The sequence below is a fragment of the Enhydra lutris genome, unplaced genomic scaffold, assembly GCF_002288905.1.
Source record: "Enhydra lutris kenyoni isolate GAN:26980312 unplaced genomic scaffold, ASM228890v2 scaffoldscaffold20, whole genome shotgun sequence".
Taxonomy (NCBI): Eukaryota; Metazoa; Chordata; class Mammalia; order Carnivora; family Mustelidae; genus Enhydra; species Enhydra lutris.
In genome coordinates, this window is record NW_019154104.1 from 5567204 (window position 1) to 5711382 (window position 144179).

General features: G+C 41.7%; 2 protein-coding genes and 1 pseudogene across 5 annotated transcripts in view; 1 reads left to right on the plus strand and 2 right to left on the minus strand.

Moving 5' to 3' along the window:
- Positions 1–314: 314 nt before the first annotated feature.
- Positions 315–92823, minus strand: LOC111148692 (tyrosyl-DNA phosphodiesterase 1). Its single transcript, XM_022505480.1, has 16 exons — positions 92686–92823; positions 87402–87967; positions 84074–84117; positions 82628–82683; positions 80718–80814; positions 76518–76552; positions 71197–71289; positions 67543–67710; positions 67014–67092; positions 64960–65139; positions 63903–63951; positions 61640–61706; positions 59958–60065; positions 22848–22950; positions 10489–10597; positions 315–1545 (listed from the first exon to the last, which is right to left on the minus strand). Exons 2-16 carry the CDS (start codon positions 87961–87963, stop codon positions 1472–1474), a joined length of 1824 nt encoding a protein of 607 aa, XP_022361188.1. The 5' UTR covers positions 87964–87967; positions 92686–92823; the 3' UTR covers positions 315–1471.
- A 2009-nt stretch (positions 92824–94832) lies between these two features.
- The window catches only part of LOC111148755 (EF-hand calcium binding domain 11), a 142349-nt gene continuing 93002 nt past the window's right edge, over positions 94833–144179 (plus strand). For 2 of the 4 annotated variants that reach the window (XM_022505545.1, XM_022505544.1), the window contains exons 1-5: positions 94833–94971; positions 95521–95616; positions 99577–99622; positions 114051–114152; positions 114964–115054. In XM_022505545.1, coding sequence (XP_022361253.1) covers positions 94888–94971; positions 95521–95616; positions 99577–99622; positions 114051–114152; positions 114964–115054 — 419 coding nt within the window. In that variant the 5' untranslated portion in view covers positions 94833–94887. Of the gene's footprint in view, positions 94972–95520; positions 95617–99576; positions 99623–114050; positions 114153–114963; positions 115055–118642; positions 118663–144179 lie in introns of those variants that run through there. The other 2 variants (XM_022505546.1, XM_022505547.1) reach the window with 2 other exon arrangements.
- LOC111148754 lies at positions 137346–137925 on the minus strand (annotated as a pseudogene).

Consider the following 144179-nt stretch of genomic DNA (forward strand, 5'->3'; position numbering starts at 1 on the left):
GTCCTGGTGACACGGCTGAGGGAGACGCCTCTGTGGTGCTGCCCCACCCCCACCCAGGATGGGACCACCATGGTGGTGAGAATCTTGGGGCCCCTGCAAGGCCTATGGACACACAGACTGCAGGGCACCCGCTCTGGGCCAGCCCCGGGGGCCTTCCCATGCCTTCCCGGCTCATGTGATGAGGGTCTGCACGTTTTGGGAAGTAAAAGGCGGGGTCCTGAAAGGTTCAAGCCTTAGTATAACAGGTTCACTACACAGGTAAGAGGAGTAATTCGGTGGCTTTTCAACTTTTTTTTTTTTTTTTTAAAGCAGCGTGAGCACACATACACACATAATCCCAGATAATATCCTTTACAGAATCCCAAAATATAAAATAGGTAAAGCGAAGTGACAGCAGAGTAGAGGGTCCGCAGCTGGCTTCCCAGACTTCTCTATGGCAGCACCGCTGCTCCGCCCTGCCAGGTCCTAAGGTGAAAATCGTAGGCCTGGGAAACAGTCTGAAAAGGTATCTTCAGAAATCTTTCAAAATTAATATTCAACAACTCTTGAAAGTTGTAAGATAAAGAGGGTGGAGACAAACTGGGTATCAGCCTCATGTGGAAAAGAAGGTCTCCATCATCCTAGGAGAACGGGATTCCTAAGTACAAAGGACAGATGTACTTAAAGTGGAAACATTCACAGCTTGGACCCAAACCAGCTGTGATGTGGGGGGCATCCTGAGCCTTTCTGGGCTTCTGTCTCCTTGCTTGTAAGCTGAAGGCACCAATTTAGGTTACCTTTCAGGGTTTCGTGCAAGGAACATACTTGTGCTTTTATATGGTTCGGTGAGCTGTCTCTTCTGGAAACTTGAGGGGATGAAAGACACCCATCTGCTCTGGGGACGGGCGAGGAAATGGCAGGACCCATCTGTAAGCAGAGAGGCAGCTAGCACAGTGCCAGGATGCGAAGCCTCGTGAAGCTGCAGGACGATGGGAGGTAGTAGGACTCCGTGTGTCAGAAGAGTAGCCACACTGACCTGAGCGACAGGCTAGGAACATGGGCAGCCTCATGGCCAGCAGCCCCGAGACAACACTCAGAAAGCGGAGGGCCGGGTGATAAGCAAATGGTCACATTCTTCCCCTGCTTGGCTGAAGAGCAGGACGGACGGAGTACAACACACATAGTCTGTCTTCACTTCGGAAGAGCGAACACCACGGTGAAATTCCATGTATCATTTTGAGGATGACTTTGTGTCTATATTCAACATTGTCGAGTTTGATAGCTTTCATTCTGAAGCTTAAAAAAGTGAATTAAGGGACACTGTTAATGACTATCAAAGGTGTAACCAGCATCGTGCTCACAAGAGTGAGCTCTGCAGAGTTTTGTTAAGGGTGTAGCTAAAACTCGAAGGGTAAACATCCAGCACCAATAAGAACATTCATTATTTGGGGCTTGATGTCTTGCACCTAAATTTCATAGTGCTTTAAGATTCTCAGGAGGGAACCCACATATTCCCATGTGTATCTGGTGCTTTGGTATAAGGAATGTTCCAAATCCATGGCCGATCTGGGGAAAAAAACAAAACACATTATAGTTGTAGAATACTTATTTGAACAGGCAGGATTACAAAAAATTCACTTACCCACTAGGATAAAACCACCCACGTGTCAGAGTTTACACGTTAAGAACCCCTCCCCTCTTTGTAAAGATTTATGAGTGCGTGCATGTGAGCACATGTGGGGGTGGGGAAGGGAAGAGAATGAACCTCAAGCTGACTCTGTGCTGATCCCAGAGCCCACAGTGGGGCTCAATCTCCCAACCCCGAGATCACAACCTGAGCCAAAACAAAGATTCGGACACTTACCCAACTGTGCCACCCAGCACCCCCTTAAGAACCTTCCCCGAAGCAACCCCAGACAACAGCCCATTTCAGACAGTGGCTGTTGGCAAAGGTCTGTGCTAAGACACAGGCGAGTGAACAGTGGAAGCCGGCCAGCAGAAATCAGGGTTGCCACTTACACTGACCAGTCACCTTGCCTGTCAGCCTCAGTTTCCTTCTGTGTACCTGACTGCGGCGCTGTCAGGACGGGCAAGTGAGATTAACACATGCAATGTCTGAGGGCATCCGGCAGAGAAAGGCAGCTGTTACGTCTTACAACTCTGGAGAAACCAACAGCAACAGACGGCATACTGCTCTCAGCTGTCACAGTCACATATAATCAGGAGGCCCGCGTTCACCTCCATGAAATGGTTTTGTTCTGTTCCTTAAAGGCTAATAATTGATGAGGCATGAAGGTCTCTGCACAATGACTGTAGATCGATGGTGAAGCAAGCAACATGCCTTGGTAAGACACAACGGAGAACACTGAAGACCTAGGTTCAGGTCCTGCCCTTGTCTTTCTCTGCAAACTCGGGAAAACACTGGGATCTTGGCCTCGGGTTCCTCAGCTGTGAAATGGGAATTAGCTACGTAAGTAACCTCTCAGGAGGGCTGTGAAACATAAATGAGAACACCTGTGGAAGTTCCCGGCATATTGTAGGTGCTCAATAAACACGAACTTCCCCCCATCCCCTTTTAACTGGGGTTTCAGAAATTGACAAACTGATCACTTTTACCATGCATCATTACTGCTGGAATCAAACCAATTCAAAAGAACAACAGTATGCGTAGGGTGTAAATGCACTCCCAGGGTTAGGAATCAAGCTCCACGTAACTGTCCTGATAGGGAGGAGAGCTCCAACAGCTCTGAAGGGGTGAGTGCCCAGAGTGAGGCAGCCGCGCAGCACGGGTGTGAGAGGTACCATCGGCGGAAGCCACTGCCCAGCACTGCTAAGCCACTCTTGGGGAAGCTTCCTCCTCTTCCCGAACAGAAGCAGATGGCAGCTCAGAGGACAACCTGACAAACAACAGGAGGTTCTCCTCACCGTCCCTGGTGTGGAATAACGGCACGCAAGCATGCAGACAGCAGCACCCTGCAGGACACGCAGGGAAAGAAGGCTAAAGATGGCAACAAGTTAGCAGAAGCCCGTTTTCTTGTCTTTGGCCTTGAGATGGTGTGAAAGCCTGAAGCTAGCTTGTTAAGCCCGTGAGAGAGCCATAATCCTGCACCTGTGCGACACGCTTGCTTCATAAAAGGCTGAAGGTTCCGCAGCACTGGAGACTCCCCACTGGCCTGAACCGAGCACTGGCTCTCCTGCCCCGGGAACACGGTCTTCTGTGGCCGGACTTCTCCCATCTTTTCCTGCAAACTGCCCCACTGGGTAACATATGCTCCACTTTATCCCCAAGGTAAAGGACACCAGATCCTTGCTAGGTAAGGAGCTGTTAGATTCTTCACCGAGGCAGGGTTCGTGATGCAAACACCCGCCAGCCAGCCAGCAACTCAGAGACCGCCACCGATTTCTTCCTCTCCCTCACAATCAGCCAACGATGACCAAGCGGCACTGGCGAGTCCCTAGACACACTGCTCGCTAAGTGAGCAAATGCCTATACCCACGGGCTAACCATGTGCCATGCCAGCTGCAAGGCTCACCACTACCCTGGGGCAGAGACACAGAAGGGCTAACAGGAAGGTAGGAGGTGGCCCTGACTCTGTTGTCTTGCTACCATTACTGGAAGTCAGCATTAACACTTTCTGGCTTAGATGAAAGCCTGTTCTAAGCAATCCTCCTAAATTATCCCATGAAAGAAAAGCTTGCCTCATGAAACAGTCCTGCATGTATCTGAAATATCTGTTGGTGCTGGTTAGATGCCAGGTGCTCTGCTAGCCAAAGCTGACGTCCTCTCAGTTTGCGGTCCAAGAGGGTAGACAGACAAGCAGGCAGGCCATGGGGGCAGAATTCTGAACTTCACCACATCAGCGTGGTGGTTCCCGCACCTGGCTGACGTGCGAATTGCCGGAGCGTTTCCTCAGAGCTCACCTCAAGGGAGCTTGTTTCAGTCGGTCTGGGCTGGGGCCTGGCATTACACATTCTCACCAAGTTCTAACGGCGATTTTAATACAGAGTCCGAGATCAGAAACTAAATGGGATGAGCTGCTTTCTGCTGTGATACAATGGAAGGATTTAAACCAGGATGTGACATGAGACGCATGGCAGCAGGGGAGATGATGTCCAGTGGGAGGGGACCAACAATGGGGAGATGATAGGCAGTGCCGTCTAGGGGAGACACAGTGAGGCCAACATTAAGGCCACGACAGGAAGGCTGGGGATGAGGGGACAGCCGAGGGGTTTTACTCTGTGTCTATGCCATCTGTCCTCGTGGTTGGTCAGTTGAGGACTGCGTGCATCTGACATCTCTAACTCTAGAACCCAGCCCTCTGTGGGGAGGTGGCACAGTGTGACGGTAAAGGGGGCATGGACATGGACATGGACAGGCTACCCATGGGGACCTGACCAAATTGACCTGAGTGCTTAGGTTCCTTGTCTATAAAGTAGGGGTTATATTAGTACTGGTGTCATGGGGGCAGTTAGGATCCCATAAATTCAAGTCAAGTGCTCAAAGCAGCTCCTACCATGTAATAAGTACTTAATGAGTGCTAGCTGCTATAATATAATGACCACCACCCTCAGCTCATAGTGGGTGAGTACTGTCACTACCCTATATGCTGTGTAGGTCTCCCAGGTTTTTTTAGCAGCCAGACAAACCCAAGTACAATATCCCATTCTACCTAGCCTCTAATCCTCTAAGAAATGGCCCTTGTGTTAAAGAGTTGGGACTTGGATGCCCATGTCCAAACACCCATACCCACATTTCCCACTGTCTTCAAGGGAACATGATATCCTACCTACCTATAGAAGTTGCTGCCTATCACCTGAGCAATTGCCTTTAATTCTTTCCTTGTATCAGACACAAAGTGTGTGTATATGGCGCGTGTGTGTGATCCCAAAGAGATGAACTTCTCCTTAGTTCATCTAAGTGATGCCACTTTACTTCAGCTTACTCTGAAATCAACAAATGTACAAAAGACTTGCCAGCTTACACTACAAAGGAAAGCTTCAAAATATTTTACACTGGGTTACCAACCTAGCAGAGATGCAATCTTTGGTAACTGGGATACCAGTGTTATCTGAAGCCCATTAATACTCTCCTCTGTGAAGATCTCCCGTATTAATCTGTGACTAAAAAAAGCACAAGAGAACAATCTACCCAGTGGGAGGAAGAATAATTCAAATGGCTAAAAACCAAGTACTGATTTTAATATCATCTGATAAAATTACTTTACTTTGATAGTTCTAGATTTCCTAAAGGTTTCTGTTGACAAAGTAATTTTAAAAGCTAAGCTGGAAGTTTGTTGTCAGTCTTCTGTTTGTACTATGAAACAATAATAGATTTTATTAAAGGAGATGATCAAAATAATGTCTAAAAACCTCTTCTGGCTCTCATAAAAAAAAAAAATATCCAGATTTCTAAAGATCGTTCAAAAACTGGTCCTTGGAAATTAAGCATTTGCTCACTTCTTTTGCATCTTCTTTGGATTAGAAAGTTGAATCAGCTATTGTCCTTACAAAAATACTTTATGAATCTGGTCTCTGCTATTTAGCAATAATTCTGACAGGTCTAGACTGAAGTTTATTACGATATTACCTAAATTCAAGGAATTATTTCAAATGAATCAAGCAGCAGGCGGAATGGTTAAATTATCTGGGAGCCCATGGTTTAAAGAACTTTAAATTATATACACTACGTATATGCTAAATCTAGATCACGTGTATCTCGTGTGCCAGCCAGGTTTCAATGACCTCGCCTACTGAGCAATTACATATATAGCTAATTACATATATAGCTAAAACTTAAATTCTAAAATATACTAAATCTGTAAAAGATACACACAATGTGGCAGATACCACCTTAACCAACTGATCAATACTGATTTCATCAGTGATCAGGCAGATTTTATCATGTGACTCCTCATACGATGCACTAACAACAACAACATCTCTTCTGTGGTGTTCTTGGCAAAAGTTCATAATCTGGATCTATTTATGAGAAAACAATGGGAAAACCAAATATACAATGTCCCTCACTGTCTATTAAACTAACTGGCCTGTGCTCAGCAAAGTGTCAGCAACATAAAACACACAAAATTTCTTGTGGCACTTTTCCAAATTAATGGAGACTAAAGAGACTGCTAAACAAATATGACATGTAATCTGAAACTTCCCTTTTGTTATAAAGGTCATTATTGGGGCAAGAGATGAAATCTGAATAAGTTCTGTAGATGATAGTATTAAATCAATGTTAATTCCTGATTTTGGTAACTACTGTGGCTATGTAAGAGAACATTTTTAAGAAATATATTTTGAAGTATTTAGAGATTTCACAGATCTTGTTTACAACTTCCAAATGGATCAGAAAAAAGTTAACATAAGAAAGGAAGATTATGTAAGTGAAGGGGAACCTGGGTGAAGAGAATATGGGAGTTCTTTATACTGTTCCTAGAACATTTTTCTAAATTTGACATTATGTTAAAAAATTCAAAGAAAAGAATACTATAGTTGACCGGAACAACATGGGTTTAACTGCAAAGGTCCACTCACATGTGGGCTTTTTCCCCAATAAAATACATACAATACTTAAGTGTATTTTCTTTGCCTTGTAACTTTCTTAATAATGTTTTCTTTTCTCTAGCTTACTTTATTTATCATAGGAATAAAGTATATAATACATATCACATACAAAATATGTGTTAACTATTTAGGTTATCAGTGAGGCTTCTGTCAACAGTGGGCTGTTAGGGGGCACCTGGGTGGCTCAGTGGGTTAGGCCGCTGCCTTCGGCTCAGGTCATGATCTCAGAGTCCTGGGATCGAGCCCCACATCGGGCTCTCTGTTCAGCGGGGAGCCTGCTTCCTCCTCTCTCTCTGCCTGCCTCTCTGCCTGCTTGTGGTCTCTCTGTCAAATAAATAAATAAAAATCTTTAATTAAAAAAAAACAAAACAAAACAGTGGGCTGTTAGTAGTTAAGTTTTGGGGGAGTGAAAAGTTACATGCAGATCTTCAGTTGCACTGGTGGTCACTGCCCCGAGCCCCGGCACTGTGCAAGGGCCAACTGTTCCCATATACCACGTGAACAACCCAGGTCACTTAACATAACTATGGTCTCTGAAGCTTTGTACTTCAATTATTCTTAAATTTGACATATATAACTTACTCTTTAAGTCCAAATAAGATAAGTTTTATGTAACCTTACCTTGTTTTACCCTCTTTATAGTGTATCAGAGAATACAAAGAATATAAGCCAAAAAGGGAGTACGAAGCAGATGTCTCTGGCATGTAACAGCTCCGGAGAGATCACATACTGGTCTATTTCATTCTTTTCAGGCTCAGGGTCATACAACAAGTGGAACATATGGAAGTAAGATTTAAAATGTGGTGATTCTGCTTTATAAAAGATTTTTTTCCCTCACATCAGATGGGTAATGTGCTGAGGTCATAACAAGGTTTGAGGGAGGCACGTGTCACACATTGGTGTGAACATCCAATCATCACACTTATGAACTACAAGAGGATCTGAAAGATTTCCTTTAAAACTACAACTCCTATTAGTGACATGAGTTTGGTTAGGTATAACTTCTCAGGAAAGAGTAATTTAGACTCCCTCAGGCCAGGGGCTTGTGTCTGTCTTGTTCAAGGACATATTCCAAGGACCTAGACAGTGTCTGCACACAGCAGAAATATACCTGTGGAGAGAGCAGATGAGCAGCAAGTCCTGCGTAAAGCAAGGTGGACCTGCAGCTGTGTGTGTTTTACTTCATTATTTGATCAGTTTCTTGTTTTCAGGATGTCTGCCGGTGTCTTGTAATAAACTATAATTGGTTCAGAGCAGTATATTTCTTTGCTAAGCTTTCTGTACAGTTCCTCAGATTTAAAATATAACGAGCATGATCTTATACATGTTACAGTGGTTTGAAAATCATTTCCAAACAAAGTGCTTTTGAAATGTTCTTAACTACTCACTTTCCCAAGTCTTAGTAAGACACCTTTCTTCTAGTCCGTAGAAGTCCCTGGAATGCTGGCTACATGTGAACTGGTGATATCCGAGTGACTGGCACCATTTTGCATGCTACTGAAGCAGTGTAGAAATAAAATACAATGCTCCAGTCTCCCTTGTATGTATGTTTCAAAGAAGTGTATATACCCAGACAACGCCGCTGAACAACAGAAAACATTCTGCTTGCTGGCCAAATAAAAGATTCATCACTGCACAGTCTAAGATACTACCCCGTTGTAAACTTTTAAATTCTTGGGAATGCTTTTTCTATCAGAACTGAAGGAACCTCAGGATATTTTTAAGGCTCCTCTGTCTCTTTCATTCTTGCTTGCAAAGTCCTTTGGAGATTACGGTTAAGTGGAGGAGGTGGAATTCCAGCCAAGGTTCTGGGCTGGGGGTGGAAAGTATATAGCCCAAGGCCAGACCACAGGAAGTCAAACTCAGTCAGTTCATGGTGCGTCTGTCCCCCACCTCCACTAAGCTTACTCAGAACTCAGGTTTGAGGATGGGGGGAAAAAAAAAGAACATGAACAGACAGAGAAAAAACTACAGCACAAAGCTGGAAGGAGAAAGGAGAGGGTTTTCGCAGTGAGGTCCTGTGACACTAGGTGGGTTCAGGGACTGTCCTACATGGGCCTTAGGCTCTTTTCATTATCAGCTCAGCAAGGGGAAGGGGAGAAAATGAACACCGGTTATTACATGCCAGGAACTGAACTGGATATTCTAAATAACAGAAACAACAGCTAACGTTTATTGACTGCTAACTCTGCACTAGAAGACTGTGTTAGGTGCTTTACAGATAGCATCCTGGTTACTCATTTCAACAAACTCTACGAAGTAGGCACTCTTATTTTCCCATTTTTACAAATAGAGACACTAAGGCCTAAAGAAAGAAAATAAGTGCCCAAGGTCACTTAATAAGTTGCAAGGTTGGCACACAAATACAGCCTAATTCTAAAGCCCTCTTTTTCATTTGTATGTGCAGGGAGGGTTGTGGGGGGCACCGATTCTCGGAAATTCTGATAAAACCGATATAATATTGCCAGTAAAAAATGAAGATGCATAAATATACAAATTTAGAGGACTCAAATATACATAGCTTGGAAAGAAGGAAAAAAGAACACTTCTTAAACTTGTTATCAAGACAACTGATTATAGCTCTAGAAAGTCCCCTGCCATAGGCGGCGGCACACCAGGCAGCATGAGACTATATGGATACATCCAACAAAGTCAACACCATCGAAGAAACAGGTCCACTGGAAGGGGAAGGTCTGGTTTACCACCAAAACCAGGAAGGGCAAGTAAGGGTGGGGGAGTAGCTGGAGCCCATCTAGCACCGCCCAGGGAAGAAAGGGACCCAGTGCCACAGTTGGCTCTGTTAAGGAACCAGAGATTCGGGAATATTAATGCAATGATGTCATTAAAACTTTCCAAACAAAAATCACATTTTCCCTGTTCAAATTCAGAATTTACTCAAATACCATTGACTATAATCCAGCTATCTGTGAAGGCATCTGCCTTCCACTGGAAAATACGCTGATTATAATATACCTTTTGCCATTTTAAATTAATAAGCATGTCTTGATTTTACAACTGCTGCTGTGTGAGTCTGGTAAGTATGAATTTGCTTTAAAGACAGACATTCTAGGGCTAAGACAAGTGCAGCTGTGGGGCTGGGACAGACCTGAGATGGAGCTGGTCCCACTCATACCAGCCAGCTTTCCTCCAAGAACACCATGAACCTGAACCAATGTTCTAATGACTTTCTATTATGAAAAATACTTGTTCACTGCCTCTAAGAAAGTCATAGTTGAGGGCAGCCTGGGGATCTCCCCTTTAAGAGGATGGGAGGTGTTTGTGAAGTCAAATTGTTTTCATCAAAATATTAAGCCATTATTTGTCATCTTCACTTCTCGTGAATGTATAGAGGCTTTGTGACGTGATACTGCAACTAAGCAGCTGTGAGAATTCAGTGGTCTTTCATTAACTCAGAGAGTAAAGAGGTCTGCCTGCAAAAATTGTAGATAATGCCACCTTCCTCACTTTTTTTTGACAATAAAAAAACACCAAATATGTGTATACACACACACACACGCATATGTATGTACATACATACATAACATATATATGTGTTTGTATATGTGTGTATATGTGTATGTGTGTATATATATATATATATATATATATATATAAATAAATAGGTTTATTACTTTAAAAACTAATATAAAAAATTCTTGGTTTTTGAGGTCTAATATAGTAAATCTCAACAAAAACCCATGTGAGTAAAAGCTCCTTGTGGTCCTTAATAATGGTAAGAGTTCAGAGGGGCTCCTGGACCAACCAGTTTGAGAAGGAGAGCTCTAGTGGCCCGAGACAGGGCAGCGAAGGGGCCTCTGCAAACCTGCATTTCCGAAGTATTTTGTGAGCCAACCTCCCACTGAGAGACTGACGGCTTCTTCTGGGCACTGTTTCTGTTCCATACATAACACCCATGATCTCCCTTCATGTGTGTCCTACCTTTACTTCCATACAGTTCTGGAGGCAGGTCAAATGGCACAGGAAAGGCGGCCACTGGCTCCTTGCTCCCTGAGAAGAATTTCTCTTTTACTTTGAAGCTGTCCAGGCCCTGCAAACACACAGAGGGCATCTATGATTCCACCCTTTATCTGAAAAAGATCTCAAGAAGCAGTTGTACCTGTATGGTGCTCACAGCAAAACTGAAGTTATTTCAGAGCTATTTTCAATGTTTGATAGGTGGGATATATTTGTAACTCCCCTAAATTAATCTTTCCTAAAAATAAGAGGTTCAAATTTAAAAAAATCAAGTTATAACAAAGTTTACAGAAGTTTAACAAAGGAAGTAAGAGAGAAAACAATTTTGGATATCATAGCCCATTTCTCCTAACCACTATGTACAGTTTGCAAGGAGTGTGTAGAAGACACTGTATATAAATAATTTCAATATTGCTATAGTAACAGGCTGCTCACTCTGGTGTAAGAATAAAAGTTGCCTTCATGTATAATGAAAGTGTTCCAATATAATGTGATAGGAATATAAAAACAAAAACTCTTCCAGACTCACCAAAATGGAAGGTTTATTCCAAGAACTCAGAATAGGGTATTATTTTTAGATCTTAACCAGGGTACAAGTTAAAGTTCTGTTATCTCAGCTCAAGTAAAGAACCACCAACAGCCTTCTAGGACCTTTACAGCAGCGCAGGTACCTACTACGTGAGCCTCATTTTCCCCAGGCCTCCACACACTGATCCCCCTCTTCTGATCTCCCTCAGCGGGTCATCCCAGCACCTTGTTTGCAAGTCACTCTGTTTCTAATCCCTTCTGTCCACCCATCCAAACACATACCCACCCTCCATAACCTAAATACCCACACATCAAACAGTGCTAATGTCTTTGGAACCCATACAAAGAACTAGAGTTCTAACTACCCTAACTGAGTAGGGGAGGTTGTTTGTGGGCACAGTGTAGGACGTGGTAAGAGTTGGGGTTATGCTGACCTGGGCTTCAGTCTGGTTCTAACATTGCTCTGGCATTTGCTGAGCTGCAAGAATGGCTGATATTTGCACTTGTTCATTCAACACATTATTTCTTGAGTGCCTCTGGTGTCAGACACTGGCTGCCTAAGAGGTAACAAAGATGTCATTGTCCCTGTCCTCACTGGGTACAAAGTCTAGTGGGGAGACAATGCATTTATAAAAGTGAAATAATTACATACTTGTGATTACCACTATGAAGAAAAACAGAAGTACCAGAAGACAGAATAGCAGACCTGTTTTATTTTTTCTAATTTTTATTTTTTTTAAAGATTTTATTTATTTATTTGACAGACAGAGATCACAAGTAGGCAAAGAGGCAGGCAGAGAGAGAAGAAGGGAAGCAGGCTCCCTGCTGAGCAGACAGCCTGATGTGGGGCTCAATCCCAGGAGCCTGAGATCATGACCTGAGCCGAAGGCAGAGGCTTTAACTCACTGAGCCACCCAGGTGCCCGAGCAGACCTGTTTTAAACGTGGAGGATAAGGGGTGGGGTGGAGGATGGTCAACAGAAGCCTCCCTTAAAAAATGACATTTTAATTAGACCCTGAAAGAGGGATAGGGTTAGGAGACGTGAGAGTGGAAAGAATATTCCAGGCAGAAGGAATACCTTTGAAAAGGTGCAGAGGTAGCAAAGAGCTTGCATGTTCCGGGAGCTAAAAACAATGGTTAGTGGGACACCTGGCCACTTATTTACTAGGCCTCAATTTCCTCATTTGTAAAATCAGAATAAAGCATCTGGATGCCACCACCTTAAAATATCTTTCACGTCAACACCTAGCCTTGGTGCACAGCTGGTGTTCAAGCAATGCTGAGTTGCAAAAAGAAGGTAAAGGTATCTTGCCTGCTTCCTCTATGGGCTTTTCCATTAGACAAATCAATGTCCAAATGCTCTGTGCACATGAAGACCTTAGAAAGGTATGGCCGATGAAGAAAGCGCTAGCACTGATGAAGATGGGGATGAGAAACAGCAAAAGGCAGTTAAGTGATAACCGTCTGCATGCTACACAGAAAAGCAAGAAATGCCTTTCACCAGTTTCGGGAAAAGGAAAGGCTTTGTACAAAACATTATAGCTGGGCCTTGGGAAATTGGGATGATTCTGATAAACAGAGATGGCAGGAAAGAACATCAAGGGAAGCCAGCATAAGCCAAGGCAGAGTTGTTAAAGCATCGAGCAAGCACATCCGGCAGACGGGGAGTGAATGACCTCCAACGCAGGAGGAGGGCTGAGAACACTTGAGAGAACCAGATTGGGGGGGGGCTGTGAACAGGAAGCAGTACAGGTGCCTGTGGCTCACACCTATCTCACTGGGCCCAAGCCGAGGCCACAGTGACTCTTGATGGGCAGGCTGGCCACGTCAGACGCATCAGGGTAGAGACCATCTTTCTGCTGAGGAGTTCATTCGGTAAGATGGGAGCCCTGAGCTGCTGGGGGCTCTCACATACTTCAAAATGAACTCTGAAAATATGGCCCAAACCCCTGGATTCAGCTCTGCCTGAAGCAAGAGATTCACCCTCTATGTTTGCCTTTTTTCTTACACTGTTTCAGCTGGTTATCTGTCACAACCCACAGCATCGCAAGTGATTAAAGTGTGTGGCCCTCACTTTGACATACAGTGAGGAGGTGCAGGTTTCTGAACCGAGAAGTTCTACTACAAAGGCAGACCGGCACAGATGAGAACAGATCCAACAGGGAACTGTTAGAGCCAGAAGACCGAGAGCTATTGCCACACCAATGGGAGATGGATGAGTGAATGGTAATGGGGATACAAATACCAGTGTCATAACAAAAGCGGAGATACAAACGAGGTGAGTTCGGAGGAGAGTGGGGTCAGTAGAAAGGGAAGGAAATGGATTTGAAAGAGACTGAAGGAAAATAAAAGATCAGGGATATGTGAGGGCAGAAAAGGAAGGGGGCAGAGAAACCAAGGGCACTGGAAGGGGGACACTGCAGCCTGCCCCCTCGCCCTCACTTCCTCCCCCCCTGGGGAGGGCTGCTGGGTCATCTACACAACAGTCAACACTGGTGCCCTACTCACAGCTTACCTTCAACAAGTTCTGGATCGGAGGCTAATCTTACCCTGTTCCTTGTGCATATCGCTTATTTGCTGTGTGACTAGAGGTGAATTACTTAACCTTTCTGGGCCTGGGTTTCTTTATCTATTAAATGGCATGCTGACAGTAAGTTATTTAGAATGATGGCTTGCACACGGATGTAAATTAGTATAGTATGTACATCCAGGATGTTGTGATAAAATTACTCCTATTTTATAAGGGAGGAAATAAAATGAAGGTTAGATAGTTGCCCAAGGCCATACAGCTATTAAGCGGTAAGGCTGGAAATCAAACCCTGCCTTTCTGATTGTTAATCTTCTGTTCCTTCAAGTAGGTAAACAAACAGTCTCACATTCACCCACCAGGAGCCACAACAAAGGAAGAATTCCTTGAAAATTTAAGAGGTGATATTAAAGCAGACCAAATCAGGAGGAACCAACTTCTGGAAACCATGGTTCTTGACATTTGTGAAAACAGGCCAGAGGTTGGGAAGTGAAGTCATTTAATGACATTAAATACTTTATGTGGACTTTCAGATAAAAATAATTTCCCTCTTCTTTGGCTCCTAGTCTATTTCTGTTATTTTCAAACAAAGGATGGCGAGTCCTTACGGCCTGGCCCAGATCTGATGTCCCAATGTGCTTTGGCATGCGCCTGTTCTGTACTTCACATATAAGAAGCTTTGAGCCATCCATGTCTGACAGGAAGTAATACGCTTTCCTGAATGCCATTTCTGATCTAAATTCTAGGGTATTATAGGGGGAAAAAAAAAGTACCACTTTTCCCTTCAATCTGGATGTCAAATAATTTGAAGCTGTCGTCTAATTATCATTATTTATATATCACAGTGGTATCACTTGGCATTTCATGAAACAGAGGAAGCTACCCTCCCAGGCACAGATACTTAAATAGACAGTTAAGACAATATATTTATAAAACACCAGGTGAGAGGGTGGACATCTATCACACTTGAGAAATTACTGGCTTTTCCCTTCATCAGCTCTGGGAGGAAAAGAGCTGTTATCATCATGACGGATTAAGTTTAGTGGCTTAGCTCCATCACAGAGAACAAGAAACATGTTCAAATCTCAGAGATATCATTTATTTTTCAGTTGCATCCGATTAGCATCCTCAAGCAGTAAAACCCTATATACAAGGCATCAAGTTTTCCTGGCTAAAATGGTAATGACAGTAAGCCTTCTAGAAGGAGCACACTTAATCAAAGATGGACTAATTGACAAGGAAGTGAAGTACAGGGAGGTGGCTGTCCTGTCCTGTCTGTAAGGTGGCATGTGATCAACTGTGTTTCCCAAGTGGGGGCTGAAAAGCTTCATGGAGGAGAGAGTAAGCCCATGAGGCCCAAGAAGGGTGGGTTTCTGATAAGCAAAGGGCTGTGTCGATGGGGTGGAGTACACTCAGGAGAAAAAGGAAGAGCATCCCATCACTGTGGGTGTGAGGTCAAAATTTTGACCTCTGCCTTCCATCTCCTATTGAACTGCTGGATCTCCGAGCTGGTACTGCTGCTGCTAACTGCTCCGTACCTGCCAAGTGCTAGGCACTGTTCCAATGACTCGTAGGCAAGAACTCTCAATTCTCCAACAGTGCTACAAAGTTAGTAGTTACTGCACTATCCCCACGTCACACTGAGAAAAAGGAAGCCTGTGGAAGTAACAGGCCCAGGGCCCAACAGCTTATAAGCAGGATCACAACTCTGTTGTCATTTTGGCTCCTCTAGTACTGGGTGCTCCCAGAGATCCTTTACTTGGTCCCTGGTATTTCTCCAACATGTTCTTCTACATTGTCTTTCCACATGATTTAACTTTCTAATGGAGGCGAGGAACAGTAGCACAAGATCACACAACTAGTAAGTGGCAGCTGTGCCACTGGTGCCCCAGCCCACCTCACCCACCTGCTAACAAGCACTCCCAGGTGACTAGAGCCCTGGCTGTGTAGGGGATGTGGGGGGAGGGGTGGGAATAGAGGTTGGGGGGCCATGCTGTCCCAGGTCAGGGCCGGCCCTGCTGTCCCACAAAGGATTCTGGACATAGTCTCGTGGGCCAAGAGGAGACATTGCAGATTCAAAGGGGAATGCAGACCCTGGCAGATGGGCAAAAAGAGCTTCAGAAGTTTAGCCGTAGCCAAGATGGGGAGCGATGGAATCAATCCAGGGAAGAAGACAATGACCTACAGCAGCAGGCGGCAAAACTCTTGCTAGGGCAGAGGACAGGGTGTGGCAACTGGATGTGGACAGGAAAGAGGAAGGAATAGAATGCCAGAATGGAGCTGAGTGGGAGAACATGAAAACTTAGACGAAAACTCCATGTGAAACAGTACCGACCAGCTGTAGCCTCATGGGAAACACTGAGTACCCTCAAGAGATGGCCAGTGGTCAGACACCGTGTGGGGAGGGGAGGGAGCAGCAAGGCAGTGGCTTCTGTGAATTTCATTAGTTCTTCCAGCCAGAGCCAGTCATGATGTGAGCAACTACTTGTGGCATATATATATATATATATCAATTTTGGCAACAAAAGACAATAAAAGAGTTTTATTGTGAACAGAACAGAGAAAAGAGACTTGAAGACAAAGTTCTTATGGATTTGACTGAAGCATTTTTGATTCTAATGACAGAAAAGAGAAGCTGCCATCTCAGGGGCAAACACATCTAGGGTTTGGAAGGAGCTGAGGTGCCCCTCAGCCCTAAGGCAAGTACAGGAAAGCTCAGGCTACCCTTGTGTGGAGGAAACCATTTTGGACCTTGACCAAGGATTCTCAGATGCTTACGTACATTCATCCCCAGAAGCAGCAGTAGCTGTAGCCCATAAAGTACTAGGCAGGCTCGAGTCCAGGACTTAGTGCCTGACAAAGTATGCGCTCCATAAACACCAAAATGCATGAAGTTGAAATAGAAACCCTGCCTCTCCCTAATATATTCACAGAAACCTGAGGATTTAGAACACAGCTACCAATCTTTGAAATTGTTTGATCTTTCCTATATTCAAATTTTTCTGAACCTAAATGAATTAGAGTCTAATCTAAAAGTTAAATACACTTAAAAGGACAAACCTGAGAAAAATTATATACTTGATAAACTGATATCAGACCTCAAAAGAATAGTCTTTAAGCACCTGTGTAACAATAGCTAAGTGCTACGTACACAGTGAAATGTACCCTTGATATTAATCCCCAAAGCTCCTGAAAGTATTCCCAAAGGGAAAGCTATTAACTGCACGGCTCTAACAGCACGTTAGTTAGGTTTATTGATTTCATTCACTTAAATGCAGAAAAAAATGTGAACAAATCAATGTTTGGTTACCAGAGACTTCGCTTCCAGGCTGAGCCTAGAATCATGAATGAAAAATGGTGGCTCTCATCCACTATTTTCAGACCACAGAGAATGTCCTGTCATGCAACTATTGGTTCCTGAGTGACAGGTCCTTATTATGGCTGGGGGAAAGTGCAGGAGCTGTGGGGCCTTCTAGGTGCCTGCCTCAGCAATGTCTGCGCCTCTTCATTCTGGCCACAAAGCTCAACTGTTTGTACACGCTAATCTCAAGTCAGTGTTCTGGAACACAAGGATCAGGGTGGCCTACTGGGGAAGGACAAAAGTGGCAACTCCAGTTGCTGATCACTCAGAAACGTGGGTGTTCTGGACATGGAGCTCTGCTAAGAAGTACAAAGGTGGGCTGATCTCAAGAAACCGGATTCTGGATGACGTCCAGTTAGAGAAATGATTACAGAACTGGGTATTAAGTCTTTTTGGCAAACTTGTAACCAAAAACATTTAAAAGGCATGTCTTACTAGTACTGAAGAGGGAAACACAAGGCCTCATTTTCTAACAAACCCATTCCCATTAGTAACCTTTTTGAAATGAACAGATACAGAAATTTTAAGAACATCTATTAAACACACAGGGATTGGCATTTGCAAGCAGTGCATCAGACTAAGTGTGTGCACATGTGCTTTTAATTTCAACAAAACAGGTGAGCAATTCTATACTGCAAATTGCTTACGAACACATTTGAACACCTCCTACACACAACATCCACCGGGCTAAATCCCTGTGGTATGCACAGCCATTGTTCTCCCCGTTTGCCATCCGTACACAAAGGACAGTGTGTACACTAGGAACTGAAAGGAAGCAACATCAATGAACAGATGTACCAAGCCCTAGGAGAAAGGAGCTCACAGTCCAGTCAAGGAGATACACAATTAAATGATAATACAAGGGATATGTGATGAGTCCGCATTCTAGAAAGCTGTGGGATGCAAAGGAGGGGCACCTAGACCGGAGACAGGGAGGCAGGTGGGTTTAGGGGTGTAGGGGTGCTGTTCCTGATACAGATTAAGGTTGATGAATGATGGCAAGACGGTTATTAGGTATCCACTTGACCGGGCCATCGGATACCAGATAACTGGTTAAACGTCACTTACGGGGGGGGGGGGGGGGTCTCTGAGGGTGTTTCTGGATGAGATTAGCATTTGAGTCAGTGGACTGAATAGAACAGACAGCCTCTGACTACCCACTATAAGTGGGCATCGCCCAATCTGTTGAGGGCCTAACTATAACAAAAAAGCTGCAGAAGGGTGAATTTGCTCTCTGTTGGCTGGAACATGGGTCTTCTCCCAAACTTAGATCGGGATTGAAAGCATCAACTCTCCTAATCCTCAAACCGTCAGACTCCACAGCTGCTGGAATTACACCCCCAGCTCTCCTGGGTCTCTCTCTGATAGAGGGTAGAACTTCCTAGCCCCAAAATCATGCGAGCCAATTCCTCATCATAAATCTTTCTCTGTATATATCTATATATCCTATTGGTTCTGTTTCTCTGGAGAACACAGATGGGCTCGACTTGTAGTAGGAACAAATTCTGTATGGCTGAACACGAGGGCCAGGAAAGAGAGAGAAGTGGTCAGGCTCGGGGAGTCAGGAGTCAGGGCATGAAGAGAACAGTAGGCCATGCTAAGGAGCCTGGCTTCTGTCTTACGAGATTTGAAGGTGGGTGATGCGACCTGATGTGTGGTCTACAAAGACACTCCAGCAGCTGGGTGCAGAGCAGCTTGGAGGCTGCCCTGGGAAGCATGGTGGGAGGATCCCATACCAGGAGATGCGCACCCTCGACACAGTGGCAGCAGGAATGGCCAGAGGTGACTGATTATCAAGCAGCATTAAGCAGCAAAACTTGGGTATAAAAATGTCACCAGAGATGACTGTACACTTTGAGCTAGGACGGTGGGATGACAGTAATAGTAATCATTAATTAAACTTTTATAATAGTATGTCTTAAGTGATGAAGAGGATTTTGGTGAGATTCACAAGGCCCTTATCCTCAGGTACCTTTTGAATAATATAACTTAAATTATATCATAATTGGAGAAGTATCTTATAAGCTTCAAATTATTTAAAAATTGGCCCGATGACATCATTAATCCTGCTTAAAAAACTAGTGATTTTCTACTGTCCACATGGGACAAAGTATAATTCCAGTGGGTCCTGCTTGCCAGTCTCCTTTGGAACAGGAGTCCAACTTCAAATTCTATGGCCCACATCCCAGCGCCTTCCTAGGCACATGGAATGGCCTGCCGTTCCTCAAATATAACATCATTGTTCTCTCTGGCTGGAAGCCTCTTCTCCGTTGATGGGGGTTTAAGCTCGTAACTCATTTTTCAAGACCCAGGTCAAAGTCATCTCCTTACAAAAGCCTTCCCTGGGCCCCTAGGCAGACTACATGCTCCTTTTCTCAGAGTCCTTATACTGTGAACCCCCTACACCACAGTTCTCATCACATACTATAATCTGTTTCCGACCTTATCCATGAAATTCATGAGAATGAAGATGCCATCTCATTCCTCCTCCCACTCCCAGGGCTACTGAACTGGAGGCTTGGGGAGCTGGTGGAGCTGAACAGAGTGACTGCATGGTCATTCCAGGCAGGCCAGAATGTTCAGTGATGAGTCTGGGAGACATTCTGAGGAGGGAGCTATGGAGTTGTGCTGCATAGTCTCTCCTCCACAAGTTAAATGTCTCACTGTGTTCGAATTACCTCAGCAAAATGACAAATCACCTCGTAGCAAAGATCTTTAGGCTGCCCTCAGCATCAAAACCTTATGGTTTATATGTTTATATGTTAATTCTGTGAATTCTGCAGAGACCAAGCAAAGGTCTACTGGTTTTCCAGAAGGTTCACACACCAGTAAGTGATACAGTAGCTTAAGGACAGTCTCCTCTGTTGCAATTTTCCTGACACGGTTTTATGCAGACTGATAAAACACACATCAACTCACTCACGGGTGACACCCTCAGGCAGTGGCTACCTCTGGGATGGCTTCCTAGCTCACAACAATCTGCCCTTGTCTGGGAAACAGGCCCACTATTACAGGACAGGGGCAGGGCCGTACAGAGGTGTAAAAGCAGACAAACTTGAGCAGTCTTTAAGTGCGGAATAACTGGCAAATGAGGGGACAAGCCACCATGGAGGTGTTACCAGTGGCAGCCCCCAGACAGGTGGTGCACTGCTCGGGGCCCCAGGGTGGCCCGCTCTGCCCCTCCCCCCTGCCCTCCGCACTGTGCCACTGATTCCATGACATGCCTTTCAGCAGCTCTGTTGTGGGCTTATGTAAGCTCAAGTTAGTTTCTGTCAAGAGCAATGAAAAGGATCTGAATACCCATTTTCAGCCCTTGGGGGTCTGCTCACTCAGGCCAGTTACTTCTCTCACAGGTCTTGGCACCTAGACATCTCTCAATGAAAGTGCCTTTTTAGAATGACCTTCTTGCTCAGCTTGACTACTAGGCTTCTTGGGAGGGCGAGGTCAAACACATTTTTTTTTGAGAGAGAGAGAAAGAGAGAGAGAGGTGAGGAGGGACAGAGGGGAAGAGAGAGAATTCCAAACAGATACCCTGCCAAATGCAGATCCCTACACAGGGCTCGATCCCACAACTCTGAGATTATGACCTGAGCCCAAACCAAGAGTTGGATGCTCAACCCACTGAGCCACCCAGGTGTCCCAGATAAAATACTTCTGTGTTTTGTCCACATGTCTCATATTGGCACCCTGCCCAAATAATTTATAGTTCAGTGAAGGACACAGAGAATCCACCCAGAAAAGAGAATGTCTGACGAGATAGTGAAAGTTTTGGGTGTCTGACAAGATAGTGATGGTTTTGGGTCCTTATTAGTGTTACAGAGGAAGCCTGCTTTAAAGCACTGTTCTAGGATCTGGCCAAGAAACCCGGACTGCTCGACAAAACACTGACTTTTCAGTCACTATGTTAATTACACGGTCACCGTGCTTGAAGTCTCACCCTTAAATCTATCAGCATAGCATAGGAGGGCGAAATACATTTTTAATATTCTTGCCTGATAGTCTTTATAAATAACCTAATCTATCGAGAATGTACTATAATGGGGGCTCTTCCTTATTGTAATAGTATATAAGAGTCTAATTTGGGGATTCTAAATGATTATGCCTATTTTTTCCTCTATTAGCGGTTGCTAACGTACAGTCAGAAATAGAATCAGAAGTAAAAATTAGCTAAGCAGGGTCTAGAGGACCTTAAGTTGTCTTTCGTATTATCATTTTCATGATGAGTAATCGAGTCGGCACAGTTAGAAATGTCCAGAATTCTGCAGACATGGACAACCAAAGCCAAACAAGAGAGACATGGGATTTATCACTTATTATTGGGAAATAATCCTGGCCTTAGTTCAAAGCTATGGTCACTATAGTCACACCAAATTACCATTATTACCCTAGTGCTATGAATTTATTATTTTTCTGTGATAAAGCTGAAAGATCACAGGAGGGATCAGTTAGAGATGGTGGCTTGAGGGCTGGAGCCCACTCAGCTGTGGAACCCTAGGAAAGTCACATCCTTGTCTATAGCAAAGGGGGAACCATCTACCTCCAAGGAAATGAAGGGGGAAGCAGCTGTAAGCAGTGTTAGAATCTGCTCTGACTCTGTAGAAAAAAAACAAAATGTGCTAGAATTTCATGATAATTACACTTAGGAGAAACTTATTTGCTAGCTCTGTAGCAAAACTCTGAGTTGGAGAAGAAAAGGATGAAGACTGATGAAGGGAGGACAGAGAGGGAGAAGAGGACTTTTTACTGGAGTGTAGAAGGGAGGGATAGTGAAGAATACTGTCAGGCTGGGGTTGGGGTGGTGGTGGTGGTGGTGGTGTGCTCTCTGGAACCTTCCAGACTATGCCTACATGTCACATGGGCTGGACTGAAGCCTGAGGACAAGTACACAGCACTCCCTTAAATATTCTGGTCTAGCCCAAGCGGTTTACAATGGAGCTGCATCATGTGTGTGTTATCATAAGTTCAACTATAGCAGGTGGGGGGAAAAAAAAAGAGAGAAGAAAAGAAAAAAGGCAAAGAAAAGCATTAACCATCTTATTGTGTGGGCAGTTCTGACTGCATTCCACCAAATGTGTGAGTGAATGTGAGGGGCAAGATAGGTGGTCTTGGGGTCTGTGTGCCCCTCAGAGTGGGAAAGTCTCTCTGGGCCAAGAGGGTTTTAGTGTTTAGAAATCAGAAGGCCTGCATAGCCAGTCCCGACATGAAAAGCAGCCATACTGTCTGGCGTTCAGCTGCAGAAACCGAGAGCTGTTCCAAGGTGGGAGACAAGCTGGCTGGGCTAGGCACCTCAAGAGACACAGCTTCCATTGTGGTGTGTTTCTAGGGGGCTTACCAGAGAGTCTGACCGCACAGGGCCTCCATGACCTTCTGACCTCCTTCTCAAGCAGACGTTGTGAGCGTCCCTGCCTCCTGACTTATGCTAATGCCACTTCCAACATGGGATGCCCTTCCCTCTCCTCTCTGCCTAGCCTAAACTCGAAGCATCCTCCCCCACCAACCCCCCTCCCCCGCGCCCTACTAAATCTTCTAGCTTCCAAAGACCTCCTCCAAAGGAACATCTTGCTCTTGGCTGACTCATCCCTTTGGTGACCTGTCACTACCATCTTGTAATGAATCTTAACAATATTTAAATCCTGTGAAACATGTGATTAACTTTACCCAACGCAATTATCTTCAATCTGTCATCAGGTGTGCTTCCTGAGAGCAGCAATCTCATGGCACCCAGAACAGTGAGTGCTAAATATATCTGTTAGCACAGGCCAGCAGTTGAGGGCACAGGCTCTCGGTTAGAACCCTGGCCCTGCCACCTCCTGCCCTCGGGCAGGTCATCATGATCAAAAGAAGAGAACATAAAAACCCAACCTGCTTCACGTGTGACCACTCAGGCAGTTTCAAATGTGAACTTACAAATGCTGATGGCAGGAAAAGGACCCCAAGCTCATAGGAACGGATCATCAGCTGGGTGCCATTCTTCTCTAACGCTCCCCAGGCGGCCTTGGACAAATTCGCGCTGCAGGGACAAGGACACAGAAAGGGCTGATCAGTGAAGCATTTCAGCTCAGGTCAAACTTTCACAGCTACAAGAACATCGGTCAAAATCACAGATAGCTGCTATCACATTCATTCAGTTTTGGGCAGCATTGTGCCCTGTTTAGAAATGGAATACTAAATCCTGCTGTGCTATAATCCCCAGGATTTACCTAATTGTTAATTTGGGGCAGCTTCACCCTTATCTGTGTTTTCCCCGAGGACAGCTATTAAAATAATTACCCTTTTTAGATTTTTTTTTTTCTCTGTCTAAAGTCTTTTCTTTCCTGGACTCTGGTGTAGCTGGAAGGTCTGATTTTATTATATGCCAAAATAGTATTTAAGGAAAAACTATGTCAATATGATCTTAGGTAGTGTCTTAAGCTTCACATTCCTTTCTTCTGCCTTTGGTTTTAGGCCAGGAAGTGGTAAATTCTACTTTCAACCTTAAGGAAAACAGAGGAGGGCAGAAGACTGGCATTTGTATCCAGAAAGAAACGGTGTGTTCAGAATCCTGTTTTACGTGGGCAGAGAGTCGCAGGTATACCTACGAGTCACAGGATGCAGATGGAAGGAGCCTTGGGCCTGACCGGATGGGAGGCACCCAGATTGGATCAAGACCCAGAGGCAATCCCGATAGGGAACAGACCTAAGCTCTGAGGCATCAGCTCTAGAAACATGCTCTCCTGCATCAAACTGGGCCAAGAACCCTCACCCACCAGTTAATTAACATAAACCCACCACAATGCTTTTTCCCCAACGAGGCTCACCCAAATTCCCTTATTTTTAGAATAGGGGATATTCTTAGCTATTCAGACCCTTACAGCCCGACTTCAAGGACAATGGAATTATTTCAAAATTCGATCACTGGGGCATCAAGTATTCTTGGAAGCAAGTGCTAACCCGGTGTCACAGGAATCACAGAATCAGAGACAGGCAGTAACGAAGAAAGATGAAAAGTGTGATCTCTGTTCAGGGTCCTGTGGGAATAGACAAGGACTATGGAAATCACAGCTAAAAAAGTGCTGAAATAATGAAGCTAACTTAAAGCATATGGACAGACTTGCCTGTCGTCCTTAACGGACCATACTGAGAAACAAGAAACTCCACTTTGTTGCTCAAAAGCCACAATCATGAACACCACCATCTGTGATGGATCACAAAGATGGAAAGAGCAGGGGGAGTGGGGAAGTTCACAGTAAAGTGGTACTATGACTCCAGGAAAACTGTTTTCTTTAGAAGTCCAAGAGGATAGCTTGCTTGTAGGTTTCTCACCCATTAGTCCATTAGTAAAACACGGTGACCCCCTGGGCAAAGCCACAGGTCTAATGGCACAACCAGCCAGTGAGGTGAGGTGGAAGCAGTCTCCCGTTGAATATTTTCCCCACTTTCTAGGTCACCACCTGATTGCTCCCATGACTTGCAACACCTAAGCATCACAGGCCAGAGGCACTTTCTGGAAGGTCTGTTTTCTTTCTTCACTAACTAGTCATTTCAACAACTGGAGGGCTTATTACAAGGTAAAGATTACTGGAGACCACGAAGATCTCTCTTCAGGTAGTTTCCTCCACGCCCTCCTTTGTATTCAGCATCTAATAAAATCCGCATGTGGAACATTTAACTATATCCTGAATACTTATACTGAAAGTCACTTGTACGCTGTCTAGGTGATAAGTCAATATTCCTTGAAAGAGTATCTTTAATGATTTTTTTGTATCTGAACACACTGTGGATCACTGGTACCCAGGGCAGCCAGGACAAAGGGGTATTTTTACCAAACTCCAGCCCTACTGCCTGTGGTGTATGTGGTGTAGATGGGCATCTCCAAGTGTCTAGCAGAAACCCAGTGCCTTATGAGGTACAGTGACATCACAGGGCTGCTTAGGACAAGCTTTTTTACTACCAAAACTTCAGGCGAGTTCTAGCTTTTCTCTTCCATTCAGGATCTAGGTCTATTGCCTTTCCTGGCTTCTAGCTGTGGCCCCTGCTGTTACTCAGGCTCACTTGTACTCTGATCCCTGTCCTTTCAGTTTTCTTCTGCCTCCTGCTGGACGGAGCTGCTCTCTCCTCTGCCAGTGCTCGGGTCCATTCTGTTGTTGTTGGGTGTCAAATGATGCTTCATCAAAGAGGGTTGGGGTTTTTAGTTTATTTTCTGTTCTTTAGGAGTATGGAAGGATTCTGAAAGTTGGAGAATTCCAGAGGATGGGATCCTGGATGTCCAAAGTTGTACTGTCCCACAGAAACTGTTCAAGCTGCTATGTAAGGTGAATAAAACAGTGGCTTCTTGGGAACAGGTGCGTGGCAGTCATGGTTTAACCAGAGAAGCAGAACCACTAGATGAGTGTGTATGAAACAGAATACGTATTAATTTGCAGGAGTTTAACTTCTGTAATTGCAGGAGCTTCTAAGGCAGTCTCTAAGGGCCACCTTTGCCCTGAGCTGGAGTTTGAAATCTTCGGGGCTAGCAGTAGCCAGGAAAGACAGAAAGCCACAAGCTAGAACCATAGGCAACAAGCTGAAGTCACAAGTAGAGACTAAAACCATGTCTGCTTGTGTTGCCTCTGGCTTTGGGGTGGGGGAGGTTGGGCGGGCTTGTGTACACGCACCAGGTGAGGCCGGGGTTAGAGGAGCTAAAGCAGGAATCTGGAGCAGATGCAGCAGTTGCCGGTCCCCTGCTGCCTCTTGCCAACAAGGGGAGCTGGCTCAAAAGCACAACGTTTAGGTGATAAAAAGGACTGCTACATCACATGGGCCCTCCAAATCTCCAACAAGAATCTCCTCTGCGCTCCACCCCAACCAGAAACATAAAAGAACGGGTATTCTGGAAAATGTGGTTCAGCCTATGTATACTGACACATTACAAAGCCACCACAGGGTAAAGTTTTTTCTGGAGCCACCAGCTAAGTGGACCAATGGTCAGTTCTTGAACTAGGCAATTCACAAGGCCCTTAATGACAAAGAGCTCAACTGGTGGTAGGTTACCCCGCCACAGCTTGTAAAGCCTGCCTGCTAGCTAAAGACCTGAACTCATCCAGAATACGGAAATTTTGTCCGAAGTTGAATCCTTAAGAGTAGATTTAAACTGCTAATGTGTAACAAAGTCCAAGGAAAGCATAAGGATGCCACCTAAGTAAGGTACATGGAGAAGGCAGATGTTCAGAAAAGATCCCTGACCCCCAAGTGGGAGAGATTTCTGTCCTGGCTTCCCCACTAATAGCAACATGCTCAGGCACTCTTCTTCTTAGGCATCAGTTTCTTGTCCCTAGAATGAGGGGGTTTTGGCCAATGAAGCCATAAACGCTTTCTGGACAACAGTCTACAATGACTAGACACATCCACCTCCTAACCAGATAGCTGCCCTCCACCTATGTATTCCAAAACCAGAAATATTAAATTCATGCTATTCACTGGGAGCTCACGGCTGAGTGGTGTTTGCCTGAATGTTCATGGTAACATGCTGGGGAAACAGCCATGCAAGAAAGGAGAAGGGAGCAAGGAAGAAGACCTGTGGGCCCATCTGGCTTCATGCATTTTTAGAAGTTTAAAGTCTGGTAACATCAGCCACCTCCAATCCTGGCCTGAGCACCTACTTATGCTGCTCAAGGAGTTTACTTTTAATATTTAAAAAAATCTTATTTATATAAATTATTACTTGAAGTATAGCTGCCATACTAGTTTTGAGTTTACGACAGTGATTTGACAATTACCTCCATTACCAAATGCTCACCACCATAAGTACTTGTTTCAAGACTGTTAGGAGGTGTACAAAACCACAAGATGACTGTTACGGGCACATGTGTCCATGGAAAACATCTCTTTCATGATGAGTACTTAATCCAGGCAGCAGCTGCACCATGAGTGCAGACATGGCTAACAGACTGAGCTTTTAGCCACATCCCTTAGAGGACCGGGGGTGATGGGTACAGATACTTCCACAGACAGATGCAATAAACAGAATGTTGGCAATAGATGTGAGAGAAGATGTAGACAGAGCAGCTGTGTGACGAGGAGGGAAAATGATTAACTCTAGCTAATGTTGCTATCACCCCAGCCTAAAATCCGGCAGGCAGTATGCCTGTCTCTCTCCCCCTGCCCCCCTTCCTGCTCCCCACTCTCAACATGCATCTTCTGTTTTGCATTTGCTGGTTTTTTTGTATTGCCCTTGGACTCGGTTTCTTTATGCACTGAAAAATAGTTTCACAAGTGATACGGAAAGATACTCCCTGTGAAAGATTCAAGTTGTATACAGGTATACACAAGGAAATAATCTTTATTATTTTATTAATTTTGATGGATTTTCCCTCTCAAACATCTTTCCTATTTAGACTATCACCAACAATGTATAAGAGACTCTTGGATTCTTGAGAAGACTGGATGGATAATATCTATGAAAATTTCTGCTAATCTAATAGGCAAAAATAGATCTCATTTAAATTTGATTTCTCTGATTACTAGTGGTACTCAGTGTTTTTAACTGTATTTATTGGACATCTAGGTTTAATTTTGTGTTAACCATCTTAAAATTACATTACTTGTCTTTTTTACTGATAGCCAGTATGCATAGCTTCCTACTGCTGCTCTAACTACCATAAATTTAGTGGCTTAAAACAGCATGAATTCATTATCTTACACTTCTGGAGATCAGAAGTCTAAAATGGGACTTGCTGGACTAAAATCAAGGTGTTGGCAGGATTGTATTTCTTTTGGAAGCTCTAGGAAGAATTCATTTCCTTGCCTTTTCCAGTTTTTAGAGGCCACCTGGAATCCTTGTATCTCCATTCCTCCATCTTCGTAGGCCAAGATCAATGGAGTTCTCTTCTTATCGCCATCACTCTGGACTTCTCCCTCTTCCACCTGTAAGTGCTTTTGTGATTATGCTGGGTTCTTTCCAATAATCTCCCTCATTAAAATTCCATCTGCTACCTTCACGGGCTCTGGAAATTAGGACATCTTTGAGGAGCCATTATTTTATCTCACGGTGCTTTTCATGTGTTATAATTATGCAGCAAATGTTCTCCCAGTTTCTTGAAGCTGCTAATGAGAACCTTTATATTTCAGGTCTTTCTTGCTTGCTTTCTTCCTTTTTTGGGGAGCGGAGACAATTTATCTAAGCTGCAATTTTTTCCTTTACCATCTTCTGAGTTTGAGGTCTTGTTTAGAAAGGCCTTCTTTATCCATCCTCAAATGGTGTCTTTTGACGAACTGAATTTCTAAAATATCTTTGAAGCCCAAAAATACACTGATTTTTTTTTTTATGGTCAAGTGCATTTTTGTGCCATCTATTAAACCTCTGCCTACTCCAATGTCAATATGAGAATATTCTTCAGTTTTCACACCATAGTTTTAGCTTTCTTACCTAGGTCTATCATCCATCTGAGATTAATTTTGTTTACGGTTTAAAGATAGACCAAGGTTTGTTTATTCTGCATGGATATCCACCTGCCTTAACCACCATTTACTGAAAAGCTGGTGCCTTTGTCAAAAGTGTTTAATTACATCTATTTCTGGACTCTATTCCATTGATTAGAATATCTACTAAACTCTACCACAGTCTTACTCTCATTTTATGCCAAGTCTTCCAAACAGGTACTGTAAATATCTTAAGACCATCTTGGCTATTTTAGATCTTTTGTATATATACATGTAAATTTTGCAATCAGCTTGTTCTCTCTTTTTTGCCTATTCTTAATACCTTGCATTTTCAAATTTTTTAAATTTTAGAATCAGCTTGCTGATTCTTTTTTTACAACAAACACTGCTGGGATTTTGATCAGGATTGTAATGAAATCAAAGAAGCTGGGACCAACTGATGTCAATATTGAATCTTCTAATCCATGAACACACTGTATCTAGCTCCATGTATTCAATTTCTTTCAGCAGTGTTTTATGCACAGTTATCAGTGTAGCTGTCTTACACAACTTCTGTTAAATTTATTTCTAGCTATTTGGTGCTTTTGATATTTTTTTTAACATAGAAATTTATTATTGGGGCACCTGGGTGGCTCAGTCATTTGAAGCGTCTGCCTCAGGCTCAGGTCATGATCCCACGGTCCTGGGATCGAGCCCCACATTGGGCTCCCTGCTCGGCAGGAAGCCTGCTTCTCCCTCTCCCACTCCCCCTGCCTGTGTTCCCTCTCTTGGTGTGTCTCTGTCAAATAAATAAAATCTTGAAAAAAATAAAAACAAAACAACTATTATTTATAATCATGTCACCTATATTACAGATAGCTCTACTTTTTCCTTTATCTTTTCTTATTGCATCAGGTATAGTACAAAAAAAAAAAAAATCTCAGTCTTCAATCTTTTACTTCATAAGGCTTCTCCCCACACTACTATACTACAATCATTCAAAGTCACAGAAGTCCTCCACATTATAAAATCCAATGGAAACTCCTTCGACCTCATCTTACTTCATATCTTAGCAGCATAAAACTTCCATAAATCACCCAGATCCCTCCTTTAAAAATGAGGTATTTTCCCTCGACTTCTGTTAAACTTTGGTTTTCTATTTTCAACCTCTCTGGTCACTTCTATCTGATCTCTAAATACTGGAGTGCCAGGAATGTGTCATACCCCATGCCGAGCTATTAACAGACATTGGTTCCAAGCTGGCAGAAACAAAATCTGGAGACACAGTGGTCCACTTAGATGAAAGAAGACTCTTAGAGTTAAAGCCTCAATGAAGAGACTTTTATAACCCCAAATTTCAAATTAATAGGAAAATAATCCCAATCCATCATGAGAAAAAGTCAAGAGAAAATAGGATTAGACTTCAGATAACTGATAAGATGGTAATTTAAAATTAAATATATTTAAAACAATGACTGTGAAATAAAGTGAGACAAAAATGCAAATGTGACAATAGCAGTTAATACACAGCACTTACCACACTGTTTAATCCCTTTATTTTTCTGTTAATTCTCATTCTAAACTATTAGATTCTCTATCTATAGTATATCTATACTATTATCCTAATTTAACTGATGAGAAAAATAACTGTTAATCACAGGTAGTAAGTGGTGAAGCTAGAATTTGAACCCTGCAACGTACCTGTGCTCTAAGTTCTAAACCATAAAGCATACTATATATTACTAAAGCCTCAGACTGAAAAATACAGTCACTGAAATTCAATTTAATTGATGAATAAAATAACATATTAGTTGAAGCTAAAAAAAAAAGTTAATGAACTAGAAGAGAGATCTTGAAAAAATAACACAGAAAGCAACTCAGAGGCAAAGCAATGAAAAATAAAAGGCTGAAGACTGAAAGGGTCTCACATGTATTTAGTAAGAGTTATAAAAGGGAAATAAAAATGGTTAAGTTGAGGGGCACCTGGATGGCTCAGTCACTTCATCATCTACCTTCAGCTCAGGTCATGATCCCAGGACCCTGGGATCGAGCCCCACATTGGGCTCCCCGCTCAGCCAGAAACTTGGTTCTTCCTCTCCACCTGCCTGCCACTCCCCGCCACTTGTGCTCATATGCTCTCTCTCAAATAACTAAGTAAAATCTTAAAAAACAAAAACAAAAAATGGGTAAGTTAATATGCTCAGAGATGAAAACCAGTAATCTTAGAGATAATTGTTTAAATAGATCTTCAGACTGAAGTTCAACAAATGCCATCAGGACTAAAAGTAATTCTACATCTATTGATCTGTTGTAGTAAAACTACAGAACACCAAAGATAAAGAAAAATCTTAAAAGCAGGCTGAGACAAAAGGTAGATTTCCCACAAAGGAACAGTAATTAGATGGCAATTTCCTAATAGCAACAAATGAATTCAAAGCCAATGAAAAAAATTCTTCAAAGAAATAGGAGAAAATAATGGCTGACTTAGAATTTTATTTTTTTTAAGATTTTATTTATTTATTTGACAAGAGAGAGATCACAAGTAGGCAGAGAGGTGTGCAGAGAGAGCAGGGGAAGCAGGCTCCCTGCTGAGCAGAGAGCCCGATGTGGGGCTAGATCCTAGGACCCTGAGACCATGACCTGAGCCAAAGGTAGAGGCTTAACCCATTGAGCCACCCAAGCACACCCAACTTAGAATTTTAAATCCAGTTAAAATTATTACTCAGAAATGAGGGCAGAAGTAAAGGTAGTTTTACAAAAACTCCCCCAAGTGCTTATTATCAGTGAAAAGGTTTCAAAGAACTAAAAAAGGATACAGTTTAGGAAAGAAAACTAGATTCACTAGAAAGGACAATAATGCCAGGAAGAAAAGCAAGCAAAGAAGTTTGTAAACTTGTGGGTAACTCTAAGCAAGAATGACTCATTTCCAAGGCTTCAATATAGTATTGGAACAACAATCCTGGAGAACATGTAAGAGATAGGACAATCAGAATTAGGAGTTCCACATTTTTCTAGCTGTTTAGGAAGAAGAAAACCCCAAATAACTTTAGATTCAAGATTAGAAATGGACTATACTTTTTTTTTCTATTAAGCATTTTTATTTTCATCAATAACACTGTAACTTGTCAGGTTTGAAAGTTTGAGGAGGCCCAGACCTATCTACTTTTTTTTTTTTTTTAATTTTCAGCATAACAGTATTCCTTGTTTTTGCACCACACCCAGTGCTCCACGCAATCCGTGCCCTCTCTAATACCCACCAACTGGTTCCCCCAACCTCCCACCCCCCCGCCCCTTCAAACCCCTCAGATTGTTTTTCAGAGTCCATAGTCTCTAATGGTTCACCTCCCCTTTCAATTTCCCCCAACTCCCTTCTCTCTAACTCCCCTTGTCCTCCACGTTATTTGTTATGCTCCACAAATAAGTGAAACCATATGATAATTGACTCTCTCTACTTGACTTATTTCACTCAGTATAATGTCTTCCAGTCCCGTCCATGTTGCTACAAAAGTTGGGTATTCATCCTTTCTGATGGAGTCATAATACTCTACAGTGTATATGGACCACATCTTCCTTATCCATTCGTCCGTTGAAGGGCATCTTGGTTCCTTCCACAGTTTGGCGACCGTGGCCATTGCTGCTATAAACACTGGGGTACAGATGGCCCTTTTTTCACTACATCTGTATCTTTGGGGTAAATACCCAGTAGTGCAATTGCAGGGTCATAGGGAAGCTCTATTTTTAATTTCTTGAGGAATCTCCACACTGTTCTCCAAAGTGTCTGCACCAACTTGCATTCCCACCAACAGTGTAAGAGGGTTCCCCTTTCTCCACATCCCCTCCAACACATGTTGTTTCCTGTCTTGCTTATTTTGGCCATTCTAACTGGTGTAAGGTGATATGGAAAACCCAAAAGACTCCACCCCCAAACTACTAGAACTCATACAGCAATTCAGTAACGTGGCAGGATACAAAGTCAATGTACAGAAATTAGTGGCTTTCTTATACACTAACAATGAAAATACAGGAAGGGAAATTAGAGAATCGATTCCATTTACTATAGCACTAAGAACCATAAGATACCTGGGAATAAACCTAACCAAAGAGGTAAAGGATCTGTACTCGAGGAACTACAGAACACTCATGAAAGAAATTGAAGAAGACACAAAAAGATGGAAGACCATTCCATGCTCTTGGATCAGAAGAATAAACATTGTTAAAATGTCTATACTGCCTAGAGCAATCTATAATTTTAATGCCATTCCGATCAAAATTCCACCGGTATTTTTCAAAGAGCTGGAGCAAATAATCCAGAAATTTGTATGGAACCAGAAGAGACCCCGAATCGCTAAGGAAATGTTGAAAAACAAAAATAAAACTGTGGGCATCACGTTACCTGATTTCAAGCTTTACTACAAAGCTGTGATCACCAAGAGAGCATGGTACTGGCATAAAAACAGACACATAGACCAGTGGAACAGAGGAGAGAGCCCAGATACGGACCCTCAACTCTACGGTCAAATAATCTTCGACAAAACAGGAAAAAATATACAGTGGAAAAAAGACAGTCTCTTCAATAAATGGTGCTGGGAAAACTGGACAGCTATACGTAGAAGAATGAAACTCGACCATTCTCTTACACCGTACACAAAGATAAACTCAAAATGAATAGAAGACCTCAACGTGAGACAGGAATCCATCAGAATCCTAGAGGAGAACATAGGCAGTAACCTCTTCGACATCAGCCACAGCAACTTCTTTCAAGATATGTCTCCAAAGGCAAAGGAAACAAAAGTGAAAATAAACTTTTGGGACTTTATCAAAATCAAAAGCTTCTGCACAGCAAAGGAAACAGTCAAGAAAACAAAGAGGCAACCCACGGAATGGAAGAAGATATTTGCAAATGACAGTACAGACAAAAGTTTGATATCCAGGATCTAAAAAGAACTCCTCAAACTCAACACACACAAAACAGATAATCATATCAAAAAATGGGCAGAAGATATGAACACACACTTCTCCAATGAAGACATACAAATGGCTATCAGACACATGAAAAAATGTTCATCATCACTCGCCATCAGGGAGAGTCAAATGGACTATACTTTTTAAATTAATAGAAGAAAGATAATTAATAGAAGAAAAATAAAGTAAACCTGATGAATCTGATAGAAGAGAGAAAAAGGAGGCAAAGAAAAAAAACATGGAAACAAGAACACATAACGTAAAGTAGAAAATTACAAATATATCAGTATGAACACAACACAAAAGCATTAAAGTCACCTACTAAAGTGGAGATTATCAGATTGGATTTATATGGTACATGCCTAAAAATGGAGAAACAAACATTAAAAGAGAAAGGACTTTTTAGATTCCACACCAAAAGCACAATCCCTGAAAGAAAAAAAAATTGGTAAGTTGAACTTAAGAACTTCTGTTCCGCAAATAGAAGTATTAAGAGAATGAAAATAGAAGCCATGGACTGGGAGAAAATATTTGCAAAACACATACCTGATAAAGGACTATCAAGACACCAATGGCATTTTTCAAAGAACGAGAACAAATAATACTAACATTTGTATAGAACCACAAAAGACCTGCCATAAGCAATGCAACCTTGAGGAAGAACAAAAAAGCTGGAGATATCACAATCCCATAATAATCTAAACAGTACGGTATTGGCATAAAAACAGACATAGATAGATGGAACAAAATAGAGAGCCCAGAAGTAAACCCACATTTATATGGCCAACCTATGATAAGAGTAGGCAGGAACATACAATAGGAAAAAGATAGGCTTTTCAATAAATGGTGCTGGGAAAACTGGACATGCAAAACATATGAAAGAATGAAACTAGACCACTTTCTTACACTAAATAAACTCAAAACAGATTTAAGACCTAAACTGAGACCTTAAACCATAAAACTCCTAGAAGAAAACATGAGCAGTAATCTTCTGGACATTAGCCTTAATGTTCTTCCAGATATGTCTCCTCAGGCAAGGAAAGCAAAAACGAAAACACTTGAGATCACAACAAATTAAACTTTGGCACAGTGAAAGAAATCAACAAAAAGGCAACATACTAAAAGAAGATTTGCAAATGATATATCCAGTAAGGGGTTAATATCCAAAATATATAAAGAGCTCCTACAATTCAACACCTAAAAAACAAAACACCCCGCAAATAATCTGATTAAAAATGGGAAGACGACTTGAATATTTTTCCAAAGACGATACACAGATGGCCAACAGATTTATGAAAAGATGCTCAGACATTACTAATAATCAGGGAAATGCAAATCAAAGCCACAATGAGATATCACCTCACATCTGTCAGAGTGGCTAATATCCAAAAGACAAGAAATGATGTCTCAGCAAGGATGTGGAGAAAAGGAAACCCTCGTGCACTGTTGATGGGAATGTAACCTGGTGTAGCCACTATAGAAGACAGCAGGGAGGTTCCTTAAAAAATCAGAAACAGGAATACTGTATGATCCAGTAATTTCACTTCTGGTTATTTATCCAATAAAACCAAAAACACTAATTTGAAAAAATAAATGCACTATGTTTACTGGAACATTGCTTATAATAGTCAAGCTATGGAAGCAACCTAAGTGTCCATCACTAGATGAATGAGGAAAATGTGGTATATATGCACAACGTTAGATTACTCAGCCATAAAAATTAGATCTTGGGGTGCCTGGGTGGCTCAGTGGGTTAGGGCCTCTGCCTTCGGCTCAGGTCATGATCCCAGGGTCCTGGGATCGAGCCCCGCATCGGGCTCTCTGCTCCGCGGGGAGCCTGCTTCCTCTCTCTCTCTGCCTACTTGTGATCTCTGTCTGTCAAATAAATAAATAAATTAAAAAAAAATTAGATCTTGCCATGTGCATGGATGGACCTAGAGGGATTATGCTAAGCAAAATAAGTCAGAAAGACTTATTAAAGAAGACTTATTATATGATTAGATACTTTTATATGATTTATTTTCCTTCTATGTGTAATCTAAGAAACAAAAACAAATGAACAAACAGAAATAGACTCACCAATAGAACTGGTGAGTGCCAGGGGGGAGGGGTGTAGGGGGATGGGTAAAATAGGTGAGGAAGATAAGAGGTACAAACTTCCAGTTATGAAATAGGTTAAGTCATGGGGATGGAAAGTATAGCATAAGGAATATAGTCAATATTTAATAACTTGTATGGTGATATTTGGTAACTACACTTACAATGAGCATCTTGCAATTTATGTAACTGCTGAATCACTAAGTCTGTACACCTGAAAATACTGCATTTCAATTATGCTTCAATAAATAAAATTCAATGCAAATTCTGGGTGTGATGAAATAAAAACTAAAAACAAACAACTTGATTAAAAAATTGGCAAAGGACCTGAACAGATACATCACCAAGAGATACAGAGATGGCAAATAAGCTTAAGAAAAGATGCTGCACGTCCTTTGTCCTTAGAAAATTGCAACTTAAAACAACAAGCTACCACTACACACCTGTTAGAATGGCCAAAAGACCCCACCCCAAGCCCCTCCAAAAACCACAATATCAAATACTGGCATCAAGAACTATCATTCTTTGCTGGTGGTTATGCAAAACGACAGAGCCACTTGGGAGAACACTTTGGCAGTTTCTTTCGCAACTAAATACACTCACACTGCGCAACCCAGAAAGCATGCTCCTTAATATTCACCTCAAGGAGTTGAAAGCTTATGTCCACACAAAACCTGCACATGGGTGTTTACTGTAGCTTTATTCTTCACTGTGCAAACTTGGAAGCCACCAAGATGTCCTCCAGTTGGTGAACAGACAGCAGGCTGTGATGCATACTCAGACAACGGACTATTATGTAGCACTGAAAATAAATTAGCTATCAAAGTCACGGAGGAACTTTAAATGCATATGGCTAAGTGAAAGGAAGCAATCTGAAAAGACTACATACAGTAGGATTCCAACTATACAACATTCTGAAAAAAACAAAACCATACAGACAGTAAAATGATCAGCAGGTGCCGGAGCTGGGGTGCAGGGATGGTAGTAAGGAAGCATGAGCAGGTGAAGTACAGAGGATTTTTGGACAGTGACTACTCTTTATGACAATGTAATGGTGGATGCATGTCCTTTTACTTCTGTTAAACTCCATAGAATGGGGGCACCTGGGTGGCTCAGTGGGTTAAAGCCTCTGCCTTTGACTCAGGTCATGATCCCAGGGTCCTGGGATCGAGCCCCACATCAGGCTCTCTGCTCGGAAGGGAGCTTGCTTCCCACCTCTCTCTCTGCCTGCCTCTCTGCCTACTTGTGATCTCTGTCTGTCAAATAAATAAATAAAATCTTAATAAAAAAAAAAAAAAAAAAAACTCCATAGAATGTACGTGAACCCTAATGTAAACTAAGGACTTTATGATTTTATTTTTTTTAATATTTTATTTATTTATTTAACACACACACACAGAGAGAGAGAGAGAGAGAGATCACAAGTAGGCAGAGAGAGAGGAGGAAGCAGGCTCTCTGCTGAGCAGATCCCAGGACCCTGAGACCATGACCTGAGCAGAAGGCAGAGGCTTAACCCACTGAGCCACCCAGGTGGCCCTAAACTAAGAACTTTAGTTAATAATGTATTAATAGTGGCTCATCAAGTATAACAAAGGTCTCACACTAATGCAACATGTTAACAATAGAGGAAAGGGAGATGAAGGGTCCTTTCTGCTCAAATTTTTCTTAAACTGCTTAAAAAAGAGAGTCTATTAAATTTGAAAAGTAATGAACTATTTGTACACATGAAGGCACATGGGACTAATTTATTTGTACTTTTAATTTAACCCCAGTAAAAATACCATTACTTTATTTTCCCAGAGCAAGACAAGCTTATTGAGTTTATATGTAAGAATAAGAAAAAATATATTCCACATATATCTCACTGATATTGAGTTTATATGTAAGAATAAGAAAAAATAATTATCATATTCCACATATATCCCAGTGATATATGTGGAACTTAAGAAATAAGGCAGAGGATCATAGGGGGAGAGAGGAAAAAAAGTGAAATAAGATGAAGCCAGAGAGGGAGACAAACCATAAGAGACTCTTAATCTCAGGAAACAAGCTGAGGGCTGCTGGAGGGCTACTGGAGGGCTGCTAGAGGGATGGGGCGGCTGGGTGATGGATATTGGGAAGGGTATGTGCTATGGTGAGCGCTGTGAATTGTGTAAAACTGATGAATCACAGACCTGTACCCCTGAAACAAATAATACATTATATGTTAATAATAATAAAAGAAGAATAAATAGCCAGGACAACCTATCAAAAGAGAACAGTGAACAAATGCTGGCTCTACCCCATAAAAACTTGATGAGTCCAGAGCTCAAGTGTTTGCTTTTACCACCTTTCTGATGTACCGAGTGAGTGGTATTCATCCTCAGTTTCCTTTTCCTTCCCTTCCCTTTCTCCCTCTTCAATTCTCTGTAGTCTGACTTTCACTCACTCAGTATTTGCAACTGCCAAATTCAGTGGTCTTTCCGGAGTCCTTATTTTTCTAGAGATGAGCAGTCCTCACCTGGGAGCAGTTTTGCCCCTAAGGGGACATGGGGCAAGGTCTGGAGGCATTTTCCATTGTCACGATTGTGGCATGCTGCTGGCAGCTAGCGAGTAAATGCCGGGGATGCTAATATCCAACAATGCAGAAGGCAACCCCCATAACAGAAGTCATCTGGCCCCAGAGGTCGATCATGCCATGGTGGAGAAACCGTTTTAGACTTCTCTCCTGCATGGATAGGATTTTCTCCACTTACTTTCCATCTCTCTTCCTTGGCTTTCTTTCCCCTCGACTGTTAAGCTTCTCTCTCATTTGCTGTCCTTCCCACCATGAACCCTCTAAATTCAGGCTCGGCCCTTGGCTCATTCTACTGTCCGGCTTGCCAACAGCAAACGTTATGCTGATTAAGTATGACTCCGAGACTTCACCAGCTTTGAGCTATCACCATATTCAACTAATATCTCCAACCATAAGCTGGATTTCTCTATTGGAATGTCACATTATCAACCCAAACCCAATACTCCAAAAACAGAACCTATTAGCATACCTTTACCCTCTAAAAACCAGCTCTCTCCCGCTTTCCCCTCTACCCACAATCTCATTCAGTCAGGCTCAGAAATCTCGTGCATTTTGGACTTCTCTGCTCCACATCCTCTACCTCCAATGAGATCTCCCTAGTTCTGCCCCTTTCACACTAGGCTCTGGATCCAAATGGACTGCCCTATCTCTGGTGTATATGCCCTTTCTCATTTACATCTTCTTCCAGGCTCTCAAAGTATCTATGTGTCCTTTCTACTTAAGCACAAGGTAAATATACAGCCAGGAATTTAGGAGCCTCCTCAGTCTGACCAGATTTATGCTTTTCAGTCTTATTTCCTATTACGCCTTTTCCTGACTCTGCTACTTTTAAATGAACTGATTAACTGACTGCCTCCACGTCTATGCAAACATTTCCTAGTCCACAAGGTCTTCTACACACTCCCCCGCCCCGTGGCTATCTGAGCTCTTTCTTACCTGGCAAACCCTGTTGCTATCAAGAAGCTGTCTGTCTTTGGCGCACAGATGTCTCCCAACTGAATCCTGCAGATATTACATAGGCAAGAAACATCTAATTAACTCAAGAAAAGAGACTAATATACAAAGGCCCAGAAGATACAATTTATTGACTATTTTGTTCACTACAGTTATAAATTAAAACCTTAAAATCTAGAGAAAAAGTCTTATTGTTGAAAATTAAGCACAACAGGAGAGTAGGGTAGTGGGTAAGAGCAGAATCTGAGCTTGCATGCATTTCTATTACTGCCAACACTGCTGCTCTATAAGTTCTGTGCCTGTAAAATATGGTAATGTACTTGCTTTATAAAGGGAATATGTGTATTATATAAAAGAAGGTGTGTAAAGCGTCCCTGGCACATAAATGGTGCTTATTAGATGTTAGCTATTACCAACATTAATACCCTTGATAAATTTCTGGGAAGACGACTCTGGTCTTCCTCTTGTGACTCACTAAAAAATGGAATCTTCCAGAAGGCCGATCCATCCAGGCCTCCTCATCCTAGGAAATGTCAGTGGTAGATAGGTCTAAAGTTTCTACAATGGATTGCTTCACTGATTTCATAATTCTAGCACAAGTCCCCAGGGCATAAATATAGTGAGCTCCTATTTTATTCTGTTAAGGAAGTCAAAGGATTTTGGTTCCCTTGATACAGATTTATGTTCCAATTTTTTTTTTTTTTTTTTTTTTTAAAGCAGGCACAGGGTCTGAACTCAACAACCCTGAGACCAAGACCTGAGCTAAGATCAAGAGTCTGACACCTAAAAGAAGGAACCATCCAGGCAGTCCTCCCCAATTTTTAATGTAGTGACTAGGAATTTAATAGCAGCGTTACAATTAAACCATTTCTACTCATGTCCAATAATCTTATGAAATTAGGTACCAAAGGGGACACAACAGGCCAGTTGTGTTTTGGGGCTATCTTGTTTCATAGATAAGGCATTCACAAAGAAATTCCAGCAAGAAAAGAAAAATAAACATGATTATGACCCATGTTTTCCCACAGATAAGAGCAGAGCACTAAAGGAGATCAGCTACTTGGGTGTGGGCTTTTACAAGTTGCAGTTCTGACAACTCACCAAACAGGCTGAGAAATCTATTTGCAACATCATTTTGCTCCTCAGCCACAGGCATATTATGTCCCCAAGCAAATGCTTTCATACTCACACTGAATTTGGAGGGCTAGCTTTGGTACCATGTATAATTCAGTCTAGCTGTCAACCTAGTCTTTAAAAAGGATCCATCTATCCAAGGGGTACCTGGGTGGCTCAGTCAGTTGGGTGTCCAACTCTTGATTTTGGCTCAGGTCATGATCTCAAGCTCCATATTGGGCTCTGTGCTGGGCATCAAGCCTGCTTATGATTCTTCCTCTACCCCTCTCCTTCTCTAAAAAAAATAAATAAAAATAAAAGGACCCATCTATCCTTGATCCCATAAATGGAATTACATGGGCTTTAGAAGCCATCATAACAGGGGTGCCTGGGTGGCTCAGTGGGTTAAGCCTCTGCCTTGGGCTCGGGTCATGATCCCAGGATCCTGGGATCAAAGCCCCGCATTGGGCTCTCTGCTCAGCTTCCTTCCCCCTTTCTCTCTGCCTACTTGTGATCTCTGTCAAATAAATAAATAAAATCTTAAAAAAAAAAAAAAAAAAAAAAAAAAAAGAAGCCATCATAACAGTATCCCGAATCCAAAAGGACAAAACATACTGTCAAGCAGAATCAAATTTGCTTTGTCAATTTCAGGTCAAAACTGGTATTTGGAACATCCTACCAAAGAATTTCAGTGTGTGTTTAATAGCAACCATGCTGATAACCAAAAACTGCTTACTTTCTCATTTTCTACTGACATATTCCATTATTCTGGTCCACCTCCTATAGAGGAAAGGTAACATAAAGAAGTGCAAAGAGCAATCAACTCGTAAGATTTAACTTTTGATTTTGGCCAGTTACTACCTTGGGGTTACGTCTTTTGGGTGCCACCTTTTCATCTATAATATGGGGTTGAACATCATTTGTTCACTTCCTGGTTAATAATGACAAATGAATGAAACAATTTAGTGAAAGTTCCTAGTTTATTGAAAAAACAACATAAAGGTGATGTTTGGGAAGTATTAATACTTAAACCTGTAAAATGTGAGATGGGCTTAGGAGATTACCAAGTGGCTTTCCAGTCTTTAAAAAAAGAAAAATCTAGAGAATACTTTGTTCAAAGGAAACATTTAAAGCAGATAAAAGTATCTCTAGGTGAACCAGGAATTAGGTGTGTTCCTGTTCCCCACCCACTGTGGTAGTGGGCTCTGAAAAGAGTTTCCAGAACCCGTAGGTCTCCAAGGAACATGGCATGAAAATCCCTACTTCAGCCCAGTCTCTGGCTTTACACATGGAGAAACAGCCCAGAGGGCTGAAGCAATGGCCTAGAAGCAAGAAGGCTCGCCAACAGTGGACTGTTTATAGACGGGTAACACTACAGTCCGATGTACAGCCAGCACTGGTTCAATTTACCTTAGAGACCCTGAAAAGCCATTGGAGTAACAGTCTTCTCCTGGTCTCCCAACCAAGTGTGTGCAGGCAGGTCCCTGCCTTTATGTGCCTGGGCCCCACAGTGGCGCCGCCTGCCGGGAGCTCTTCTCAGCCTTCGGGAGCCTCAGAATGAACAGCACCATTAGGGGTGGTTTCTACCAGGACCTTCTGAGACAGCTTGAGGAGCAGCCTCCTTGGGGTTAGTGACCAGCTCCGCAAAGCCTGATGGTGCCTCTCTCCCCTAAAGAGCTATGTTCACAGCTCTATTTCTCCTGCCCTCTCAACCTGTTCTGAGTCTTTCAGATTCTTCTGTAATCGTTTCTCCATGTGAACCTCCATGTGAACCTTTTCAATTCCACTGCACCTTTAGAGTCTTGTGTTTGGAATTTCACATCAGTCGCTCAGCAGGTTTTTCTGCCTCAATGCTTGTATTTCCTTTAACCCCCCCATAAGCTAATTCCAGAAAGAGCATGACTTAGAAGAAACAAAAGATCTGGCTTCAAGTTCCAGTTCAACCATTTACTAGATGAGCAGCCTCAACGCTTGTACCTGTTTCTACTTTCAAAAAATAGCTATGACAACACTTGCTCCATTTATATCTCAGAGCACATGACAACATCATCATAAGAACAGGATGTCAATCATAAAGCCATGAATAACAGTCTTTATCAGTACTATTATCACAACACTCTTAGTCATCTCACTGTCTCCTTCAAAAATATTCAGCAATCCTTATCTGAAAAGTGAAATCTTATGCCTGTCATACAAGTTCCACAAGCCTGGTCCCATCCACTGCCAGGCTTCTTCCCCATCCTTCGTACACAAGCCTTCATGCCAGCCTAGGTGTTATCTCCATATCCCCCAACACGTCTTCTACCTGAAGTGCCCACCTTGACCTATCAAAAAGTACCACTTTCTGAAGCTTCATCTAGTTACTTAATGCAGAAGAGATCTCTTTCCTCTGAAAGACACCCACATTATTAGTACCACCCTGGATGCATTAATTGCTACAGTGTAAAAAATTCCCCTGAACACACACACACACACCACCTACCTACCCCCTCATTAGATACTGATCAAACTCTCAATGGATCACATCTAGCTATCAACATGCCAGGCTGAGGGACATCTGCAAGCCCACAGGCCCAGCACGGTTATCAGAAAGAGGTACTGAATGTGTATTTGAAAATGGCAAAAAAGATGAGTAATAGAGTGAACAATTTAGCCCATCTCCCACCCATCTCCCCTCTGGTAACCACTAGTTTGGTCTCTACAGTAAAGAATCTATTTCTTGGTTTGCTTCCCCTCCACCTTTCTTTGCTCATTTCTTGAATTCCATATGAGTGAAATCATATGGTATTTGTCTTTCTCTTATTTTACTTAGCATAATATTCTCTAGCTCCATCCAAGTCATTGAGGCATACACTCATGATAAGCCCCCGGTGTTATCTAGAAGTGCTGAATTTGGGGCACCTGTGTGGCTCAGTTGTTAGGTGTCTGCCTTTGGTTCGGGTCATGATCCCCGGGTCCCACTTTGGGCTCCCTGCTCAGTTGGAGGCCTGCTTCTCCCTCTCCCACTCCCCCTGCTTGTGTTCCTTCTCTAGCTGTGTTTCTGTCAAATAAATAAATAAAACATTTTAAAAACAACCAAAAAAGTGCTGAATCCTAATATTGTACACCTGAAGCTAATGTTTAATCAAATTCCAGTTAACATAAATGTAAAAAGATGTGAGGACAGAGTGGAGACAATGTGCACACAGATTTAGCAGATGGCCATCAGAAGAGAAACCAACCCTGCTGACACCTTTATCTCAAACTTGGCCTCCAAAAGTGTGGAAAAAAAAAATGTTTATACACACACAACAATCACCAGTAAGGGACAAGAGAAACATCCAGAAGATGGAGGCTGTGGGTGGGATTAAACAGACTGGATGAGCAGAAGCCAGAGGATAGGTCCTCAAGACCTCTGTCAGCTGTCCAGATGTTGACCAATAAGTGGAAATTGGATGCCCAGGATACCGAAATGTTTTAAGAGAGCACTGAAACTAACTGGTTAAAGATTCAATTCTTGATTTTGGCTCAAGTCATAATCTCAGAGTCATGAGATTGAGCCCCATGTCAGGCTCCACACTGAGCATGGAGCCTGCTTAAGATTCTCGCCCACCACTCCATGTATGAGCGAGCACTCTCTCTCAAGGAAAAAAAAAAGGGGAGGGGGGAGAAAGCACTGAAGCTTTAAGTGCTGTACCCCAGCAAAGCCTGGCACAGAATGGATGCTCAGTGAACATCTGATCAGTGAGCCAAGAGGCAGGACACACACAGGCGGAGAAAAGGCAGCACCATGGCTCTCACTGGCAGCCCACAGCTGTCAGAGCAGGCTCAGCAAGGGCCAAAAGGGCTGCTATGGCAGAAAGTAAAACCTGTATGGGCTGAGAAACCAGTGGCAATGCAATGGGTAGGAAGACAGAGCATTCTTTTTTTTTTTTTTTTAAAGATTTTATTTATTTATTTGAGAGAGAGCATGAGTGAGGAGAAGGTCAGAGGGAGAAGCAGACTCCCCATGGAGCTGGGAGCCCGATGCGGGACTCGATCCCGGGACTCCGGGATCATGACCAGAGCCGAAGGCAGTCGTCTAACCAACTGAGCCACCCAGGCGTCCCGGAAGACAGAGCATTCTAAAGCGAAGGGAAAGGGGAGTCAGTGGAAGGCCTGGCACAGCCGCGCTAAAGGAGGTCAGCAGGGAAGAGGGAAGACTTGGCAGGTACCTAAGGAAATGGTGTGGTAAGTTTCTGAGCTGTGTGTTCTCCTCACAACCTCAGCCAGCAGTGCTGACCCCAATGCAGAAAGACAAGAGGGCTACGCCAACCAGAATACAAGTTCCTTGTGGGCAGGGATCATGCCTGCCTTATCCGCCACCCATAACCGAAGCCTAGAGCAGACACATATGAAATACTCTAGACTATCCGGGTTCCAATCCTAGCTCTACCGCCACCAGGCCACTGTCAGGTCTCTAAAATGGGAATATTACTATGTAATTCCTAATTAAGAAGATTAAATAAATTAGAATTAAAAAAGCACTTGGTGAACATAGCAGAAGGCATAAACTTGTTGAATCACTGTTGAACAGAAACTAATGTAACATTGTGTCAATTATACTAAAAAAAAAAATCAAAAACCAAAAAAAGACCAAAAACCAGTTAGTCAGCATATATAGTAAGCATCATGAGTGTATCTGGTATTATTTATAATGGGTTTTCTTTGGGGCCCTGAACCTGGTGCAGGACTCCCAAATAGAACCTCCTCATCTCAAGCGATAGGTATACTCATGACTAGTAGTCCAAGTGTACAAAGGGTCTAGAGGCCCTAGGTCAGGGGGAGCTCAGGACTTTTTCCCAATCAGGGATAATGCTCCATCAGACATGCTCCCATGAGCATGAAAAGGGGCATGCTCTGTGTCCTTGGTCTACTTGTAGCAGAATCCAAGAAAGTGAGGGTGGGGATAGGACCTCTAATCATCTCTTGTGCATAAAGGAAGTCATCTGCTGACTTTGGTACTGATAACATTATTTTTGACAAAGTACATGAGGCACACCAACTAACCGTAGTATTTTGGAGCCACAGTTCCTGGCAACCAAGTCTAGCCAGTGACATCTACCAATATTTTCTTATGTGACCCAATTTGATTTTCACTGCAGAAAAAGAAAAAAATCAGATGAAAAAAAAAAAAAAAAAAAAAAAGACTGTTTCAGAGCCAAAGGAACAGACATTAGAGAAGTATTGCACAGCGATGCTGAAAATCAGAGCAGGGTACCATGTCTCATGCTACCTCAAAAAGCTACGGTGGTTTTATAGTTAAGTATTTGTCTCGTTTTCCCCTAAAGTGGTAGCACCAACATTTCTACTTCTCCCCGATTATCCTGCAATGCCTGTCAGTTGCTAGGCAACTGTAACTTGCCAAGGCTTTCTGCCCACCCACAATGCACAGCTTTCCTAATTGTGCTCACTGGGTTTGCCAATTAGTCCTTGGAATTATCTTTTAACCAAAGTTACTTCTTCAAGTTTGTCTTCTTGCCCGCTTGGTCCTGTGGTAAAATTCAAACACTGTCATCATGTCGCAGAATTTCAAGAACAACAAACTGCCCATCAAATACAGGATTATTTCATGGTAGGATCAAAACTATAAATAGCCTGAAATAAAAGCAACCAAACAAAAGAGAAAATTGGTAGCCAACATAACATCTTAAGTTCAAGCGTAAGTGCTAGTTTTAAGTTTCTTTGAATAATATATTTCTGGCTGAATGAACTCGTCTTGATTTCATAGAATAATTGTGACCAATTTGTCAATTAATCACATATTGAGCCTAGAAAAGGCTCTAACTATACAAATCTTGTATCCTTTATTGTATGAATAAAACAAAGGCTTTTTAAGCTGCTTTCTTGAGTCTTGTGAGGTCTTTTGAACATGAGCTTAATACCTCGTTAACAGCCACGAAAATCAGGCAGTTCATGTTCAATACATCATACAGAGAGGTAGGTAACTTCCGTACGTGTTTTCCATCATCATCCTCACAACACTCCATAAAGAAGATAAAACCAGATTATAAAGGATATTCCCCAAATTTATGTGGCAAGGCTGTAAGGGGCAACTGCAAACTAGAATATGATCTTTGGACTCCATCCCAGTGTTATTTCCTCCACAGGACATTGATGAGGTAAGATCACCCAGCCTCTGAGGTACCTGGGTTTGATGAGTCATAGGATTAAAAGCTCTTAAACCCAAGCAACTAGTAGTAGTGGTCTGAGGAAGAGGAGCAGGATGGCTGGGGAATGGGAAGACAAACTTTTTCCATCTACCCTTTTCCTATTCTGTGCATGTATTACCTACTGGAAGATTTTGTAAGGCTCTCATTCACGTATGTATAAGTCATTAATGATATGCTGTGCAGAGTCAGATGTGGAGGATCTAAAGATGAGTAAAACCTGGCATCTGTTCTCAAGCAGTTCCTATTGTATGGAGACACAGGAACACAGAAATAATTAAGAAGGAACATGTAGAAAAAGACTAAGCAAAAAGTGCTACAAAAACACAATAGGGAAAAACAAGGAATTCAGTCTGCTGAGTTAGAAAAATTTTCAAAGGGGAACACTTGAAATAGACCTTCAGGAGAAGTATAATCATTCTGGACAGTACAAAAAGAAAAACGGGGAGAATCTGAGAAATAGTGAGCAAATGAATGGTAACTGCATTATAGGGAATATCATTCACTCATTCAAAAATTTCTGGGCTGCTATAGACCAGGCGCTATGCCAGGCACGGTAACTGCTGGTCTGAAAACATTAAACAAAAGTTTCCAACAGGATGAATATTTTAGCAGGAAAAGTGTAGGAATTACAAGCTCATTTTCTCTTAAAGTAGAATACTTCTAAAGCATACAGTTCAATAAAGTAGAGACTTCATTAAAAATGGTTTCGGTGCAGAAATTTGAATTCTCAGTGATATGGCAACTATACAGTAAAACCTAACCCAGGGTCTATGCAAAAGGCTTTCAGTCAGAACCCCAATCTCAACATATAATGACAGAGAGAATATTAAAACTTCGATTTTGTTTTTTTGTTTTTTTTTTTTTTAAGAGGAACCCTCCTACACTATTGGTAGGAATGCAAGCTGGTGCAACCACTCTGGAAAACAGCATGGCGGTTCTTCAAAAAGTTGAAAATAGAGCCACCCTATGACCCAGCAATTGCACTACTGGGTATTTACCCTAAAGATACAAATGTAGTGATCCAAAGGGGCATGTGCACCTGAATGTTTATAGCAGCAATGTCCACAATAGCCAAACTATAGAAAGAACCTAGATGTCCATCAGCAGATGAATGGATAAAGAACATGTGGTATATATGTACCATGGAATACTATGCAGCCATCAAAAGAAATGAAATCTTGCCATTTGCGACAACATGGATGGAACTAGAGGGTATTATGCTTAGTGAAATAAGTCATTCAGAGAAAGACAATTTTCATATGATCTCTCTGATAAGAGGAAGTTGAGAGGCAATGTGGGGGGTTTGGGGGGTAGGAAAAGAATAAATGAAACAAGATGGGATTGGGAGGGAGACAAACTATAAGAGACTTTTTTTTTTTTTTTTTTAAAGATTTTATTTATTTGTCAGAGAGAGAGAGGGAGAGAGAGTGAGCACAGGCAGACAGAATGGCAGGCAGAGGCAGAGGGAGAAGCAGGCTCCCTGACGAGCAAGGAGCCCGATGTGGGACTCGATCCCAGGACTCTGGGATCATGACCTGAGCCGAAGGCAGCTGCTTAACCAACTGAGCCACCCAGGCGTCCCACCATAAGAGACTCTTAATCTCACAAAACAAACTGAGGGTTGCCGGGGGGAGGCGGGTAGGGAGAGGGTGGTGGGGTTATGGACATTGGGGAAGGTATGTGCTATGGTGAATGCTGTGAAGTGTGCAAACCTAGTGATTCACAGACCTGTAACACTAGGGCTAATAATACATTATATGTTAATAAAAAAATTAAAATTTAAAAAAACCTGGTTTTATAAAATTTTTATTTTTATTATTATTTTTTAAGATTTTATTTACTTGTCAGAGAGAGAAAAAGAGCAGCAGACAGAGGGAGAAGCAGGTTCCCCACTGAGCAGGGATTCCACCCGACGCAGGACTTGATCCCAGGACTCTGGGATCATGACCTGAGCTGAAAGCAGATGCTTAACAGACTGAACCAGCTGGGTGTCCCAAAACTTTGTGATTCATGTATATTTAGAAGGATAATTGGAAAATGAGAACTGTAGTAAAGCTAGTGTTTTTATAAGATTTCAGTCCCTGACCTGAAATGTCAATGGGGTAAACAAAGTCCCCATGAGCACAAAGTCAATGTCCTCTATTTACAACGGGCAGAGAAATGACACGTAATAAGATAGTATGTATATACTGGAAGCATCAAGTGAAGGACACTTCTAAGGTGATAAGGGTCTTCCCTCTCCCCACTCCCAGATTAGGAAATTAGATCTTTTGGGATTCTACTTGTCTTTCACAAGATTTACTTTAAACAGCTCTACATATGCTGGTCAGTGTGGTTCTCCAAAGCAATCACACTGCGGAGTTACTCTTTCACTCCAATAAAAGCAGCCTCCTCCTTTGCCTCAAGATAATTATAGAATTTCTTTTCTCAAATAGCCTTCGGATGCTGAGGTTCAGTCTTTTGAATATGTTCAAGTGTAATTTTGCCTAACTATGAAAAATAAATCTCAATTTTGAGAACAGTAAGAAATTATTTTCAACTCAAAGTTGGGGAATAGGACAGAAGGATCTAAGTGTAATAAATACCAATGAATCCTACGGAAGGCAGAATTGGAAGGTGGCCCCCAAGATTCCGGCCCTTGCTCCCGATGTACCCATCTGGTATAAACCTCTCCCTTTGAGCATGAGCAAAATTGTGAACATGATGGGATTTCATTCTGTGATCAGGTTACTGATAAACTGAGTTTATCAAAAAGTTTGGGATGACCATGGGGGAGCCTGATTTTATCAGGTGCAGCCTGAAAAGAGGAAGCGGGGGTCCTTCCTGAGAACAGATTCTCCTACAGGCTTCAAAGAAGCAAACAGTTTTGGGGTGCCTGGGTGGTGCAGTGAATTGAGCATCCCACTTAGTTTCAGGTCAGGCTGTGATCTCAGGGTTGTGAGACTGAGCCCCATGTCAGACTCTGGGCTCAGAGCAAAGTCTGCTTGAGTTTCTCTCTCCCTCAGCCCCTTTCCCCTGCGCACTCATTCTCTAAAATACATTAAAAAAAAAAAAAAAAAAAAAAAAGGAAGCAAACAGCTTTGTTGTGACCTGTCCCCTGCGAAGAGCAATGGCACAGGAACCAGAGGAAGTACTGTGGAGTCAAGAACGGCCCCTGGACTGTCACCAAGAGCACAGGACCCTCAGAGTTCTGCCAACAACCTGTAGGACTGGCAGAGGACCCCAGGCCTTAGAGGAGATATACACAGCCTGGCTCACACCTTGATCCTGTGCGGAGGACTGTGTCCAGACTCCTGACTCACAGAAAATGCAGGATAATAAATCTGCAGTTTTACTGAAGCTTAGTTTGTTGGTAACTTATTACACATCAACAGAAAACTAACCCATGGCCAAAAACTGAACAGTGCCTATTTAGGAAACAATGCTGGGGGCGCCTGGGTGGCTCAGTCTGAGTGGTTTCGGCTCAGGTCATGGTCTCAGGGTTGTGGGATCAAGCCCTGCACTGAGCACGTCTGCTTCCCCTCTCTCTCTGCTCCTCCCCCTGCTGTGCACTCTCCATAAATGAACCTTCAAAAAAATTTATCAAAAAAAGTTAAAAAAACAATGCTTGTTAATGTGCCTTAAATTCACATCAAAGGAAATTCTTGAGTGACAAAAAGATTTGAGCAATGGCAGTTTTTTTTGGTAAAAGTACTTAGTTTCAAAAGGTGACCACCATGAAGGGCAATACATTTTTGATGTATGAATCTCAATTATTAAGAAAACTTCTCATCATGTCAGTCAAAATTTGTATTGCTTATCATCCATCTTGCTTATTACTGTTATTTTTTTCTGGTGAACTTGTTTTAATTTTGTTGTACTTAAGGAGTTATTAATCAAATATGATTATTAACATGGACTGGTAATATACAAAGTAGAAAAGGGACAAAAACTTAAATTTATGTAGCTTTTGATATTTGTCTTTTGCTAAAATCCAATTCTTAAGACATAATCTGTCTGCCACTTTGTTAATGGTTATATTTGCTAGACATTATCACTTCATTTGGACGAGAATCAGTGGTTTTCGGTATAACTATGTCTCACTCTCTCAAGCAGGAAAATGTATTAAATGAAAGGACAGCAGCATTCATAAATCAGTTATTCATAAAGTTCTGAATGATGACTGATACTATCCAACAGGGCAGAATCTAGTGGATATTTAGAAATATATGTTTTGGTTTTTTGCTTTCACCGTGATGGGGCATTTGGTATGTAAGGCCAGGTTATTAAATACCCTAAAAAACGTGGGACAACTCACAGGACAAAACTGTTTTGACCAAAATGCCAACAGTGCCCTGTTGAGAAACCCATTATTTGAGTATAAGCTACGACATTAAAACCATGTCTTATTCCAGAAAGCCTAATGGAACATCTGTAACAAGATATATATATATTTTTTAAGTACTTAATTGTTCTAATCAATGCAAATTGTAAAATACATCGACCCAGGACTGCCTTCCATAGACCCCGGACTAAAAGCTTTAGGAAACACAGGAGACATGAAGGCAATGGCAACTCTGTCTTGAAAGCACGTAAAGGACAGTCTGCCCTACCTTCGCACTCCAACACCACCACTTTGTTTCTTCTCAAACACAACAAGCACAAGCATGTGTATCCCCACCTCTGCTTCTCTGCCCAGAATGTCTTCCCCCAGCTATCCATCCCAAGGCTCACTTCCTCCTTAAATGTCTCCATGTCAGTGAGGCCTTCCCTGACCATCCTATTTAATGAGCAGCCTCCGTCCTCAACCCAAGCACTCACCACTCAACAGCACAGGGCTAGAGGGTGCGGAGGTTCTTAGGCCCCTGTAACCTCCCTGTTCTTCAGTTCCCCTCCCCGTAGAGAGGATTAACAGCTACATGCAGAAGACTGAGGACTACGTGTGGGGTGTGTGTCTGTGTGTATGAAGCATGCCTAGAACAGTGTCTGGATCTGGTAGTAAGCATTAAACGTTGGCTCTGAACCTAAAAAGAACCTGAACCAAATTCAAAATTAAGCTTCTACTTAACTCATTTAATGGCAAAAAAACACTTAGCTCATTTGGTGGTAAAAGCTGACCTAAACAGACATGAGGCTACTTGTAATGCCTACCACAGTGCAGCCTGTACCGTGTTGTCTTTCTAAACTCTAAGTACTGAACTACATCTAGTCAGAAGGATTCTGAGTAAAAGACAAGGCACCTGAATTATTCTACTTTGTTTTTCTCTATAGCACTTATTACCTGATACATACACATTTACTTTTTGGGTAACTCCCACCACAATAAAGTCAAGGATTATTTTATATAATTATACCCCCAGCACCTGGAAGAGTGCCTGGTACACAGTAGATGCTCAACATAGGCTGAGTGAAAGGTTAAGTTCTGTGACGTCCAAATAGAACGTGTAACACTTCTCTTAGGTAGAAGGAAGATTATTTCTGAAGGATGGTGACCAGTTGTTCTTCAACTCAGGGTCTAATTCGTTTGTTTGGCAACGGAACACTGGTAAGTGTGAAAAGCCCACTTGTTATGTAGTTCCTGAGGTTTCTCAATTCCCAAGACATCAACGTTTTGCTACCCTCGCCCCTAAAAATGCCACAAAGGCTCGGGGTATCAATAATTAGTTCTAAAGAAAACTCCAAAACATACCAACTGCACACCAAACTTCTGAGTACAAGACAATTCCATGTGACACTCTCATCATAAGTCAATTTGCACTCAAAGTGACCGTTCTGCCACTACAACAGTTCCATTTCCCAATTTCCATACGGATGACAATGACCACTCCCATATCCCACCACACCCCACACGTAGGAAGCGCACGTGAAGCATCTTCCACATTCGGTTCTGCACAAAGTCTAGGCGGCACTTTGACGATCACAGCCTCAATGCTGGACCCACCAGCTTCCTTGTTAACAAATCGTTACTGACCGCCCCTACATGTCAGGTGTGGGGGGAGGCAAGTCACACTGCCAGGGAAAGAAAAGTAACCAAGCAGGAGGCCCAGAACGTTATGGAACGCGCCAGGCTAAGGAAGCAAGGAGAGTCTCCATCATGTTGAGACCTGAAAGACAGTTCAGGCTTTGCTAGGTGAAAATCTATGTATGTAGAATACTCAAAATTGTTACAATTGCAATTAAATAACTGCAGTTAAACTACAAGTTGTTTATAAAACCACTTTTGTTCTAACATAAATGCCTGGAGAGCAAGGACTGCACTTTTGCTTATCCTTCTATCCCTGTGCCTGGAGTTGGCAGATTTGCCCACAGTGTGCAGACACTTGGGGGGTAATGGAGAGAGTCCTCAGCTCTGTAGTCCTATTCCTTGCCTGTGGAAGGGACACAACCCCTTCACAGGCTCCTGCGCTGGCTAAATGAAACAACGCAGGGAAAGTGCTAGAACTTTCCACATGACAGCTGCTCAATGAAGGTTAAGTCTCTCTCTTGCCCCTTTCTTATCCCCACAGAGCAGAAGTAACTTTTTTTTTTTTTTTTTAAGATTTTACTTATTTGACAGAGCGATCACAGGTAGGCAGAGAGGCAGGCAGAGAGAGAGAGGGAAGCAGGCTCCCTGCTGAGCAGAAAGTCCAATGTGAGGCTCGATGCCAAAATGCTGAGATCATGACCCGAGCAGAAAGCAGAGCTTTAACCTACTAAGCCACTCAGGCGCCCCAGAAATAACATTTTTAAAGTCTCCTACCCAGGGACTGACATTTCACTGAAGATTCTCCAAGGTGATTAGAAGTCTCAGGACAGGGTGCCTGGGTGGGCTCAGTGGGTTAAAGCCTCTTCAGTTAATAAACTTGGTGAAGTTTATTAATTCACAAATGTTAAGGGGTTGAACTAAAATTTGGATTTGGGTCTGTGTAACTCCAAACCCACGCTCTTCCCACCATCCTGATTGCCCTTCCTCAAGAGAGATTTTGGGGTATGTGCTCTACAGACAGTACCCACCCCTCATTCACACAGCCCATACCCACCTGCTCTTCCCCACGAACGCTCACCTTTGCTATCTAGGTGGCCATAATTTCTCCGTGCTTCCCAGCTGGCCTACAAGCAGCTACTCATTTCCCATGATCCACTCGCCATCCAACAGCCTGGATTATCTTTAAAAGACACGTATCAGATGTCCTTCCACTGTTCAACTCTCAAATGACTTCCACAGCACTTAGAATAAAACTCTTATTCTGGCCTTAAAGGCCCTGTATGCTCTGGCAGGGCCTCCGCATGGCTGCACTGGGCTGTTCCAATGTTTCACACACTCCACAACTGAGGGCCTGACCCCACCTTTACGTCAACTCAGCCCAAATGTTACTTCCTGAAGCAGACCCCTGTTCCCTCCAGACATACTCTAACATCACCCCATTTTGTTGTTTCTAGCCCTCATCTGCTATTTCATGCTCACTCATTTGTATACCGTCTGCCTCTCCCACCCTGCTCGAGCTAAAATGAAAGCTATTAGGACAGGTTCTCTGTTGCTCTTGTTCCCCACAGTATGAACAGTGCCTGACACGGGGTGGGTCTTGCTGGGCACATCGCTCATGCTCTCAAACATTCAGTGAAAATATAGCGTCTTGAGCTCCATACGGCTTTACTAGTGTACTGAGTGTTTAACAATAACTGTGTCCCATTTAATTCTTAATACTCACAACTCAGACTTCTTGAAGAAGAAATGGTGCCCATACTGTGTCACCCTGTGTTCTCCCTGCCTGGCATACCACTGGCATTCAAGAAATACACTCTGAATATTATGGCTACTTAAGAGGATGACTTGGTGCCAGACCTGCATGAGCTAATCACTGGTTACTGGGACAGAGTAAAGTAAGTAAACACTGGCACACAAACTGAACAGGGAGGTTGTTTCAAAGGCCCTTCAAAGCAAGGGTACTATAGTTACAAGCAGCACCACACATCCTTTAACGGCTGTACATTTTGAAGATTAGAGACAGTGCGTGCAAGTGAGTGCGTGAGCGGCGGAAGGGCAGAGGAAGAGAGAGACTCCAGCAGACTCCCCACAGATGGAGAAGTTCCACTCGGGGCTCAATCTCCTGACTGTAATGTCATGACCTGAGCCAAAAATCAAGAGTCAGATGCTCAACTGGGTGAGCCACCCAGATGCCCCTGCTGTAAATTTTAAACTGGGCCTTTGAGGAAACAGAATTTGGACTCTTTGAGAGAGGAGGGGCAGCATGTGTTAGGCAGATGTGTTTCATAACATGATGTGGGAGCACAGAAGAGACGGCCCTCCCTGGGACACAGTGTTTCAAAGGAACAACAGATATGTGTGCACAAGGGGTTGATAAAAATGCTCTCAATCCAGTGGCCGAGAAGGTCATAGACAGTGGTTGTACTAGACTGTCACTAGTAACTTTAGTGCCTATATTAAACGATTTTACTTCCACTTCTAGTTCTTTCACTATACTTTATCGCAGCAAACTTACACTGTGGACTTCTTACAGCCTGGGGGACATGTCACTGAGTGTGACCCTTCACTCACCCTTACAGCTGCTGTGCACATAAGGGATCTGAGGTTCGGATCCAGATCCCTTCATAAACTTCTCTGCAAGAAGAGACAAGACAATGATGTAGGAGCTACAGGCTCCAGTGGTGGAACCTTCATCAGTGCTCTAAGGATGTGGACGAGAGAGAAGTTGGCAGGAGGCTGGTCCCCAAGAGAGGAAACCAGACCTGAGACAATTCTTGGGAGGTGGGCAGCAACTGGAAAGGCAGAGAGCAAAGACAGAAGGATCAGGAGAGGGCTGCTGGCAGGGTGATTACTGGGGCACAGGAAGTTGCTTCTGGTAGTTCATGTTGGAGAACACAGGATAAGAAAGGAGGAAATGGTATGGTTAGGGTCACAACTCCAAGGAGATCTCCAGACACTAGTACACAGGAAGTGGGGGGAACCTGAACATGGGACAGTGAGAAAAATTCATGCTTCTGAAAGGTGAATGGGCATCAACAACTAGGAAAGGAAAGGTGGCCTGAGAAGTGGACCATTTGAGTGATGGGATGGCAGATAGGCAATCACGTCCCAAGTCCAGGCAGTACCTGACTCGGTAATTTCATTTATCAGAAAAGTAACGTCTGAGACACTTTAAGGATGAACAGGCTTTGATTATCCTCCAAAGCATCCACATGCCCAACTCAAGCACAGAATTGCTCCCTTCCTATTTTAATTACTTCTGTGCCTGGCTTCTAACATCGAACATAAGATTTAAGTAGTGCCTTTAAGAAACTTATTTTTTATTATTTTTTTAAAAAGATACTATTTGTCAGCAACTGCATGCACGCACATGCACACAAGGATGGGGAGAGGCAGGCAGAGGGAGAAGCAAGCTCCCAGCCGAGCAAGGAGCCCAATATAAGACTTGAGCCCAGGACTCTGGGATCATGACGCGTGAGCTGAAGGCAGGCGCTTAAATGACAGAGCCACCCAGGTGTCCTGATGCTTATGTTTTTATCCCGAGTGCCCCGCATTCACAAGAGGAAGGACTGCAGTAAATGCTGTAGAATGTGCAAAGGAAGGAATAGCAAGAGGATGGCTGGGCTGTAAGCCTGAGGATAAAAGAGGGGGCAGGTGCCACCAGGGCCAAGATAGATGTTAGGAAGGAAATATCCTTCTACATAAGAGCTCAGTTTGGGGCACCTGGGTGGCTCAGTGGGTTCAAGCCTCTGCCTTCGGCTCAGGTCATGATCCCAGAGTCCTGGGATCGAGCCCCGCATCGGACTCTCTGCTCAGCAGGGAGCCTGCTTCCTCCTCTCTCTCTGCCTGCAGAGCCTACTTGTGATCTCCGTCTGTCAAGTAAATAAATAAAATCTTAAAAAAAAAAAAAAAAAAAAAAAAAAAAAGAGAGCTCAGTTTGGGATGTTCTGACTTGGAGAGAAGGTAGCAAACCAAGAAACAAAATGGAGTTCCTGGTAGATGTCTCTTTTATTTTGGATCTACAGCTTTCCTTATCGTAGAAGGGCTGAGAATGGGCTCTAAGTATTTTCTAAATTATTACTTCAGTTAGGTCAGACATACTTCAGTACTGGGATGCTATGTGGGTTTGTTTGTTTTTTTTCATATCACAAAGTAAAGTGATGCAGTTTCTTTTGACTTGTCTTCACAGAAAATAGGTATACACAGAAAATAGCTGTTAAGAGTGGCATTAGAAAGCCGAAGTGAAGAGCACCAGCTGTGAAGTCAAATTCCTTGGGTTCAAATCCTGCTTCCATAACTTACTACTGTTTGCCTATGGGCAGCCTACTTAACCATTCTCCAAGTCCTCATGGAACAGCTGTGAAAACTAAATGAACACAAAAGCACTTAGAACAGTGTCTGGTATATTGAAATTGCCAAGTAATTGTTTTAATTTTTTGTATACTTTGGTAAGTTGATAGTTTTCAGCCTAGGTATTCCAGAATGAAATTAGAAGCCACAAATCCATGACAAACTTCAAATTCTTAACAAATTAACTTCTGAGTCAGAATTTAGTAATGAATAAGCAGTTATTCACAGAATACAAAACAGCAGATACGAAGTGAATAGACAGTGGACACTTTCTGGACTTAAGAACACAGGGTGCCCTGGCTTGAGAAAATCCATTCTGAAGCTACGTGAATCTTTTTTCTCTCATCTAGTTGCAGCTTCACTCAGATGTTCCCTGAAAACCCCATGTACTTTTCCAGCTCCGTGGCCTCTGCGGCGTACTTCCAGCCCTACTTGCGATACCACTGTCTTAACTTTAGCAGGTCTCTGACCCACCCCAACCCCACCCCCAACCAGATAATACATTTCTGCTTTCATCAGATCCTGACACAGGTAAGCAACTAACGGACAGGGTCCCATCTCTTCCTGCAGCCTCTGCATGGCATGGGGTCATTTCTTGTTCTGGATTCCCAGAGCTGAACAAATGTTGTCGTTATACTCAACTACAAAAACTCTGTCTTTAGACAAGGATTACTCAGTTTTAATCTCAACCTCATTTTATGCCCTTAAAATAGGATCAATAAATACCCAACTTTAGTGAAGTACGTCCATCTTTTAACTCCACCCTGAGGAAAACAATCCCCAAATAAACAGTAAATTCAACTTTTCCAGTGACGTATAAAGAGACTCACGGCAACATTTCTCTAGGGAACAGTTTTCCCAGCAGGATAACATGATGCTAGATAAGACCACTTTTACCAAATAACTGATATATTTCTCCACATGGCTTTTCCTACATTGGTTAAAATCCTATCTGATTTTTCTCAAAGTTGGAAGTATAGCCTTCAAGTTCAATCCAGCCTTCATGCAAAGTAGCATGATTGCAGGAAGAACCTTGACTCATACAAAAAAAAATGAATATATAAGGGGTAGAGCCCTAAAACATGACCCACACTGTCAGAGAATTCTGTCAGACCAGATTGAGAAAAATACCTAATTCAAGGTATTCAACACAAAGCAAAAGAATGGTCATGTAAATAAACAAACACAACATTTAGCCCATGGGGTGAATGATGGCCTATTACTCAACTATTCCCAGTGGTAGCATTTCAGAATTACAAGCAGGTAGATAATTCACCTAGTTTTACTGACTCATCATCAGGGTATGCAGGAAGTGACCATCACACACAGCATCAGGATGGGGAAGATGCAATTCAAAAGCCAGGCTTTTAATACTGCCCCTTAGTAACATGGTTTCTGTTTTACTCAATAACTTGGCTTAACAGACAATTATTGAACAGGTGAGCTGACACTGAAATGTAGTCTCTGAAAATCAGTTCCTTTGGATTACGTTCAAGGGTCCATAATATACTCCAATTTATGCACTTATTGGTTAGCTCTGTAGAAGGCTGGGTAGCATATTGATAATTTCTCATCACTAAGTCAGGATATTTAAATAATTTAGCTTTAAGTGTGTTAAAATAAAATTGGGAGAGGGACTAACAACAATCTCATACTTACCAAGGCAACTAGGGATTGAACTTGCCCAATGTCAGGCCACATACATTTTAGAGGTCTCTGTTCTCCCTGGCACTACCTATCTGTCTCAGGCAATGCCTTCTCTACCCAGGAAATATCTAATTCAGGTATTCACATCCAAGAAACCTCCTTCAGAAGCCAAAGTTTCTCGGGTGCCTGGGTGGCTCAGTTGGTTAAGCAACTGCCTTTGGCTCAGGTCATGATCCTGGAGTCCCAGGATCGAGTCCCACATCAGGCTCTGGGCTCCCAGCTCCATGGGGAGTTTGCTTCTCCCTCTGACCTTCTCTCCATCTCATGGTCTCTCTCACTCTCTCTCAAATAAATAAATGAGATCTTTAAAAAAAAAAAAAAAAGAAGCCAAAGTTTCTCTTTAAAAGACACACGGCAGGAGCCTGGGTGGCTCAGTGGGTTAAGCCGCTGCCTTTGGCTCAGGTCATGATCTCAGGGTCCTGGGATCGAGTCCCGCATTGGGCTCTCTACTCAGCGGGGAGCCTGCTTCCCTCTCTCTCTCTGCCTGCCTCTCTGTCTACTTGTGATCTCTCTCTGTCAAATAAATAAATAAATAAAATTTAAAAAATAAAAATAAAAGACACACGGCAAAGAAATGTGTACCAACTCCCCTGGCCATCCTTCAGTCTTGATGGTGAAGCCCCAACTAGCATAATCCCAGCTATCATGGCCTCCAGTCCGTTATGTCAGATGCATGGAGCCTTGAGCATCTCATTTACCTCTCACAACAACCCCAAAAGACCGCCATCACTTTTCCCAAAGAATAGGAAATAGACTTAGATTAAGTCCATTTTGCAAGTTCACAGAGCTAGTAAATGACAGAGCACCTTAAATCTTCAGTACTCAAATGTATGTTTTTCCATTACACTTTTTAGTGTAATGGAAAAAACTTCTGTGCTTCAAAAAGTTTGCAGAAGCCCACTCTTGCATCTGATGTATACCCCTAACACTGTTCATGTCACACAGTTCCTTATCCTGAGCAGGTGAAAAGTGTAACCACTAATTTCCATAAGCTAGGGAAGGAACTTGGTTTTGTTTCTAACTGGCTTTTTTAAGAGTTTCTTTGTATTTTTAAACTTTTGTTTCAAAGTTTTTTCATTAATTACTCTGTCATACCTTAATTATTATTAATGACATCAATTGTGTTACTAAATCATTAAGAGATGCCTAATGGCGTTGGGTCAGACTAGGAGTCAGTTCTCTTTTTCTAAGAGCATAGCAATATACCTTGCTATAGACACAAGAATGCTTAGTAGGTAAGGCATTTCTTATAGGCAGTAATGAAAATTCTGAAATCGTAGTGTTCGTTGCACAATTCTTGAGAGTATATAACTAAATCATTATATTGTACACTAAAGAGGTGAAACTTAAAATATGTTAATTATTTAATAAAGATGTTTAAAAAAATACTTAAGAGATATTATATTATTATTAATTACCTAAGAGAAAGTAATTAAGGAATACTAGTTTTACCGTATCATTTTTGTTCTGTATTTACCCTGAATGTTAACTTGCCTCATTCCTACTATTGAATATTAAGTAACAACAGTAAATGCAGACTTTATACAAACCTTATAAATATCAAGACTCATAAAATCAGGCAATGATTACAGGCACTAGAAAGGGGTAAGTCACAAGCCTCTTAAATAAGGCTCAGAAGACACACACACTTGAAAACTAGACGACAATTTACAAAACCACTTTTTGGAAGCCCATTCGGTATTCAGAACAAGAGTTACAAACACATTTTAAAAGTTCTTCCCATCAAGACTATAAGGATTACTTACCTTGTGACAAGGAACCAAGCAATTTGACTGAAGTCTGGAGAGGGTCTCATATATGTTTTAATATGTGGCATAGCATTGCTGCGGCCAGATGTGTCAGCTGACCATTTGCTAGCGACAGGAAAGACCCATTACTAGTAAGAAAATATAAATCTGTCAAAATCCTAGTATTAGGAAACTTCATGGAAAGCACAATCCTGTCATCTAAATAGTATGTACACAGCTCTGTGATGGGACCGCTGGTATTTTATTAAACTCTGTTTAGAGAGCAGGGTAATAAAGCACTGTAGCCTTTTGGTATTTAGCCTCCCCCCCCACTTTTTTTTTTTTTTTTTTGCCAATGAGACATGTATATACTCATGTGTATTACTTCTGTTGTGCTTTCAACTGCACGTTTGCAGGTCTTGTCTCCTACATGGACTATGAGCTCCTTAAGAGGAGGAATCAGGCTCCCACAGTGTATTACCAAGTATGGGCTCAGGAAAAGTTTGTTCAAAGTAAGTACAAAATGGGAAAAATGCCAACAGGATGAACATTAAAACAATGTTGAAAAGCAGGAGGATGGGGTGCCTGGGTGGCTCAGTGTTGGTTAAGCACCTGCCTTCAGTTCAGGTCATGATCTCAGGGTCCTGGGATCAAGCCCTGCATCAGGAATCCCTGCTCAGCAGGGAGCCTACTTCTCCCTCTCCCTTTGCTGCTCTACCTGTTTGTGTTCTCTATGTCAAGTAAATAAAAATCTTTAAAAAAAGGGGGGGGGGATCATTCAGAAACACTTCAGTCCAAGGCTGACATTTACTTGCCAGTACTGCAGGACTGAGTTCTATAGGAAAAAAGGACCTACATCATGAGGCAGCCATCCTTGCTTGCAAAGGGAAGAGGCTGAGACCAAAGTTAGGGTTAGGTAGACCATCCCCTCGATCATTAAAGTCACTTGAATGACCTGCGAAAGGAGCTCAGTATAAAGAAATAATCTCTGTAGGGAATAATCTCCCAACGGATCCTCAAAGACACACTGAATTAGCCTGCAAGCTACTGAGATGCAACCCGCCTTTGTTTCCAGCCATCAGGTGTAATAAATGCCTGGAGCCAGCAGGAAAGTGCGATGGTCTAGAACATGCAGTACGCATAGTGGAACAAGAGGAGGGCAAATGACAATCCTTTCCCCTGTTCATTCAACCATTTACTGAACCCTTAAAACAAACCAAGTCTGAGCCCATGCCCTGGAGAAAGAGTGCTGTGGAGTCGGCCCTCAGCAAGCCCGCAGTCACGCAGGGTGTTCATGTGCAGACAGAAGAACCATAATCTGGAAATAGGAGCTAAATGCGGCTGAATCACTATGCCGTACACCTGAAACTAATGCACTCCTGTGTGTCAATTATACTCAAATAACATTTTTTAAAAATGCTGCTTACATAAATTCTAAGTTATCCATCATCATCCTTATTTTTTTTCTTTGAGTGCCAATATTTAAATACAAACCTCACAGATCAGTTTCATTCTTTGGTATTAAAAACCTATTTCAAATAATGTTCAAAACCTTGTTTTAAGTTATTTCCATCACTAACATATGTCGATGAAAAAATACAGCTGTATTATGTAAGGTTCTTTTTTAAAAGAACAGACTGACATAAATAACATTCTTATTCCTAAAGAAGCAATAGCAGCATTCTAAACCAATTACTTACTGAAAATAGGAATGGAGCCAATTCTGTTTTTCAGCTGTCTGGATGCTATAGGGAAGAGAGCCCCCAGCTTTTAAAAGAAGAAAACAAGTATTATAGAAAATAATTTTAGGATCCTTCATTAAGAATCTACAGTAAACACTGAAAAAACAATACCACTTCCTATTTCGTCTTATGAAATGGTTCTTTGAAAGGAAAGGTCTACACTTGTATTAGGTATGTTCCGTTATGGGGTTTCCTTACTTAGGGATACATGTTAAATGGTACATGTTTACAATCTGAAAAGAGGCACTATTTAATCACTCAGGGGTGGTAATTTACATATCAATAACAGCACAGATTCGAAGGTTTTTGAAAAATTGCATTAAGAACTCTGGCCTAGGGGCGCCTGGGTGGCTCAGTGGGTTAGAGCCTCTGCCTTTGGCTCGGGTCATGGTCCCAGAGTCCTGGGATCGAGCCCCGCATCAGGCTCTCTGCTTGGCGAGGAGCCTGCTTCCCTTCCTCTCTCTCTGCCTACTTGTGATCTGTCAAATAAATAAATAAAATCTTAAAAAAAAAAAAAGAATGCTGGCCTATCCTACAGTTCTCATGCAGGTGGTCTGGAGCATCTCCAATTTTTGCCCAAGAGCAGGACACCTGGGAAGGCACACTAAGATGAAAATTCAGTCCTCCTGCTTCCTTTACCTCTTTTTTCTGATATTTCCAGAGTTTGTATTAGCTAAACATTCTTACAAACGGAATAGTCATCACTAAATTTAAGTTAAAATGTACAGGGGCACCTGGGTGGTAGTTGGTTAAGCGTCTGACTTGGTTTTGGCTCTAGTCATGATCTCAGGGTCATGAGACTAGGGCCTGTGTTGGGCTCCATGCTCAACAGGGAGTGTGCCTGAGATTCTTGCTCTCTCTCTCTCTCCCCTTCCCTCTCCTCCTCCTGCTCTTGTTGTCTCTTTCAAATATATAAATCTTAAAAAAAAAAAAAAAAAGTCTGGTAAACAGTTGTTTTTAAAAAGCAATTCTAAATGCCATATTCCTGCATAGAAAGTAGAGATACAGTTCCAAGTGGAAACACAAGTAGTAGCCAGTTTTTGTTCATCTTTGAAAGGAGGAAAGTTCTATTGCAGATTCACCAGTGACTTTCTAAACACATGTTGGAACTTCTCCATAATCTATATCCAAAAAGGGCTTTAAATTTCTGAATCATTATAAGGTATGTCGTATCCTCTACTGCAAATAACTTAAAAACGTATTCAGAGCCAGTTATGAAATAGTTTTATGGAAAATACCTTGTTCTTCCCCATTAAAAAGCACATTTTGAATGAATCTGGTCTAACAGAAGCGGAGAAAGGAGAAGACAAAAACCAACTAAAACATCACCATGTCTCAAGCCTCAGCGAAATAATTTTGGCTTTGCCATTAGGGCAATACGTTATATGGGCTGATACGTTACACTCCAAGCCTTAACTAAGTTATTTCTGGCAGGGTCACCTCTGGTTTGACAAGCAATAAATGGACCAAATTAGTCTAATTCAAAGCATTCTGCTTCCAGCCACAAGCAAATGCCAATCAGATTTCCTTTTTCCAGAGACAAACCCTGCTTGGGTTTTTGGTTACTGCCTCCTGAATGTGCTATCTGGAGGGCTGCTGGATTCCAAATATAAGTTCAGTGTCCAGCACTGTATAAGGAAAATAGCAAACAAAGTTGAAAGTTGCCTACAAAATCATCCTAAGCATTTATAGATGAAGTGCTTTAGAAAGCTCAAGTATCGGCTAGGCAACACCAAGATTAAGCAGAAGTTCTGGACCTTAAATATATCTGTGATTCAAATCTGGAAGAACCACACAGAGCCACAGACACAAGCAAGGAGGATATGGAGAGAGAGATCAGAGAAAGGCATGTTAGAATTATCTGGAAAGGCAGGACGCAACAGGGAAGGTGGTTTTATTCGGACATCTTGTCTGGACAACCGACCCACTTTTGGCAGAGGGACCACCTTAACTTGTGGAAATCAGAAAAAGTCCTCACAGTGTTACTGTGAGGATTCAGTAACATACTAAAATTGCCCAAAAGCATGGAACCATCTTTGGAACTAGTACTACTCAATATTACCTATTTCCATGATTGTTAGCCAGTTAAGGGAAAATATGCTCCAAATTTGTAACCAGTTCTTTTCTCAAGGAGAATGGCATTTTTATTACTTGTTTGAAAAAGTTTACATTTCTGAAAGATATACCAAAAAATGCAACTGAGACAGTCTCCCACAGTTACCTGGATATCCTTCTAAGCTGGTTCGCACATTTTCCACAGAAGGATAGATCTAAAAATAAATGAAAAAATTTTCAAAAAAAGGAAAAATACAAAATAACACTCAAATTGTACCATGTTAAAGAAACTTTCTTAAAAGGAATGTTTTTAAGATGAAAATCTCAATTAGAAAGATTTCATTTAGGGAACGCCTGGGTGGCTCAGTCAGTTAGGCATCTGCTTTCGGCTCAGGTCAAGATCCCAGGGTCCTGGGATCAAGCCCCGCATTGGGCTCTCTGCTCGGCGGGGAGCCTGCTTCCTCCAATCTCTCTCTCTGCCTGCTTGTGATTTCTGTCTGTCAAATGAATAAATAAAAATCTTAAAAAAAAAAAAAATTAAGGGGCGCCTGGGTGGCTCAGTGGGTTAAAGCCTCTGCCTTCAGCTCGGGTCATGATCTCAGGGTCCTGGGATCAAGCCCCGCATCGGGCTCTCTGCTCCGCAGGGAGCCTGCTTCCTCCCCTCTCTCTCTGCCTGCCTCTATGCCTACTTGTGATCTCTCTCTCTCTCTCTCTGTCAAATAAATAAAATCTTAAAAAAAAAAAAATTAAGAATTTTCATTTTATGAAAAAATGTAACTTCTAGTAACTAGAGGAAGCAGATATATTCAATGAAAAACTTCAATTTGAGTTTCTCCCTCAAAAATGCCAAATTAACACTGAGTTTGATGCAAAATTATTTTTTTTTTTTGCAAAATTAATTATTAATTCAAAAGTCTCTAATAATGTTCTGAGCGAATGCTTTACCAGATATTTTTTTCTTTGGCTTGAGAACCCGAAGGAAGGAATGTAAAAATCCCAGACTAGTGTGTGACTGAAATAGAGCTCCACCCTCCCAGCAGAGGCACCACCCTCTCAGCACCAGAGGATACAAGGGTGACATGATCACACATGATGGTGCTAATGCATTGCTGTTTCCATGCAAGAATCACGGACTAAAACCTCTCTGAGAGGGAGGACGGATTCTCATGCTTCTCCAGGACTAGAGAATAAACGTGATCATGTGAAGCAGGAAGGGCACTCACCAGATGAAGACGAACGGCACTTCTTCCTGGGGTCCGACTTTCCTTCCCCGGTGTCACCAAGCTTTCTTTAAACTCGGAACACAACCATTTTGAGTCATCAGCTCCCATAGACCCAATGCTTGAGAACTGCCCTACTATGGGCCAGGACTCCCCTTTAGGAGAGGCATGCTCTTTCAGAAGCTGTGAACACAAAAGCTTTAACAACTCAGAACTGGGTTTTCTGTCCTTGGAACCCCTAATCAACAAAAAATGCTAAAAATATTACATATCAATTTCATACTCACTTTTTCTTCTTTGGAAAATGTTGCTTAAATACTAAAAATATTTTAATGGGATAGGTGGACAGAAGTATTCTTCTAAAATTCTTTGATTTGTATTAAAGCAAACCAATTTTTTTAAAAAGATCCCTTTTAGTAGGAATGTCAGATAAACCATTGACCTGCCATACGGAATGAGATTTTGCGTTGAAATAATTGTTAATACCTAAAAAAAAAAAAAAAAACTATTGTATATTTTGACTCCTATCATTTGAAAGAGATTTCACACTTGGGCTCCATGTAGTGATGCTCTAAAAAAATTAAAGAGCGTTTTTATGTACATATACAGAGCACCCTAAGCACTGCAGGAGACTGATCTGCATTTCCTGCTTTTATAATTATGCAAAGCTGCAGAAACAATTCAAAAATATTTGGAAATTTTATCTACTTAAACAAGTACTGAGTGTCTACTTCCAAGAGGCTGAAGAAAATAAGCCGCAGCAGCTCCCAATGGAGATCATATTCTGACTGATGGATTATTTAGTTTCATAAGTATTATTTTTCTTAACACAGCTAAGGCATTAATATTATAAACGAGGTTACCAAAAAGCCTAGTTCTCAGTTTCCACCCTTCTGCAGCATGGTGTAAGAAACAGGACTGAGCTGACGGCTACAAGACCCAGTTTCTGTTCTGGTGCTCGACCCCTGATCTGCTACAAGGTCCTGGACACGTCCCTGGGCTTCCATTTACAGGTCAGTGAAAGACCAGTCTGACCATTCCTGTCTTCCCTAGAAGGAAGCTGTGATGCAGCAGGTGTGTGGGAGAAGTGGTCTGGAAACCAAGATGCTCTTTTCCCTCCAGGAAGACTGATTCTACACACTATGTGCTAGCATCTAGCCTTTCTCAACCATCAGGCCACAAACTGACAGCCACCAACCAGCACACTGAAGGCTCATCAAATACCCCCTTGCCCTCTCTAGTTCACCTAATCCTTATGCAATTTTGTGAGTGAAGTATTCTTATTATGCCTGTTTTATAGAAGAGAGGCAGGTCACATGACTTATGAACAGGTGAGGATTTGAACCCATGTATGAGAATCTGCCTCCAAGCTATCCACTCAGCCTGTGTGCTCTACTGCCTTCTTTAGGTCATGACATGAGGATGTTAGCTTCTAGATTCTACCTGCTTTCAGCTGTGGCCTCAATTCAAAAAAGGAAATTAAGTTTCATTAACCAAGAGTAATTCTTACATGACCAATACTTCACAGAAAAAGGTAAAGTTTTTAGGAGAGCCACTTGGGGAATTTATTAGTGCCATTAATGTTTAGTGTCACTAAACAGAGATGAAGAAAACCATACTCTTGAACCTGCTTGTTTCAATTTGTTAAGACTTTTCTTTGTTCATTTTCATACCAGCAGCAAAGACTGCTTTTGTAATAACTCTTAAAGGCTCTGGTTTAGTAAACAAAATACATCCTAGCACAGTTGTAGCCTTTACTCAATAGTACTTTTCTGTTCTTTGTTGAATTTGTATGTTAAAAAGCCTTCAGATGAGGAAATCAAAAGCAACAATAGCTGCATGAATGAGACATCTAAGAAATAAAGCAAGTAAAAAAGTCTTTATACTTCTGCCATTTAGAGCAATCTATACCTCAAAAAGGCGAAACATTAAAAATTACTGAAAACTATAATCGAGAGCATGCTGTTCACCCACAATTGTGCTATTATGAAGCTGCCATCCAAATATATTATGAAAAATATACACTAATTATAACAAAATAGTAAAAATTCTGTTACCTTTCTAAGTCTAAAATGTCCCCAATTATCTTTTTGACTTCCTTGAAAGCGTCCTGGGGTTGATCCAATAAGATAAACACTAAAAGAACATAAAATACAAGTTATAGAAAAGACTGATATGATTCATGGACCCCCAAATAATAAAATACACACAAAAACTAATGTTATCATGAGATGTTCTAAGAGACCACCTATTTTCTTGAGATGCCTCCTCAGAACAATAACGGACACTCATTTTCAAGCACATCAAATCATGGTGGAACACTCACAAGGGTAAGGTACCAGCAATGAAATCATGTAGCTTCAGGAGTACTCCAGAAGGAAGCTTATGGTGAGCAGGATGATTACTGGCCTCCACTTTAGCCCCTCAGATCTAGGAGAGGCAGATAGTGAGAGAATGTGCTCTCACGTTATGAGGGACAGCCAGATATCATTCCACCTCCTTCCAAGGCTCCTGCACTGCAGCTACGGTACGGCTCTCAAGGTATTCACCCGCTTTAAGAATCCCAAATTGCTAAGTAACACATACTTGGTTTCAGACAGATCATGTTTGTGGATGGTATCTATCCACTCCTTGAGTGAAGGAGCATTATAAGCCGTCAAGTAGCTGATGAGATCGGCTTTAAAATGTGTTGTTGATTCTCCAGATCTGTGGGTTCCATGGATAATTTGTGGGTATAAGGGGCTCAACCATATTCTGGAATAGAAAAACAAAACAACAACAAAAAAAAACAGTCAGGAAAGCAAATGATCACCATACCTCTGCTGACTACACACTCACCCTAAGGAAAAGGCGAATTTGCACTTGGTGTCCGCATGGTAAGTAGAGTGCATCGTTAGGGAACATGAGCATAAATCCCATCTCACCACTCCAATGGCTTCCACAATATTCAGAATGATTTTTCAATACCTCACCATGAATTTAGGACCCTGTCTCTGCCCATTTCTCACAACTCAATGCTCTATGCTCCCTCTTTGGCCACACCTTCCTTATTCTTTACCCCCGCCTCCCACCTCCACACTGCTAAGACCCCGAGACAGTAACTAATAGCTGCATGCCTAATGGTCACAGCAAATCCATACCACCTGTAGCAACCCCAGCAAGCTACCCCCATGTAGCTCTTCAGTCAAATGGGAAAAAAGTTACCTACACTAAGAAAAATGTATATACAAATCTATTTGCAATAAATAAACTCATTTTCATGATGTATATGCTATAGCAACTTGAGATCTTTTCATATCCTGTACTTCCCTGATGGCTGCAATGAGTAGATACCGTATTTAATGCTATTACATTTATTAACCTCTTACTTTCAAACAACCTAGTAAACAATGTATTAAAGAGATCTTTCATTTCACCGATTGTCCTCAAAGGAGGGTAATTCCATTCGCCTAAACTTCTATGCACCCACAAGTGGGAAAAGTGCACCTAAACCCCATCCCTCTATGACATGCTCCATGACAGATCATAAAGAAATATGGTTTCAAACCTCGTGCTCAGTTTCAGCTGCAAAATCGTCCGGGCCAGCAGTCCCGCATCACAGGGTGTGTGTGCCTCACACTTGAGATAATGAGCAATATCAGGATTAAACAAGCGCTAAAGACGTATTTGCTGTCACCAACTTTCTGCTTCTGTAGCTACCCCACTGCAGTTCCACCCATTAAGCCCAAAGACAAACTGCCCAATTCCTCTTTCACCTGGCACCCCTCAAAGGAGACTGGGGAGATGCAGGCCACCGGGGCTGGAAGCATCCAGAACTGCAAGGATCCTGCCCGTACATCTTCTGAACTCTGCACACATATCTAGCAGGGGGGCATGTCACACCTTTCCTTCCCATCTTGAAGAGACCCCTTGGACAAGGGGTAACATACGTGAAGAGGACTACAGCACAGGTGCTGGGGCCAGATCTGGTTCTAACTGGCTGTGTCCTTTGGGGCCAGCCCAACGAGCTCTGTGAGCGCCTGGCTCTCTACATGAGTAACGAGCATACCGGGCCGCACAGGTGTGTCAGTCTCTCCCTCACACATAGCAATTCAGAGCTCACAGGCTGCTGGGCTCCTCCTGGATTAAAGGCTCCCTCACATCAGTGTCTGGATGAGGTACAGGACAGATGACAACTTTCTAAACCAGGATACGGAGATGTGAGGTGATTTTAGCACTTGACAAAGTAAAATGTGTAATTATCGTGGGCCAAATAATTTTCAAAGTGAGAAATTAACAGGCAGACCGAGCAGCAGCTAAAAAGGATGGCTGAAACGCTTGTACAGCAGACCAGGACCAGCAGAGCATAACTAGTGGACCAACCGTGAAAATTACACCAAAGGACTATTTTTAAACATTTAAAAAATTATAACCCACAACACAAAAATGCAAATTTGGGATTAGAATCTAGACTCACTGTGAGATAACAGTACAACAGTACCCTATTTGAGGGTGGCTGGCAAAGGGAAGTTGGAGATTTCATACCCTCCATACTTTAAGTTTGAAACCATGTGCCATCAACTTAAAGGAGCATGGCTCAAGCTTCTGACTCCAGAAAGAGCCGCTGGCTAGGGGTGGGACTCTTTGAGCCACAAAAGAATCAGTGCCAACTTGATAAACTCCATAAGACTCATGAGTTTCAACACCCAACCAAGCAGCTAAGCAGCTCTAGGAGAAGCAAAGGTATAGTTAACTCAGTTCTGTTGCTCAAGAGAGTCCTCCTGTGGCTGAGGCTTTTGAGACAGTGGTGATCCCTTCCATCCTGAACCAGCTGGAATTCAATGCATTTTGAGAAGCAGTGGGACAACTTGAAAACTGGAACATGTTTATAGAAAAACTATCAGGCACTGTGGGTGAGGCTCTAAGCCCCTTGCTATGCTGGGGAAAGGCAGTGAAGAGAAAGAGCTAGAGATGTCAGGCTCAGGGAAAAGCCTGCCTTTCAAGCTGGAAGGGCTGTCTGAAGGGAGAGGGGGTACCCTTGTTCTACACGGCAGTGGAGTCAAATCAAGCCCACAGGACAGAGGCTAGAAGGTCCTGTATTTCAGGTTAACGTAAGGTATGACTTGGGCTCTGCTAACATGCTCTGAAATTAAGAGTTCTAGCCCACCCTGGGCAGTGACGGAGCGTAAGGCAGGGGAGGAGGAGAGTGGAGAATATGGGAACTGTGAAAGGTGCTAGAGGAATGCTTGAGTTTCTTCCAATCCTGGAGAAGGCAGAGATGTACACAATGGCTTAAAAAAGGGAAATGAGGGGCGCCTGGGTGGCTCAGTGGGTTAAAGCCTCTGCCTTCGGCTCAGGTCATGATCCCAGGGTCCTGGGATCGAGGCCCACATCGGTCTCTCTGCTCAGCAGGGAACCTGCTTCCTCCTCTCTCTCTCTGCCTGTCTCGCTGCCTACCTGTGATCTCTATCTGTCAAATAAATACATAAAAATCTTTAAAAAAAAAAAAAAAAAGGGAAATGAAAGCCAGAATGAAGAACTTACCAAGTGGGAGAACAGTGCTTAAAACTTGATTTAAGCAAATCCCTAAAACAAAAAAATCCCTAGCCCCTCTCCTTAAAAGGACTCAAAGACTAGATCTGAAGTATACTGAGAACAAAGGGTTAGTAATAAAAAAAGCATGAAGAAATTTCAAATTCAATTTTTCTCTTGGCGATTCATGACCATATGAATATATCAACGGCTCTAAAAATACATCAGATTTCTTTTACGGAAAAATAAACTGAGGATGACAGGAAGTTTTTAACAGATGATTAACCACTAAGTTCTCCTTCACTACCATTTGGGAAATGGCAAGCAAAAGTACAGTGGGTACCGGGCCAAGTTACTGATGGGTCTCACCAGAAAAATGGGTTCAGACCTTTCATTTTACACCCTCTCTCCTGCCTCAGATCCTTTGCATATGCTATTCCCTGTGCTTGGCTGTAGAGTATGTATAATCCTGTTTTTGTAAGAGCTAAGGAAAAAAGGTCCTTCTGTTAACACATACAATAGTCACGGATGTGTATGTACTAAACTGTTAGCACTCGTTACTTCAAGAAGGTGGGCCTGGGGGGTGGGAGGTGCAACTATTTCTGTGTAGGTCTCTTCTCTATGCCACATGTGAGGGTTTTGTTTTTTGTCTTGTTCTGTTTTAACAATATAAGAGAAAAGGAATGCCACCCATAGCCACTGCTGTATAGTAAAGAGAAGCCTACAAACCCCTGAGTTTTTTGGTGCCAGTCAGCATGGATGAGGTTGGAGGTGTGTATGACAACCCGGAGGCCTTCTTCATACAGCAGTAACATCATTTTCCTTTAATAACAAAGAGAAGAACAAAAGCATTAACATTACTTTTAAAATATGTACTATTTTTCCAGTGCAAATACCATGAGCTGAAGGAGTGCTTAGACCCTTCTAATACTCTTTTAACATTTACAATCCTCATTTCTTCTACACATTAAAATCAAAGTCCATTTTAGTGATAGGTAGAAAACCACCTTCCAAAACGCTCTATCGGTAAATGAACTTTGGCCTCATCCTGCCTGCATGTGCAAGCCTGACACTTTGAGCCCTTACCCTTAGCTATTACCCGCTACTATTCAGGTCCATGGAAACCTTCTTGTCCAGTGTTTTTTGAAGTATGGTCACAACCTCCTGCTATATCATGGCTAGCATTTTTTTTTTTTAATGGCTAGCATTTTTTAAGAAGTTGCAATAAAGGGGCACCTGGGTGGCTCAGTTAGTTAAGCATCGGACTCTTGATTTTGGCTCTGGTCACTATCTCAGGGTTGTGAGATCACGCCCCATGTCAGGCTCTGCGCTCAATAGAGAGTCTGCTTGAAATTCTCTCTCCCTCTGCCCCTCCTGCTTATACTCTCTCTCAGAAATAGATAAATCTTAAAAAAAAAAAAAAAGTTGCAATAAAGTTTAAAAACTCAAAAATATACTGTAGACATTTAAATAGCTAGTTTTAGCATATGAGTATGGACAAATATAACAGACTGAAATGTACATTGTATTTTTTAATGTGAGTTGCAGTTTAGAGAAATCTGAAAATGCTTCACTATTCTAAGACTGATCTTTTCTTATACTCCACAAATGCCATACTAATCACTAACGTGTATCTCGCCTTGAAATAAGTCTTTCCTTTATTTACTAAAATCAGACCCAGTTGAGTCCTCCCTTTGCCATGGGCCTTCCTTCCCCAGGCCTCCAGTTATCAGACAGAGTTCTCATATTTTAATTCTAGCAAGAGACGGAATAGGAACAAAAAAGAGCTTTCTACTTGAAGCTGACGACCTAAACTCCAGTCATCAGTTGGAGGCCATAGGACCCTAAGGAAGTCACTCAGTGTCCCTCAGTTTCTCACTTACACAAAGTGAAGGATCAACCCCTTCCTTGCTGCATAGGGTTGTGAGAAGGAAACATAACATGGTTCGTGAAACAAACTCTCTCACATGTGCATTTCCAGGACTCCCTCAGTGTCTTGCTTCATTTCTTCATCTGTTACTGGAGGGCTTTCGGCTTCCCAATTGTTTCCTAATTATTTCAGATAACTAGAGATTCACTCCTCAATGCAGTCACTCTTCCTTATGTCCACTGGGGACAAAATGCTACTTATACTTAATACCTACTGTGAGGTCAGTTCATGCACGGGGGGCAAAATGAACCACTGGTTCTCTCCAAACAATACTGTGAATAGTATTTGGACAGGAGGAAGTTAATATAAAAATATACTGCACAGAACAGAAAAGAGATATTTAGCTCTTGCCAAAAGGAGAATTTAACCCAAGCTGGCAAACAGTAAGTTAATGCAAAGCTGGAGAAGTGACAGCTGCTGAACCCATCTTTTCTCCATTTATGAAATGTGCTCCCTGATATCTAGGCAGATTTATACACACAGTTGCCAAATTAGCAGCCGACTGTAATTAAGAATAAGGACAGTTATGAATTCAAGATGTAAGTTTCACAAATATTTCCATTAATCAAGGCATCAATTATCAGGAAAATCATGTACTGCTGTCAGTGAATCCTACCCAACAGAATTGTGAACTACTCTAAAGAGAGCCATCATCTCACACAAAATGGCATGAGCTAATGAGAATCACAATTAAAAATGGATAAAGGATAAGAAAGGAGGTCTACCCTGAACAAATGTTGACCTACATGTCACCTATTAAGTTGTGGGGGCAGCAAAAGGGATGATTTCCAAATCTGGAGCTATTCCTGTAAAGGGGGGAGGAACACGAATGTCTGCAGAGCACCTATGGGCCAGGCATTCCAGCAGCTCTCCAGAATAGCAACACACCAAATCCCTACAGCAATGCGGGAGGCTTTACCAGTCTCATTTTACAGCTGCAGAATCTATGGCTGGGTAGGTAATGGGATGATCATGGTTCTTAAATGAGCCGGAAGAGCTTGTTCAGATCACGTGTGCTGGGATCTTCCTCTCAATGAGGAAGAACGGGGCCAAGGACCTTCACACAACTGGTGTGTGAGTGGGTGAATGGGTAGGACAATGTGGTCTAGGGGAGAAGAAGGACGAAGTCATATGTGGTTGGAGGCCCGCCTACAGATGCAAGCAGAAAGGGGTGCCTGGCCCACCCGGCAGTCTGCCACTGGCTCCCAGTTACACATTCGCCATTTGGCTGCTTTGGTTTCCCTCCTTCCCTGCTATGGATTCTCAGGGCCAGAGGTACTTTTGCTCCCAGCCCTGGGGGACACTGAAAAGCTTCAGAATTCTAAAGCACTGGGTGACAGGCCCTGGGACTGCATGGCATCCTACAGAGACACAGAGAAAGCATGTTTATTGTACCTAATAGGGATGATGATTGCAGGGGGGAGGGGGGCTACATCATGGTTGTCTTTGGATGCTCTGTGCACAGTACATGGTCAATACATGCTTGCTAAATTGAATGTCAAAGACTACTTCCTATTTACTGTGGTAGCTACACTCTCAAGTTGGAGGCACATGACACCCCAGCACCAGGCGCTGGAAGGTTTCCTCCTTTTTCTAACTCCTATAATTTGGCCTCTCTCACCCAAACACTAAGAGCTAAAGGAATTATTAAGTCTCAAAACACTAAAACTGTGTCTCAATATTTATTTATCTTTTAAAGATTTTATTTTATTTATTTGACAGAGAGAGATCACAAGTAGGCAGAAAGGCATGCAGAGAAAGGGGGGAAGCAGGCTCCCTGCTGAGCAGAGAGCCCGATGTGGGGCTCAATCCCAGGACCCTGAGATCATGACCTGAGCCGACGGCAGAGGCTTAGCCCACTAAGCCACCCAGGTGCCCCTCTGTCTCAATATTTAATGAATTCTTTAAAAAAATTTTTTTAAACAAGTAATGGAGTAAATTCAAGGCATGAGTTTAATCTCCTACAAGATACTGGCATTTTAACACGATGTAAAAACTACACAGACTATGTGGCTGGAAAGGGCTCTGTTATAATTGCTTCCCTAGGCATTCACAACTCCAAGTGAGTAACTGCTGGGTTCAAGCTGCTAAGTCTGTGTGTGTAACGGGGGTGTGGAGGAAGGAGTAGACCAAAGGAAAAAAATGAGGTCAATTTTAGCTGTAAACAAACAAGAATAAAAAATGAGTTGTAGTTCTATCTTCAACAGTAGTTGGAAGGTAATTGCTTATCTACTCAGAACCTCTATATAATGAAAAGGAAGAACCAAATAATTTGTTAAATAGCATTAAAAATGATAGCTTCTCTAGGATCAATCAAATGTCATTATGCTAGATCCTGGCCAGGCCCAACATACTCCATCACAGTGTAATTGAAATGAAGATGGAAGACATGGGGCTCTCCTATGTGCCAGCCTGTTAACTGCAGCATGATTAAGCCCAGTGCTGACTGCTGTCACAGAATGGGTGGCTAGTGCAGGGAGCTGGCGCTGGAGACCTAGGATACCATGTCCAGGCCCCAAATGGGTAACAGTATTTCAGAATCAGTAAGATTTTTATGCTCGGGGTCCAGCTTAGGGCAGTGGGCTAGGGTCCATTTGGTGCTATTCACTGCGGGCAGAATGTCTATCTTGGACAGGGTGACTATTGCCATCCACCGCCAGGCTCTCCTGTGATGCAGGGAGAGGAGCCCAAGACACCTATTCAGTCTATTTAAGGCTATTTTGTATCCTTTGCTGAAGTTAGCATCCTGTGACCTCGGTGCTACTAAAGAGTAATTTATATCTGAGCTAAATGCTTAAAGTTCCTAACAATCCTTAAACCCTGTCCAGTTAGAGGCTACCAATCAGGGATGGTTGGTAAACACTGCAACATTTACTCAAGGGCATCTGGACCAGATAATGTAGCACTGAAAGGCATCCTCTTATGAAACAGCTCAACTCTTCCGGCCCTGGTTCCTTTTGAAAACAGGCTGTATGCTTCAAAATGATTTTGCCATAAAAAGATGAACGTATTTCCTTATTTCAAGTCACTGTAACATCAAAAAAACGATGACCATGGCGAGACTCAGGACTACTATTCCTCCTATGAGATTGCTTGTTGCCCTAGAGATGGATCTGAAGGAATCTGCTTGCAATACCAACCCATTTCCAATGTTGGTCTCCAAGATGAGGCTTTGTCACATCCTTCTGACAAATCCTTTCTAGAGAAATGTGATTCATAAAAATATTGAAACAGGGACAACCATATCTTGTTCTTTTTCTCATTTATAGAGTAATTATGTAAAAAGGCTCCAACAGCTGGGCTCACGGCAGTAGAACAGGAGTCAAACCAATCACTGGGTATGTGTCAAGCAGGAAGTAATAGGGGTTTTTCCTGTCTATTCTTCTCAAGTTCTCAAAGTTATTCTAAAAGGAACTTCTGAGAAGTCTTGAGCAGGAATATGCATCAGCTTCTCAAGTTAACTCTGTAAAATAGGGGTGTCTGGGTGGCTCAGTGGGTTAAGCCTCTGCCTTCAGCTCAGGTCATGATCTCAAGGTCCTGGATTGAGCCCCACTTCAGGCTCTCTGCTCAGCAGGGAACCTGCTTCCCCCTCCCCTCTGCCTGCTTTTCTGCCTACTTGTGGTCCCTCTCTGTCAAATAAATAAATAAAAATCTTAAAAACAAACAAACAAAAAAGACCAACTTTGTAAAATAGTTTTTTTTTTCTTCACAGCATAAGGCTGACCTAACAATAGTCTATTTAATGCAATTCAGCATCTTAAGAGATCACTAGACGTTAAGGTAGTAGAATCCACAGGCACATGACTGACACATACAGTCATTCATAACCACAGACCACACAACCACCAAATATTCCCCTCAAGCTGGCTGTAAGAAATGTCCTAAACAGAAAGAAAGCAGAAACTGCGTCACAGATTCAGATTTTCATGCTGAAAGCCAGAATCCCAGGACTTCGTCTTAAGGCCATTAGTAAACGGCTCCACTGCCTCTAATTTTTACTGATAGACTCTTTTCCCTGACAAAACTGTCACCTGTGAGTTCCTTCAAAAGCACTTTTTGGAACAGCCTCCTTGGCTCTCATAAAATCATACCCTCCCCCATCTCATAAAAACTTGCTTACGTGTGGTGTGTTCCAAATGCAATATCCAACTTTGCCTAGGATGAAAAAGAAATTGAGTCACTTATTTTGAATAAACTCAATATCCCTATCTATTGGAAATCAGGTTACAAAGGGTTCAGGTCAACTTTGTTTTGAATTTTTACTGCCCTCTAGTGGACAAGCCCTGGACTGACACTACAATTTTTAAAATCCTACCCAGTGAGGCTCATTAAGATTTTTTTCTATTAGCCAGAATGATTTGATACCTACTCCATTTTTAATTATAGTAATCAAGAAGCAAGACATGGGATTTCTTTAGTTGCCAAAAAACCAAATGAGACCCTATGCAAAGTTTTAAGATATTTGGCTTATTCAGAAATTAATGTATCAGAAAGTTTCCAGACCATATATTAAAAAAAAAACAATGTGGTGGCAGTATGCATTGTGGTGCTGAAACAGAAGTTCTCTTATACTGACAACCTAGCAAGTGCTGAAAAGAGATAATGTATTCAACCTATTTTCCTATTACAAAATGACACCTTTACAAACAAACAGGACTGGGTGGAGAATTAAAACATTTTTACGTAACATCTGGTATAGCAAGACCTTGGTTAAGTAGAATATGCCTGAAGATGTAGGCTATGAAAGAATTAAACAGAAATGTCACACCAGGTGAACAGTGAGGAATGCAGGTATAGGGACACAAATCCCATCCCTACAACTCTGGGTGACTTTGAAAAATAATTAAATCTCTGTGCCTTATCTTACTCCTCTTTACAATGAGGGTGCTGTTAGGGGATTCAGAGTTTTGTTTTTTTTTTTTTAATAAAGATTTTATTTATTTATTTGACAGAGAGAGAGAGAGAGAGATCACAAGTAGGCAGAGAGGCAGGCAGAGAGGGGGAAGCAGGCTCCCCCCTGAGCAGAGAGCCCGATGCAGGGCTTGATCTCAGGACCCTGAGATCATGACCTGAGCTGAAGGCAGAGGCTTAACCCACCGAGCCACCCAGGTGCCCCAGGGATTCAGAGTTTTAGGAGTAAATGAGACAATTGCATGGACTGTCTAGAAAATAGAGCCTCCAAGGGATAAGCACTCTACAAATGGAACCAAGCGCTACTACAATCAAGCTCCCCGCCCCAACAGGGCAGAGGGATGGACCTGTTTGCTGGAGGAAGAAAGATGCAGCTGGAATACAGGGTAGTATGACGCAGCCTGTCTAGGGGATGCTCTGACAGGTGGCCCCGCTCACTACGTTCCTAAGTTCAGTGTTTGCGGATGCTCACAGAACAGAATTCATTTGTATGTTCTGGCCACACAAATCAAGAGACCAGTGAACAGAAGGTCTTTAAAATTACAGAATTAGAATGAAGACTGTCTCCCTGTAAACTGATATTTAGCTCAGATAAAGCAATCGTCAAAAGTCTGGCTTCCAAGTTTAGTTTCGCTATAAGCTGTTTGCTCTTGTGCAAGTCTAAGCACAACGATATTAACTTGAACAGGTAACAGTTAATGGATGCTTTTTAGGCAAATGCGCCAAATTCTCAGCACAAAAACCCAATGAAAAAGACGATTAACAATCCACCCTAAAGATAAATAAATTAGGCTTACAGAAGTTAAGTGATGGGCCCAGAAGGGCATAGTTAGTGGGAAGAGAACTGCAGAACCCAGGCTGTTTGAACCTTGACCACCACAGGTCTCAATCTCTCCCCTCAGGTCCTGCATGTGCAAAATGGGAGCATCCGCTGATTCTTTGACTAGTATGCCTAAGCTTCATCAAGTAACACTATGTTGTGCAACACCGCCCCCCCCAAAAAACCCAAGAATTCATCTTAAAGACAAGATATAACAATATTTCAACAGGTCAGGATGGGGCCACAAATCTCTACTTTAGAAATGAAACCTTCTGAACAGCTCTTTACTCAAACTAAAGACGACCACGCCCTCTAGCGGCAGGCCGGGAGCACACCACCAGACCCGCCACACACTCACCCTCCTTTTCAGTACAAGGAGCTAGTGCCTGAGAAAGACCTCCTATTTCCACGGATTTCATGACTGGTCTTTAGGATTCCTGTGTTATTTTCCACCCACAATTAGTCTCATTAGCACCACCCTATTGCAGTTAAACCTCTTCTGCTTTTGGAAGCAAAAGCAACCAAGGGATTTTAGGCAAATGCCAAGCTGAGGCTTATTTATGTGTAGAAGGTGAGCCACAAACATGCTGGGTAAAGGAGTGACTTTTAAAACTCCAACTATATATAAAGTACTGTGGGTTAAATCATAGGAAAAATTTAAGATCAGCTTAAAGTTGATCCGACTGAGGTTTCTCTCTTTAAATCTTTAAAAATAACTACATAGGGGCGCCTGGGTGGCTCAGTGGGTTAAAGCCTCTGCCTTCAGCTCAGATCATGATCTCAGAGTCCTGGGATCAAGCCCTGCATCGGGCTCTCTGCTCAGCGGGGAGCCTGCTTCCCCCCTCTCTCTGCCTGCCTCTCTGCCTACTTGTGATCTCTGTCTGTCAAACAAATAAATAAAAATCTTAAAAAAAAAAACATATACACAGATAACATTTTATAGTTGAAAGAACATCAAAATGAGTTGGAATTCTTACATCTTATATGAAGAGGGAGAAAAAAATACTAGAAAAAAAATGGAGAAAAGTCATCTAGGTTCCATGTAGTTCACTCTTGTCAACGCACTCCGAGAGCAAAAATCGAGAGGCCATCTCACTCTGGCAAGGAGAGAAAGGGGCTGTGAAAGTATGTGAACATGGCTGCTTGAAAACGTACTAGCCAGCTGCTAACACAGGAGAAGGTCAGTACGACACCAGCCACTTCACAGCCACCATTTCCACAGGAAGGAAATCCTACTATGAAAAATTCTTGCTTTTCTCTCCCCCATGTGCTGGTTTCTTGCATGAAATGCCACACACAATATTCTCTTCGAGGTGGAACTAAAAGCAACCGGTCATAATGGAAGTCCGAGACTTACAGTGTATTTCCACGTATGGACTGAAGAGCATTACGACAGAGTTCTGGGACTCTAACAAGAACCTGGGCAACAACTTCCTGGCCTTTTCTGCTTTGCTTTGGTCCCAGCAAATCAAGCAGAAACACCTGTTATAAGACCACTTAACATCCCCTCATCAGGCTTGGATCATTTGCAGCTTGACTCACACAGGTAGTTTCCTAACAGGTTTGCTTTTAATTTGCCCATCTCCCCAGTATAAACCTTCGCCACAATGCACGTGAAAAAGATCAGAGGACTACTGGACACGGGTCAGCAGCAGCTAATAACAGTCAGATAAGTTGTCAAAATAAAAAGTTTTAAGCTGCACTCACAGAAAGCAGCAACCACCAAACTATATCCAGACAACCTGGTTAGGTTTGAGAAGGACATTGACGAACTGGATGCAAACAGAGGACTGGAGGCACATTGAGGGAAGACAGGGATTCTTGTTGTAAGTACAACCAAAGAAACCATGCTCGATCCTGAAAGAAAACTAAGGAGGTACAACAGAGGGCTTTACATATAAGAATCATTCATATGTGAGATTGAAATTCATTCTATGTGGCCCCAGAGAGGGGAATCAGGACCCAAGCTTGAAAGGTAAAAGGAAATGGTGAGGATTTTGTTTGTTTGTTTGTTTCAACTTGGCAAGGTCACAATTCCCAGATACCTGGTCAGATATTGCCATGAAGGTTATTGTTAGATGAGGTCAACATTTTAGTAGATGGAGTAAAACGGCTTACCTTTTGGGGACCTCATCCAGTCCGTTGTAGGCCTAAGTGAAAAAAAGGCCAACTTCCTCAAGGAACAGGGAACTTAGTCTTCAGACTATCTTTGGACCTACAGCACCTACTCTCTTCTGGGTCTCCACCCACACGCCTACCCTACAGCGTTTGGACTTGCCAGTCCCCACAATCATGTGAGCCAGCTCTTTTCAAAGAAGTCTTTCTACACACACACACCCTATCAGTTCTGTTTCTCTGGAGAACCCTGACACATACAGAGACATCAGGTCAACATAAAAATCCTTCCAACTAGGGCTGCCCACACATAGATGGGCTCTCTCAGGAAGCATTTAGGTCAAGGCTAGATAAGGAGCTGTTGGCGATGCTAGAGAAAGGACTCTTGCTCTAGGTGGGAGGATAGACCAAATGTCTACATTTCCTTCCAACTCTCAGACTAAGCAGGATCTCAAACAGCAATAGGCAGCCTACCTGGCAGAGGGAAATGTTTTCATACGGCTTGGCCTGGGCATGTAAGTGAGCCTTGGCTTCTCGTTTATCTCCATGCACAAGCAGGATTGGTTTCTTCCTGAAAACAGATCAAAAGTATTTACAATACATCTTTTATAAAAGAGACTAGTTGATTAGTTAAGGTATTAGTTAAGGAATGCTAGTTTTCTTACCATCAGACAAGTATTTCTGGCCTTTGTGGTTATGGAGTACAGAGCTAATAAGTAGCACTGTTTAGTTAATCTCCACTAACCAGTTACATTTACAACAGGGTCGTGTGGCCTGACCCAAAGCTCTGTTATGACCCAGAGAGACTGTGACTCGAGAAAGTCCCTGCGTAATTATCTTCTTTGGTCCAAAAGAACATATAGTTAGCTCTGTGTTCATGTTTTCAAGTTCAGATTAAAAGATAAACATGTACTATTATCTAGTAGGATACTCTTTTCTATCCCTTTCTTTAGACCAAGCAAAGAGCATTTCCTCATTAGACCTATCTTCACTAACTACCGTGTGCTAGGTACGGTGGCAGCAGTCCCCCAAGATCCAAGAGTGAACAAGCCCAGGCCCACGGCATGATGCAGATTAACAGGTTGTTATATTTCAATGAAACAAGGCACTGTGTGGCTAAGTCTTGCTCAGTGAAAATATAAGGTGCTGTGTAGGACTTCTAGGAGACTGCTCAGAGGAAGCACAGCTGGGATGTGGCCCTTTTGTCCCTTCCCCTTCCTGCCATCTGAACCACAGACCAGTGGACCTGAAGCCCTGGGTGTCATCCTGGACCATGAAGGGACTCTGAAGACATGTACTGGGATGGTGGGACAGAAAGACAGAATGGGTGGGTAAGTCCTTGAGAACTGCAGCAGCCCCCAATCCAGACTACAAATGTCTACTATCTGGACTTCTTAGGTTGGAGAAATTACTTCCTCTCATTTAAGCCATGGTTATTTTTGCTTTTCTGTTACATGTAGCTAAAACTAATCCTATGTGTCATAGGTCAAATACAAGCCTTTGAGTGTCAAAGCCATTTGGGAAATTTCAATAACATTTTACCTACTATTAATAAAGGTTTCCAGAATCTGAGGTCCTAAATGCACCAAGGACTTTAACCAATCATTCTGTGGAAACATTCCTTTACCTACCTGCTGTTAGGGGTTTTGCTACGTGAATGTTAAAAATGAGACAGGTGGCATGGCACCATACAATGCTATCTTTATTTGGTCTACACTGCCTAACACCGGGCTGGGAAACTGTAGGAGACAAACTGAAAAATCCATCACCTCCATACTCTGGACGAGGGAAGCTCTAAGACCCCCTTCACTAACTCCTAAGCCACAGGAAGAATCATTTGCAAAGCAAAGATTCTTTGCACATGGGCACCTAGGCAGCTCAAACATCTGCCTTTGGCTCAGGTCATGATCCTGGGGGCCTGGGCTTGAGTCCTGCTTTGGGCTCCCTGCTTAGTGGAGAACCTACTTCTCCCTTCCCTGCTGTTCCCCCTGCTCTTGTGTTTGCGTGCTCTGACAAAAAACACCTATAAAAAAAAATTCTTTGAACAGCACTGCCGCACTAACTGTGATATGCTTCCAAGTCTGGAAAGCAGGTAGCAATGATCTTCTCCTTCACATTAGTATCAAAGTTGTCTTTAGATTGCTTTGTCCTTATCTACTTCTGGAAAGTGCAGAGGCAAATGCTAAAACCCGTATTAGGAATGCATGCAACTACTTAGACTAGATCAACAAACACTGTTTTTCCTATACAACTAAGTTTGTAGGAGTTCAATAGTTTCAAAAGAAATAATCAAGAAAGATGAACAGCAGTTGCCTGAGAAACACGAATCTTGTTTTAAAGCCCCGTTACAGTTAGGATGTTATCAGTCATCCTGTGGTACTCACCTGAACTCTGGTGGGTACTGTTTTATGAGCCAGTCCACGTCAAAGCAGTAGTTAAACTAGATGGGTAAAGAAAAGGATGGGGTTATGGGTAATTCAGGCAAACAGTCTGTAAGAACAGTTTGGTTACTGAATTGAAAGAAACCCTAGACTAATGACAAACTCCAAATATTATTTATAAACCTGGACAGTTGTGCTCTAATATTCAAACCTAAAATACCTCTTGAAGGGAATACCCAATTCAAGGAATCAGACTCAGTGGATTAGTGCAAGAGTAAACAGGTTTTCAGGAAAGGAACCCGCAGGTTTTGGCAGTATGTGTATTTCTAGATAGTCTTACTACATATTTCTAAGAGCCCTCTGATTAATTTAAATAAATGGATTTATAAAATTATCCTTTTTCCCCTAGGTGATTATAAAAAAGACTTTTAGAAAAGAACATTTCCTGGGGCGCCTGGGTGGCTCAGTGGGTTAAGCCGCTGCCTTCGGCTCAGGTCATGATCTCAGGGTCCTGGGATCGAGTCCCACATCGGGCTCTCTGCTCGGCGGGGAGCCTGCTTCCCTCTCTCTCTCTCTCTCTCTCTCTCTGCCTGCCTCTCTGCCTACTTGTGATCTCTCTCTGTCAAATAAATAAATAAAATCTTTATTAAAAAAAAAAAAAAAAGAAAAGAAAAGAACATTTCCTTTCAGCCTAACTTATGGGTTCGCTTTATTAATGGAACTCTGGGACTGGATATTTACCAGGCTTAGAACAATTACATCTTGACTACAAGTTCTGCATGGAACTTACCCAGGGAGGCTCCTCCCCATGCCTGGGTAATCCCTGGCCCTCCTCCTCCTATCTAGCTAAGAGAACACAAGTTTGCTATGTTCCAACTGGAGACTAGGATTCTGGAGGCCAAGCTGAACATAAAGCACACAGCTTTGGTTTCTTCGTGGATGTGACCTGTTTTCTCACTATTTCCTCAAGAGCATGAAGCAGTGACATGATTCATCAACACCAGGGACCAGCTCAATAAAGCAGGAGCGATCAAACACGCAGAAGTATGCATAACTTTTACTCACTGCTTTTTGGTAGGTGTAGGAAACACTTTTCTAAAGCAAATCAAATGACTTGGGGCTTCACATACCTACCCATACCTTCTCAGGAGGTGTACTAGAACCCCATGAGATTAACTGGGTCCCAAAAAGAAGTCCCTCAGGCTGGAATTCCCAAAGTGACTTCTTGGCCAGTCCCTGTAACCCAATCCAGAAGCAGAAGCTCCACTGATCGTGGCATCCTTACTCCATGCTAATGACTGGATACCACAACCATGGCTCCTGGTGCCAGCCTCCTGGTATGGGTCACCTCGGGAACCCTGTATAGGACTGAGACAGGTCCTCACGTGTATTTTCTTATGGGTTTATTTGTCCCTTCTCCCCTAAAGAAAAAAACCACCATAAACTCACCTGAGCTGAAGATACAAGTGTCCCAAATAGGGGAGACAGAATATCTGAGAAGACAAAACATTTAGATCTAACTCATTTTTTGATAAAAATCTGGTAATAATCACAAACTGACTTATTCACAATCAAAATTCGGCTGTGAAAACTGAACTGAGAAGTGACTACAAAGCCAGACTCTAATGTTCCATAAAATTCAATAGAAAATTTGAGCTCTTTAATATTTATTACGTTTTAACAAAATATAATGTTAAAACTAAAACGTCAGCTTCAGAATTTGATGGCTGGTCAATTTTTAAAACTGTCAGTAAGGACAATAATGACATTTTGTTGTTCTTCCCAGATGTTCATTTTTAACTCCTTCAAGTGTCCTCCAAGAAACCTCTCCAATCCAGTACTAGCACGACTGTCTTCTGGAGCCTGAGAGTCCCCGCTTCCTGTGAAGGAGGGCAGAGGCACTCACAACCCCAAATTCACGTTTCTAGCATTCCAGGTCATCTTGAAGGGGGCTGCACCTCACACCCACCCCAACTTGATTTCAAGTAAGATCAGAAAGCTCACTTCTCCAACTGTACCAGGAGAGGAATTACAGGATTACCACCACTGATCATAACTGCTGGACTCGTACCTATTAGGCGCTAGGCACTGTTCTTATCACTGTCCCTGCGCTCACTCTTCCATCTCATAGCCATTCTCTGAGCTGGAGTTGCTCATTCCCACTTTGCAGATGAGGGGTCTCCCCTTCGGAGGTCACCCATGGCTGGACAGCTAGGAAGGGATAGTCAAGATCTGAAGCCAGCCTATCTGGCTTCAGCACATGTGCTCACAACCATCAAACTGCCCGAGATTAAGAGTAGGCTCCTTTATTTGACCCATGCTTACTGAGTGCTTCTTCCAGATTTTGAGCTACATGGTAGGGTACAAAAATTTTAAAAGTCACCGCCTTAAGGAAGCTCCTGTCCTTTTTTTTTTTTTTTTTTAAATATAAATTTGACAGCACTTGTGCACACACAAGTATGAGCTGTGGGGAGGACCAAGGGGAGAGCAAAAAAAAAAGCAGGCAACCTGCTGAGCCCGACGCAGGACTCAATCCCACAACCCTGGGATCATGACCTGAGCTGAAGGCAGATGCCCAACGGACTGAGCCACCCAGGCGCCCAAGCGCCTACCTTTATGAGAGGTACACAAAAGGAGTATATTGCAGTTTCTTGATGATATTTCCTATTTTGCCCCTGTCCGGGTTTGAAAATTTGCTAGAATGCCTCACAGAACTCAGGAAAGCACTTGACTTACTAGATTACCAGTTTATTAATATAAGAGGATACAACTCGGGAACAGCCAGATTGGAGAGATGCAAAGAACAAGTATGGGGAAAGGGGTATACACCGCCCTGTGTTCACCAACCTAAAAGCTCTCCAAACCCCTTAGGGTTTTTAAAATGAGACTTCATTACAAAGGCCATTAAATCACTGGCCACTAATGATTAACAACCTCAGATCTCTTTCCCCCTCCCTGCAGGTGGGGCTGAGACTTCCAACTTTAATGACACAACTGGGTCCCCTTGGCAATGACTCCTTCATCCTCAAGGGCTTTCCAAAAGCCACTTCATTAAACCCAGGTGTGACTGAAAGGGACTTTTTCTGAACAGAAGTTTTTGTTTGTTTTTGTTTTTAAAGATTTTAGTCATTCATTTGAGAGAGAGAGAGAGGTAGAATCAGCCTCCCTGATGAGCAGGGAGCCCGACATGGGGATTGATCCCATGACCTGAGCCCAAGGCAGATGCTTAACCAACTGAGCCACACAGGCGCCCCAGAAGATATTCTTTTGACCTTCATTACTTCAGAGCTCTTACAGGAGCCTGGGACAAAAACCAACCAAGAATGAAGACAAAACACGCTACCACACAGCTGCACCCTGGGGAATAACCAAAGGAACCGAAGACTATCTTTTGATTCAGAACTGAAATATCTATTTGCATGCTGGTGTTTTCTGTTTCTTCACCAGAACTGAAATCTGGCTTCCAAACAGTGGTTCTCAAACCCGACCGGACATAAGTGATGGGGTTTTAGCATATAAGTGAAGTTGGGTGGGGTGAGGTCCAGAGCCAATCGCCAAGAAAGAATTCTTAAGATGTCTATGGTGCAAAAAGGTAGTTTTACTAAAGCACAGGGACAGGACCAGTGGGCAGAAAAAGCTGCCCCACGTTTGTCAGGTGTGGCTGTTTATATACCTGGGAATTGGGGGAGGTAAGGAAAAGGGAGGTTTCAAAGGATTTTTGAATGTTAAAGAAGACTCACAGGATACAGGAGGCCTTGCCATTTCCAAGTTAAGGTTGGTTTTTCTTCCAGTAAGGCATTAGCAATAAGACAGCTGGGAGCTTTCTGGAGGACCCTTACATTTTGCCCACTTCAAGTATCTGTCAATGGGTTGCAGATTATAAGGACATTTAATTGTATCTACATTCCCTTCTGGAAGGTAGGCCATGGATAGAAATGTTTTGTTCTTGTAAACTGCTAAGGCTTGTAAACTGAGGGAGACTCATAGGTCTTGTAGGATTATAATCTCCATAAGTTAACTATTTGTTTTTCCTTTAGGGCAGCCAGGAGTGCCTGAGGAATGTCACATATCCCATCAGGGCGGGGGCTGGTTTGTGGGATGTCAGCTTCTTGCTTTTCCTCAGCTAGCCTTCTGCTCCCTCATCAGAATCCCCAGAAGCTTCTTAGAACATACTGCAGGGCCCTGCTCCCAGAGTTTGATTCGGTGAACCTGGGTGGAGCCCCAAATTTGCATTAACAAGTTTTAAGTGATTCTACTGCTGTCAGATATTTGCTATTTCATTCAAGTGTTATTAATAAGTTTACGCTTTAAAAGTTAGCACAATGGGGGTGCCTGGGTGGCTCAGTGGGTTAAAGCCTCTGCCTTCGGCCCGGGTCATGATCCCAGGGTCTTGGGATCGAGCCCCGCATCGGGCTCTCTGCTCGGCGGGGAGCCTGCTTCCTCCTTTCTCTGCCTGCCTCTCTGCCTACTTGTGATCTCTGTCTGTCAAATAAATAAATAAAATCTTAAAAAAAAAAAAAAGTTAGCACGATGTTGACAATCATTTAAGCATTCCAACTGGTAGATCTACAGGACTGAGAAACACTTACTTGATTCCCTAAGTGAACAGCTTGCTGTCAAACTAATGCATTTGCTTGTCTAACTGGTAGTTTTCCTGAGGGTAATTAAAAGACTGCAAAGGGTTCTCAGAGGTCATTCTAGGTCACCCTCCTTGTTGTGTCAAGGGGACTCTCTCAAGTGCCACTTGACAGCTCCCGGGCATGCAGCACCCACTTACCCTTGATGTGGAGGGCTCCGGAGTTATACTTAGGCTTAATTCCCGAGACTCTAGTGAGGTAAAATCGGAAGGGGTTCCCTTTTTCCAACATGTCCCAAATGTCTTGGCCTTCCCCTGAGGTTTCATAGTCCTCTTCTTCCTCTTTTAGTCCATGGAGGGCAGGAGGGCTGTGATTTGCAGTTCTTTGGGCAGCACCGTCTTGGGGAGAAGAGATGCCACTCTCCTCTTTGACCACCATGTTCTCAGCCTGCTTCTGCTGTGTTCCCGGCTGCAGCTCATCGTCGCTGCTGGAGAGACACCAGCCGAGGTCTTCCTGGGAACCGCTCTTCTGCCTTTTGGGAGGTGAAACTTGTGAATCTGTGTTGCTGAACTTCACAGGTGATAATTTCCTTTTATGCGCCGCTTTCCTAGCCTCAGAACAGGTGTATCTTGGTTCATTTGCTGCTCCCTGCCCAGCACGGGGGAGGGAAGAAGTAGATGGCTTGTCTAGTTTTGGTTTTTCCTCCTCACTTTCATCACTACTGGATATCGTCCACTTCCCATAATCACCTTCCTGAGACATACTTCTGGAAATGAAAGACAAATATTATTTCCATTCTCTGGCCATTGGCAAACAGTTGCTCTCAAATTCCCTGTCAGTGTGAGTTTCTACAACACATACAGCACACCTGGCGCTCACCAGATGCTGAGCCACGTAAGGAACATGAGCTGCTCTGCAGGTGTTCAGAAGCAGGATCCCAGAATTTGCTACAGGAAATCGGGAAATAAAGTGACAGCCAAAATCCTAGTTACCTTCTCCTCGTTCAACCCAGACCTTGTTCTTAGAGGCCTGAGGAAAGAGCTGGGGCTAAACTCCAACATAAAAATATTCATTCTTGACCCTGAATTTTCTAACAGGTGCTTGGGGTTTTTAAGGTAATTTAAGGAATTTCAAGAATTATAATCACTCAAATTTTTGAGGTCAAATTGAAGTTTACAAATCTACCCTTCACCCAAGCATGAGACCCCATAGGACTTCAGCGATTCTTACTTCAAAGATAAGCTACTTACTGTAAAGCTTAAAATCCTCAAGATAGTGTCAAATGCTCAATTCTGTATATACATTATCTAGAATTGCTGCCATGAGGACCCAACTAAATTATAGGCCCTGTCTTAAATCATACTAAAACCTGCAGAGAACTTGCACTGAAGCAAAACACGTTTTCTAAACCAGAATCAAATTGCTACTTGAACTAGATGAAGTACTTTTGATTTTACGTACGAAAGCTCACCAATTCAAGTGTAAGGGCCTAAGTATATTTTCCAGATAGCTAAGTTTCTTACTGTGATTCAAAAAATTTTTTGTACAAGACCCAGAGAAAAACTGTTTAACCCAAGAGTCTGTGCTCAAATTGTAGTTAAAGTTATATTCTTTTAAAGAAACAGACGACACATTACAAGTTAGGTATACCAAGATGGACCATAGCACTCTGTTCACAGGACACCCCCCATCTCTTCCCTCCCCACCGCAAAAAAATAGGCTTGATTCCATACCAAAATATTTGCAAATGAATATACTTTCAAGTTTTAAGCTAGAAAGTTTTTATTTTAAGTAACTGATCAAATGCTGCGTACTCTACTGAGTGAGCCAGCCAGTTGCTGGTCAAGTTAAAAAACTTAAGGTATCTATTAATGTTTCACAATATCTCACTTTCTAAATTCATGACCAATCAAGTTAGATCAAGTTTCTCCTGTAAATGACCTATTTCAGGTGTTTAAGCTGAATGCATTTAGACAATAATTTGACCTGTTCTTGGCTCAGTGTCCCTATTAATCTCGCCTGGCATGGATACTGTTTTATGAAGCCTTAGGGACTACAGAGATGTACAGGGGCTCTTGCTCCTGTACTAGTGGCCCTAGCTCTTTTTCTTTCCAAGTGTTTTGTCCAGTCCACATCTAAGAGTTGTTAGAACTCAGTAGGCTTTTCCCCTAATTTGTTTCTAATCTGCTAAGGGTTAAGAAACCAGATAACAAAGCTTGTTAGGACTGTATTATCGTTTACAGGATGCAAGAGCTAGGTTTTCATGAAATATTTAGACAGACTTAGTACTTAACATTTGAACAGTTCAGGTTTTTTAAGCTTTTCTTTTTTCAACTTATGTTCCTCTCATGTTCTAGACTCCTGGAGGCTGCTGGCAAGAAGTATTTAAGCCATCACAATTCACTTTGTGAATTAAAGGAACTTTGAAGGAATGATTTTGGTGGCTACAGTTTTGTGACTTCAAAAAGTTATTACAATAGAACTGACCTTAGAAAAAACCGTTAGCTCTAGCTTTCAGTGCATTCTCAAATAGTAGGAAAGCCAGGCACTCAGTAACAGAATCTTCAATGAAGAATCCCCAGGCTGTTCTTTCTAGATTCCTTCCTCATTCTGAAGCCTAATTTTTGGGTGGAAAGGGTTCAGCTTCCAGCCTAAGAAAAGCTGTGTGCAGACGCCTTAGAGGCTATCATCATTGTTCTCCCAGATGAATTACAGCTAAATAAAGTGTAGTTTTAAAAGTCCTGAAAACTCTGTAGGGAAGATATTCCTCTTCAGCAACTCAGCTATTTAGAGTAATTCCAAAGTTTTCAAGTTTTATTTATCTGTATTTTCTAGAACCACAAATGCATGGGAAGGAGGAGAAAGACCATTCATTCCATCCAAAGTGGGACAAGTAGGTAAAAAATCTTTTGGGGGCACCTGGGTGGCTCAGTGGGTTAAAGACTCTGCCTTCGGCTCAGGTCATGATCCCAGGGTCCTGGGATCAAGCCCCTCATCGGGCTCTCTGCGAAGCAGCGAGCCTGCTTCCCTTCCTCTTTCTCTGCCTGCCTCTCTGCCTACTTGTGATCTCTCTCTGTCAAATAAATAAATAAAATCTCAAAAAAACCCCCCAAAAAACAAAAAAAACCCCTCTTTTGAAAAAGACCTTTCCTCGAGGGGGGGAAAAATGCTTGTCTGATGTAGACATACTTTAGGTTTTGGATTTGCTCACACTTAAATATGCTGAGTTATTTACAAATTAAAGGCAAAATACTTTTGAAAGAAAAAAATCGTCATTACATCCAGCAGGTAACCAAGCTCTTTATGGTATCAGGGAGGTTAGCCTGATTAAGAGGAGTGCGGTTGAAATGCCAAGATCAGGAACAGACTTCCTGTGGAGGGCTCCCTGGTTCCAGTATTAGAATTTTACTTCTCTGCCCTGCAGGCATTTGCAGAGTGCTTTTGCAATCAAGTGTTAAAGATGGAACTCAGGAGCATTTCCTTCCATTGTTTGTCTTCCCTGGGCAACACCTGGGTCACTACAGGTTTTACATTCCATTTTGAGTGAACAGTGACACTGAAATTAGACAATCACAATACAGATGGGCCAGTTCTGAGCAATCTGCAGTGTTTTCCGAAGTGGAGGTGACTGGGACCAAACATTAATATCACGTAATACCATCCTTTTCCTTTCCAATCCGTTTACACTAAGGAGACAGTTGGGTTGGAGATACGTCAAGAAACTGGGCTCTTCTGCAGGCACCAGTAACACTTTTTTAAACCATCAAAGGATCTTAAGGCTCCATATTATTTATGACAAAAAGTTTTAAGTGTCTGTATGTACACTTTACATTTACATTTTACATTTAAGTTTATGTAAAAGTGGACTCAAATAAAAACATCAAGTAAACAATGGTATAGGTATTAACAGTTAGACAAAAGCCATGAAGGAGACAAGCAAATGACTGAAATTTGGCAAACCACCGTAAACTGTATTGCCAAGGAGGATGAAAATCTAAAGAAATTCTCCCACCAAATGCCAGCTTGGACCACTAGAGTTTCTTACAGTGTCTGAAAAGCATTTTTGTGATGCAAATAGGTACTCCTCTTAAAGATGCTAGCTGCCCCTCTCCCCTCACCACATCAGACCCAACTGGGCAGATCTTTTCCACATTCCAGCGGCTCCTTGTAGAGTGTGCAGACCACCAGAAGGACAGAGGCCCTGTGTGGCCACTTGTGGGTAAACATGGACCCCCAATTTCAAACTCAATCATTAGTAGGTGGTAAATGGGCAGTTGGGCAGGTTACTTCACTGTGAAGACAGTTTTCTCCTCCGTAAAATGTGTTTATCATCCTTATCTCCAAGCACTCACGCTAACAGGTACTTATTGAGCAACTACTATGTGCCTAGCACTGGGGATAAGGAGTTAATATAGAAACGGTTTCTGTCCCCGGAGTGCTTGTATTTCAGGGGGGAAAAAACCAGATCAACACCAACAGAAAAACCAATCCTTCCAGACACTGGTTGCATTTTACAGCTGTATGAGAGTAACAGGAACGTCCTTTGGACGATTCTTTGAATAAGAAACATTTAAGTGAGTTCTGGAGCATGAAAAAGAACCAGCCGAATAAACGGTGGTATTCCAAGTAGAGGGAACCCAGCCTGCCAAGACCAGGAGGCGGGAACAAAGCTGTAATAACTCCTGGATTACAAAGAGGAATTTGGGCAAGAAACACAGTAGTTCAGGATGAAGGGAGTGGGAAGGAGTAAGGTACGTGTTAAAGATCCTGGATTTCAGCCTAAGAAGTGCGGGGTAGGGGGAAGCAGCCCGGAAGGCTTTAACAAGGTAGGGCGGAATACAGTGGCCCCGATTTACTTTTCTCAAATATTATGTTCCCTAACTCCATGAGAACGGTTTGGAGGGAGACGAACCCGTCGTGAGGCGGTGAGGTCAGACCGAAGCGGGCCGATTCCAGGTACGTGGAGGAAGCAATGACAGCGGCTACCCCTTTTGGGTTCTGACCCCAGGTCCAGCCCCCTTCGAAGCGCTCTGCGGGGAGGAAACTCCGTTCACGCTCGCACCAAGTCTATACAAAGTCCCGCGAATGACTGGCTCCGAGAACGGGGCAACCCGGCCCAGAAAGGTTCAGTGCCTGGCACAGGGTAGGCGCCCGACGCGCGCCAGCATCCCTGGCGGGCGACACAGCCCACCTACCCCGTGGGGAAACCGGAGTACGAACGGAGCGCGGGGAACCCTCGCACCCACGCCCCCCGCCGCCCTCGGCTCTCTGCGACGCCTGCCACTCGCGCCCGACAGGTTCTAAGACAGAGAAAGCCGAGGCCCAGAAGGGGACCTTCCCCAGGGTCTTTACCAGATACCCTGCTTCCCTCGGATTCCATCACCTCCAGTTCCACCCGGCCTCAGAATTCGCGGGACCCGCGAGGCCCAGACCGGAAGGAGCAAGCTTTCCCCGGCCAGGGTCCCGCAACCGCCGGCCACGAACCTGACACTTCCAGAGGGGGGCTACAGCCGAACTCGCTCCTGAAATTACAGCAACCCACAGGTTCGCGCCCTCTTTTCCGCCGCCCGCGCCTGCGCGCGGTTTAAACCCTTCCGGCCCGGGCTCGCATTCTCCACCCCCTTGGCCCTGCCCCTTCCCTTTCCGGAACGCCCGCCGCTGGGTCCTAAAGATCGCCGGGTCCTGAGGGGCTGCTGAGGGCTCCAGCATGAATGTATGGAAGGGAGGTCCCGCCCGCTCCCAGCTCTCGACTCACCGCCTGATCGCTTCTGCTAAAAGGGGGAGAGAGAAATCAAGTGTTCTCTCTCTCCTCCCTTAGTTAATGGGCAAAACTCATCCGCTTTGCAAGGATTCTCTTAGATACTTTCAGCCTCCCGGAGCTCGGGGCAGGGGGTAGTTACTTAAAGGCAGAGAGAGGATTAGCGGAGGTTCCAGGCCCCTGTGGTTTGCGACCTTTATCCTGGAGGAGCGAGCTCGCTGGGGGTGCAAAGTTGTAAAACCTGCTGTAGAATAAAAGGATAAATGATCTCCCATCACACTCAAACGCGAATACCTGTTTCTTCTTTGAAACGTTGTGGGTTTTTTTTTTTTAAGATTTTATTTATTTGACAGAGAGAGAGATCACAAGTAGGCAGAGAGGCAGGCAGAGAGAGGGGGGTGGGAAGCAGACTCCCCACCAAGCGGAGAGCCGGATGTGGGGCTCGATCCCAGGACCCTGGGATCATGACCCGAGCTGAAGGCAGAGGATTTAACCCAATGAGCCACCCAGGCGCCCCGAAACGTTGTGTTTTTAATCTTACTGGTTTGCCAGAAGAAAGAAAGGTCTGAAATAAACTCTTGCAAAACGGAAACCTCTCCATATTCCTCGGCTTTAATAATGTTTATAACATTTATTCTCAGAGTTTCTTTCAAACTAGGCACCTCTCCCAGAGGACTTGGTGAACCAGCCTGGTGTGAACTGATGTGATTTTTTTGGAGTAGTGTTTTGGGGGGGGGGTGTCTGAAACCGACGGCCTAGGAAGAATTCTTAGATGCTTTCCGTGCAAAAATGAGGTATTGGGGCACCTGGGTGGCTCAGTGGGTTAAGTCACTGCCTTCGGCTCAGGTCACGATCTCAGCGTCCTGGGATCGAGCCCCGCCTGGGGCTCTCTGCTCAGCAGGGAGCCTGCTTCCTTCTCTCTCTCTGCCTGCCTCTCTGCCTGCTTGTGATCTCTCCGTCAAATAAGTAAATAAAATCTTAAAAAAAAAAAAAAAAAAAGGCGGTTTTATTAAAGCGCGGGAACAGGACCTGGCGGCAGGAAGAGCTGCTGCCCCGGTATTGTGAGGAGCAACTGAGTATATACCTTGGTGTTGGGGGACAACACCAAGGGGGGTAAAGACAAGGAAGTTTCCAAAAGGACTTTCATTTGCTAAAGAAGACTCAAGGGATAAAGTAGGACTTGCTATTGTCAAGCTAAGGTTGTTTTTCACTCTAACAAGGCATTAACAGTAAGACAGTTTGGGAGCTTCCTAGAGGAACGTTATACTATGCCTGTATCAAGTAATTGTCAGTGGGCTGCAGGTTATAAGAACATTTAATTTTATTTACATTTCCTTCTGGCTTTCCCACATCATAAAAGTCCTAAGGACTTTACTGAGCATCTGCTTCGTTGCAGGGATATGGGGAGGACAAAACAGACCATAGTAACTACCCTGGAGGGCTGGACCCCAATGACTTGACTTGCCGATATGCACGTGAATCCTAGACTTGGCTCTTTGGTTCTTTGAATGCTTAGTTCACACGTTTTATGTTTCCTATGTTTAGCATAGCGTCATAGATAAAAATTAACAAAGTAACTTACCGCAAGGTGTGGGGGCAGGAAAATGGGAGGAACCTTGCAAGAGACAGTGAAGCAGGACCTAGGCGAGGTGTATACCAGCGGTGCGCAAGGAGTTAAAGGAATGAGCGCGGCAAAGCTGGGGGCGAGCCCAGAAGCCTCTCCGCCATAGGCTGTTTCAAGGAAACGGGCCTAAAGCCTCTGGCCAATAGAACCGCGGGATCAACGCCAGTGGCTAGCAGGCCGTCCAATTGGAGAAGACGTTGGAGTTGCCCGGCCAAGTTCAGCTTCCTTAGTTGCAGGGAGGCACTCAGAGGCAACCGGGTTCTGGCCGCGCAGGTGTTGGGTTCTGCAGTTCCTTTCGGTTGTGATGGTCGCGATGTTTTTCTCCGAGGCTGGGGCCCGGCCATGGACGTGGGAAGCCAGCCCCTCAGAACACAAGAAATGGGTGAAAGTAGGTGTCCGGAGGGCTGATTCTCGGACTCGAACTTCACTTAGGGCTCCTGTTCTGTCACCCTCCCGGGTCTCTCCCAGCTCTGTTGCACTGGCGAGGACTGCGCTGTCCTTCCAAAGGCCCGTGGTTAATGACTGAGCCGAGGGCTGCACGGCTTCTCGCTCTCTGTCCGGTGTTCTGGCAACTTCCAAGTCCCTTCTTTAACCCGCTCCATAGTTTATTAATAATAATCTCTATCTAACCTTTTATCTGTCTCACCTTCCTAATTCTAGGACGGAATTTTGGGTAGAATTTATCCCAGTGGTTTAAAGGAATTAATTTGCGTCAGTCTAACGATTAAGTCGTTTGCGCATTTCGGGGGTGGTGGCGGTAAGTTTTAGCACATGAAGAATTCTTGAGAAATAAAATTAGGTTAATGCAACTCCCAATTCCGAGCCCTCCTGCTCAGCTAAGTTTTGGATTTTGGAGGTCTAAATTTAATATAAACGAATAATAAAAGTAATAGAACCAACGGTTTCGGTCTAAATGAAGCTATTTAATGTTCTTTAGGTATTTAAAGCATGCGATGAAGATAACAAAGGCTTCCTAAGCAGAGAGGACTTTAAAGTTGCTGTCTTAATGCTGTTTGGGTACAAGCCCTCCAAGGTAGAGCTTTCTTCATCTTTTTGGGAATGGGGCAGACAATAAAAGAGTGGGTGGATTTTAAGTCAAGCGCAGTGTCTAGTTTAGGATGTTTAAAATCACTGTCTCTCAGAGCGATTTCAAAGATGTGCCCAGTGCTGAATTTTTTTTTTAAGATTTTATTTATTTATTTGGCAGAGAAAGATCACAAGTAGGCAGAGAGGCAGGAAGAGAGAGAGAGAGAGAGAAGCAGGCTCTTTGCTCGATCCCAAGACCCAGAGGTCATGACCTGAGCTGAAGGCAGCAGCTTAACCTACTGAGACAACCCAGGCATCCCGTGAATTTTACTCTTTCTAAGAACCTAACTCAGGGATGAATTAGAGTTCATGAAGCCTTTCTCACCACCGGGCTTATGATAAATGCAAGATGCTAAGGAGGTGCCAAGAGGGAAGGCTGGGAGGTGGGTATTGGTAACAGGAATTCATTTAAATTATAAAACTAATACATTTCCACAGGCAAAAAATTCAGACAGTCTGGAAAAAGTATAAAGTTGAATGTAAAATCCCTTCCTTTGCTACCAAAGAGTCCCACTCCTCAGGGGTTACCATTATTAATAATCTTTTGTGTGTGTCATTCCAGAATTTCCTATGTATAACAAACATGCCTAGCATTCTATTAAACACATAAGTGGGTACATAGTGTACCTATTTTATTTTGCTTTTTTTCACTTAACAATGATCATAAAAGCACACATGACCATGTTTTAGAAAGTGGTTTGCATAGTATTCTCTTTAGCTAGTTTTCTGTCTTCGGTCATTTAGATTACCTCCATTAATTTTCATTCCTACAAACAATGTTGTGTTGAGCATCCTTTTATATGTATATCTATACTTGTGGATATTTATCTGTGGAATAAATTCCTGGAAGTACAATTGCTAGGTACATTTGAAATTTTGTTGGATATTATTCTTCAGAAGAGTTTGCACTAAGTCACTAATAAGGAGGGTCAAGCTGAGCTTCAAGGAGCGGCTTGTTTTAGGAGGACAGATTTCCTGCTCCCCTTGTTACGTTGATTCTAGAAATGGATCCCTCTTGTTAAGATGCTGAACTGGAATTAATCAGAGACAAGATCTCATCCAGCTTTAAGAAATTCAATTGCAGCCATCAAATGGAAGGCTCTGCCTGGAATGCCCTCCCTTGTTCTCTCCTTAAACCAGCTTGGTTGCTGCTATTCCTCATGCCCAGCAAAGCCAGGAACCATTTGATGTCTCACTTCTCCGTCCCTCATTATGCTTAAATGTATCACAACTTCACGGCAAATAAGTTCTGTTGCCACACATATGTCCCATGAATGGACCAGGTGGGCTCAAAGTGGTTCACCTCCTAGCAAATGCTTGGTACTGAGATGCTGTGTGGAGCGCGGAGAAATAGGGTGGACTCCCAGTAACTGTGGCTCTTATATTCACCTGCACTCATTTCAGCTAGAATTCTAAAGTCAGCTAAATGAATCCGGCCTCTGAAGCATTGTATTTAACCTGTGTCCAGCTGGAAGGATAGCTCATTTCATTCTGCTTTTATCATCCCTGAATCTACTTAATTGGCTTTAATTTTAGAATACAACTGAGGAACTGAATGACAAGTACAGGGATGGGGTAAGACACTGTACAGTCCACGAGATTTAACAGATTTTTACTTTTATTCTCATACCTGGCTGAGGTTTTGGATTTCATTTTTTTAAAAGATTTTATTTATTTATTTGGCAGAGAGAGAGAGAGAGAGAGAGAGAGATCACAAGTAGGCAGAGAGGCAGGCAGAGAGAGAGGGGGAAGCAGGCTCCCCGCTGAGCAGAGAACCCGATGTGGGACTCGATCCCGGGACCTGAGATCATGACCTGAGCTGAAGGCAGAGGCTTTAACCCACTGAGCCAGCCACCCAGGTGCCCCTTGAATTATCTGACTGCAGATCACTAAACAGTAAAGTAAAAGCAAATCATCTGTAAACCTGTCAATCATTTGTATGTGAACCTGTGTTAAATAAATGACACTGTATACCCTCTGTGAAATGTAACAGATATTTACTTTTATACTAGGTTGAGGTTTGGGGTTTTATTTATTTTTAAAGTTTTTATTTTTAATTAATCTCTGTATCCAACATGGGGCTTGAACTCACAACTGCAAGACCAAGAGCTGCGTGCTCCATCAACTGAACCAGCCAGGCACCCCTGGGATTTTATTTTTGAATATTGCTTTTTAGCAGATGAAATATTTACTGAGTGCACGACATGTAATAAATCATTTAAACACTCATGCAATGGTTTACACAATGAAATTTATGAAGTGTTCCCTTGTAATAAAATGAACACTTGCTAGTTGCTAGTGATATAAAGATGAATAGTATACAGCCCCTACTGCGAAGCAGTTCTTAATTTAGTGTAGAGAGACTTATAAAACTCTGTGATAAATACTAAAATAGAGAAGAATAGGAAGAACCCAAGCGTAGGGGACAAGGAAAAGGGTTATCTAATTCTAGTGGAAAGTAGGAGTTTAGGCATCACTTAGACTAGAAGAGCTAGCTCGCCTAACGAAGTATCCAGAAGCACTTTGTGGTGTTGGGAGATGTTATGCCCTGGTGATTAGATGTGGTTGGCCATAAGAGAGGGGTGTGAAACCAGGCCTGCAGCAATAGTAAATACCGCCAAGTAGGGAAACTGAGGAGCAGGCTTGGGGGAAAGCCAGTGAGTTCAGTGTGAGGCACATTAAGTCTGAAGAGGCTGTGGACATTCCAAGTGAAGTCACTCAGTGAACAGTGTGCTGGTGGTAACGATCTGCTCTCAGATTATGCTGCCCCTTGTAAATGCAGGAATCTGGAACCAGGTGAGGAATTGAGAGGTAAGGGCCGGAGACAGATTCAGGACGCCTCTGTTTACAGGTGAGCTCAGAGCAAGAGACTGAGTGGCGTTGCCTGAGGACAGTATGCAGCATGTACTGAGAGAGTATACCACTGGTGGGTACCAACATCTCAGGGGAAACAGGGGCTCCATGAAGAAGAGGGCAACAGGAACCCCCAGTCAGGGGCAAAAGGAACCTGGAAAGTGCAGGACATGAAATCCAAAGTAGAGAAACTGTGTCAGGTGTTGCCAAGGTTCTAATTCCATAGTGTTTGTTAGGCCCTGTAACCATATAGGAAAATGCTTGTATTTTAATATATAGTGAAAGCAGTTTCCCAAACCGTATAGAGGGTGTGTTCTGAAATATGTTTAAAAAGCCATAGGGGGGAAAAATGCCAACTAGGCCAAAATATTAATAGGAGTTCTTACTGGGTGACTGTTTTTAAAGATGTTCTTCATGAATTTTTTATATTTTTCATGTTTTCTACATCATGTTACTTTCATAATCAGGAAAAAAGTTCAAAAATAAAGCCATTGAGCTCATTGCAATAATCACTTGTATTTGTCTGAAATAGAAAGATTACCTTTTAGGTTATGCGGCATATGTGACAGCATATGATTATGTTATATATAATTGATTATATATGCTTCAACTGTTTGGGTCAATGGAACAGTTTGGGGGCCTTTAGAGTCTGTAGCAGATTAGCATATTGTATCTTATAGATACAGGGATATTTTTTGCTTCAATACCACTTTTTTTTTTTTTAGTTTTTATTTAGATCCCAGTGAGTTAACACAATGTAATATTAGTTTCAGGTGTACAATGTAGTATTCAACAGTTCCATACAACACTCGGTGCTCATCACAAAACAAATGCCCTCCTTAATCCCCATCACCTGTTTCACCCTCCCCCTACCCTAGATAGAGACGGAAGAATAAAATGACTGTGCAGCTGTCCTGCGACATTACTTGTCTGCTGAAGTCAAGACAGTTGGTTTCTCATAAAATACAATCTTTCCCCACACCTGAGGAATTAAGAACTTGCACTGTGAAAACATTTGATGAAATTACATGTACCATTCTTTCTTCTTTTCTAGATTGAAGCTGATTTCGCGATGTCTTCAGTAAATCCACATGCTTCCGGTAATACGAAACTTAAAATTCATTTTTAGACATTCATAAAGCGAAAATTAAGAACAAAAATAGTTAAAGTTAAAAAAATAGATAAAGCACATCTTCGTTTTGTTCTGTTTCAAGGAAAGAGGTTTAAGTTCTTTAATGCATTCATAAGTACATATGTTTATTGTAGGGAAGTTTTAAACCATTGAAAACCATAAAGAAAAATCTTGCTTGTAATGTCAACAGCCAGCTAATGGTGGGGATTTTCTGATTTAGATGAACAGAAGTGGCACTCACTGAAATGGAAAGACGGGGTGGGGAGACCTTTGAATCAGCGATGTCGGGCACTCAGGCTGTGTGAATACAGAATTCAGATAAAGCTGTGGGCTGGAGAAAGAAATTTGGGAGTCTTTGGCATGTAGATGGTTTTTGAGACCACGGGGTGGATGAGAGACCACCTAGTGAGACAGAGTGGACTGAAAATCTTAAGAACGTTAATCGCAAGAAGTCCAAGAGAGAGTTAGGAAGTGGCAGAAGATTTAGAGGGATGGAGGGGCAGGAGGAAAATCAGGGGTGTCTGATCAAAAGTGAGGAGAAGCCGATTCTCTCAAGGAAGAGGCTGTGGTCAACACAGGTGGGTAGTAACTGAATATTTATCTGTTGGAGTTGGCGACTCGATGTGTTTACTGATTTAGCAAGAGCAATGAGGGCAGAGGCCAGTACTGGAGTACTACTACTGGAGTAGTAGAGAAGTCTTGTTGATGTGGGAAACAGAGGCAGAAGAAACTTATTAGATTTCCTTACCTACTAACAAGCCCTTGAAACAGGCAGAGTGACCCTCCTGTAGGGACTCAACTACCCTCATCTTGAGGCTTTGCTAAGGGCAAAGGACAATCCTAGCCTGACTGACCCCTACCCCCAACCAGGATCCTGTAAGTCTACTTGAACAATTCCTTTGGAAACTTTATCTCTAAACCTCCAAGATAGTGTCGACAAACATTCCTAAGCCTATGGACCACAGATATACATCTAAAGGGTCTCATGAGAAGGTTTTATTACTGGTAATGAATAACCTTTTCCCCAGACAATAGCTAGCCCCTCAAGGTCCTAGAAACCTTGCTTCCAAAATTCCTTAGAGACTTACGCCATCCCTAACCCCCTCCCAACTTACAAGTATATAATAGACCACTCCTCACATCCCCGGGGCAGCAGCTCTTCCTGCCCATGGGTCCTGTCCCCGTGCTTTATTTAATAAACCACCATTTTGCACCAAAGATGTCTCAAGAATTCTTTCTTGGTCATCAGCTCCGGACCTCACCCCACCGAACCTCACCTATGTTCTAGAACTTCATCATTGTAGTAGGTCCAGAGTGGCTGGGCGTCGAGAGTAGTTTTGTTTTGTTTTTTTGCACTTAAAGATGTGTCTGAGCTTAGCGGATTGCTTTAGAAAGGAAGATGAGAGAAATGGGAATACCTGTTGGAGATAGGGTCCAGAGCATGCTTTGACTGGCTTTTTAAAAATTACCTTTTTTGGCGGGGTGGTGGTGGTGGTGGATAATTTAGAACTTACAGAAAGTTGCAAAATAAAAATGATACTGAGAAAAGCTGTATACTCTTTACCCAGATGCACTTGTTAACATCTTACCCTTTGGGCCCCTCCTACCACTGCCACCTCCTCTTACTGCACTGAACCTAAAACCCCAGCAAACTTCTTTTTTTTTTAAGATTTTATTAATTTATTTGAGAGAGAGAATAAGAGAGAGAGAGAGCCAGAGAGCACGAGAGGAGAGAGGTCAGCTGGAGAAGCAGATTCCCAGCCAAGCAGGGAGCCTGATGTGGGACTCGGTCCTGGGACTCCAGGATCATGACCCGAGCCAAAGGCAGTCCTCCAGCCAACTGAGCCACCCAGGCGCCCAAACCCCAGCAAACTTACCAACTTCATAAGCTTATATTGGTACTATATTTTTATAGTTTACTATAAATTTACTGTTTATATTCCAGTGTCATCACTTGATCTGATAATGTCCTTAATAACATCATACCTCATTTAATACAGGAATTAGTCTTTAATGCCAAGTCTCTTTAGCCTCCTTTAAACTGGAACACTTTAAAAGGACTGTTTAAGTTTAAAAGGACTGTAAAGTTTAAAAAATTGTAGACTTTTTTTTTGGCCTTTTTTATAACATTGATATTTGGGACGCCTGGGTGGCTCAGTTGTTAAGCGTCTGCCTTCAGCTCAGGTTATGACACCAGGGTCCTGGGATTGAGCCCCGCATCAAGCTGCATCAGGCTCCCTGCTCCTTGGGGAGGCTGCTTCTCTCTCTCCCACTCCCTCTGCTGGGTTCCCTGTCTTGCTGTGTCTCTTTCAAATAAATCTTAAAAAAAAAAAAATAACATTGAGGGACGCCTGGGTGGCTCAGTTGGTTAAGCCGCTGCCTTCGGCTCAGGTCATGATCCCAGGGTCCTGGGATCGAGTCCCACATCGGGCTCCTTGCTCAGTGGGGAGCCTGCTTCTCTTTCTGCCTCTGCCTGCCGCTCTGCCTACTTGTGTTCTCTCTGACAAATAAATAAATAAATAAATAAATAAAAACATTGATATTTTTGAGGAAATAACCCAGCTCTCAGTGTTTGTTTTATAAGAATGGCCCTTGTTTTGTGTTTGCCTAATGCTTCTCTGTAATTAGGTTGAAGTTAAGCATTCTGAGCCAGAATGCTGTTTAGGTGACCTGTCCCTCTCCAGGTATCATGTCTGGAGGAACCTAATATCCACCTGTCTCTCATAGATGATATTAATTTTTATCACTGATCAAGATGTTACCCAGTTTCTCCATTGTATTCTGTTTATCTTTTCTTCCTTTGCAACTAAAAAGCGGTCTGTAGAGATGCACTGAAGACATTGCAAATATTTTGCTTCTCATCAAAATTTCCCCCTAGATTTGGTAACCGTGATTCTTGTCTGACCCAGTTTTTGCCAAAATGGATACAAAGCAATGATTTCTAATCCCAGTGCTTCTTCCCCCACCTTTTTTCAAAAAGATTTATTTATTTGAAAGAGAGAGGGAGAGCATGAGTGGGAGGGGTAGAGGGAGAGAGGCTCTCTCGAAGATTCTCCGCTGAGCATGCAGCCTGACTTGGGACTCTTGTCACAGGACCCTAAAATCATGACCCCAACCAAAATCAAGAGTAGGATGCTGGCTGTGCCACCCAGACACCCTGCCCAGTGCTTTTTCCAGTTAACCCTTGACTGTGGGCAAGAGACCTCCCTTCTTGATCAGTCGTTCTGTTTATTATCAGCATGACCCTTTGAATTTTATGTTTTTAATAATTTACATTCTATTAATTTAATTATTTTAGTTTTCACTTTGTCACAGACTTGGTCATTGAGTGTTTCCTTAAGCTGGCTCCTGTTTCTTTCCGACTTGTGTGGCTTTTTTTTTTTTAATCTTTTATTTTTAAAGTTTTATTTATTTAAGTAATCTGTACATCCCATGTGGGGCTTGAACTCATGACTCCAAGATTAACAGTCGCATGTACTTCTGAATGAGCCCGCCAGGTGCCCCTAAAGATCTTTTTATTTATAAATGTTAGATTTACAAAGGAGTTGACTGGATTGCTTTTTTTGTATACAAGGTCTGGAACCACATGTGAACCATGACTCTTAGAGCAAATTATTGGCAGGAGAATGTGTTTTTAACAAACTCTCGAACTTGGTGGAATTTCCGCAGGTTTTTAATTTTTTATAAAAATTTTTATGCTTTCAGAATATTCAAATATTTCTGTAATGTTCAATTAGTTGTGACTTCTTTTTTCTTTTTTTTTTCTTTTTTTTCAGTGTAACCCCCTGAGCCACCCAGGTGCCCCTCTCCTGCATTTTCTATCGAGGATATTACATCCAGTCTCACATCCACTTCTCGATGAGATCATGAAGATGATGCTTTTCACAGCATCTTTTCCTAATAACTAATTTTAAGATATATTTCAAAAGGTTCCAAAATAACTTAGTCCTCTGAGAAATTCAGGGGAAGAATGGGGGTAATGAGATCACAGTGGAGGTACTTAGCGCCTGGCTCCAAAATTCTTGTCAAAGGACTCTCCTCAGTCTACAGTTTCCAGTCTTTTCCCTTTCTCCTCTTCCTCTTCTTTTTTTTCCCTCTTTCTTTTCTTTCATCTTTTTTCCCCCCTCTCTTTCCTCTTCTGGTCTTGATATCAATGGCAAATGAATCTTCTCAGAGCATTGCTATCTTAAAGATTAAAGGAACAGACTTAATTAAAGTCAGGGTACTACCTTTCCAACTAGCTTTAATTCATGTTCCCTTGAAAGGGAGACTCAAGGCCACAAGTACCCAAAAGAGCAAAAAAATCATCCTAGCAGGAAATCCCTGCCGAACTCTGATTGCTGCTAACGTAACTTTTTTCTGTTAGAACTCTTCACTGCTGAATCAATTTCAGACCATCAACTCCTTCTTTTTACTCTTTCCATATGTGAGTCACCTTTCACATGTTAATTTTTTTGTGCAGGAAGACGGTTTATGCACAGCTTAAATGTTTTGTCACATGGTCTCTCTTCCTAATGGTTTGACCTTGGAGAAGCACCAAAATGTTGGCCTTGGCTTTCTGGAAGCTATTTATTCAAGTAATTCCATTTTTTCAAAGCTTTTGGTAGGCGTGACCTGGGAGTTCTCCAGCTATCTGTGACTCTTTCTATATCCAGGCCTGGTCTCTCGCATGCCACCCTAAAGGATTCTCTGTGCAGGCCCAGTTGCTGCCCAGCTTCCTGGGTGAGGTCCAGACTCACATCTGGATTGATCCTGATTTGGCAGAGTCTTAACCAGGCACACGCTTCACACAGTACCGAAACCTGGATGCCCAGGTCCTACTTCGCTACTGGTCTCTCTAAAAGTCCGGTCGTTTCTGTAGATTTTCCTGGTGAAAATTAAGAGTAGTGAAAAGTGAAGTCAAAGCCATTAGAAGCAAGAGTAGAGTGTCTCCAGGAAAGACACACTGAGAGAATTTGAGGGCAGCCAGATATAGCAAGAAAGCATTTTAATGTCTAGCAAGCAGGTATCAGCCAAAACTGTTTAGGGACTGGGAACAAGAAATCATGTTAGTGGGAGACAAAAAAATCAAGCCTCTTGTTTAAGAAGCAGCAGATCACTGTTGGGTGGTTCTAATATGTATTGTGCAACCCTTTTTAAAGGGTTGTATTTCCTAATAACCCTTGTTCTCTGTCATGCAGTTCATACCTTCTCTAAGTATAGAGAACAGAAGTAGTTTGCAACTAGAAGAGACCTAGAAAACTTATTTGTTCCCTTCTTTTACATGAGGAAATTAGGCTCTAGAGAGGAATATTAATATCTCAACCCTGGCATTTGATGGTTCTTTATTTGTTTACAAAATACATATACGTGTGTTACAATATTTATTATAGATGATAATTGCAGCTATGACTTTCTGGAAGCTTACCACGTGCAGACTCCATGATGAGCTCTGTGCATGAATTGTTCAATGTAATACGACTCTATGCTCTCAAGATTATCCTCATTTTATAAGTTTATAACCTTCTGAAACTCAGAGAGGTTAAGTTAGAGTGGCCCAGCTAGCTACTTAGCAGACCACAGTGGTCTGATCTCCAAACTCACCCTCTCAACCATTTGATAAACCCTTCCCTTGATTTTAATAGTGCCATGGGTCATATTAGTCATTGTGACAGGGTTGAGACCAGCGTTCACTCCCCCAGGAACTTGCGTCAATGAGTTGAAGTCCAGAGTGGATCAGTACACAGAAAGTTCTCCACTGTTGTTAGAGGTTGATGTCAGATCTGCTTCTGAGCTACCTAATGTCCAGAACAAATAGGGAATGACAATCCAGTGATCCGCGTCCATGCAATAGAAACTTCTTATCTAGAGAGACAGTTTTCCCTGATCCCTGACTTGGGATATTTCTTTCACAACATCACATGACAGAGAGGCTGGTGAGTGGCCATCGATGTTCGCAAACCGTTCAGCAAATACACTAGTGAATTTTGTAAGGCTCTTCAAGCTTAAACTTTCCTCATTGCAGGCCAGTGGTTTAACGCCAACTGTGTCTCAGCAGTTCCATGAGGGGCAAAGGAAGACCACAACCATGGGTGATACCCTATGATTTCACTTCACTGTGTGATAAATTATTGAGCATTTTATATGAATAACAACAAATAAGATTTATGGAACTTTTGCTTGTAAGTAAGTCAAGTGCTGTGAGTAAGAACTGCATGAATTTTGCCCCACTGAATCCTCACAGCTGTCAGTGTGTTTTCATCCCAAATCCATATAAAATATGTCTACGGAAAAAAACAAAGTACTTCAGAATTTTCTTTGCACTAGGTGATTAGATCCAGCTTTTTTTTCCCCTTCCTGTTTTCATATTACCTTTTGAAAACAATTAACATATTTCACTTGCATAAAGAAGGAAAGGCTTTCCAAGAACTTACTTTTAACCAAATTAAACAATGGAAAAAAATCAAAGAGATTGGCTCATCGTAACGGTGATTATGGACTGTTTGACTCAGTCATGCTCTCCAGTGTTAGTTCAATTGGAAAATAATTTGTGGAAGAGCTTAATGGCCAATTGGCTTGTATACTTTTATTTATTGCGATCTCATCTGAGTTGTTTTGAGCCCAGTAGTTGATTGTGAAATGTATTGTTTTCCCAGATTTAAATTTCATGTCCATTTTCTAGTGTTTTAAGTTCTGTAAACACCCTTTTTAGCTGTGTATATTTTCTTGTTTGGGGCTCCTACCTAAGGAACTAAAGCCCCAAAATAGAGGGTTTAGCAAGGTTTTATTTGACTTCAGATTTCAACTGATCTCTTAGTTCTTTTCTGTGATTAGAAAATGCATGCCCATTATGCTTACCTTATATTGCAACATAATCGTGGGACCATTTTGTTAGTATTGGCCATTCACCCCTAAATTAATTTATTTCATTACCCATGTAGAGGATGCTGAGTAAGTGTCACTGTAGGGTAGAAAAGAATTAGGAGACACAGACACTGACCAAACATAGGGAAGATAAAAAGGTATTGTCACTTCATTTATGGCCAGATGTCAAATAATTACTGTGGACAAGAAAACCTCTGAGAGATGAGAGGAGGGAGACAGGAGGTATGGGCCAGAGCTGGATGGGAAAGGGTGGGTAGGGTTTGCAAAATTAGAGAGGCAAAGAAGAGGACTTAGTGAAATGAATGAAAGCAGATGCCATTTGTGTGCTTGTCCACCAGCCCCTGGTGCTTTCTGTGCTTTCTGTGCTTTGCCATGCCAGTGTGGAGGCAGAGCTCTATGTCCGTATAAACGTTGGGTGTCATGTCAAATGTGGAGGCATTTGCTAACAGTACAGAAAAGGGCTATTTCCCTCCCTCTCCACAGCTAGTGATGGGAAAGGCCTAGTTAGCGCTGTCTTCTCTTTGCAGGCTGTCTGTAGCCTACCTCTGTGCACTTTCTCAGACCTTCTTCCCCCACTACCCACCCTCAGAGGCTGGGACTTCTCCCAGATCCCTGCCCAGCCACCCCCAGATTTGTATATCCAAAGCTATCAGCTGTCATACTGTTAGTAATGGGTCCTACCCTAAATGGAATCCATCCTCCTTGGGATATTTTTACCTCTTGCACCAGCAAGGAATATAGTGCCTAGCTATAAATGAATTGTGTTCAACAGAGTAAGCTAATCTGATGGAAGCTGAGTGTTAAGAAGGGGGATTGAGGATCTCTTTGCCTAGAAGGAATAGTGAAGCTTTAAATTCCAGAATAAGGTATTGGGACTTTGTACTATGAAGGGGAAGAGGAGCCTCTGATGGCTTATGAGCACAATAAAAAAAGTAACGATTCCTGTCCATGTTTGATAGAAGTAAGGTTTTATTGGTTCAGATTTCTCTATTCTGTTGTAACCTGGTTTTACTCTTTTCATTTTCCTCCCAGTGATATAGTAAAACTTGATTTCTTCCATTAAGGTAGATTGTTTTCTCTTTATTCCCTTACTTTCATTCAGGAAGCTGGAAGAAAAATGTTAGTCCTCAGAATTTATTCATCCATTTTACTGTGACAGCTCCCCATAGTTTTTGTTTGTTTCAAGTTTTTATGTAAATTCCCGTAGTTAACATACAGTGTGGGGCACTGGTGGCTCAGCCAGTTAAGCATCTGCCTTGGGCTCAGGTCATGATGCCAGGGTCCGGGGATCAAGAGCTCCATGTTGGGCTCTCTGCTCAGCGGGGAATCTGCTTCTCCCTCTCCCTCTGACTGCCACTCTGTCTGCTTGTGCCCCCTCTCTCTCAAATAAAGTCTTTAAAAAAAAATACTGTGTAATATTAATTTCAGGAGTAGAATTTAGTGATTCATCACTTACAAACAACTCCCAGTGCTCATGATAACAAGTGGTGTCCTTAATTCCTATCACCCATCTAGCCCAGCCTCCCCATCCACCTCCCCTCCATCAACCCTCATTGTGTTCTTTATAGTTAAGGGTCTGTTGTATGGTTTGTCTCTCTTTTTTTTTACGCTAAGAAACAAAACAGATGGGGGTGCCTGGGTGGCTCAGTCGGTTAAATGTCCTACTCTTGATTTTGGCTCAGGGTGGTATTGGTTCAGGTTGTGATCTCAGGGTTGTGGTATCAAGCCCGGGATGGGATTCCATGCTCAGCTGGGAGCCTGCTTAAGATTGGCTCCCTCTGCCCTCCCCACTCTTCCAGGCACATGTGCTCGCTCACACACGTGCATGCCCCCCCGCCAAAAAAGAAAGAAAACAGATGAATGTAGGGGACATCCCATCATTGTTGATGCCAGTTGTGCCTTCTGTCCTTACAATCTTTTTACGGGAACACATTTTGTCCCTTTTTCCCCTCATAGCCTCTAGAAGTCACAATCTGAATTTTATTTCTCATACTAGAGAAGGCTTGCATTATACCTTTTAAAAAGCCACTTAATCCTTTTAAAACCTCATTTTTAGGCATTTTCAAGCCCTGGAAAAAATTAATATACCACACAAAGAATGTGAATCCTCCCTTTTCTCCTAAGTATAGGACCAGACTTAGAGTCTAAATAACTTGGCATTTTTATTGTTTTCTCCTTCACTCTCCCCAGTTTTATTGCAGTTTCTAATTTAAGCTCACTATGATAGCCAGAAACTAGACGACTTCATTTTCAAGAGGATTTCTCTATGTGCACTGGCCCTGAAGCTTGGGGTCAGTGGTTTTGTGAACCACAAAAAAATATACATAATGAAACTTTCAAGCAAAAAATTTATATGGTTTTATTGGACTTTTTGAATATATCCACTCCTGTTGTAAAAGATGATTATTCTTCTAGGAAACTACTTAAAAACGAAACAAAACAAAAAAATAGGAAAGATAACATTCCTAGTCTTTCTCTGTACATGTTATATCTATATCACATATATTAAGTGGTTTGCAAAGTCAAATATATATATTTATTATAGAACATGGAAGGAGTCCATTTTGCTAAGAGTAGTTATAAAATGGAAGGGAGCGTTTTCCAATGGCATAGAAAATGCATAGATTTGCAGTCGGGAAAGATTAGTAAAAATCACTGGTCCCAGTGGTTTTAAGGTACCATCCTCAATCCCAGGTCCTGTGGGGGCCCTTCTAGGAACATTGCTGGACAGGGAATGGTGGGGAAGCCCCCTGGCTCCAACAGAAGAGCTCTGCTTTCATTTCCTCTATAGTCAGACTTTCTTGTTTTATAAAGAGCCCCACCTTTGCTACAGTTAAAAAAAAAAAAAAGGTCTGCAAACTACTGGTAGAGTCCAACTACCCAGGTGATTTCTGAACACCTTTTGTAGATAGATTAATAATAAACTCAGATAAACATATAGGTCTACGTGGTTCCTGATGTTGTCACAATACTAATGTGTAACCACAATAAAATGATTTAGGCAACTGTTATTAGTGGGAAAATGTACATAGGAGACCCAACATTGTATTTGAAATTAGAATTTTCTGAACATATTCTTTCACTCCAGGGGTGGACACAGGTAATGCATTTGTCATCTGGTATGAAATCTGATGGCAACAGAATTATTGAGTCTTTGTGAAGAGGTAATTTTTGGTTTGAATATTGTGACAGCAGGGGGAGCTAGTTGTAGAAACTGTATTTCTAGGCCACTTAAAGAGCCGCAGAATGTATAAAACTTACATTAGTGTGTTTGCATTTCAGAGCTTTAGGAATAGCAAACTATTATGCATTGGCTTTGGAAAGTGGTTGTACTACTGGAGCGTGAGAGCCAAGCTGAATGAAACTCTACCCTTTGTAGAAAAGGGGCTTGCACTTGGATATATGTTGCTGTGCAAGATTAAGACAAGTTAAGGGTGTGGGGGTGGAGGGAGCAGTGGGGATGTGTTTTTATAGCTTAATATTACTTGATGACCATTAGAACATTGGCTTCAAAAAATAAGGCATATGATCCTGTGGGAAAATAGTGTAAAAGAACTTGATTACATTATGGAATTATTTGTGTTATTAGATTGTTGTCTTTTTTTTTTTTTTTTTTAAAGATTTTACTTATTTGACACAGAGAGAGAGATCACAAGTAGGGAGAACAGCAGGCAGAGAGATAGTGGGGGAAGCAGGCTCTCTGCTGAGCAGAGAGCCCGATGCGGGGCTTGATCCCAGGACCCTGAGACCGTGACCTGAGCCAAAGGCAGAGGCCTAACCCCTGAGCCACCCAGGTGCCCCTAGATTGTTGTCCTTTTTAGGTGATAGTAAACATTCCATTGAAATCCACATTTTCTCCTAGGAAAAACTAAAGAACATTTGCTTGTTATCCCACAGGATTCTGAAATAAAGACCTAACTGCTTTGTAGTTCCAAATACCAATAAGTTTTCTGAATATGTAATTTAGAAGTTATTACTACTCATGTCTTTCTGTGTGTGTGTGTGTGTGTGTGTGTGTGAATCACATATTGAACCAAAGAATTGTCTTGGTTTGGTTTTGTGTTTTTATCATTTCCCTAAATCAAATGCAATGATAAGAGAAGAGCAAATATTATGCATGTATTTCTTTTCTCTCTGAATTTTGTTTTTCAGTGTATCATATGTATTAAGAAATTGGGGTTTCTAAAATGATGGTTTATTTTGTTGGCTAGGTGAATAGAAAGTCACCTCCTTTTGGCATTAGTTTTACAGTTATGAGATCATTTAAAACACACATTTTAACGTTTTTTGCTGAAAACTAGAAATAACATCTTCCTGTTACTTGATGTACTTATTCAACGAACGTGTATTGCATGCCTACTATGTGCCTGGTATGATGCCAGACGCTGGGAATAAAATCTTAAACCATATACAGTGCTTCCCCGGTAGATGTGTGATCAAATAACTACCATAGGACCTAATAGATTCAAGAAGAAAATCAATTGTGTTATGAACAGAGGGCTGGTGGGTCACAGAAAAGGGACTCAACTGGGAGAAATCAGGGAAGACTTCAAAGAAGAGGCAATGTACTGGTTGCCTAGGGAAGGAGAGGTAAACTTTCAATAGGAGAAAAAGGAGAAGCTCATTCCAGGCAGTGTGCCCAAAGGTATGAAAGGGTTTGTTGCCTTGGGGAAGCCTCAGGAAGTTTACTAGGGAAGCCAGAAAAGTAGACTGGGGTGAGGTGGTAAAGGGTCTCGTGGGACATGCAGAGATCAGTGATATATTATTCAGGAATTTCAACTAATCGAGATGCTATCTAATTGATGAGCTTTTGGTGTTCCTGGAAGTAAAGTTAACAGATTTGAACCTGTAGGAACGTGGCATGACTAGACTTCAATTTTATCCTCAGCAAGTGGTCTCGATACGTCCTCTGTTCTCAAAGGTGCCGAGATGAAAACAGCGCTGCATCCCTGTGTATCTTTAGCTGTGATGGGGGGAAAAGCTGCAGGCACAAATTCCATACAAAGCGCATTTACTGAGCATGTGCCAAGCACTCTGGGAAGCGCTGGGAGGTGTGCCCTGTTGCTTAGGACAGATGCAGCTGCCTTCCCGACTCCCCCCCCCCCCCCCCCCCCCCCCCCCCTTCCTGGAATGTTCTTCCTCCTCACCTTTAGCCAGTTGGTACCTTCTTGTCATGGGTCTTATCTTAAATATTCCCTCCTCTTAGAGAGTACTCTTTCCTCAGAATCTACTCTGCAGGAGGGTTCTTGTGATCCTTTTATAACTTCCTCTTTTCTCTGTCATCCACATGCCATGATTTATAATTAACGTGTACATGTGCTGGTGCACCTGAGCTATCATTCTCTCCCCTACTAGACTGGTAACTTCCTTGGGACTGGAGTGTGTGTGTGTGTGTGTGTGTGTGTGTGTGTGTGTTCTCTTTTCCCCTCTATTTCCAGAGCTCAACACTGTGTGGCACACAGTGGGTCCTAAAAAGTTGTAAAAGGAGCATTTGAACATAAAAACAGATTTTAACGTTTCTAAACCTAGTGGCACCTGGGTGGCTCAGTGGGTTAAAGCCTCTGCCTTCGGCTCGGGTCATGATTCCAGGGTCCTGGGATCAGCCAGCGTCCGGATCTCTGCGCGGTGGGGAGCCTGCTTCCCTTGCTCTCTCTCTGCCTGCCTCTCTGCCTACTTGCGATCTCTGTCTGTCAAATAAATAAATAAAATCTTTAAAAAGTTTCTAAACCTTTAACGGACAAATAAGAAAAACATGAGAAATAAAACTATTTTTAGTAAAGTGTAATTGACATTTGACTTTATATTAGTTTAAGGTGTTTAACAAAATTATTCCATATGGGTATATATCGTGAAATGCTCACCACAGTAAGTCTAGTTACCACCTGTGATCATACGGAGTTACAAAATCGTTTTTTCTTATGATGAGAACTTTGAAGATCTATTCTCTTAGTAACTTTAAAATGTGCAATACATTATTATTTATAGTCACCATTTTGTACGTTACATTCCCATGACCTATTTATTTGATAACAGGAAGTTTGTACCTCTTGATCCCTATCACCCATTTTGCCCACTCCCCTCCTTTCCCCTCTGGTAGTTACTGATCTGTTCTCTGTATCTCTCAAGTTTTGTTTTGTTTTGTTTATTCATTTGTTTTGCTTTTTTTTATGTGTGGATTCATGTTATTTTTCTCTGATTTATTTAATTTAGTACAGTACTCACCAGGTCCATCCATGTTGTGGAGAATAGCAAGATCTCATTCTTTTTTTATGGCTGAGTAGTATTCCTCTGTGTGTGTGTGTGTGTGTGTGTGTGTGTGTGTGTGTGTGTGTGTTTCACACCTTCTTTAGCCATTCACCCATTGATGGACACTTAGGTTGCTTCCATATCTTGGCTAGTATAAATAAATAGTATAAATAAATACCCTCATGCAGTGAACATGAGGGTATAGATATCTTTTCAGATTAGTGTTTTTGTTTTCTTTGGGTAAATACCAAGAAGGGGAATTACTGGGTCAGATGGTAGTTCTGTTAAATTCTTTGAGGAACTACCATACTGTTTTCCACAGTGGCTGTACCAATTTATATTCCTACCAATATTGCACAAAGTTTCCCTTAAGAAAAGTATTTTCTTTGTTATTTTTTTAAAACCATTGGAACTATTTTCAGAACGTATACAGCTCAGTATTACCTCACCAAAAGTGCAAGTTCTTAAAAATTAGCACATGGTTATTGTATGATTTGGGGCTATTTTTAAAAATAGTGATCCATTTTGTAATGGAAATTCTGAGTTACTAAAATGAACTACTCTTTTTATATTATATATTTGGGGCTCAGTTCACTAAAATGTTTAAATTCTTGGCTCTCCTCTTTAAACCTACTACAAAGATCACATTAGAATTCATTTTAATAGACATTGTAAGCACAGTATCCAACCTCATATGATCACGCTGGGCTCTTTTATTATGAGAATCACAGGAAGCAGAGCCCGAGGCTGCAGAGTAGTGGTGGGGTGTACCCAAGGCTGGGGACGATGCCAGCTCTATTGTTTATGGAATATTCTCTCCACCTTTATCTCTGGTGTGCAATTGGTATTGACTTTTGAGAAACTACTTCTTCGCCCCCATCTCCCAGTTGGAAAAAAAAACCTACCATAATGACATCTGGCTAGGAAAAAAGGAATCAAAGAACCATAAGGAAAGAAAAATTAGGACACCTTGTTTAATAAGTAGTTTGAGGCCTGTGTGTTCCATCTTTTAGAGGGAAGAGTGTTGCACTTTTTCGAGGTCACCATTCCTTTAACCCCTAGAAGAGCTCAGTGAACTGCCTATCGTTTCTGCTATTGCTAGGGTTGGGTCTATTTAGCATTTAGTAAACTGTCTTTTTCACTTTATAGAGCTTTAGGGATATGCACTGTTCATCAAAACGATGATAAAATTTGTTCATGATATGTATCACTTTTCATTTATGTTTTTGTTTTTTCTTAAAGAGGAAGATGTTCACTTTTGGCAAATTGTTTTTTCTAACTTTTAGGTATATTGCTTGAGGAGTTTTTAAGTATTGTTAGAAAAAAGAAGGAAGTTCGACTCCATTGGAATGAAATAAGACACATCTTCACAGCTTTTGACAGGCACTGTTAAGTATCTTTAAATTGTTTTGATATTTTAAAAACTGCTATTAAGAAAAGTTGCTAAGTACTCTCAGTAAATAAACTAATATACTTGGAAGATTATCTTACTGTATTCATTAGCTGCTACCTAGGTGTTGGTATGAATTTTTTTTTCCTCTATCACAGTCTTAAACTCTTGACATTTACCATGGATAAGATAATATTTACAGTTACATAATTGTACTTAGGATTTGCCTACATTATAATGGGAATAGCAAAAGGGCTGGCTACATGGGGATATAGGTCATGAGCCACCTACAAAGATGTGGGGAAACGTATGGCCTTTTCCTTTGACTCCTACTTTGACCCACAAGTGATTGAAAAGAACTCTTTTTTCTCACACTGGGTATAGCCGAGAAAAGTGGCTTTGAACCCCCTCTGCCCCATAGATCACACACAGGATGGAAAGACTTGTGGAGTCCAGGGTCAGCATCTTCGTTGCTTTGATGTTTTCATTCTAAACATTTGTATATTGTCATTCTAATACCAAGAAAGAAAAAAAAACCTGAATTTTGATGAATAAATTGTTTTGGCAATTCACATAGACTTGAAACCCAGTGGCACTCAGAGAATCAGTTAATGACCTGTGAGATCATCTGGGCCTGCACTGAAGGAGAGTGGTAGTAGATTCTTAAATTCTTCTGATGAGACAATCTCAGATTACCTTATATTTACTGCTTTTCTTCAAGTAAGAAAGTTTCACACAAATATGGTTGAGGTAACAGTTAATAGGATTTATAGAAGTAAGTGAATGTTTTATATTTTCATTTCAAATAGATCATGGGTATTTAACTTTGGAAGATTTCAAGGAAGCATTTAAGCAGGTGGCTCCCAAGTTATCAGAAAGGACTGTTCTGGACGCATTCAGGTAAGGCACCAAAATCTTTATATACACCCACCCCTCAATTTGCCATTTGCTTTTACAAGTTTCCAGTCTTATGGCAAACACTTATGGCAAAAAACTACAGGTATGTAGATTTTTCCATCTATACCCTTGATAGTGGAGTGCTTACAAACCAGGGAGATGTGTATAGATATTTGTTGGTAAGGGTGGGAGAGGAGCAAGGGGAAAAGTAGAACTTCATTGTGTGTGTGTATATATATATATATATATATATATATATATATATATATATTTTTTTTTTAGCAAGAAAAAAAATTGAAGCTTTATTAATGTTTAACATGGAGGCTGGTTCCCTTGTGTTCAGACACAGGTTACACATGGGTCTTAAGTTGTCTGAAGAGTGGAAGTTGCTTCATGGTGTCCCCTTGTTCATGTGCTTTCAGAGTTGTTGATCAATGTTACAGTTCATGCATCCCTGATAGAGTAGACATAATGGTTGTATTATGTCCTTTATTTAGACAACTCCTGACAATATGGGCAAGAGGCTTAAACGCAGTTTCTGTTAAAAAGCTGCAGAGTGAAGGTCATATAAATAGCACGAGCATGTGCTGACGTGACAAGACGGCAGAGCAGAGTCTCCTCTGAGTCTTTGTGTGAGCTCTTCCTCAGCTGTTCCCACATGTATCTGTTAGTAGTCCCTATTGCAACAAGAACCAAAAAACCCAAAATCACAAAACTCAAAAAAAGAAAGCACTGTATTTCTCCCACATGAACACAGGCCGTCTGGGGCTGACTTGATGTCAACACGGTCATGAAGGACCCAGACCTTTCCTCTTACTGTTCTGGCTGCGTCAACACCAGGTGTCTCCCTCCTGCTGCAAGGTGGCTGCTTAGATTTCAGCCATCACATCTGGATTCCAGCTAGGTCAGAGGAAAGGGAGTTGAAGAGATTCTCTTCCTCTTAGGGCTATCCATTGTTTCTACTTACATCCTAGTGACCCAGACTTAGTTTCAAGGCACTGGGTAGCTGCAACGGGGAAGAGACTGAGAAGTGTCCTCTTTGCTCTGGGTAGTCATGTGTCCTCTGAGTTTCTGATAGAGAGGAAGAAAGAGTGAGTGGATAGTAGGAACATAGATGGAGGAACATAGATGTTCCCATTTGAGATAAAAATAATTTCATGAAATCTGACTGGAAGCCATCCCTGCTCCATAGAAATTATCAGGCAGGTTATTTGAAATAAGGATTTGCTCTCACTGTCAGTAACAGTGACCTTTATGAGTTCTTTTACTGCAACATTCATAAGCAAGTTATCGAGCACGCTATTGAAGAAGAGCAAAGGAGTTAAAGCCAGACCTAGACAGAATGTTATAGGACGCTATTACTTAGTTGATCCTAGAACAGCGAGACCTTTGAAATATGGTAGCATCTTTGTATATACTTTGTGATGATGAGTAATGAGCATCAGTATATTTCTTCTTCACGGAAGGAAAGAATAGAGAATTGTTACTGCATTTTTCTTTTAACAAAAGACAAGTGTCCATTTTGGCTGACCTTTATGTGTCAAACAGTTTCAGTAGGTACAACCTCATAGTTTAAGTGTACTTTTGAAAAATACATTTAAATACAGCCCTTCCCTATTAGAAGCAGTGTTTTTTTTTTAATAGAATTTATTTATTCTTTTAAGATTCCATCCATTTATTTGAAAGACAGAGATCACAAGTAGGCAGAAAGGCAGGCAGAGAGAGGAAGGGAAGCAGTTTCCCTGCTGAGCAGAGAGCCCAATGCGGGGCTCAATCCCAGGACCCCGGGATCATGACCTGAGCCGAAGTCAGAGGCTTTAACCCACTGAGCCACCCAGGTGCCCCTAGAAGCAGTGTTTTAACAATGCATGAGAAACTACTTCTCAAAAGAAATCTATGCTTCCAGGAGAGCATTTTTGAAAATGAGTGATTGGAAGTGTGATTCTGTTTTTAAAAAATGATGTGTGACACTTATGGAAACCCTTCACATCTGCATGTTCAATAAGTTGAAAGTGGAATGTCCTAACCAACTGTAAAAAAATCTTATAAAGTTTCAGTGGTTTTAGAACCCAATTCCTAAAGCTATAAAAATTCAATAACTTTAGTAAGCTTTCAAGAGCAACTAATATCAGGAGAGACAGACATATACTAGCTGACTTTCAGTTCGCAATTACAATAAAATAATAATTTTTTTAAAAACCCTCGAAACACCCCTGAGCCTTCCCCGTATTGGAGGATAGAATTATAAATTAAGAGACTGAATGTCATGATGCCCTTTTCCCACTTAGGTCCACATATCTTCATGAAGTATCTCTGACAGCCATTAAAACCAAGTATTAAATTGCTCAATCACAAAAGATTAAATTGAGATGTTTGGAAATTATAAAGTATATTAAGTCACATTATTTTTATTAGTATTAATAATTTCTAGTGATAGCAAAAATCATTTGCCATTAATAAATAAAATAGTGTTATCTTTAATTCTTTAGAATTTCTATATTATGCCTTATAATGTATATGCTATATTAATATAGGAGCATTTGTGCATATAACCTGTAAATAAACATATGAAAGGCCCACAAATCTTATGCTTCCTAGGATTATGGGTTGAAACAGTTTGGAGACCACAGCCAAACAAGGCATTTTAGTTAATTGAACATGCCCATTTTAAACACTCATTTTTATTATTTTTAGCACCATAATCCCTAAACTAGAATTGATGATGCATAACAAGTATTAAATGTAGTTGTGAAACCAAGTAGGGAGAGAAAAATAGTTCCTCGAAGTATAGATTGAAGTAGGCCAGAAACACAGGGATGTCTGTCTTCCACACAACTCTGTTTCAGTGGTTCCAACAATTTTCAAGACTAAGGAAAAAAAATCAGATGCTAAGGCTATTAGTGATACAAAATGACATGATGTTTCTAAGGTTGGACATTCGCTCTTTGTCAGCTGGAGTAGCATTTGACTTAATTGACCATTGGGAATGGAGTTCATTTCCTAGGTCCATGGTTACCCAGGAGAAAGCTGGTATCCAAAGACACTAGAAGAAGACCACTAGAGAGGGAGAATCCTAATTAGACAGAGTCAGCTTTGGTGTGAATGACTGAAGTTTTCATTACCTTCAATTCAGTGACGGCCATATTCTTCCTAAAGAAACCAAAAAAGATCAGGAGTGGTTTCTTTCAGAAGTATTACATATCCATATTACACCTTCATTTTTTTTTTGAGCCATATCAAACAACCACAACAATAAAACCAACCGAACAAGCAAAACAACCAATTCAAAAAGACAGACTCGAGGCAGAAGACATCACAGGATCATTTTACTTGCAAGTGGATGGATCATTCATTAATGCATCCCAAGAGCTAAATGAGATATTTTTCGAAGTTTTGTGAATTGCTCCCTAACTGCTCTGGGAGTGTTCATGTTATTGATTTTATCATGAATAAAAGCTGTATAGTTTTAAAAAATATATATTGTCAGGTTTTATAATACTTACATTTCTAATGCGTGTATGTAGTATAACATTTATGATGCACAACCATAATCTCTTTCCTTTTTTATTTATCTGTTTATTTATTTGACAGAGATCACAAGTAGGCAGAGAGGAAAGCAGGCTCCCTGCTGAGCAGAGAGCCCGATGCAGGGCTTGATCACAGAACCCTGGAATCATGACCTGAGCCGAAGGCAGAGGCTTAACCTACTGAGCTACCCAGGTGCCCCGCCATAATGTCTTTCATTTTAGTTCTAAGTTATGTGGATTCAGAGCTCACTTCCAGGCCTTGTGCCATAGTTTCTGCTTAGCTGAAGTCTGTCCTCTAGTAGGGATCATGACTGCATTCCCTGGTGTCTTTCACATTTCAAACTGTTCACAGGGGCCATTGTCCTTGAATAAAAATATATAATGAATTGAACATTAACATTTTTGAGCCAGTTTTCCTTGAGAATGCTGATTATGCTTATGTTGAAAGTCCTTTTAAATTGTCTATTAGTGGGGTGCCTGGGTGGCTTAGTGGGTTAAGGCACTGCCTTCGGCTCAGGTCATGATCTCAGGATCCTGGGATCGAGCCCCACATCGGGCTCTCTGCTCAGCAGGGAGCCTGCTTCCTCCTCTCTCTCTGCCTGCCTCTCTGCCTGCTTGTGATCTCTCTCTGTCAAATAAATAAATAAAATCTTTAAAAATAAACAAATAAATAAATAAATTGTCTATTAGTTTCTATTTTATTGGCTTGTTTTGCTCACCATGTATCTTCACATACTTTCAGCAAAGTCTATTCTTTGTACTATGTCCAGTGTGGCTTTTCTTTTTGTCTTCTATGGTTTTCTTTCTCTTTTACATTTCTTTCATGAGCTATATATGCTGATGTTTAATTTCCTTTTGTTATTTTTTAAAAATTTAATTAATTTTTTTTTTAGTGTTCCAAAATTCATTGTTTATGCACCATACCCAGTGCTCCATGTAATACGTGCCCTCCACAATTTTGTGGTACTATTTTATAGTATCTTCCCTAAACCTTTCTGTATCTACTTACAACTCCTATTTTATGGAGGTGTTTTCCTTATTAGGGAAACAGTGGTTTTGAGACTTTATTTTTAATGAATGATTGCTTGGGGGCTGCTGATTATAGCCTTTTTCATATAAATTAAGGAAAACAAGTTTTCTACCAAGGAAGGGTTTTGAAGAACAAGTTAACTTTCTTAAACCAAGAGATGATATGTTACCCAAAAAACAAAGACAGAAATTGGTACTAGTTTATTTACCTCTAACAATATCCTAAAATGTTTAACACGTGGATTCAAAATTTGAGATTCCTTTCAGTATTTGAAACTTTGCTTTCTACTTAACAGTGGATAATCATGATTTGTGTACTGAAATTAGGCTATATCAGAGGTGGTATTTTGTTATTCAGAAGTTCTTAGAGAATCCTTTTTCTGAAGATCTTTTTTTTTTCCTACCCACTCCAAATGCCAGAAATTCAAGAGGTTTGAGAACTGAATAGTTTGTACAATAGAATGAATGTGAGATAATAAGCTGTTTCTAGCACTAAAAGTTTAAAAAAATAACTGTCTTCTTTAATATTATTGGTGCTTACGGAAAATTTTATAGTTTTTTTTTGTTGTTGTTGTTTTAACATTCAGAAATCTTCAGTGCCTCTAACAGGTAAGGTTAAAACTATTTAACCTGGCTCTCCAACATCTGGTTCCTTTTCACATTCATCTTTCATTAGCCCCAAATAACTGTTTCCCTTGGCGTACTGCTTGTTCTTTGAACATGTGATGTGTATTTAAACTTCATTCTGTTTCCCCTGCTGGCAGTGCCTTTCTCTACCTCCTATCTGCCCAGATTAGACCTATCTTTCAAGGTCCCGCATGATGAAATTTTCTTTTTCTTTCCATTGAACAGTATTACCTCTTTTTGCTAAAGTTTGTTAGTATTTATGGTTGTATTTTTTTTTTTCCACTTACTTGATAAACATAAAGGCAGTGTTCAGGATTGTCTTCAGAAGATGCTACAAGCTCTTTGAGTTTATGAGCTTATTCGCAACTTCCACTGTCCCCAGCATGGTGCCTCGTGCGTTGTACTTACTTAAATAATTGTTGGTTCATTGTGACTTATTCTCAATGTCCAGTGACAGTGAAATTCTCACTTTTAGGGTTTTTTTTATGGTTTAATTTACTTCTTCTAAACTAGAAAAAAGTACTTTAAAATGCAATCAGGAGTTTTATAGCCACATATGGCTTTCTCTTCCATTTTTCTCTTTTTGCATGTGGTTTTCATGAATTAATCTCTGATAGCCTCTCTTTGCTTTATTTTGGGGTCACTTGCAATTCACGATTTAGCCTCAGCTGTTATCAAGGAGCTGACTTCATGCTCTTTCCTGACTTTGCCCGCTATCAGCACCCTGTGGTATTTCTGGCAGGCCTTTTTCTCTGTGTGGCTATATTTACTTCTCCATGCCTAGGAGCTTTCTCCAGCTCATTGTAAGCACTGAGATTTGCACTTGCCCACCACCTGTCAATTGGCACAAAGCTCTGGGAAGCTTCTGCTTTCCAGCCATGAAATGAAATGTGGGTATGCCGAAGGCCCACTCCCTGACCCACTGTCTGAGGTTCTGAGTGCGCAGGCAGATTGCCAGATAACTAATGTAATGTGGAAATATTGAGGCACTGAAACGCTTTCTAATCATGACAGGAGACATTTAAAGTTATATCTGGTATTTTTGGTGTAAGAATCTCATTCCTCATATGATGTGGGGAGGGTCAAAAAACAACCTCTAACTCTCCTCTTCTGGATATTAAAAATTGGTTGACAATAAGAGTATCATGACTTGTGGATGAATATGTTTTTAATGTTAGAGTTGCAGTGGGGGTAGGGGTTTAGGGAGTGATGGATATTTTCTTGGGAGAAAGATCATATACGTCTCATGTCACAGCCATTATAGAGGAAAGGATTGTCATGAACTTGGGTAGAATGAACTAACAGACTCTTCTGTTATGCTGAATAACAGAGCCAAGGGGCCTAAAGGAAAGTGATTTAAAATAGATCGAGCCCGGTGTTGGGCTCCATGCTCAGTCTGGTCGGGATTCTCTCTCCTTCTCCCTCTGCCCCTCCCCACTCTTCTCTCTCTTTCTCTCTCCCAAATAAATAAATAGAACGTGTGTGTGTGTGTGTGTGTGTGTGTGTCTTTAAAGATAGCATTTATTTTTCAATTCATTCTCATCTCTTTTGAAGTAATATTCCTCACTATGTTCTTTAGCTTTCTATAACTCCTTTCTGCTGGTAGCACACTTGTTGCACATCATTTTCTTGGACAAGAAAAGATTTCCCAGTCATTTGTGCATCAGAATGGTTCTCTTATAGATGTAGTCATGTGACCTCAGTAAGAGCACAGCTATTATAGTGAGTACGTACTGTGATGAATATGATTATTGATCCAGAATTATCTACATGCTTCTGTCTATAGAAAAGTATTTTTTTAAAAAAGCCTAGAAATCATATCACATTCTTTGTAATCATACACAGAGAGCTGTTACAAGCTATAGTTGGTTGTGTAAGTATAAGGGCCAAAGGAATAGACTTCTTAAATTTTCAGTTTTTATTTTATAAATTTTTGTATCTTCTTGGCAGTGGTAATGCCTTAGTTTTTCTTTCATTTTTTTGTTTCAAAATTGTATTATCAGAGATTTCCTTTTCTGATTATCCTCTTGCCTGTGGTTCCTGAATGGGCAGTATCAGTGTGTAAGCTGTTCAAGCTAACCTCAGAATTTCATTTCTTTGGGGATTTCACATATATTGAATAAAACTGTACTTTAAAAATCCAGCTATAGAAATGTATTCTAATCATTTTAAGAAAATGCCAGTTTTTCAGAGGGCTTTTAATTGATTTTGTACTGTGGACAAAAAGTATATCCTTGCATTTGAAGATTATCTTTTTACCAGTATAAACTTAAAGTTGGTGACCTAGGAGTTGAAGCTCAGCTACTGGACAGGAAGCAAGCGGAAAAGAGTGCTGACCTCTTTCTGTAAATTTTCAAATAGAATTTGTTATTTTGGTTTCTTCGATTCCGCTCCCTTAGTTTATATTATCGAGGATATATTATTTGATCGGAAAGAACATTTAATCTATTTTACATTTAGGATGCCCAGATTTTGTAGTCCTGTTTTACATAAAACCCACCCAGATGCAAATTCTATTCACCTTTAAGGCCTAGTTGTTGAGACGGTTCTTATCCTGACAGCCAGCCCTACCCAACACCCTACTCACCGCCTTGCAACCCTCAGAAGAAAATTGTCTTCACCTTCTGCTTTAAACTCCTAATCTGTCATAAATATCTTCTTTATACTTATTCATAGTTATTTGTGTACATAAAATCCAGTATGAGAGCGTGAGCAGGCACAGCAAAGTGTTCGACATCACGCTCACGACAGCACAGCGCAATTTCGTATGTGTTGAATAGATGACTCCATTTTATGTAAATGAATGGCTTTGTAGCCAAGGGGCTTTCTATTCTGTACACGTTGTCCTCTCTAAATGCTGCCCGGGAGCCCTGTGCAGGTCATGTGGAGCGGTAAGCCCCAGGGCTGGGAAGCAGGAGACCTGAGTTCCAGTTCCAGCTCTGCCACTTACCTGTCTTCCCACAAATCACTGAGCCTCTGTGACCTGCACTTTCCTCATCTCCGAAATGAGGCTGTTGTGTTATATGATCTGGCAGGCTTCTTCTCATTCCAGAACTTGCTGGTAGGGTTATCTATCATGGAGAGTGCCATGGCGGTCTTCTTTATTTTCTCTGTGTATCACAGATATTATTCAGAATCCACCACCGCATGAATACAGATGTGGTCTGTCAGTGTGACAAAGACTGCTCTCAAGAGGAAATTACTGGCTTTGACAGCTATCCAACCCTGGGTTTAGTTTTTGAGATGTCACTATAACAAGTGTTATGGCCAGCGTATCCAATTCCTCATCTACATATACGGTTGAATACGCTGTTCTTCCTGTAATAGCATGAGGGCTATTTTTCTTTTAATCCAACTGTCACATAAGATACTGCTGCCACGGTTTCTTTCTTATGACCAAATGTTGCTAACCCTTTCAGTCATCCCTGAAGTTATTAATAGCCACACATCATGAATGTATTCATGCCATTTTCCTTTATAGAAAAAGGAATCGATTTCTTATGTTTTTCTTTTGTCATAGATAGCTAACTCCTGGGGAAAATAATCTTGATAATATTATGTGTTGTGTTAATAAAACAAGAAAAGCTTGTACTTAATAAAATGAATTTGGATTTTATATGAGATATTTAAATTAACATTATTTTAAGGTGTGGAAAAAAATAGGCTCAGAATTAGGAGTTACACTTAGGAGTTTTAGTAGTCTTCCTTACATATATCTTAAAAATCAGAAACAAAAAATTTCCAGTACTGTGTTTTTATCTCAGTGACATAATGACTCATAATGAGTTTGCCAGCTCATGTCTAGCCATCTTGTCTACCAATCTCCTACCCAGTCATTCTCCATCAGGCTATCTTGAATACATACACACTTGCCATTTAAAGAGTATTCCAATGACCAATAGCATCAGCACCAGGGAGCTTATCGGTGATGCCTAATCTCAGGCCCCCCTCCAAACATAGAGTCAATTGTGTTCACTAATATCCCTGGATGGTAAATATGCACATTTAAGTTTGAAAATCCTTGGCCTGCTTTTCCGGTTACATTTTGGATGAGGGAAATTAGCATTACTTTGTTTGTTTGTTTGTTTGTTTAAGCATTACTGTTTAGTTGTCCTTCTTGACTTCAGTAGTTTTTCATTGCCTACCAGATGGCCCCTAGGTTCCTTGGTCTGACACGCAAGGCCCCTACACACAGAGAAACCTCGTGTACCTTTTTAGCATGTCTCTCAGCATTTCCCAAGTCAGAAATTCTACTCCACCATTCAGATCTGCCTGCCATATACTGATCCTGTCATTTCTAGCATTTTCACTCATGCCAGGTTCATTGCCCTCTCTTCTCTGACTACCCCATCCACATATCTAAATGGCATCCATTCCTTAGAGCTTAGCTGAACTCTCCTAGGTAGCCTGCCCTGATCACTAGCCCAGAAAATTTCTTTCCTCTTCCTTAGAACTCCTATAGCATTTGCCACATTAAGGCGTCTAATAATAGTAAACACCATAACGCTGGCAACTAACATTAACTGAGTATTTACTGTGTGCCAGGCACTGTGTTGAATGAATCCTTATAGGATCCGCATGGGTTAGGCCCTGTCTATCCCCATTTTATAGAGGAGGAAAAAGTTTGGAGAGGTCACAGAATTTGCTGAAGGTCTCTTGCTGGTGAGTAATGGATCCAAGACTCAAACTCAGGCAGGTCGACTACTGAGCTTGTGCTTTTAATCAAGGTTCAAGTTGCTTCTCACTTCTTTTTAGCAGGATAAGCATCCCCAGGGCGGGAACCATGGCTTTATTCCCCACAATACCCGAACATAAACATGACAAAGCAAGGCATTTTCGCTCCGCCCAGAAATGTTCTTGATAAACCAGTTGCATAATTAAATAATTTGCCTCTGTTCATATAAATTGGTTTGGTTTCGATTGTTAAACTTGAGATTTCATTTGGTTATCTGTATATAAAAAAGGAACTGTTTACAAAAATATGCAAAAGGAAGCTGATGTAGCGTTCTATCACCCGAAACTATAGCAGGCATCCCGGTTCAGGTTGTTTTGATAAGAACCCATGTGTTACGCATCTTGTCTTTGGAATTACATCATAATAGTAAAGTATTTCCCCCAATACCATGAAAGCGAAAAATAATTTTAAAATGAGAAATGGGGTTTGGTAGTTGGGCCTGCTCCTTGTCAATCTGTGTCCTAGAACGAGCCATTTGCCACCTTTCTGCAATGCGTCTACCTCCTCCCCAGAACCCACATACAAAAATGTCTCTCTCCCATCAAGTGTAATGTCTGAGAGATTCATGAACTCTGGGTCCATTTTCTTGGATCCCATTGTTTAGATCCCCTGTGGCTTGCTTTGATCTTCCGACTGCCTATCTCAGAATGGGACTACGTTCTCTGTTGAGACAGAGACTGCTATGTCTACTTGGCCAAAGTGTCTGGACTATCTGAATCCATCTTCTGTACATTTCCCCAGCCCTGGTCCTGTGTAATTCCAGAATGTTTTCCTTTCTTTGCTCAGGTTTGGGATAGCTGTCACTCAAGTCATGTCATACCCTCTTTGGCATCCAGGAGAACTTTGTCTCCTCTATCTTTGATTTCCTATTTCAGGGATAGCAAATTGTTGGCACGAGTGCCATCCGCATCTCCTCCTGTACCCATGGCCTGCATGCCTCTGAAGGGCCTCGGAATTCTCGGCCTCACACCCCAAGTCAGGTCATTAGCATTGTCACACATGATCAGATTGACTTGCTCTCTGTCATCGTTGTACCAAACCTTTCCATCTGCTCTGCCCTGCAGGTAAGCTTGCCTTCTGCTTCATGGAGATGGTCATGGCCTCTGCCTGGGTTTTCTTTCCTGCCTCCTCTTCACCCTCAAAGTTCTCAATTTTCTTTCAATTCTAGTTGTAAGGAATAGGATCTCTCTCTCTCTCTCTTTTTTTCCTAATTCCTCTCCTTTATTCCGATCTCATTCCCTCCCTGTTTTCTAATGTAAGACCTTCCTCCATCAGCCATTTCCTCTCCTTTTATAACTTCCAGACTGTCTACAGACATACTCTAATCTCCCAGCCTAGAAAGCTGCTCCCTTGACCTAAGTCCCTCCAGGTAGCTTGCCCTCCTTTTCTCAGGTTTCATTCTTGTCATCTTCTCTGGGTGTTGAGCACCCTGCCAAGGAACCCTGTCCTTGATGCTCACTCCCTCCCCCCCTCCCCCCAGCTTTCCTGGCATTGTATCATTCCAGTGCCAGCGATGGCAGCTTCCATTCATTAAGCACCTGCTAGCATAATCTTACCGAATCTGTGCAGTGATGCTACACATCAGCTATTATTTATACCCATTGTACAGGTAAAGCTGAGCTCTGTTATCCCTAATTTCAAGTGACAGTGGACCTAATTCTCAATTATTTTAACCTTTGGTTAAAGAAAAAAACTGACATAGGAAACTGACAAACAATAAAAATATTTTATTTGATGACAGTCACACTGCTGGTACTTGTTAATGGTCATGTGTCTTTTTTATACTTCAAAATCTTGTCTTTTGATTTAAGAATACCACTGCTTAATAATGGTAGAGTAGACTGAATTTACAGTTAAAATAAAATGCCTGAACACATTTAGCATTAAGTATCATTCCACCTGTGTGGAAACAAAAATAAAAGTTACAAAATGCATTTCTCAACCCAAGCCAATATTATTGTTAAGGTTTCTTGAAATCCATTCATGACTTCAAATAAAAATCTTCTCTGCCTTGGAGACGGCATATCCAAGGCTCAACCCAAGGAGAGGTGAGGGCAGTAGAAGAGGCACACTCTTCCCTTTTTGCAGAAACCTACCTGTGTTTGATGGAGAGAGTGTTCAATGACTATATGAATGAATGAATGAATGAATGAATGAATGAGAAAACAAAGGAATAGAATAAAGTTTGTTAAAGTTTGCATCTTCAAATTATGTGTTAAATTGGGTGGAGCATCTGCTTGTCCTTAATTTTATCTGGAACTATCACAGATTATCTTCCTTATGGGGCTTTCATTTGCAGATTTAGATGCAGAGGGCTTAAAAAATATGAACTTGACCACATAGTTGTATAGAGATTTTAAACTGCTGTCAGAAAATTATTACAGTAGTTTTAAACTCTATCAGAAAGCTTTTAATGGAACTCTGCCATCAGAGTCCAATTCATTTAATTGAATGGAACCTTCTTCTTTCTCTCTTGTACATTGCCTCATAGAGTAGTAGAAAAGTTTCTGCAGTGACCAAATTTGCTATAATGTTGGTGCCATTCATTCTGTCGGTTACAAGTTGGTCATGACAATAAGTTGGCTGGATGTTCTTTTCATGGACAACTTATATTCACAAGTTGGTTGTTTGGGGGAAATCGTCAGACTTAGTTCTTCAGGGTTATTTCTTTTCACTGATTCATTGTACAGAGATCAGATTTGAACCCTCAGGGCTCACTTATGCTATATGTATAGTTACCCATTGCTAGATGGGGTTCAGTTAAACAGGAAGGAAAGATAAATGGTGGAATATATTTACTTGTCAGATGGCAGCATTCATCTTGAGGTCAGGAATCTTGGTGGAAAACTCCAAAGTTCTTAAAGTGCAATTACCTCCTCAATCATTTTTATTCCCAATTAATGTTTGATATAAACACTATAGGCTAGTGTAGTATTCAGTCCCATTTAGTTTCCTCTCTATTTTATTTTCTAATTTTCATTGTAGTTCTTAGTCTTTGTTTTTTGAGGGCGAGCTTATGGTATAATCAAATTAGTTTTAGTGGGTAGATTTAGTTTTCTCTAATGATTTACTAACCAAAATATACGTTCTTCTTATGTGAACAAGTCAAAGTGGATTACTATTTATTTGACTGACAAGGAAACGCATTTCTAATTTTATTTAGTAGCTGAAGTAAATTCCTTTACCACAAATTAAATATGAAATAAATGTATGATCCTCTCTTAATGAACAAAGCGGGTTGAGAGCCAAATGAACTTGTAGTAGATCTCTTTAACCAGTTGGTGGTGCTAAACACTCTGATAAGAAACTAATTGGAAAGAGGCAGTTAAGCTGGAGCCTTCCTTAATAAATGTTATTTTATTAGGTCTTGAAAAATTAGTATAGAAAAATATATGCCCAAATTATTACATCTTCTCAGTTTAAGAACCAAACCAAATCCCTTTGCTAGGCAGCAGACTACATTGCTAGTAAACTCCTATAAAGATGTCATTGGCTCTCATAGTGTTCACATATTGGAAATTACATGGTTGTGTGACATCTTGCTCCATCGTGGAAGTGGCCTTTAGCCTGTCATCTGGGGAATTGAAGTATGGGTGGTAATGTATGCTGGAGTGATAGACCTGGTTCTATTTAGGATCTGAGTTTAGAATTAAGAAATACTGATTACTACTATTCTTTTTTTAAGATTTTATTTATTTAAGAGAGGGAGTGTGTGTGAGCGGGGGGGGGGGGAGAAGCAGAAGGAGAGGGACAAGCAGACTCTGCACTGAGCGTGGAGCCTGATATGGGACTCGATCCTAGGACCCTGAGATCATGACCTAAGCCGAAACCAAGAGTCAGATGCTTAACCAGCTAAGCCACTGATTGGCGCCCCCTATTACTACTATTTTTTACTGCCAGTGTGCTTTTTTAGGGCTAGGGTTGTTTAACTCTTTTTAACCCCTTGTTTTTTTAGTGCCAAAGAAGTCCAGTGGAGCAATCATCTGTTGTCCGAATGTGTCCTGAGATGCAGTCAGAAGCATAGGGAGGCCTTGGGATCAGGGAGAGCAGGTTTTGATTTTTGCTACACACTTCCTAACCATCACCCTGTAGTCACTTACATAAATTCTTTACAGCTCAGCTTTCCCAACTTATAAAACAGGGATAATAACCTCTTTTCTGCAGAGTTGGCATAAGCATTAAATGAGATAATGAGTGCTCCTTGGGTGTAATTTCCCTGCTCTACCCCTCATTGGCAGCTGAGGCTAGGACTCAGTCCTTTGGAGGCCCTGCCCAACCCCCGGGCTTAGCCAGGCCTGAGGACCAGAGGTCCTCTTTGTGTCTGATAATGCCTCATGCTCCACTAATGAAAAGATATTTCTAGGTTGTGAAGTTCCACAGGGATTTTGTAGACTCCTAGACTCACGGAAGAGAGATTCGGATAGTTTACCTGGCTTTCAAATATTTGCCTCTCTATCCTGGTGATATTTGTCTGTTGGTCAAAATCGGCCTAAACATTGAAGACTAGGGAAGGCAATACAAGATTGCTAAAAGGTGTAGCAAAGGTGTTCCTCGCAGCTGGTTTTCCACTCATTTATTTGTTTCACAAACTCTCACCGAGCATTACTGTTCCAGCGATGAACCCCAGAAGAGCCTCCAACCTTTGCTGAGCGCTGCAGACTCCAAGCAGTGGAATGCTCCCCGCTTGGCAGGAACTGATAGGCAGCCCTCATCTATGCAACAGGAAGATTATGTAAATTTAAGTATTCTTTATAATGTTATAGAAATCAGGTATAAGATTGTACATTTTTTAAAACTCTGATAATGAAATTTGTTTCATTTTCCACAGCATATTCTGTATTTAGAAGATTGACACATGTTGGCAGAGGCTTCACTGTGATGATAAAATCATAAAACAGTATTAATTCATAGTGTGGCTATATAAAAGATGTATTTTTTAGAAATGGCACAGCTAACATGGTTGGTTAGATCTCACTGATTTGGATTTTTGAGATTTAGAGATTACAGAATTGTGGCCTCAGATGGTGGTAGAGATGTCAGAAATCATGTCCACTGTCTCTCTCCTAGCTAAGAAAATGGAGGTCAATGAACTTAATAGCTTCCCCAAGGTTACACAGACCTGGATCAAAACTCAGGTCTCCTGACTCCCAATTCAACACCAGCGTATTATTTTTCTGCCCTAACTTCTAAAATGAGGAGCCATTTTCAGTGTAAATAAAAACAAGTGTGTGTCTGTTCAGCCTCCCTAAACTTTCATACTAAACCCAGAGCATTATTTCTGCCCAATTATCAGAGTGAAACTTTGTATCCAAGACCATTGATGAAGATGCTCCCACAAAAGGTTTGGAGCAGAGCTAAGGAGAGGGACAGGGAGGCACGCAGCTCGCGGTTCTTAGAGCACACGAGTGCCTATGTCTGTTACCCCTACTGAAGCAGGCAGGGTTTTCATCTCCTCCCCCCAACCCCACTTCCCCTGCCTGCCTCTCCTGCCCTCTCCTCTCTTCCTAGATGAATGACATCCTATGCCACAGGTGTATTAGTAATTTCTGAGTTTGTTCCCCACTAAAAATGACCTCATTGTCTTGTGCTTCTTTTCCATACTTATACAGTAACAGGAAAATAAACCAGCTCTGAGTACAGCCCACAGCAGAAATCTTGTGCTCTTTATGCAAGTTTGATTTATAGACGTGTACTGCAGAGCGGAGTGACTATGAAACATTCATCTTCCCATTGCTAGTTGCCATGGAGATCAAGTACACAGAGCAGTGTCATTCCAGTCCTGGTGATGCCTGCAGTAGTTTATCCCTTTGTTGTTCTTGTTTCTTAAGCAACTGCCTCGCATTCTTTCATCATTACAATTAATCATGCACACAAGTTTTTATCTTTCATCTTCAAATAGAAAGTACTAAAAATGTCTGACAAAAATAGGGAGAATTTAAATATTCTTGTGGCTTTAAATACGCATTTGCGATTTTCCCCCTCAGTCCCGTTGGAAAATAGGTCATGTAGAAAAAAAAAGCACATATTAATGTACAGAAATTTCAATCAAGAAAGCAATAGAGTAATCTGAGCAAAAAAGCAATGCTTACGCTCAGGAAATCTTAAGGAGCTTCAGACTCTCAGGCCTCCCAATGCTTGGAACTAAATAAGTCCGCATTTTAGATAATGCGAACCAAAAACTGCTCCTGAGCTATATATGATCAACTCTCCTTTTGTTTTGTTTGTTAGTCTCCTTAGAGATTTGAACAACCTGAATATTTGCTGGATAGATTACAGTGGATTTTAGGGTACGGGGGCTTCTTTCTTTAAAGATTAATAAAGTTCGAGTTTTTTGTTTGTTTGTTTGTTTTTTTACAGAGTAAGGAAAAGGAATTCTGTTTAATCTTCCTTATTTTTTGCCTCAGTTTCACCTTACATGATTCATAGTACATACCATGCCAACAATTAATAAGTGTTTGCTGATTATCTGCCTTCTTTTATTGCATTTCTGGCCAAGTCTGTTGGTTAAGAAAGCATGTTTGGGATAACCGCTCCTTTGCTTATTGGCTGGGAGACCTTTGAGAAATGTCTTAGTTTAGCTTGGTTCCTTTATCTGTAAAGTGAGCAGCTGTAAAATTAGGATAATAAGGGGTTGTGAAGAGGGTTCATTCATGCAAAGCGCCTAGCTGTATGCCTGGCCTAATATGAATGCTCAGGCAGGGGGCCTGCGGTAGTGGTGGTCATGGTTGTTACTCCTAGGATGACTGCTCTTACGACTAGGACTACGCCAGGCCAGAGCTGAGCTCTAACCCAGGGAGTGAGGCTTCCTTGATCTACCTTGATTTCAGCCTCAATGCCCAGGACTCTGTCTTTAGGGTCCAAGGTGACAGGTGATGGCCAGTGCTTTCACCTGGGCTGCATGGACTCACTTCATCTCAACACTTAGGATCCTAGGATTTTGGCCAAAAAGTATTGACAGTGGCACTTTTCTCTACAGATGGAGAAGAGAAGGCCATCCTCAAAGTTGCAAATTTCTATGACCTGAATTGTTTCTGGCAAAGGGCTGTGTTGGGGTGCATGGGAGGGAGTGGGCTGCTCGCTTCTGTCTTGCTAGGGAGAGTTCCAGCATTTGTCTACAGAGGCCGAAATATGATCTGATCTGCACCTCTCCACCCCAGTGCTCCCGTGTTGCTCTGCGGTGGCTGCAACCCTCCTTCAGCCCTTCTGGAATTGAAGTTTTCCGAACTGGTGGCAGACGCATTCTTTGTGGAAATTCACTCTCCTTGGCAGTCCTCCAGGGCACACGGCAATGCCTGTTTATTGGATTTAGCTTTTGTTTGGTTAGCCTTGTATTTGGTCTGTTTTGCTTTGTGCAGTTCTTTTTCTCTTCAAATTTTCGTGTTTCGGTTCCTTGGACCTCATTTCTCTTTAGTTTGCTAGCTGGCTTTGTAACATTGCTAAAAGTTGTTTGCTTGAAGCAATCACAAAATGAGTAGCCTCAGATTAATTTATCTTTTCTCCCCGAAACCGGATCCGTAGTACGTGAAGTAGGCGCACTTTCATTAATGATTAAAGCAAAGTAGCCTATATGGTTTCCCCTTTGCCACATTCTAATACTATGCCAAAGTGTCCCCAGCTCTCCTTGCTTACCTCGTGGTTGCTTCCTATCCCCTGCTTGGTAGGCTCATGTCAATTCTAAAGAAGAGAGCGTAGTTTAACTTTTCCAAATCCTTGTGTTCTCCCTTCCCAGGTGCTCTTCCTGCTTCTCCCCACCAGCTAAAAACTCTAAAAGACTCTTATGCCTTCTAAGTGAAGCTGTCAACATTCAAAGTGACATGGGTACTCAGTAGACACCTATATTTTTGTGACCGCAGTGGGCACAGGTGTGTATAGCTTTCAAATCAGGGACTGAAATTGAGACCCTCTGTGGATTCTTGGTAACAATTCCAAATCCTCCCTAGGTGCCCGATTGTATGTGCGGTCCTCACCTTATACTTAACGTGCAGTGGGCACGCCGGTCTTCTCCTTACCCCCAATCACTTTAGGAGGTGTCTCTGCCCTGTGTGCTTTTGTCCTCAGGCTTGTATCTTTTTCTGTTTTGGAAATAAATATGAGTTAGCATCTTGTGCATTGCAGACACTGGGAATATGTGAAAGTAAATGAGACAAACACTGCCCTGCCCTCCAGGAGCTTATAGTCCAGTTGGGGAGATGGATAGTTAGTATCCAAGATGGTTAATCCTGAAAGATGACTGCAAAGCATTGCGGGAATACAGGATGCTTAACGAAGGCTTGGGGAGCGGGCATGAGGCTGACTTCAGAGAAAGTGATAGCCAGTATGACACCTAAAGGATAGAAATAGGCAGGCAAAGAAAGAGTGTATGTCTCACGCAGAGTGCTTCTGGAGAAGTCGGAGTCCATTGCTTTGCCCACCAGCTTGGATCCCCTAGGACTCGGAGGCCAGCTTGGATCTAACCTGAGCACCTTTGACTCCTGAAACCCATTGCAGTTCACACACTTGGCCCTTCCTGCCCAGCTGGACCAGATCGGACTTAACCTGAGAGAATTCCTCTGGCCTCCTGTTCCACTAGAAGCTGAGTATCTCAGATATTCTACACTGATTCCCATTGCACTGCCATTTAGGACAATAAGTATAGGAAGAGGAATTGAAATTAAATGGATTGCACTAGCCAGTTGACTTTGAGAAAGTAACTCAACTTCTCTGTGCCTAGTCACCTCATCTGTAAAATACGGAGACTAGAGAACCTACATCACAGAGTTGTTTGGGGGATTACATGAGGGAATACACAGGAGAACACGATGCCTGGCCCCTGGTAGACACTCACTGTATTAATGTTTTAATGACATTATCTAGATTATCCTAGAGAGAGAGACAGGAAAACATAAGAGGTTTTGACTTCGGGAATAATTTTCCATGGCCAAATGGGTATTAATCTTGAACGGTCCACTCCTCCTCTCCAGTGTGGATAATGGAGAGATGACAGTAACACAACACCCCGGCAGTCAGAGGTACTGACCGAGTTAGCTTTGTTTCACGTCTGAGATTTTATTCTGTGTTGATTTTGTTCCACAAATTCTCTAAGTTTTCATGAAATTAAATGATCTTTGCATTTCACAAAGTGTGCTTTAATCCGAAAGACAATCATGATGTTTGCCTCAACTTTATAGTTTGGGCCTCCCAGGACCAGTCTTTCCTCCCTCGTGACAGTGATAATAACAGTTGATCAGGCAGTAGATGACAACTCTCTCTATTGATTTATTCCACAGATGCTAGCTGAGCACGTGCCACGTGCCAGGCAATAAGAAGGGTACCTTCAGGGCTACAAGAGCAAATCAGGCAGGGACAGTCCATGAAATACTGACTGTAAGATAAGGCAGAAAATACCTACTATAGAAGCATAAAGAGGTGAGGGGATTTGATTCCAGCCAGGACGATCCAGGAGTTTAACAACTGAGTTACAATTTGAAAAACTCCAGGAGGAAAGGCATCTGGAGAGAGAGAAGGCACAGACCAGGAGTGGATGAAGGAGAAGAGTAGGGGATGGAGGAAGAATAGGGCGTCAGTGGCCAGGAGGGACTGGTAACAACAGTGACCGTACATCCTGTGCTAACAGCCTGCCAAGCCCTCTTCCAAATGCTTTGCTCGTCTTGAATTCCTTTGATCCTCACAACAGCCCTGTGAAGAGGCTAGTGTTATTGCCCCCATTTTACAGATGAGGAAGCTAAAGGCCAGAGCAGCTCAGTGACTTGGCAAAGATCACATGAGCTGATAGAAATGGGCTTTGCCCCAGACAGTCTGACCCCAGGTTGGAAGCACAAAATAAGCACATCCATCATGAGAAGAAGAACCTTTATCTTTCTCTTTTATATCTCTCCTCATGTGCACCCTTGAAAGGGATTTTGAATCGCTTTATCAATCAGGTCTACTACAGTTTACAGATTCTGAAGGAATCATTTTATTTAAGGCCCTTTTCCAGTTCAATTTCAATAGAATAAAGATCTGGACAGCATATAAATTTTCATGGTCAAAAATAGAGCTATATAATCTATGGCTATAACCCTTTTCATAGACCTAAGGCTGTGGATATATGAAAACACTTCAGCTGAATTGTACACCCTTTTTATAAAATTCCCTGATTTCTGACAATTTGGTCATAAAACCTTTTGATAAAAATATCAAAAACCTCATACTGCCAAACTGTAAAATGTGACCGTGTTAATGGCCAAAAAAAAAAAAAAAATCTGTATTTTAGATGGTCATGACTGCTTAAATCTCATAATGGGAAACATTTATGGCTTAAATAATTGAAGTCCACATTTCTCAACCTTTTGTTAGACCTTCAGACAAATCACAAAATTGAGTGGCTGGATTTTCTCCATTACTCTGTCCTCTCCATGCTGGGGTGGTGGGATATACATGGGGCTGTCAGTCAGTGGTTTGGCCTCAGCTCCCATATTATGGGAAACTGATTCAGGCACATTTGTTAACCTCCCTAGATCTCAGTTTCCTCTCCTTCTGGCTTTAAATACCTTGATTCTCTGTTTCCATACCTTTGTTTACTTACTCTTTAAAGAAAACTATGAGGAATAGTATAGTGTCTAATGGCAAGAAATGAAGAAAAATAATTCACTTATCATTGTTCTCAAACATCATCAATTTCAGCATTATTTAACAAATCTTTTTTTAAAATTGTTTTTTAATTGAGGTATAACTTGACATATGACCTATCAGTTTCAGATACACAACGTAATTAAATATTTAGATATACGGCAAAATGATTTCCTTTTCTCTGTATGAATTTTGGAGAATAGTAGAAATCTGTCTCTCACAACAGGATCTATCCTATCATAACTGTTTTTCAGACAGCAGTTTCAACAAACTAGATTCTAAGTATCAAAATTTCATTTTAATGAAGCAGATTCCTCTTAGGCACCCCAAGAAACCAATTTTCATTTTTGTGGAAATACATACACTAGTAAGCTTGAAACGCCTCAGCTCAAAAGATCTAAGACATGTACTCTAATGCTTTAGTGTTATATATAAACATGAACAGGATTCTAAGGTGTGTGTCTACTCCCACTAGAAAATCAGATTAATAAAAAGTCTAATCACATAAAGGAATATAAAACTATTTATTGACCACTGTTTACCAGTATTTACAATAAAGTAAATAATATACAGTTGGATAACATTCTGACTACAAAGTTACTGTTTTTCCTGGTTTGTGCTGAACCAGTAACTCAAATACTGAAAAGACTGAGCCTACATGTCAGGAATGAACTGGGGTAAACAAAAAACATGCAGGTGAAGAATTTGGAGTATAGAAGCCTGTCCACCCATTTACTCCAGCAGGTGCTAAACTGCCAACATCTCTAACCATCTGATTATGATTAGTTTCCATGAAGGAAGTTGTAGACAATCCATGAATCATGACCTTTTAGTCAATACAGCACAGAGAATTTCAACTTCTTAAAAAGGAATGGTTCACTAGAAGGAACCTTTAAATGTCCATTTAACTAAAGTATTGCTTACCTAAGTAAAACACACAAGGACTTATCTAGTTTTGTCATTTGGGTGGGGAGGTTGGTGGTGGTGATAAAATTTTCCTTTCAGGGATCTTGCAAATAAACTTGCGTTTATATGGCTATAAAGAAGGATATGGATTCTGATATGGCTGTTTTTAAATTGTCCAATTTAAATTGTTTACATTATATTTAAATTGTCCAATTAATTACAAAATTTGAAAGGTTAAGGCCTCGGGAAAAACTTCAGCTTAAGTGATTTATTTCTTAAAATGCTGAAAATGATAGAATCCCGGAAACATGGGCTTATCCATGGTTATAAAATGCTGTTTTTGTTTTGGTGAATGTTAAAAACAAAAACCACTTATGTATGTATTTTAAGTATACACACAAAAAAACCCCTAAATAAACAAAAAACCCAGAATGGTCCTTAGGCATATAGGAGTTAAACACAAATTCTGACTGACTGAGTAAAGACTATGAAGATTTCCCCCAACATTTAGAAAAGGTTCTCTAATGCAAGGGGATAATATATCATGGTCTCAAATATTCTTTTCTGATAAAGGAAGCAACTACAGAAAGCTTTTATTTGCTTAAAGTAACCAGTGCTATAGATGCAAAACCCCAACAACTCCCCCAATTCTACTTCAAAACAAACATCAAACTTGATTTTCATTAGAATGTTATTTCTTCACACTAATAAATCAAAAAACAAAGACCCAGATTTTATATAAATATATATATATATATATTTATATAAAATCTGGGTCTTTGTTTTTATATATATATATATATAAAATCTGGGTCTTTGTTTTTATATATATATATATATATATATAAAGCAATACAAACAATTATTGAGCTTCATCTTCTGGACAAGAATGCCAAGTTAGTCTCTCTTCATAAAAAGCAGTTACAATTTGAGGACACTTCATGTTTGCCTCTTTTGCCAGCACCAAGTCTGCCTCATCTGAATCTTTCCATTTCATGAGAAACATTAATTCTCCACTGCTGTCTGTGGCACCAATTATTTGTTCAGGATCAAGACCTCTGGCAAAGCCTCTTGGTTTATCAGCAGCATCTCTTTTCTTCTTTGATTTGCTATCATCAGATTCACTGTCAGATAAAGATTTTCTTTTTGTACCATCTTTTTCTTTACCAGCTTTTTGAGAGTTAAGAAACGCTTCAGTTAACTCTGGACAATCTAGATTTTCTTCAGGTTCCCAAGTATTGTCAGCATCTGTAAAACCCTTACACCTCAGGAAATACTCCACCTTCCCATTCACTATACGTCGGTCCAGTACTTTTTCCACCACAAATTCTTCAGGCTCTGCCTCTTCTACTTTTTTACTCTTTCCATTCTGTTTCTTTCCCATTTTTTGCAATGTAGTTTTATTGGAGGCCATTTTTTATTGCAGACTTGAAGAGCTATTATTCACGACGCCTCCGAGCTGCTCCGGGTCCCGGGTCTGCGGCGTCTCCCTATTTAACAAATCTTTATTAAGCACTGACTACGTACATGATAAATATGTGTTTCGCTGCCCAGGATTACCAATAATTCCAATGTCAAATTCTCAGATTTACTTGGGATTTACCTTCTCCGTTTCCACTGCTTATATCTGCCTTATTACTATAAGATCTTATACTCTTTATTTAATCTTATTTTCTTATATTCCAAATAAACAGAGCCAGACAGACACCTCTCATCTCAAAGAGATCCTTAGCATGTTGCAAATTATTACTAAATCATGTTTTTTCAAGGTTTTTTTTCTTTCGGTGTAAAGAAGCCCCATTTAAACCTACTGGGTTATGCTTCTTAGAAAGAACCATAGCTGTCAAATGTTCACATCTAATCCAGATGGGTCAGCTGACATCCTAGTTTTAATAGTTTGCGGTGATGAATTTGTCATAGAATTGGAGCCTTCTCTGGGTTATAAATTGCTCAGACTCAAATGTGATGGGAAATTTACAAGGACTGCCATTAGAATAGAATATTTTAAATTACCTCAGTTGTACTGGAGGTGAAAAAAACCTGATAAGAGGTGTATCAGATAATCATAAGTTCACGTGACCCAAAAAACTCGGTTCCTCGGCTATTTGTCAAATAATAAACTGGATAATGATGATGGCACCTGTACCTGTCATTTTTTGAGTGCCCACTATTGCCATGATTTCGTTCAGTCCTTACAATAACCTAATGAGTTGTACACCGGTATGATTCCTATTTTACAGATAAGAAAACTGAGCTTAGAGGGGTTGGATAATGTTCCCAAAGTCACACAGTTAATAAATAGCCAGCAATGTTCTAAGTTGCCTGTTGTCACCTTCCGTTCATCATATTTAAAGTGAGAATCATTATCCTCGTCCTCAAGTCAGCTCTTTCCTTCTATTTCTGTCAGTGATACCATGATTTTCCCAGCTTCATGCTCGCAGTCATCATTGATTTTTTCTTTTCTGCCCTTGCTCTAAACTCATTCAGTCACCGGTCCCTTTGCTAGTGCAGTGTCTTCCTGCTGTCAGCCCTCTTCCCGTCACCTCCTTGCAGGTGTCTGGGCCCCAGGCCTAAGTGCACATGCTAAAGGCCAGACCTTAACTTCGTGTTCACAGCCGACTATCCTCTGCCCCCTCTCCTTAGAAGTTCTTCCAGCTTCCCTCCTGATGAGCTGTTACCTTCAGACACTATGTGCACGATAATGCCTTTCTGGGATGTCCCCTCCTTTGCACCCCAGTCTCTGCATCCGGCTCTTTCCGGATGAGGTGAGGTTGGGTCCCCTCCTCTGTTGCACATTCTGATCTATCCATTCCTCAGGGACTGTCCCCTCTTCTCAGCACCTGTGGCCAGTAGTTTCTGTATCTCATTGTGCACTAAGGGCATGCCACCTGCCTTGCACTACTGTACAGCTCTTCCTGCGTGTGACCCTGCTCTCTGTCAGTGGTGTTTGGGGGTGGGGATTAGAACCCTGATGGACATCTGGAACATTGCTGTATGCCCGGAAGTGCAGGTTTCCATGCCCCACGTGTGGGTATGAGGATAGCAATCTTTATGGTAACTGTAGTAAATCTCTCACATTGAACTCATTGAGTTATGAGCTCTCCTGTTCATCCCCCAAGCCTTATGATTCAGACACCCACTGCATGGCAAAAGGACCACATGCATTCATGTGCTAGTCGGTTGTTTGCAAAGATGGCCATAACGACTCCCGCCACCCCTGTCGGCACACCCCTTTACAGAGCGCCTTGCCTCTTTCCCATCAAGAGGTGAAGTTTATCTCCCCTGTCTGAATCTGAGCTCACCTTGTGACTTAAGTTGGCCAAAGGATGTAGCGAAAAGTAGCAAATTACCAAACCTGTGGGTGATCCTGGAAATCCCCTCCAAAGGATCCCATCTGAAGCCATGCCTTTCGCCCCATCTGCCACTGAGTTTTTGTCCCTTTGTACACACATACGTGATTTGAGTTTCTTCTTTCATGACAGTGCATTTCAAAGTTCTCTATCTCTATAGAAATGGTCTTAAAAGTAGATAATAAATTTCAATTATTTACATGCCCTGATACTATAATTGTGCATTGTCTCTTTATAATTTCCTAAACCTAATTCAAATCTAACGTTGATTTTTTTTAAATGCTAATATTTTCACAAGACTAAGTTAAAACAAAAACAAAAACAAAAAAACCCTTGTGTTCTTGATTTGCAAATACCTGGAACTTCCCATCCCCTCTCTCCTACCCATTATATAGCAACAAGCTCTGTATTTGCCAAATAGCAAAACAGCCTTTATTTGACAGTGTGTGTTTTAGTTCTTTGCTACTGTTGAATCCTACTCACATTTTCTTTTGTGGAAAATGACCATTTCTTCCAAGAGTATATGATTTTTTTTTTTCCAAATGCATAGTTTTAAAAATGAAACTTCATTTCAGACAGAGTGATCTTTGGTTTTATGAAAGTGAAATATTTTTTACGGTTCTGTGGCTGTTCATCATTTTAAAACCTATTAGTTGTAACAGGTCAGCTTGAAAAATGAGGAGTTTTAAATTTAACTTAGACAAAATATCTCACGATAGATTCTGAAACTATGCCAGTAAAACTGTGTTTAAATGATTCTCGAATTTGTTTTTTAAGGGATAGTTTTCTCCTTTAAATGTGTTTTCTGGAAAACACAGTGTTTCAAATTCCGGTAGGCACGTAGGAGCTCCAGATCCACACTAACGCAGACGTGGTATTGTTTGTGGAGCTTTACTCCTAATGACTGACCTAATGTGTTGTGTCTCCTTTTTCTGGCTGAGAGAAGGAATCCCATTTTATAAGCAGTTTATTCAGTACTATGTTCATATTGCCTCTTACCTCATACTATTTCTCAGACTACAAGAATACCTGTGACATATTGAGATAGCTCATATCATTGCTAGAAAAGTACAAGGTAATTTGTATAGAAAATATGTAATGTAATAGTTTTAGTCACAGAATATAATTAAATTAGTGCCTAGTGTAAAAATAGTGAAAGGATTTATTTTTAGTTTCTAATGGATCAGATGAATGTGATTAAAATATGTAAATTAAATAACAGCATTCATTTCCATGCTCTTCTCTGTGGCATGAGCTCTCCCTGTTATATATTGTAAGGAGTCCATTTTCTTCTCCCCTCCCCCCTTTTTCAGTAAACCCAGTATTCAAGACAGTGAGTTTGATAAAATAGGGAATGTATTTGTTACATGCTTCGAAGCCTTCGAGCGGAGGGGTTTTAAATTGAGTAGGCATATATTCATTCCTCCCTTCAGTAAGTAGTTATTTGGTACCTACTGTGTACCTAGGCACTTTTGGGGTGCTTGGGGGTAGAGCTATGAGTAAAGCAAACAAGGTCCCTGCTCTCAAGGAATTCACAGTTTAGCTGTAAGAAGACAGACAACCGAGTAAAAACTCCAGACAGGGATAACATGCTGTAAGGAAGGTAAAACGCTATAAGAGGGAATGTGTGATGTGCACTCTTCGTGGATGCCCCTCCATAGTATGTTATATCATTGTGTTACTGTATTTTATCCTATCACAGCATATTCTGTCCTTTATTATATTTCATATCATATTGTGTATATTATACTCATATTAATTATTTTTGTAACCTTTTGTAAGGTTGTAAACCTTGGAAGCAGAGAGATAGAAGGATAAAAAAAGACGTTAAGAGTCCTCAAGACGTGTAGGTTTTCTGAGCATTCCCAGTATACAAAGAAAGTCAAGCTAGTGGACTGTAGTATCCTTTTTTGGTATCCCCACCATCTTCCCACATTTGTTTCCAATTATCAGTAAAGTTCAGTTCAACAGATACCCTGAGTCCGTGCTGAGTCCGAGACATATTTACATTAATACACGCGTCTGTCATTTACTTTCCCTGTTCATACTATTCTGTTGGGGCTTGAAGAGGTACAAGAAACTGGGCACAAGAAACTGATGAGTCCACTGAGCTATTACAGACGAATGTGACAGCAAACGGGATAGACTTGGACTGGAAAGCAACTTTCCTGGATGCTATCTATCTTTTCAATCCGTGGTCAGCTACCTTTTCTAACATCTTATTTATCCTTAGGTTACAAATCATAAAGTGATATGAAGGACCAAATATCTAATCTGAATGTCAGTCATTTGTAATGTGAACGTAGTCTTCATCTGTTCCTCCTCTTTGGAGACACAAGACGTGAACAAATGATCTTGAGACCTACACGTGCGTGCCTCAGTGCCAAAAGGATGAATCACTTGAATACCTTTCTTCTTGAGGAAGGGACTTGTTAAAAATTAACAATCTAATAAGATACTTGAAAGCTTGAAAGGTATAGACACTTTTAAATGAAACAACACAGATTTGAGGACTCTGTTCTATCCCGGTTATGATTCAGGGTGTCTGATTTAGACTTGGGAATCAGGAAACAATATAGACCATCTCCTTTCTGTGTGTCTTCAGACCATATTAGTCATAATATCCTGACAAAATTTCCACTGAACTAACTTTCTAGTGATTTATAAGGCATTGAAATGCATTGCTGAAAATACTTATTGAGTCTTCCTTCAGAGATAATTAATAAAAACATTTTGTTATTAGAAGGCAGAGGTTGAGGTTTCATTCTGAAAAAAAGTAAGTTCTTGAAGCCTTTCCATGGTTTGCTGCTAGTAATTCCACTCCTTAGATTCCTGCTCGGCTTTTGTCTTTCTAACCTCCCTAATTCTGTGGCTTCATAGATTTTCCTCCTGTTTAGAATAAAACTGTAGAAGCCAGTGCTACATCAAGTGCTACATTTAGTGTCTATCTCCAGGCATGGCCAATGCCTCTTCCCACTGCCTTTGTTCCAGGGATTCTGGAAAAGAGTTGACAGAGCCTCACTGTGACAGGGCAGAACTTTTTCAGCTCTGCTGCTTCTTCTCTTGGAGATGTACATGAGGTGCGTCAGTGTGTATTATGTACATGTAAAATAATTGAGGCAGAAAAATAGTGCGTATACATTCCAGGTTAAGAAACAAATCATTCCATTCCAAACATGACTGAAGCCCCGTGGGTAGCCCTGCCTACTTGCCTTTCCCTTCCTCTGCCCCAGAAATAATCACTATCCTAAATTTTTAAAATCATTCATGTGTGCCTTTATTTTTTTTTAAGATTTTATTTATTTATTTGGCAGACAGAGATCACAAGTAGGCAGAGAGGCAGGCAGAGAGAGAGGGGGAAGCAGGCTCCCTGCTGAGCAGAGAGCCTGATGTGGGACTCTATCCCAGCACCCTGGCATCATGACCTGAGCAGAAGGCAGAGGCTTTAACCCAGAGCCACCCAGGCGCCCCCATGTGTGCCTTTATATTTTATGATGCAGGTCTGTGTATTTGAATTAGTATATAGTACTGTGTTATTTTTAAGCCTTACATAAATGCAGATCTCTTTTTCTCTAATCATTATATTTTTGAGACATATTTACATTAATACACGCATCTTTCATTTACTTTCCCTGTTGCATACTATTCTATTGGGGCTTGAAGAGGTACAATAACTTAGCACACTCTTTCACCATCTAGAATAAATTGAGAAATAGATACATGTATTACAGAATAGTAGATTAAAATGTCAGCTCGATTTGTGAAATAGCTCTGTTGGAGGGATGGGCGTGCTAGATTGCAGCCAGGATTAAATAGATTTCCCTTCCAATCATAGGCACCCCACATGGAGGCCTGCCCCTGTGGTTCTGGGGAGCAGAGCATTGCTTTGGAGTAATTTACTGGGGTAATATTCCCCCCAAAACAGGTTCCTCTGCATGGAAATATAGATAGAATCTCTGCAGACTTATCAAATTCTTTCCATTATAGAATTTAATGCTTAATGTTTAAATCATAATGCCTAAATTATAATTTTTTGCCTCAGTGTAGTTACGTGGAAAGACTATACCAAGGAACACCTCTGATCTACAAAAATCCAACTCATAGACCACTTGGAAACTGTCGGTGCATACATCCCTTTTCCATTTTAGCTAATCTGATGCTAATGCTATAGGAATGCTTTATTTTCTCCTCAGAGCTTGTGGACATTGTTGTCATTCATCCCAAGGCACTTGAATACTAAATTACATATCATTTACTTATATAAAGAAATTGCATCATGATTTTGTTAATTCTTTTTTTTTTTTTAAAGGATTTTATTTATTTATTTGAGAGAGAGACAGTGAGAG

Bases quoted from the DNA above. Each gene is read 5' to 3' on its own strand.
- LOC111148692 (XM_022505480.1), bottom strand. From the start codon at position 87,963: ATGTCTCAGGAAGGTGATTATGGGAAGTGGACGATATCCAGTAGTGAT. The intron at 71,290-76,517 runs GTAAGCAAGTTT...TTGTTATTAAAG, and splicing joins GCATTTGGAACACACCACAC to GAAAATGATGTTACTGCTGT. The intron at 22,951-59,957 runs GTAAGTAATCCT...TTGTCCCTGCAG, and splicing joins GCTTGGTTCCTTGTCACAAG to CGCGAATTTGTCCAAGGCCG.